The following is a 144,179-nucleotide window of genomic DNA, read 5'->3' on the forward strand; positions in this document are numbered from 1 at the left end:
AATGGAGTACTATGTAGCGGTTAGAAAAGATGAAGTCATGAAATTTACATACAAGTGGTACAACATGGAAAGTATCATGCTAAGTGAAATGAGTCAGAAAGAGAGGGACAGACATAGAAAGATTGCATTCATCTGGGGGATATAAAGTAACAAAATATGAGATTAATACCCAAGAATAGCTGAGATCAACACCAGGAGGATTACTCCATAGCTTAGAGGCCAGCCGGGTATTCTAGGGGAAAGGGCAGTTCAGATAGAGAAGGGAGCACCAAATAAAGGGTGTTTGGAGGATCCTCCCAGGAGGGGAGATGCATGTTGAAAGTAGAATGTTTGCCACTCAATGCCTCTTTTGCAGACCACAACACCCAAAAGGAGAGAGAGAGAACAAAGGGGAATGCCCTGCCACAGAGGCAGGGTGGGATGGGGGGGAATGGGGGTGGTGGGAGGGATGCTGGAATCTGGGAAATGGGCACTGGTGGAGGGATGGGTGTTTGATCATTGTATAATTGAAACCCAAGCACAAAATTTGTAAGTCTACAACTGTACCTCATGGTGTCTCACTAATAAAAATTAAAAAAAAAAGAAATTTAAAAAAATAATTGCAGTACCTATCCAAATGTTTTGTAGTGAACAAGACCCATCAGAAGAGTAGCACTATAGCACTGCACTGTCCTCCAATTGTTCATCGATTTGCGCGAGTGGGCACCAGTAACGTCTCCATTATGAGACTTATTGTTACTGTGTTTTGCATATTGAATGTACCACAGGGAGCTTGCCAGGCTCTGCCACAGTCAGAAGAGTAATTATTAATATTCGTAGGACATAACACATCTTTCAATCATAACGTGTATATGATTATTTAAACTTCATTTATGAGACTTAATTTACTTCATTCACTTTTACATCATGAGGAATATAAACTTGAAATATTCAGTAACATCTAAGAAATATTTGTATAGTAATTTTTTAATGGAAGATTAAAAGGAAAGGCACCAAACTATTACTATCATTAACTGTACTGAAACAAGCAGGAATCCTATTAATTTTTAAAGTTACTTGCTGAATGATTAATATTTCAAGCATTACTGGCCTTACCCACTGAAACTATATAAAATCTAGAATGATAGTAAAACCAAAGGCTTTTTTTAAAATACTTTGGATAAAATTTTCCATAGTGAACTAAATTGCATTGCAGGTCTGGTATCGATGCCATGAAAAATTTTTACTGTGTTGCTTCCTTTTTTTCTATTGCACTTTTTAGTTTCCTTGTATAAATTTATCTATTAACCATTCATCAGCTAGATGATTTACAAATATTTTTCCCCAGTCCACTGGTTGTGTTTGGGTGTGTTTTCATTTTGTTGTGCAGATTTTGTTTGATTTAGTACCACTTACCCGCTTATTGATTTTTGCTTTGTTGCTTGGGATTTGGCTATTACATTTGGGAAATTACTGCCAAGACAAAAGTATAAGGGTTTTTCCCTTATAAAAATATTTCCCCAGGAGATTTACAGTTTCAGGACTTACATTTAAGTCATAACCCATTTTTGAGTTAATTTTTTGAGTGCTATCGGGCTCCAAAATTGAAGTGAATTTTAAAAAATTAAAAAAACAAAATAAGTCTTTGGTTATTTATTTTCTATGACACCAACTTTCAAATACTGAATGAATTGACCAATGAACATTCCTGGACTCCTGTGTCAAATATGAAGTTACTATCAGTGTGAAGGTTTTGTTCTGGGCTCTAGATCTGTCTCACTAGTATACATGTATGATTTTTGTGCTAAGACCATACTATTTTGCTTATTAGAACTTTGTTCACAGATTGGAATCAAGAAGTATGATACTTCCAACTTTGTTCTTGTTTTCTCAGGATTGCTTTGGCTGTTTAGGGATTTCTGTGGCTCAGGACAAACTTTAGGATTAAATTTTTTTTTTCTGTGAAAACATCATTAGAAATTTTTTGTGCGAAAAAATACATTTATTTTGTGAAATGTGCCTAGAGATATAAAGGAAAAGAACAAGGAGAGAGAGAGAGGAAGGAGAAAGAGAGATCGAGGAGGAGGAGGAGGAGGAGGAAGAGGAGGAGGGGGAAAAGGAAGAGGAGGAGGAGGAGGAGGAGGAGGAGGAGGAGGAGGAGGAGGAGGAGGAGGAGGAGGAGGAGAACATGAGCTTCTCAAGAAAGGAAGAGTACACATCTCGGGTCCTGATAGTGAATTTATTGCGCCAGACAGTGAGACACAGAGAACTGCAAATACACATCTCAGGTTATGATGCGGAATCTCTAAAGCAGAGAATAAATTGTCACTGGGATTTTGATGGATATCTATATGTGAGTTTGGGTAGTTTGATCATTTTAGCAAATTAATACTAATAAATAACCATGACCTTTCTCTTAGATGTTGTCTGGTTTTTGCTTCTGGAGAGAGAGAGAGAGAGAGAGAGAGAGAGAGAGAGAGAGAGAGAGAGAGAGAGAAAGAGAGAGAGAGAGAGAGAGAGAGAGAGAGAGAGAGAGAGAGAAAGTCATCAGCGGGGTTTATATAGGGAAGCAGGGAAGCGAGACAGAGAGCACCCTCACCCTGTGACCACGTGAGGAACCCAGTACCTCACACATTCCACCAGAGCAGTCTATCACTGAGTCAGTAGCTCCCTAGCCTGTTTTTATCTTCTTAATTTCTTTCATCAAAGTCTCCTTACAGCTTGCAGTCTACCAATCTTTCATCTTCTTAGATCAGTTTACTCCCTAGTATTTTATTGCTTTTGATGCTATTGTAAATGGGATTGTTTCCTTTAGTTCCTTTTCAGATATTTCATTTTCCGTCTATTTTAAGTTAAATTATGCCAAAGCACAAGTGTCTGACTTCTAAGGGCTCCATTAGAAAACCTTGTAATTGTTACAGAGACAAGCCCTGGAGACTGAACAACTGAGACGAGACTCTATGGAAAACAGATTAAAAATATGTGCATGTTCCATTATGGAAGAAACATAACAAATACCTAAGTCACATTTTTGGTTGATCTTGTTTTTGTTCACTTACTTTAAAAAGTATCTTCAAACTTTCTAGGGGTATGACAATTAAAGATATATGTAACTTCTGTAATGGGCTGGAGCGATAGCACAGCGGTAGGGCATTCGCCTTACAAGCGGCCAACATGGCCGACCCGAGTTCGATTCCTCCGCCCCTCTCGGAGAGCCCAGCAAGCTACCGAGAGTATTCGATATGCCAGACACAGTAACAACAAAGTCTCCAATGGAGACGTTACTGGGCCCGCTCGAGCAAATCGACGATCAACGGGAGGGCCTTTACCTTTACCTTTACCTGTAATGGACAAGAAATGGGACTTTACATGTCCAACTGTTATCATTTTGAGATAAGACATATGAAGGTCCCTTGATTTTTTTTTAAAAAAATAATATCACAGTAGGGGGGATGCAGCAATTGTGTAGAGGAGATAATGTGCCTGTCTTGCATGCAGCTAGCCCAGGTTGGATCACTGGCACAACAAATGTTCTCATGAGCACTGCCAGGAGAGATTCTTGATCACGGCACCAGGAGTTTGTCCTGAGCACCACTGGGTATGGTCAAAAACAAATGAAACAGAATATATATATATACATTTATATATGTATGTACATGTATATGTATATATGCACTATAGTGTGAAGAAATGGTAATAGGAAGAGAAGATAAATAAGGTGAGAAAACAAAGAAAGTACTATAGTATTATATATATCAGTTAACTAATAAATATATAACAAATATTGATTACCAACTCTGTGTTTTTTATTTTCCCAGAACTAGATATCAGTTTCTGTTCTCAATTATACTTTCAAAAATTTCACAGAACATTGATAAAAATATTAAAGAGAAAATTAAATATATTAAAATTAATTCATATTTATAAAATTATAGATAAAAGTCATGTGATGACAAAAGTTGTCATTCTGTACACCCATATTTGAAAGAGATTTGCTTGTTGTATAATCCAAGTTTGATGATTTTAGGATCACTTACACTTTTTTTCTTTTTTTTGCTTTTTTGGGTCATACCCAGAGATGCTCAGGGGTTACTCCTGACTCTGCAATCAGGAATTACTCCTGGCGGTGCTGGGGGACCATATGGGATGCCAGGAATTGAACCTGGGTCAGCCGCGTGCAAGGCAAATGCCCTACCCGCTGTACTATCGCTCTGGCCCATTTACATTTTTGGGACCTCCTTACTCTCTTTTGTCACTGAAACAACCTTAGTCCAGCACCACTACTTCAAATAGATGTGTCTGATTGTATAGCAAAATAATCTTTCAAACATATAGATATCTTGCTAAAATATTAATATCAAATCCAATTCTGTTGTAAGATAGTGTTGGAGATAGCTCAGGTAAAGTGTAAAACTAGTTTCAAATGAATAATTATGACTGATTTAAACTAAGGACTCTTGGAGGCATTATAGGCTTTTGCATGAAAAATCCATGCCATCCTATCCATATCAATATGGACAGAACTCCGTTAGAATAACCAAGGTGCTTTCTTTTGCCCAGGCATTCTAAGTGCCATAGTTTTATCTCCCAAAAGAATTAGTTTGGTATTTCTGACAAATCATGCAAACCTTTGGTGTTCCTGCATTTTGTGAGATGCTCACTGTCTCATAAAGCTTGGGATGCATTAGTCCTGCATTCTGGGCAGAGCGCCAAAGGGACAAAAGCACAGTCCTGAGCCTTCAACACTCCACTCATGCAGCCTTGGCACCAGAGGATGAAATATCAATTATCGCAAACATATTCTGGGCACTTAGAGGCATTACTCATTCTTCGCTGTGGGATGGGAATTTGTGTGTTCAAGAAGAGGGAGTTGGCAGGTAGAAGAAGCACTATCATAAAAAATTTTCCCTACCAAACAAAAAGAGAGAGAGAGAGAGAGAGATGTTGTGTGTAGAATGTGTGCAAAGTCTCCTGCGTGGTTTATTTCATTTCTCTTGGAGTGAAGAAGTCCGTTTACATTCTCCCGTGAACCAAATCCATTGACCAGTCTCCTGATTTCCCTGTACCGGAGGCAGAACAGTCGACGGATTTGTGTTTTGTAGTGGAAAGCGCAGAATAACCTTCAGAGCAAACCTTCAGAAAGAAACCATGTGCTTAGACTGCCAGCTCCACTTAAACACTAGGACAGCCTAAGAAAACAGGACATTTATGTGCATGTTCATCAGACTGAGTGTCCTTGGAACTACCCCCTTAGGCACAAGTCCACACAACAAGCTTTTTGACCTCTTCAACTCATGCATCTCTCTGGGTGGTGCTATCTGGGCTGGGGAAAAGCTACTTGATGGTGTTTTTCTGTATTGAGGGATTTATTCTAATAAGAGATATTCTTATTTAACATACATATTGTTCGCTATTGGGGGAAATTGAGTATGCCAGGAAAGATATAAAAATATACTACATTATATCATGCACTCGTCACTTCTCTTTACTTAATGGAAATTTTCTCTAACCCCTCTGACACCTAACGCCTTCATTTTAATGTTTTTATTTTCTTATCTCATGTTACCATACCAAATCTATTGATAAATATTTATCTGTAAAGCCATCCTAGGAAGATGTGGGTACCCTCTGCTCCCTTATTTAGGCATTTAGATACAAGAAATAAGAAAGAGAATGGCACTGGGATAATAATTTTGTTCATTTTATTCAGGAATCTGGCTTGTTTCAGAGAATGCCCAGGTGACAGAAAACAACAAACAGATGGGCAAGTCAGGCTGCTTCACAGTTGACTAAAAAACAGTCTCTATCCTGCAAATTTCTTTCCCAACTGTTCCCTAGTAACCAAGGAATTCTGAGTCCTACCTTTAGTTTTTTCACACCGTGTCCTTTGGAAAAATTAGACCCTGAAATTCTTCTTGCTTTCATTGGGAGTAAGTTTCCAGGGGAGGGTTTAAGAGGCTTGCCTGGGAGATCATAGCGGGGCTGGAGCCAGGGGAGGAGACAGAACATGCAGTTAACAAGTATTGGGGCTGAGGACAGACTGCCCCGGCGTATGCCTGATTGGATGCAAGGCAACTGAGAAATAGCAGACTCAAAAACAAAGCTTCATCCAATTACCTTCCTTTCTAAAAGTAGGAAACAATTTTTTTCCTTCCCGAATCATGGAGGTGGGAGTCAGCCTTGTCATTCCAAACTGGAGATTCCAAGATTTGTTTTCCTATATAAATAAGTCGTAAGTAATTCCTTTCAAAACTCTGTATAAGTCTTAAAGTTTTTTTAGCCCCATCTTCCCTCCACATTTGCTAACCTGAAGCTTTCTACAAAATGATAGAACCTCACTTCAACCAGTAGATCACTGGCACTATAGTTTATGGACCTCTGTGGGTGTAAAAGTGAGATTCTCATTTCTCTTTCTCATGGGTAAGTCACTGAATTCAAGGGAATTAAAGGGTTTCCTCCCAATTTCCTCTACACAAGGAAGGGGTTTCATGGAGAGGCTGCAAGAATACTTGGACTTCAATGTTAAAAGAACAGAGGATCTGTGAAGTTGGAACCTTCTTATGTTTATTTCATAGCTTGGGTCACACTGAAATGACTACTTGTTGATGCAGAGGTCATAAGGAAAAAAGGTAGACGGAATAAATGAAGCTCTACTTTTGTTCACTTTGAAATGATCAGAGAAACTGCTGAGACAATGACTTGGCTAAGTCACCTCGGCAATTGAGATTAATGGAGTTTCTGCTTGTTTGTATTATGTGGGTAGCATCAGATGGCGTTGCCTTATTTTTCAAGAAATGATACTTGGAGCAGTGTCAAGAGAAAGGCTGTAGGATCAGATCTGGTTTGCGTGTCTGGTTCCTATGTAGGTCAAAGCATCGGCACACTATTTTATTCAAGGAATGGAGATAATAGGAGAGCAGAAGCAAAACTTTGTGAGTCTGTGATCTTTTTTGTAAGACTAGACTATCTTAAGTATCAGTTTTGTGGTCTTATTCTTGGCTCGACCTCTGAGCCAGTCTGATTAGAGAGAAGCCATTTTCTGTCAATATAGTCTTATTCTGATATAAAATTGGGGGGGTGAACACATGCCTTATTAATTTCATATCTCTGTAATATGTGATTATTTTAAGAGAAAAACGGTCTGCACTTGTGAATAATCTCTCAGGTTCTTTGTAACATCACACGATGCTCACAAGACAATTTGGTGCTTTTAACACACAAGGCACTGCATGGTCAGACTGGGATCTGTTGTTTCCTTGTCTGGAACCTTCCTCAGATGTCTAAGGGATTTTCTCCTCACCTACTTCTAGACGTTGCTCTGGTTTAATCTGCTCTGCAAGGCCTCCATCATCGCTGCACTTGAAATGCTGTCCTCGTACCCACTTTCTATTTCATCTCCCAGTTTGCATTTTCCTGTGTACTTAGAATCTATAGAAATTATATAGAATTTATATGGTTTATGCTTTTCTTCCTCCAGGATGAAAATTCCACAAGGGCAGAAGTCTGGGTATATTTTCAAATAATGCTGATCATACACAATATAAAATAACAGAACCACACACAAGCAATAAGAGGATACTACTAATAAAAGAAATTTTGGTCACTATCCAATAATGATAGCTTCATACAGTTTAGCTTTGTCTTACTAAACAGATAGGATGATCCTAAAAAAAAAAAACTAGGATATTGTTCTAAAATCCTATAACCACAGAACCAATAAAACTGAGGGTATGAGATCTAAATTACAATAATCAAACTTTAAAATGTTCCTATCAGAATGGCAGGTTGGAGGGTAAATGGGAACATTGGTGAAGGGAAGGTGACACTGGTGATGGGACAGTTGTTGAAAAATTATAAATCTGGAACCCAACTATGAGTAACTTTGTATATCTCAATGCTTAAATTAAAAACTGATTTAAATATAATAAATTGTATCTTGCAAACTTAAAATAAATTGCATTATAATCACACAACTAGGCAATTAAAATTAAGTGGGGTTCATTAATTTTAAACTATTTTATCACTGATTTGGGCATCTCTCCCTCAAAACTTTCAACATTTCATTGTTGCAAAGTATATTTTAACTTAGTGAACATTTGCACTTTCAAAAACAGTTTTCCAAGAAAGTAACAATTTTTCTTATACTTTAAATGATCCAAATAAAATGATAAGTTATACCTTGTTTCTATCATTAATTGAAAAGACCTAAAATAAGAAAGACAAAAACCAAAAAGCTAAATTCTGGGGAAAAAAACCAACATTGCAGTCTGAGATTTCCTGCTTTTTCCTCATTTCTGTTTTTGCACCTTTCCTCCCTCTGTGTTTCTGTGTTTCTCTGCTTGCATTACTGGCAGAGGACCCAGCTTCATAATAAGAAATGTTTTTTAAAAAGACATTCTCTCCTTTAGCAAGCAAATATGATTATAAACCTGTGCTACCTTCTAAGCTTGGCTAGGTGTTAATTGCCAAGTAAAAGATTGCACATTTCACCCATCATTTGTTCATTCCGAAAGTATATGTACGCGGGTATATATTTAGTGGGAGCCAATTATGTACAAATTGTTGATTGAACAAGGCTTTGTACTAATCTACAGGTTAAATGAAATACAGTCTCTGTCCCATGCAACTTACAATTTTTGGGAGAAAACCTGAAAATTCATGTGATGCACGGAAAGTCCCAAGGAACTTTGCTTTTCCAGTGTGGGTTTCTCCATGGTAGCCCTTGATCTATAAAGTACACAAGCTAGCCTACGTATCCATCATAAAGGGCTGTTGTAATAACAGTAGTCCTAATAGTTATTTGTCTGTGTGGTCCCCAAACAAAAAAGTATTCATCATGATGGCAACAGCAAAGAAACAAATCAGGTGAGCAGGAATGTACTCAAAAGCTATAATCAATATGCCTAGTCAAAGGCCAGAGGTGGGAAGGGGGAGAAGGGCAGAGTGACAGCTCAGTGGGTAAGGCATTTGCCTTGGGCTCCCTGGGTCAGATCCCTGACCTGTCATATGGTCCCTGTGCACTGCCAGGAATAATTCCTGAGTATAGAGTTAAAGAGTAAGCCCTGCACTGGTGGATGGATGGGTGTTCGATCATTGTATAACTGAAACCCAAGCACAAAAATTTGTAAGTCTACAACTGTACCTCATGGTGTTTTACTAATAAAAATTTTAAGGGGGAAAAAAAGAGTAAGCCCTGTACATTGCCAGGTGTGACGCCACAAAAAGAAGTAGGAAGGGATGGCAAGAATTTAAATAGAGCGATGTGATTTCTTCCAAAGTAAAGAAGGTATGAGACAATAGGGTAATTAGAAATACTAAGGAGAACAGGATTTACAGATCACTCCCAGGTCAATGTCTTTGCTTGAGAGCTCAGGAAACCAAGGCTCAGAGGGGACATGGTGTCCCCAAAGTTAGTGAACTGCAGTGCAGAATGTTAACCTTATCTGCCTTGGGCTACCTGGGTTTGATTCCTGGTCTACCAGATGGTCACTGAGCACTACCAGGAATAATTCCTGAGTGTAGAGTTAAGTAAGAGTAAGCCTTGTACACTGCCAGGTGCGACAGAAAAAAAATCTTTTATTATTACAATGAAACTCCTCCATCAATCTCTTGATTACTAAGACAGGTTTAGATCACAAGGAGTTTCAAGTTAAATAGTCTGAGAAAAATTATAGGTAAAGTTTCAGTTAAAATCGCGTAAGAGACGCACACTCTTGAGGAAATAGGCTGCTTTACTTAACTAAATGAATTTAAACTTATGCTCTCTTTGAACTGTTCTGGGAGACCCACAACTCCCAGTGCAGCCTAAAGTGCTCAGGGGTCACTGGAACTACTCCCTGTAATGCTTAGGGAGCCATGCAGTGTTGGAAGAGGGAGTGGGGCTGGGGGTTTGCACATGCAAAGCATGAACGCCTACCAGTTCGTCACATCCCAGTCTACAATTACATTTTTCTTTTCATGTTAAAAAAATAAAATTTTTAACCATATCACAAGCAGCATGTTAGAGAAGTGCTAATGAGGATTAATTTAAACAATTTAAAGGTTGATTAATTTAAACAATTTAAAGGTTATTCTATATATATTTTCAACACGATTCTACTGTGACCCAAAGAATTAGAGTTGCAAATGTTTTCCTTGGAGAGGTATAAATTAAATAAAGTGTTTGGCTTCAAATTAGGTTCCATTTCTGATTTGAACCCACACCTTTTTGCCTCTCTAGTTTAATTGGTCAAATCATTTCATTATACAGAATGAATTTATCAAACACTGGGGGGAGGAGGGCAGAGGAGGGAGGACGAAGAGCAGACTAGAAGAGGCACAGAGACAGTGCTGGACTGTTACAAGAACTTTGATGGTGGCAGGGTATAGTAATTTTATGTATCGATACCATACATTATAACATTATTGCAATTTCCTCAACTTGAATAATTTAAAAATAAAATAAAAATACCTGGGGTCAGGGGTGCATAGACCTGTAGTATATAGCACATGCCTCACACGTAAAAGCCAATCCCTAGCACTGCAAAATAAAGTATAAAATAATTTTTTAAATTCATTAGCTTTTGAACACTGGAAAAGGAACACAAATTTAGTGGCTATTTGTACACTGAAGAAATGCAAAAGACCCACCTTGCGTGTGGGTTTAATGGGATACTTCAGGAGTACCTGCTTTATTCTCAGTTTGATTGGCTCCACATTTTAATATGGAAAGAAGCAATAATTCAGCAGATGGCACTCCTGCCCTTAGGTCTGGACTAAAACCAAATCTAAAACTGTTTCACACCTCCGTACAGAAATGACACTTAGAAACCTGTAAAAAGAATTTATTCTAAGGCCAACAAGGATCAATGCAATCCCAATCAAAATCTCAGCAAGATATCTGTTTTGTAGATATCTACAAATAGTTTCTTAAATTTATGAGGAATAGCAAAAGAACCACAATTGCCAGTGCAATACTGAAAGGATGACACTATCCAACATAAAGGTTAATTATAGACCTGAAGTAATTGAGACAGTGATGCAGGGGGAAAAGAGACCAATAAATCAGAGCAGAGAACATATAGAGACAAATCTATATCCACACAGCTATTATCCTTCGACAAAGGAGCAAGCAATGTCATGAAGCCAATATAGTCTATTTTAAAATGATGCTGAAACATGGGACTGAAGAGATGATACAGCAGGGAAGGAAGGCACTTGCTGTGTCCATAGCTGACTCAGGTTTCATACCCAGAACGCTTGAATGAATGAATCTTTGGATGCAAAATAGAATGCATGTGGTAAAGAGATTTCTCAGGAACGTATCCAAGCGCTCACAGCTTGTAAAATGTACAGCTGGAATTGAACTACAGATCGGAGTCCAAAGCCTGCGAGTACCCCATTGTGCCAACTGTTTTCACCTTGCTTCCAACAGTTCAAGTCACTGTGGCCATGGAGAGGAGCAAAATGTAACATTAAGTTGAGCCATATGGAATTGCCTTTTTGATTTTAATGGCAATTTAATCTATAACATGAAACATACCAAGAAACCACACTGCTAATAGGAAGGGAAATTTGTGCCGAAGAATCCGTATGTTTGAAGGTTTCCTTGTCAACAAAGAGCACAGATTATCCTACACTAACAAAAGGTAAACAGGATTGGAAATTAGTGTGAAGGACTGCATTTGAAAGGACAAGCAGATCCCATAGTTCTGGGTAGACTATGTAAAGGACTTTACTGTAGGGTAGTAATGAAAACTTTAGGTTAAAAGAGTTATGGAATATGATGTCCATCTGGAAATGGTCACTCTGGCTATTGCACTGGAGAATAAAGTAGAAATAGGGTAGTGGCACATCATACAGACCATCATATTGCCTGAGATGTGCTATTGAGAAGTGGGAAGAGTATTTGTCATGGCACAAACACAGGGTGACAATGAAGCTTCTTATAGCATTCTGAGTTCTCTGAGTAGCAGATAAAACACCTTCTCTGTCCAGCTACCTGCTTTCCTCAGTAATGAGGGACTTACCCTATAAATGGCAACTGTAATAGGAAAAGAACACTAAACTAGGTATCTTTTCTTATGGAACATAGTGTACAGCAATAACATACATTTCCTACTGCTAAATGTATTTTATCCCTGTATAATATCCATTTGCTATATAAGACTTCCATTGCTTTTTTATATGATCATGATTCTTCAATCTAATGTTTTATTCCCATTACCTTTTATTGGAGAGTAAAATTCAGCACTTATAATTCTACATGATCTCGTGTCTGTATTCTTACTGATGTCAACTTTATAAGCAATCCTCATATACTCATTTTACAGCCACACATGTTTTATGCCGAGGCAGTAATTAATAATACACTCTGATTTTCCCCATACTTTTCTATTTTTAAATACTTAAGAAAATCTGAATATGCAGTCTTAGTTTTAATCTCAGTTGTTGTCTTCCCTGGAAAGCAATCCCCAGTTCTTCCTTGATTGTCAGTACTCATATATTTCTCTAACTTTTCTCTACCATTATTTATAGATATAGGCAAATTTACCTTCTGAATTACTATTTGTTAGCAACAAGAGTTTCCCACTGAGGAAACAGTTTTCATGTTTTATGTTTCTGATGCACCTGGGACTAGTTTAGACACTCATTGAATATATTCTAGGATGAATAAGTTTCAATATAGAATAGAGGTCCTGAATAACTAGACATGTGGAAATAAGGCAAATTCAAGGGGAAAAAACAATTATCAATCATATGTCAAATCCTATTTGAAGAAGTAGTGCAGCTTGGGCCAAGAATGTGAACCAAAGTATGGGGCGGGGGGACGGGGGAATCTCTGATTGGTAAAGCCATAGGCTTGGAATCCCAGAAATGCAAGGCCTTTTAAGCATCAAAGCATGCAGTTCCTATAAAAATGGATTTTAAAAAACTATTGCAACTTGACAAAACAAGAATATATATATATATACACATAATATATGTATATATATATAATAAGTCTACAAGACTTCTTTGGAATTTTAATATCTTTTTCTTTGTGGATTTTAAAGTCTATTTGTGGCAGAGTACAGAAAATTTCAAATCAATAAAAAATTATTGTTCAATAAAACTAAACTTGAAAAGAAGGTGTCAATATACTTGGTATGCAAGCTTCTTAGATATTTTAACTTAAGCACTTTATCTATTTATTCATTTTGTCTGGGGCCCACACCTGCTGGTGTTCAGGGATCACTCTTGGAAGGGCTCAGGGAACCATATAGAGTGCCAGGGACTGAATCTAGGTCGGCCACATGCAAAGCAAGCGTCCTACAACTGTATTATCACTCTGGGCCTCATTAAGCAATTTTAAAATGAAGTGAAGTAAAGAAAGCCTCTTCAACAAATGGGAATGGGAAGATTAGATAGCTACATGCTAAAAATGAAATTGGAACTGTATCTCATGCCTTACACAAAAGTCGTTTTAAAGTGAATCAAAGACTATGACATCAGACCAGAATTCATAAAATACATTGAGGAAAATACCAGTAGAATGCTCCAGCATTTAGATCTCAAAGGTGGTTCAACAATATTATTCCATTGGCAAAAACAACATAAATAAAAATAAACAAATCTGACTACATCAAATTTAGATGTTTCTGCTTGATCAAAGAAACACAGGCTAATCTCCCTTACTCTACATAATTGTATGGCAGTTATTATTTATCCTGCTAAACTATCCAAGAGGAAGACGCAGATCCTGGGCCAGACAGAGAATACAGTAGGTAGGGTATTTGTCTTGCATACAGTCGACTCAGATTTGATCCCTGGCATCCCACACTGTACCCTGATCTTGCCAGGAGTGACCCCTGAGCACAGAGCCAGGAGTAAGCTCTGAACACTGCTGGGTATGGCCCCAAACCAAAAGACCAAAAAAAGGATGCAGACACAATATTCTTTAACCATAAATGGCATTTATGTTCTCCAAATGAAGGTACTTTCTTGAAAAGTAATTGCGTAGTTCTCAATATTAGGAAGTGTTATACAACTTTTCCCTTCTGGCTTTACCTCTATCAAAAACGTCCTAGTGCACGTGATGGTCAGGTCTTTTCTGATTGCTCCATCTCCTGTCAGTTCCTCAGTGTCATGCCAGGATTCAGAGCAAAAGGCCTCACACTCTACATGCCCCTCGACCCGAGTGCACCCGATGGCCCTCCATGTCCTCACTAAGGCCATGCTCTTCAGGTAGGATTTCCACAAAGAGTAATAAGACCTCCCAGGCCCCTGTGAAGAGTGTTTGTGGAATGATGGTTCTTAGAGACTAACCAATCTAATGCATGAGCATCGCAATATGGAAACAAAAGTCCCAGAGCAACGAAGTGGCTTTCTGAATGTTACACAGTGAGAGAGGTTTAGTGAGGCTTTGGGACCCTATGTTGAAACTCTTTCTTTGTAGTGTTCTCCCTTAAGTTATGACAGTATTCCTCTCTATTAGTGTAAAACACAGACGGGGCTTTCTGACTCTCTGGGCAGATGCTGCACACTTCAGATGCTGTACACTTCCTGGTAACTCACCTGAAAAGGTAATTGATGTGGACAATTCCTTCGCCTGGTGATTTGACTTTAACCACCTAGTGACAATGAGCTCTGTCAAATTCCTCTGCAAGGTGGAACAGTTACATTTGTTAGTGTATTATGTGTTAATACACTGCTTTGGGAATTTTAAACATTTTACAGTTTGTAAGTGGAACATGGTCTTTCCACTTAGAATAATAGCAAGCACAAGAACAATTAAAAAAATCTTCAATGGTGGAGGGGGGAACATAACTATGGAGCTAAGTATAACACAGCTCTAGCCTATTATCTTAACATTTTTAATTCTTATTCAATTTGTAAGGCTGTATTCAGATGTTTCTCTCCTTTTTAACCACAAAGAATAGAGACAATGAATGTCGACATTAGTATTTCCTTAAGGAAATGTTCTTTAGCTTCCGTTCTTAAGTGTGTCTTCTTATTTAAAACTGGGTAAAAAAAAGCCATGAGGACTGCTCTTAAAAAAATCAAATTTCCTTGTATTTCTTTAAGAGTTTGTCATTATCTACTTCAGCAAGAAGTCATCTCTTGAACTACCAGAGAACCAATTAGCATGATACTGCAAGGCATTTATACTTGAGTGGCCTCTGAACATGTTTGCTAGGAAAGAAAAGTTAAAAAAAAAACTATTTGATTAATTGCTAAAGGTAAAACACCAGTTAGGAGAATATTTCCTCCACACTAGTTTGGCTCTTCCTTTTCCCTAAGCTCAATTTCTTTTATATCCAAGAGCTCTCCACAAGCACCCTGCCGGGCTGGAATGGGATATTAGAAACTGAGTTCCTAAATTTTTCTAATAATCTATGGAAGATATTTTAGTTTTTTTTTAATTCTTCCACTAGGTATAATAAAACCCTTTTCTCACTTTTGAAATGATGTGGTCTCATGTCTCCCTTCCTTGAGAGATAATTACTTAGTCTATCTAGTTTTAAAAATTTGATTTGAATGATGACATATTTGAGGTCCTAAATAGAGGACACTTTTGTTTTTGATCTCTGACTCTGGCTCAAATGCGATTTCTTTAGGTGGCTTCTGCTAATTTTTTAGTTTTGAATCAGGATTGTGCCTTCTACCAAGAATTCAGAAAATAAATATGTCCTTCTTCACATATATGTCTTTCTACTCCGTGGAAAGGGCAAGACTAGAATCCTAATCCAGGGCTTTCCCCTTAGGATACTTTGCCTGGGAGCACAAGTCAAAGTAATAATTTTGAAATAGGGTCCAGAAAGCCTGTATTGCTGTGTGACATTGGAAAATTGCTCTAGGGATTTTGTTTCTATATTGTGATGCTCAGGCATTGGATGAGACGATCTCTGAGAATGATTTCATAAACAATCATCTTAGGGTCTGTGGAATATCATTATTCTTAGTTTTAGGACTTTGTAGAGGTATTTGCCAGAAGGAGAAAATGCATAGAATTCTTGAAACATTTTTTTTAAATAAAAAGCTTAAAGGTTCAGTTTTGTGATTTGTGTGTGTGTATTTGTGTGTGTATGTATTTCCTCCATATGTGTTTTGAAAGAAGATTGAGTTTTATGGCTATTTGGCTTTTAGTTACAAAACTATTATGTCTGTGTGTGTCTTTGTGTGTGTGTATGTAAACAGATAATATTTATTAGGAATATGTCAGCTGGGAAAAAAAGGGAAAGTATGTGTTCAGGAGAGAACATGGGCTTTGCCAGAGTGGAACAGAGACAAGCAAGCAAGGTGTGTGTTCATGGGAGCACATAGGCCTGACGAGCAAGCCACTACACTGTTCTTTGGACTCATTGAATATCTTTATTGCTCTTACGGAAATACAAAGTAAAGTTAAGCTTTAGGAAAGGGCTTTAGGAAAGTTAAAGTTAAGCTTTAGGAAAGGGCTGGAGCGATAGCACAGCGGGTAGGGCGTTTGCCTTACAAGCGGCCAACATGGCCGACCCGAGTTCGATTCCTCCGCCCCTCTCGGAGAGCCCGGCAAGCTACCGAGAGTATTCGATATGCCAGACACAGTAACAACAAAGTCTCCAGTGGAGACGTTACTGGGCCCGCTCGAGCAAATCGACGATCAACGGGAGGGCCTTTACCTTTTTTACCTTTTAGGAAAGGAGAAACTTATACCATGTGCAATGATGCTGTTTTCTTTTGGGCTTTTTATCCTCTAGGACAACAGCAAAACTTTTAACAGGATAATGGTAAGTCTGAAGTACTGAACCCCACTAGTTACTGACATTCTCTTTTAGAAATACATAGACGCTAAAATGTTGAAATCTGGGGCCAGAGTAATAGTACAGTGGTTAAGGAGTTTGCCTTGCATGCGGCTGACCGGTGTTCAATTCCTGGCATCCCATATGGTCCCCTGAGCACTGCCAGGAGTAATTCCTGAGTGCAGAGCTATGAGTAACCCCTGAGCATCGCCGGTATGACCCCCCCCAACCATAAATAAATAAATAAAACGTTGAAATGTACTTTTTTGGAGATGGGGGCATAGCTCAGCACTTGCCTTGCATGTGTGAGACTCTAGTCTGATCTCTGGAACCAAAAGAAAAAAAATTCTTAAAATGAGTAGACGATGAAGGGGCTACAGTACAGTGGGCAGGGTGCTTGCCTTGCATGCAGCCAGCCAAGTTCAATCCCTTGAGCCCTGCCAGGAGTGATCTATTAGCACAGAGCCAGGAGTAAGCTCTGAGCACCGTCAGGTGTGGCTACAAATCAATAACAAAAAAAATAGAATGTAGTCATGTAATGTATCATATGTCACCTAGTTTTGCTTTCTAAGAAAATGGTAAACTCACAAGGTATGCCATATCACGACACAACTATCCCTTTAATCTGTGTACTTGGTCTTCTACATAAGTCAAAGGAAATAGTAACACTTTCTGCTTACAAATCCTTACAAGTGTTGTTTCCTGATTACCTTCTCTAACTGAAGAGATACCTGTGATGCATTTGGAAGGAAATAAATCTCCTAAAGGATTAAAGTCAGAAGGAGGGGGTCTTGGTAAAGGAATTTAGATAAACTTCTAATTCTTCAAAATGGCTAATTTCTCCCAGAAATTAAGATGACAACTATGGCGATACAACAAAAGCAAAATGATAAATTAGCCCGAAGAGAAGATTCTGATGAAATTCTAATTCCTCAGGAGTCAATGGATACAAAGAAAATGTTGTATACCGTCAGAGGTGAAATTGTTCACAGTAAATAGTCAGTGAACATACAATGAATATTTCATTGTAACTTAATAGCTTCCATACTTTAGTGATCTAATGTTATAAGTTACTGAACTATTGAAACTTCAGTTGTCACACATAACTACCAATCAGAAACATAAACAGAGAAGTAGTAAAACAGATTTTCTCCAAGTTTACTGAAAACTCATTCAATGTTCAATCTAAACATTAGACATATATTTCATTGTCTCCCTCAATGTATATATAACATACATATACTATGTTAGCTAACATATATATATAAATAAATTATTCTTGGGACTTACTAAACCATAAAACTTAAATTTCACAAAACATTTGCATTTATAATAACATTCTTTGTAATGTAATATTGAAACTGATTTAGATGATCTAACATATTTTCCAAAGCAATAATGTGTCATTAATTTCTAAGCAACCAAGAAATGATTTTCAGAACGTCTTGGATTTGATGTTCTACTTTCTGTTGGATCAAAGCTCACCCTTGTAGTTCACGTAACATGATGTGCCTTTCTCTTTGACCACATGCTTGTATGATGAATTTTCTAATAATGTTTTCTCTTTAGTTATATTTTTTCAGAAACTATTTTTCTTCAAAAGGACCAAACTCTGGAAGCACCTGGAATAAAGCTTATGTCAGCTACATTCTCACAGTAGATGATCGATTTAGGCATTTCTGCCCATCTTATTGTGTAGATATTGTGCATCTGTTGTCTGTGACGGCATCCACTGGGGCAAAAATGTTATGTGCTGTATTTCAGCTGCTGTATAGAACTAGGCTTTGCAAACAATGCAGATAAAAACCACCAATCATTTTGTCTCATGACTGAAGCTAATAATCTCTGGGATACTACAATTCTCTGTCAACTGATGATGAAGTTGCCTGCTTTTCAAGGGAGGAAAACATCTGTGGAGTAAAGACGCTGCATTCACAATTGTATAGCATATTTGGAAAAGATCATGTAGCAAGCTAGTTCCCAGGTTCAAATCCTGTATCAGATAACTGGAAAATCTCAGAGAACTTCACTTCTCTGAGTCTGAATTTCCCTCTGAGGAAGGAACATTGGAGCAATTTGCCGAGTAATTCTGACATTTGTAAGGAGTCTAAAAAGCACTGAATCCAATTCTTGGCATCCAAATCCATCTAAAATTTATTCTTTTTTTCCTCTTCCCTCCCATTTCCATATCCTTCTTATCTTTACATTGTTAGTTTTAGTAACAGGAGACATGATAGTATTTTCATAGCAAATATAATAGGAGTAGTTAGTTGTACAGTCTATTTTCCTAAAGTTTTTTAGGTAAAGGCAGTTATTATAAATAAATAAATTCATTTATAAATAAAGACATTTATTTTTTATTTTGTTTGACAGTCCTACACCTGTATTCCAAACTTCAAATACATTCCTTACTTTCAAGATGCTTGTCGCATCAGTAAACCTTGTGTCTTCTTAAAATTTTTTTCTTTTAGTTAATTAATTAACTTCTTTATTTGGACTTGAGGCCACACTCAGCAATGCTCAGTGGTACTCCTGGCTATGCACAAAGGAATCACTGCCAGCAGTGCTTGGAGGACTCTATGGGATGACGGGGATCGAACCCAGGTCTCCCACGTGCCAAGCAAGAGCCTTACTCACTGTGCTACTCTCTGCTCCAACCTTGCATCTTTTTAAAATAAAGAATTGAGTCGATTTGAATTCATAAAGGAAAAGAGGGAGTATCTACCAAATCTTGTCATCTGCTGTACTCTGCAATTTCCAAGATGCTTTGGCTCCTGAAACAATTGCTAAATTCATCATTTCTCAATCATTATGTTCCAGCAATAGGCTGGTTTATTTCTCCTGTTTAAACCTCAATGTTCTCTACTCTTATATCTCTCTCCACCTATCTTGTCACCCCTCCAGTTTCTTTTCCTTCTCACTCCTCTCTCCCACTCAATTTGTAATGCTCCAATCATCTGAAATGTTATCTGTATTTGTTCCTTTATTGATATTTATCTCTGCTCATTAGCTGGCATGCATCAATAGAGGGAGAATGTTACTCACAAGGAGTGCTACACCCTTGGCACTTAGAATAACTCACGGCACAGAGAAAATACTCAATAAATGAATTCATGCTAACTGATCCTTTAGGTTGGTCATGGATATGAAAGAAGGAAATCTGACCAGAACTGACTCATAAGCCCATTTATATTCTATCCTCAAGAACCATGAGAGTTTCTAATACTTTACCCTCCTTGCAAACTGCTGCAGTTTCATGAGCGCTGGAAGAAAACACACTGGGGGGCTGGAGCGATAGCACAGTGGTTAGGATGTTTGCCTTGCACGCAGCCTTCCTGGGTTTCATTTCCTGCATCCCACATGGGCCCCTGAGAACTTCCAGGAGTAATTCTTGAGTGCAGAGCCAGGAGCAGGAGTAACCCCTGAGCATCGCAGGGTGTGACCAAAAAAGTAAAAAAACAAAAACAAAAACAAAAACATGGGGGTCAATGATAAGGCACAGTAAGAAACATAAACTTCACATTGGATACCAATTTCCGTTACTTTCTACCCCACAGGTCAACATGAGAGATCCCAAATGTACCCGTGTGGAATGGGGAGCATTAGAGGAGTGGAATTCTCCTTGGGGAACCCTATTAGGAGAAAGAAGCATCTTCCGAGGTTACAAGAAAATTTGTTTTTACTCTAGAAAGGGACAATTCAAAGGTTGTTTACTACAGACTCTACTGTCCTTGAAAAGGTAAGCTGGTCAATGGTTGGGCGCTTGCCACAAGTGTGTGTGGGACAAAGGAAGGGCAGTTAGGATAGAGAAGGGAGCAGCATGACAATAAAAGTTAGAAATGATCACTCTGGACATGAAGTGAGTGTTTAAAGTAGATAAAGCGATAAACATGATAATCTTTCAGTACCTGTAGTGCAATCCATAATGTCCAAAAGGAGAGACAGAGAGAGACAAAGAGAGAGAGAGAGAGACAGAGAGAGGGAGAAAGAGAGAGAGACAGAGTGAGGGAGGAAGAGAGAGAGACAGAGAGAGAGAAAGAGAAAGAGAGAAATGCCTGTCATAGAGGTGGGATTGGGGGTTGGAGGGAAACTGGGGACTTTGGTGGTGGGAAATGCACACCGGTGAAGGATCAAGTGTTGAAGCATTAAATACCCCCAAACTAATGATGAATTGCGTTGTAACTATGTATCTCATTGATTTTATTAAAAAATAATTTTAATTTAAAAAAAGAAGAAAAACTAAGTTGGAATATAGCAATCATTGTGTACACTCCTAAAATGTGCAGAAATGCTAGAAAACAACAGTTTTCTCACTATGAGTCCATCCAACTTTTACACTTGACCCCCAATGTCTGCTTTACATTTCCAGATTTTAACATATATGCTAACTTTGGTAACTCGAAATACTCATGGAGCTCACAATATTCATGAGTAAGGAAGCTCAGCTTTTTCAGAAGCTCCTGTTACCTTCTAGGCCAGTATTTTCTACCCCCTGCACAAGCACAGCCTTGATATATTTGAAGTGACATCACTGACATGGAAGTACAGAGTGTCTAGGTGCCATCTAGGCTTCAGCACAGAGGACAGGGGCTTGTGAAGTCATGCTTTCCAACAGACATGGAGGGCTGGGTAACCTCTGATACAGAGGTTCAACATATTTAACCAGCAGAAGTTAAAACATGATTACACTGAGGGGGGGGGAAGTGCCTCCGTGTGAGCCACTCCTATTGGTATTGAGAATAGCCAGAACAACCCTAATCAGCGTGGCTCCCATCCTTGAAACTCCCAAACTTGCACACTGATTTCATCCAACACATAGAATTTCAACAAACTCTCTACCTTTAACATTTAGCCCTTAACTCCAATCTCTCTGAATCTTGGTTCACAGAAAATGAAATGATTATTCCCTGTTTGAATAAAGTAAGTAAAGTAAAGGCCCTCCCGTTGATCATCGATTTGCTCGAGCGGGCCCAGTAACGTCTCCATTGGAGACTTTGTTGTTACTGTGTCTGGCATATCGAATACCTCACGGGGAGCTTGCCAGGCTCTGCCGTGCGGGCGAGATACTCTCGGTAGCTTGCCGGGCTCTCCGAGAGGGGCGGAGGAATCGAACTCGGGTCGGCCATGTTGGCTGCGTGCAAGGCAAACGCACTACCCGCTGTGCTATCGCTCCACCCCCTGTTTGAATACATCTTATATTTTGATCATTTATATTTTCTGGGTAAAGGGAGAGCTTTGTAGCTATGGAATGAACACTCAACATGGGCACGTTTTTTAAAGGATTGTGGGGGCAGGGGAGACTCCCGATATTTAAACTTATCCACTATTTTGAAAGTTACTCTTCTTGTTAGGGCTCTCAAGGGAAGCTTCCACATGAGAGGAAAGAAAGCTGACACGCATTTGGACTGGATTACTCACATATGACTCTTGTACAAAACCACAGAGCCAAATAAATGCACCTTTCAACTCAAGGCCAAAAAGAAGAGACATTTAACTAAGGTCTGTGAGAATTATATTATCAGTAAAGAGTTCCAGAATTTACTCAGAGAGAAGTAGGCTAACCCTTCTGGTTTCCATCAGGGTGATGCTAACTTAGTTAACATATGCTTCTTAGGATATTCAGCAGGCATAAAATGAATTCTGCAAAAATAATCTGATACTTCTTGCATGCTACACAGTTTTTCCTACTCAACTGTAATTACTCAGTTAATCGATAGCCTCTAAGTTTTCAATTGTTTGCTGTTAAGTTTATAGTAAAACTATTTTCTGGGCAGTGCCTTAGATTCCGAACAACATATTTTATTTCTGAAGGTAAGTGTTACTCCTGGATGACTATATAATTAGGAAGTGAGTATGAGCCTCTAGCACCAAGCTGCCACTTCTTCCTCAACTTCTAAGACAAGTGAATAAAATCTCAGCAATTTTGAGAAACCAACTCTTCCTGGGTGATAATTATGATAACAAACTTTTCTTTGTAAACCTAGAATCAGATTCCTGGAGTTTTAAGTGTACTTCAATGTCACGGATTCATTCCTTTTGAACCAGGAATGTAAACCACATTCTTTGTAAAAAATGTAAATTTTTAAGAATCTTTTAAATATGATATTATATTGTTTGAATTTATGTTTTCCTGATCACCAGGCAGTTGAATATCTGATCTCATGTTCCATTAGCAGTCTTCTAATGGATACACCATTTCAATTTCCATCCTTTTTTTGTGTAAGATATGTCTTTAGTCATTGATTTGATTGATCTCTAAGAACTTCGTGGGTTTCCTATTTCACTAGAAATTCATTTTTATTTACTGCTAAAAGTGCAAATTTAATTTTGCTTTCCTTTTCATTTATATGTGTGATTCACAGGCCTATGTTAAATAATAAACTACTAAGTATAAAATAAAATTTACAGAGATCTGGAATAATTTGCCTTTTTTATATAAAATCTCTCACATATGCATGCTTCTTTTTCTGAATTCTTCATTGCTTTTTATAGCTGTACAAATCTTTCTGGGCCAGAAATTTTGAGTTTATTTACCATAGTTTCTTGAAAGATATTTTTATATCTGGTAGAATGAACCCCATGTCTAGATTTCCCCCTCCCAAAATACTTGTGCTGATTTTGTTCACAGTAACTCCTTCAAAAAAACTTTTGAAGTGACTTAACCTGTTCTAAAAGTAATCTATTGTTTAGTCCATTTGTCAGCATTTTTATAAAGGTAGTTCTGGAAACTGTAAGACAGAAATGCACTAAATATTTGCATGTAAATACATACATACAAATGGATATTTGTGTATATATATGTATATATATATGTATATATATATATATATATGTCCATGCACATGAATTAAGCAAATGAACATGGGGACAGGAAACTATTAGGCCTGAGGGGTATTAACAGACTCCGTGATTTGCAAGCTAGATAGAAATAATAATATACCCCCAAAAAACATGTTACTAAGCTCTCCTCAAATAGAAATGGAATAAACAATAGCCAATATTGTTCAGGAGCCAATTTTTAAAAATATTTCACATAAAATTTATCTCTCATTATTTTTGACAATTTTGCTCAGAAATCTAGACTTCTTTTGATCTTAGTCAGAGTGATTCAAGAGTGAGCCTGGTACCACTAAGCCAACTCTGGTGATAATCCCTAGATAAACACAGAAAAAATTATAACGAATGAGATTTCAAAGGAAAAGAAAGAATGTACAGAAAATTTGGGGCTATGATTTAAAATCAGACACTTTAGTTCCTTTTTACCACTGCTTTATAGTAAATGAAACCAACTTAATCCTTTTTTTTTTTCCTTAACAATGGCTGAGCCGGGTTCGATTCCTCCGCCCCTCTCAGAGAGCATGGCAAAGCCTGGCAAGCTACCCAGGACATATTCGATATGCCAAACACAGTAACAACAAGAATCACAATGGAGACGTTACTGGGCCCGCTCGAGCAACTCAATGAACAACGAAAGGACAGTGGACAGAATGTCCTGGTATCTCAACACTATCTTATCAAGGGAGGTATTAGCCCATCTTCTATTTTTTTTCAAATTTATATTTATTCTTATATATTGCTCAGAGTTTAACTGCACACTATGTTTAGCAAATGTGAGAAGAAACCACGCTTAGTGATGGACCTGAATTTTTTATTTTTTAATTTACAGGACAGTCCTCTAAGTCTGCATGGGGGAAAGACATTGCTCTATGAACTGAGCTGTAGTCGTGCCCTCCTTAAGCGTTTACAAAGGCTTTCTGAACCTTGACTGACCTTCCCCCAACACACATGGTTCCCAAAGCCCATGGGGCAAGTATCCTTCCGGTATTTGCTGACTTGCTTGGGAGCTTGACAAAAATTTCTCCCGGCACTGAAACCATGATTGAAACAGATGGCTGTCAGACTAACTTAGAATAGTTCAATTCCTGAAATAGCTAGCTTTCCTAGAGGTACCAAATCTCTCAAGGTCACCCAAAGAATTACTATCTTATTTTAATATGGCTCAAAGAATGAAGAATGATGCATCAAAACAGAGAATCAGAAGACTAGTTAAGTCACTGCTCATGTACTTGTTTCTAAGATCGGTCTAAATTCCACTTTGATAGTTGAGACCTCATATTTTAACTCAAACTAATCTATAATAATTATAAAATCAAGTGTTTTCTTTTTTCAACTAATAATAGATATTTGAAATTAATTGGATCCAATAGCAATATGATTCACTTCGAACAGCACTGAATGAACTTCACTGAAAAATTATTTCCATACAAATAAAATATAAAACTGTAGCACGTGGACAACTTGGAGCTTTTCCTCAGCTTTTCTTCATCCAGGAATAATGGCTTTTCAACATTAGAATTTATAAAATCCATAATAAATGGTTTATCTTTCAATTTTCTCTTCAAGAGTACCAAACTGCTTCCTTATTCAACAATTGTAAGAAAAAAAGAACAGAGATAAAAGGAGTAGGTAATCTTCTTTAGTCCTATTTATTCAAAATTTTCATCCATTTTGTTTGTTACTCTATATTATCTAATACTAGGACACCCTGAATATTCACTCGGTGTTCTATTGCTATTATGTCAAAATAGTTTTAAAAGTGTTAGATGGACAGTTTTAACCTTCTGTTTTAGGGTTATGGCCAAGACTTGAAGTTGCTTTAGTCTTAAGCATCTCATGTTTTTATATCCTACTAAATCAAATTTCTCTTGAATAAGGAATTCATTTTCCTTGAAAATAGCTTCCTCACTGTAGGTCATAACTATATGATGAGAAAATAAAAATGGTCAATCTGATAACTGATAAATTTTTTCTTAGTAGAATCAATTGCAACTTAATAGTTGCCACATACAAAAAATTCAATATTTGAAAAGTTATGATATGTTTTATTAAAAACTACATGCCATGGCCAAAGAGATAGTACAGTAGGTAAGGTAATTGCTTTGAATACGGCTGAATTGGGTTAGACCAAGGGGCATCCGATATGGGCCCTGTGCATCTCCAGTAGTGATTTCTGAGTGCAGATCCAAGAGTAACTCCTGAGCAATATTGAGTGTGTCCCCCAAACAAACAAACAAAAAAAAACTACATGTCATCAGCAACTGTTAAATTGTAAAAATGATGCTAAAAATAACCAGTACTATCAACTGTTGCCAATATTTTCCTACATCAATGAATTTATAGGTATTATGCGATAGCACAGCGGGTAGGGCATTTGCCTTGCACACAGCCAACATGGCCGACCCGAGTTCGATTCCTCCGCCCTCTCGGAGAGCCCGGCAAGCTACCGAGAGTATCTTGCCCGCACACGTCAGAGCCTGGCAAGCTCCCCGTGATGTATTCGATATGCCAGACACAGTAACAACAAAGTCTCCAACGGAGACGTTACTGGGCCCGCTCGAGCAAATCGATGATCAACGGGAGGGCCTTTATTATTATATATTAAATATATAATTTATTATTACTATTATATTATTTATTATATAATATATTATATTGTTAATTATATTATATATTAATATATTAAGAATATATATTCTTAAATATATAAATATATAAAATTATCTATTTTATATCAAAATTAAGAGAACTGGACCAAAAAATCATTAATAGAGAAAAGCATATGACATCAAATTTCACTTTCATAAGCATATTATTCTGTTTCCCTTCACTGAATATTTTGTTTTTGTTTTGGTGCCACACCCTGCAATGCTCAAGAGTTACTTTTGGGTCTTCACTCAGGAATTACTCCTGGTGGTGTTCAGGGGACCATATGGGATGCTGGAGATCAAACCTGGTTGGCCTCATGCAAGACAAGCACCCAACTTACTGTACTATTGCTCTGGTTCCTCTGCTGATTATTTTAAACATTTAATAAAACATTTTGTATTTGGCGGTTTTGTTTTGTTTTGGGGCTACACCCAGCAATGCTCAGTGTTTACTCATGGTTCTGTGATCAGGGATCATTCCTGACAGGCTTGGAAGACCATAAGCGTACTGGGGATTAAACCTGTGTTGACCACGAATAAGTTCTACTGTCTGTACTATCACACCAGCTCCCAATTTTTGCAAGTATTTGTTATCAGAATAATTTTTATTAGTCACCTACGGTAGTTCTACTTCCAGATTATGTGAAATAAATTTACCTTAAATATCTTACAATCAAAAATTTATAAAAGCCAAAAAATATATGCCTGGGTTTAAAATATAAGACTTTTATACTTTGCATTGCTGGGAAAGTCCCTTATTGTTTTTGTGAATGTAGGTTCTCTGTTTGTTGATGTTGTTGTTGTTGTTGTTTGATTTTGATTTTTCTTTTTGGGTCACACCCAGCGATAAACAGGGGTTGCTCCTGGCTCATGCACTCAGGAATTACTCCTGGAGGTGCTCAGGGGACCACATGGGATGCCAGGGATCGAACCCAGGTAGGCCACATGCAAGGCAAACACCCTACCCGCTGTACTATTGCTCCAGCCCCGTAGGCTCTCTATTTGTAAACAGACAATTGCAAAGATCATGTAGGAGATTTTGAAAAAGAAACTCAAATACCTCAACATTCCAGTATCTAGCATATCCTAGCTATTGAATAGGACACTTCTCTTTTGTGGGGCGTTCTTATAGGTGTGGTGTTTTGGAGTTCATTCTCTCTGCTTGTGAAATGGAATTAAGAATGGTCTGCTTTGTGTAGGAATTCTAACACTGACTGCGAGTAGTGACAGGGAGCCCACTCAGTTGCTTTCAGAATCACACTTTACATCTTTCAAAGGCAATTATGTGCTGTCAATTTTATAAGCTGTTGAAGTGTAGGACAAGTAAATATATCTTCATTTGTCATCTTGATTCGTTATTTAAGTTGTTATTGAGCTTTATGGTTTCTGGTGTCCCCTCTTTTTCTTTAATAGGTACCACACCCAGCAATGCTGGGCAGGAAGAATTTCCAGCAGGGAGTGATACCAGGCTAGATCTGATGGTACCAGAGTTGGCAGCATCCAGCACTGAGGTCTAAACTCAGGGCCCTGCACGTGACAGGCATGTATGTACTTTACTGCTTGAGCTATGGCCCCAGTATTCATGTTCTATTTTTTCCCTTGTTGGGTTACATACAGTGATACTCAGGGGTTACTCTTGGCTCTGCACTCAGGAATTACTCCTGGTGGTGCTTGGGAGACCATATGGGATGCTGGGGATCAAACCCGGGTTGACATCTTGCAAACACCATCCCCACTGTATTATCACTCCAGCCCTTCAAGTTCTATCTCTTCTACTTACCCACAGCAATACTTTCTGGGTCAAATATTAAGTTCTTATTGGGGAGGAGAACTCTACATTTCTGAAATTTGCATAAACATATCATTGTTTCATATTTCTCAAAAATTACAATCACCCATCTTTAAAAACTAAAGTTTCTCCCTACTATAACCCATGTGTGTACATATATATGTATATATATGCACAAATGTTTATTTATATGCATATATCCAAATAAATTAAGAGGAGAATTGTGAGAAAAATTTTAAGAAAATCTTGGTGAATTTTATTATAAGTAACATTGGGAATAGTTAGGTTGAGATCATTTTGTATAATTTTTAAGTATTGCAAAAATGTCTAAAACTACATAATCTATCCTTTTGTTTACATTTAACACAAGGGCACTGGCTACATTTGGATATAAACACACAAAAAATACCACTGCATCCATATCCACAAAGTCATTTTTACTTCATCCCTCAGAACACAATTATTGTAAACATTAAGAATTGGAAGCTATTGAACAGATGGGCCATTAATGCCGTAATGCTTGATCTTTATTTGAGTAAATCCTTTCTGTTCCATATCTTTTTCACAAAACCTATGACCATTCAGGGTATGATGAATGATTTTTATATGCTGCTTTGATGTTTGTGTCACTTCTTGTGTTTTACAATTTCAAACAAATATGTAAGTGCAGCTGTCCGAGAGGATGATGACACTGTGTTAAATGCTCAATTATGCAAAACAAGGCATTGCTAATCATGTCAGAACATTCTTCAGGAACTAAATGCAGTTTTTTGGTACTAACATGCCTATTCTTTTAAAAAATATTTCTGGTAAGTAATCTTTCTAAATTATCCCCCAACTCAGATCTTTTTCTGTTCTCTTTCTGCATGCTAGATAATTCAAGTAAATGATCCTGACTGAATATCGAGATTATATTCACCATAACAATGATTAACAGAAGTAAATAAATAGGGTTTTTTTTTTACTTAAGGAGGTTATGATGCTGTGTACAGAGCCACAGCTCAGAGTCTTCTGAAGGAAAACACTATGAATTTCTTTAAATTTTTATAAAGCACTGTTACAATATTACAACCTATTTTTGGAACAGCATTTTAGTTAACTATTATTCTTTTTATCTCCCTCATGATTTGCATTTAAACTTTTATACTGTAATTGAATCTGGTCTAAAATAATGCTTTTAAATTTTTCTGATAATTTTATATATTTAAAAGTGATTATCTTTAAACTAGGTTACTATGATGTCTCTTACCTCTGAAAATCTAGCATCGACTTGCATGGATTTTTGACTTTGACATCTGTGAAAATTTTGAAAGAAAATAATGAATCTGGGTAAACAGGAGAGTTGCTAATAAACTAAGACTGCCATAGAAGGAAATTTGATTGTGTCCAAATTACATGCCAACTCCATCTGGCTCTCACACACATATTTTATTCCTGATTCTATTTTCTGGGTCCTGTTGAACATTGATGGGAAATTAATATTGTCAATGTACCTTTGGAACCGATACGGCTAACTGGAGTAGTTGTAGTTGGATTGAGTGCTGTGGTTGGCTCTACCTAGGAACAGCCTCTCCATAAAATACTCTTACTAGGACAGGTATAGTGAAAAGCATTCTTTGCCTCAGAACACCTTACAAATTAGGACACTGATCAGAATTATGATGGTACGGGAGCTGCTTGTTGCAGTATCTTGTCTTGATAACTGAGACGAGTATGTTTAAGTCTTATGCAAAGTGTGGGTAACATAACTGGCATTGTGAAATATACAAGTGTGCTGTAGAAAAGGTCTTAAAGTACTAGGAAAATAACCAGTGACTTGTCATAAAAGAGAAAAGAAAAGAAAAGCATTGGTTTTCACTGGCAATTGGGTATTTTGATACAAGAGAATTATGTAATTCACATTTGTTTCCCCATAAAATGCTAAAACTTCCTCAATTAGGTAACATGGTCTCACTTTAAACCTGTAGGAAATAAAGTTCAGAAAGGATCAATTACATACTTAGAGTCAATTCAAGACTCAGTGTCAGTCCCACATGGACCCATGCGTGAGCAAGCAGTCAATGCACCACGCTAGCCTCGTTCCATTTCAGCCAGGGTCTCAGGAAAAAACACATCGACATTGGGCTTTGTGATCTGTCAAGTAGTTGCATTAAGGAACTGAAAACTGAGCTAAGCAATCGCTCTATGGGCTGGAAGAGAGGTGGGTTTGATGTCAGGCATCAGATAAACTCCTTAGCAGCATATCTGGAGAAGTCACCACACGCCATCTGTTGTGGTCCTGCACTCCTGCACTTCAACATACCCAAGATTAAACTGTTCTGACCAAATTATGAGAAATTTTAGTCTTGTCTTCACTAGATCTGCCCATCACGCCAGCCATCCACGCTGGGAAAAATAACTTATCTGATAGTAGAGTGAGTAAAGCGCTTATCTTGCAGAGGTCTGGTCCAGGTCCGATTCCTGGTACCCTGTAGGGTGCCCCCAGCCTGCTTAGAGGGACCCCTAAGCGCAGAACCAAGAGTAAGCCCTGAGCACAGCTGAATATAGCCTCCAAACAAGACAAATGTCACTGTTACTGTAATTGTCTTCCTGTTGTTCATCGAGTTGCTCGAGCGGGCCCAGTAACGTCTCCATCGTGAGACTTGTTGTTACTGTGTTTGGCATATTGAATACGTCATGGGAGCTTGCCAGGCTTTGCCGTGTGGGCAAGATACTCTTGGTAGCTTGCCGGGCTCTCCGAGAGGGGCGAAGGAATCGAACCCGGCTCAGCCGGGCTGGCTGCACACAAGGCAAATGCCCTACCGGTGCCAAAAATTTTTATTTGAACAGTCCAGATGATAATCAGGTGCAGGTCAATGTATGGAGTTATTCTTATTATTCACATGATTTGTTCTATTATTCATGTGTTTGTTTTCTAACTGTGCTCAGGGCATATCCTGCTTTGGGTTTCTGAGCCAGGAGATGTTCCGAGGACCACAGGCAGTGTGGGAATCGAACCAGGGTCGACTGGATGCAAGACAAGTGCCTTAACTCCTGTACTGTGTTTTAAATAACAGTTCTTTTTCCCAAATGAGATACTTTTTTTTAAATTTTATTGATTCACCATGAGATATAATTACAAGCTTTCATGTTTGAGTTACAGTCATGAGATATTATTTTAGCACCAGTTATAAAAGAAAGGATGACCCCTTGAATGTGATATCATGTGTGTGTGTGTGTGTGTGTGTGTGTGTGTGTATTTCATTAACAAGGTAGTGCTACAGTCTACAGGGAAATTAGAAAGGACTACATTATTAGGATAATAGAATAAAAGGAAAAAATATTTCTTAAAAATACCCAAGTAAATATACCTAAATGCAGGTTAAATTATATTTGGCTGCAAACTATACATTTATTCTGGCAGTTACATAACAATGTTTCACAATCCTTTACATTATAATTGCTCACAGTGTGCACATATCAGAAAGGCAAATACATTTTAAAAGACCACTTTAGTCTAAATTTCATCTGAAGTTTATTTACTATATTATCATTTTTACTTGTCTGTTCTCCCTCACTCCAAATTATTCTGTCAATGTGAAAGAGTCACATTGAATTAATGTGAAAACTCTTACTTTTTTTTTTAACTCATTTGATTCACATTTAGCTGGAGTTAGTAAAAGCATTTCTGTGGAAAAGGATCAGTACCACTTCTTCAATTAGGTCAGGGCTTCCTGCCATTAAAAATTGACAGAAAAAGCAAAATGTACCAGGCTGCAACTCTGGAAATAGAGCTATTAGGGCCTCCCCAGGATCCCTGGTCCTAGGGTTGACCTCAAATCCCTTCTGTCTCGAGCCATAATGATTTGGAGGGCCTTTGTGACCAGACTCATTGACCGAAGATAGAAACTTCTGAAATATTAAACTAAGCCTGGCACTATGTTGCAGTTGGTCACACCAGATCATCACTGGATAAATATTTCAGAAAGACATTCAGAGACAGGCTTTAGGTGACTTACACAAATATGGTCAAATATAAATAAAGTTAATCAACATGAGCCTGAAACTGTGTAGTAGGGAAATAAAGTAACATTCAAGCTTTGAAGTCAGAATTTTGGGGTTTACATTCCAGCATGGATTGAATATAGTGACCTTCAGTAATGCTCATGATCTCTCTGATCCATATTTTATTAAATGGCTTGGAAAACAGAGATATCAATGTAAAACTAGAACTATAAAACCAGCTGTCACAAGCAAGTTTTGATAATTAAATGATGCATGCAAATTACTTACTTAGCACATTATTTGGCACCAAGGAAGCATTTTAAGAATATTAAACATCCTGGTTAGTATTCTAAGAACTTTCTTCAGTCAGACGTACACAAACTTTGAAGGGATTTACTCTTCTGATGAAAATTAAGCTAAGAACAAGAATGTCAAACCTACCTCAAAACTTCAATGTAAGGACACAATACAAAGTGAATTATTTCCAGGCTAGAGAGATAATAGAGTTGGGTGTTTTTGCCTTGCATGAGGATGACCAGGTTCAATCCTCAGCATCCCATATGGTTCTCCCAACGCTGCGAGGCGTAACTCCTGAGCATCATTGCTATGTTTGGTCCAAAAACAAACAAACAAAAGAATAAATAAAAAACACAGCGAATTATTTCTTTCATCATGTTCTTATGCCTTCTTCTCTGATGCTGCATGCATATATTAATGATAATTTAGATTAAAAATAATAAATCCACTAATAATTTAAATTATTACACTACCTTCTGAGTAGCCTGTTTCATATTTTAAACATTTACAAATCATAGTTGTAATTTATCAAATTTGTTAAACATATAGCTGTTTCAAAACAAATCGTGCACATCCTTTAGCAAAACCTACCATTTGAGTATTGTTAGTAATTAGAATAGAGAATTATATTATGGACTATTCTTTTTCCATATGCACACTATACCTTTAAGGTAAGACCCCTAATACTTTTTTGTATTTATTTTTGTTTCTGAGGCACTCCTGGCAATGCTCAGGACTTACTCCTGGCTCTGTGCTCGGTGGGCCATACAAGGTGCCAGGGATCAACCCTGGGTCATCCACTACCAGGCAAATGCCTTACCAGCTTACTATCATCTGCCCCCAAGCCCCCTCTTAATTTATAAAATAACTATTTGAGCATTTTTTGTGTCCTATTGGTTGGCCATCTTAATAATGCAACAGTTTGGAACAGGATGTTATTTTCATCACTCTTAGATATTAGTGTTGAAATGATGTTTTTGTGACTGCTTGAAAAGGCAATGAATATAATGATTCGGTTGTATGTTATTAGCTTCATAATGTAGAGTTATTCTCCATTTGTAGAGGAGGGTAAAAGGAGTCAGAAACATTGAACTGGTGGGGGGTAGGGCAAGGATGATGAGAGGGTCAGTATTTTTGTTGAAATGTAACTATGGAACTGTATTGTATTTGGGGCTCAGTTTTTTGTTGAAATATAACTATGGAACTGCATTGTATTTGGTCAGAGAAGAAAATGTTATTCACTGTTAAGCCAGGATTTCAAAACCTTGTCTAAAAACTTAGTATTTGTTCTCAAAACTGCATTTTCTTTTGCATTTGTTCTCAAAACAAATAAGCAGAATCACGGATAATCAAATGAGTAAATAATAATTGTGTAATATCACATAATAAAGCTAATGTTCCTTTAACAGATATCTTTAAAAACACAAGTGGCATCTGTTGTGTCTGAACCTGCCATGCAACTACTGCTCAGACAGATAGGATGATCTCTAAATCTCTCTTAAGAGATTTATTTCTAAAATCATTTCCCCATAACATCGCCTTTTCAGAACTAGGACAACCAAACCCAGCCCTGAATGTGGTGTTCAGGTTTGTATTTCTACCACCGCGCTCACCTGTTTTCAAGGTTTAATCAAGCAACCTGATGCCACTCTGGCACAAGGTCAAGGAACTAAAAACAAACAAATAACAACAACAACACCCCCCCCCCCCCCACACACACACATACACACACAGGGCTGGCCACTGAGGGTTTTTTTTATTAAGCCAAGTTGCACCCCATCTAAAAGGTCATGCTCTGCTGTATCTACTCTTGGGGAAACCATCTGCTCTTGGGGAAACCAGCATTAGTGACAGTGTTGGGGGGGCATCATTTTGGAGGTACCTCTTCTTTTCCTGCCCCTGTCCTACCTAGCCTTAGTTACCAGGGCTTGGGGGTCACTCCAGGAAGAATCCCCTGAAAGCCAGCACCCACCTTCTCTCTGCTACAAAGGCTCATTCACAAAAACCCACAACCCAGGCTGTCCAGTCCCTTGGAATTTTAGCTAGACAGAGGTTCAAGCACACCTTCCCCCTGCCCTGAGTGTCTCCTTATGCGTGGCTGGTGAGCCAAGAGGGAGGGTGATAGTAGAGGGCAGAGAAGAAGAGTCCAAGTGGGGTTTTGCCCCACTGGGACCCAGAGGACCGGAAACCTTTCTGGCCCCTCTCTCCCCCCACCCCAGCCCCCCACCTCCCGTTTTCCTGATCCAGAGGATGATGGAGTTGGAGGCAGGCAGGCAGGCAAGGGAACGATGATTCCGGAAATGGAGATATGACTCTCAAACCTAGAAATGATCGGAGCGATTTATTTAAAGTTAAATACTCCTCCTAGGAAGCCAGCACAACCCACATTTTAAAGGAGCCTGCCCAGCATCCATCATAACAAACAAACAAACAAGAAGAAAAACAACAACAACAACAACAACAACAACAACAGTTGCTTCCAAAGATTTTTTTTTTTTTTAGGAAGAAAGAAAAAAAAAACCAACAAAACAAAGACCTGTTCGGGTGCGCGTTCTGGCTGTCCTCTAAAGCTACAGACGACGAAGGTGGGGTGCAAGCGCTCACTACCTGTCAAAGTGGGAACCCAAGGGCGCTCAAGCCAGTGGCCGGCACCCTGCTGGCCAGCACTCAGCCCTGCCAGCCCTCGCCATGCGTGACTCTGCAGGACTCTGGGTCTCGGACATGTGTGTGGGAGTGTGTGTGTGTGCGGGAAGGAGCGAGGGAGGCAGGGGGGTGGGGGCGGCCCTGCACACGTGTAACCCTGCATCGCCCCGCGCCCAGCCTTGCGTTCATTCATCTGCGTGCAGTGGCTCGCGAGCCCGGGCAAGGTGGCCCCGCCAGGCAGACGAAGAAGGAGTTGCATGTCGAAGGGGCGCAGCCCTGGAACTAGAGGGATCCGAAATGCAAAGTGTGAGAAGCTCCTAACCCTTTCTACACCCACCCTCTATCTCTAAACCCGTCTCCATCCTCTCTAAAAAAAATTATAAATAAATAAATAAATAAATAAATAAGGGGGGGCGGCGCAGGGTGTGGAGAGATTGGGAGGGGGGGGGATGCTTGCAGCAGATTGTAGAAGGATTTTTTTTTTTGAGTCTGCAGCTAGAGAGAGAAGGAGATCAGGGCCAGAGCGGTGCAAGTTAAAAATCGTGCTGCATATCCAAAAAAGCAAGAAAGAAACAGAAAGAAACAGAAAGAAAGAAAGAGAGAAAGAAAAAAAAAATGGGCGGATTGGTCTCTAGATCCAGAGGCTGGTACCACCTTCCTTTCTAAAATAAAATCTCTCTGGCATGAAGTCACCGCCTATTTCACATCCGGTTTGCCCTGGGACGTATTACTACTGTCTCGGTACAGAGCACGAGCTTTTTGGCTTGTGCAGCTGCGGCGGGGCTTCTGGGGAGGCACCTTCGGGCGGGTGGACGCCCGAGCCCGGGAGCACGCAGAGTCCATGATGGCTCGGAGCGAGTGAGCGCGCGGCAGCGAGGACGCCCCTGCGCCCGCCCGCCCGCCGCCCGCCCGCCGCCCGCCGCCCGCCGCCCGCCCCGCGCACTCGCCGGCTCCGGGCTCGCCGCGGTCCTCCCGTGCACACTTTGCCCGGCTCCTGAGCATCCTGCGCCCGCCCGGAGGGGGCCCGCAGGTAAGAGCGGCTGCCGGCCGCAACGCCGAGGCGCGGACGCAGGCAGGCAGGCAGGCAGGCAGGCAGGCGGGCAGGCAGGCAGGGCAGGCTCGAGTGGGGGAAAGGGGACCGGGGGAGAGAGGACGGGGAGCCCGAGCAGGTAGCCGCGAGGATGTTTTCCCGGCCGGGCGAGAGCCGCAGCGACGGGCGGAGAGGAGCACTCTTTCCGCCCCCTCCTCGGCTCCCTCCTGGCCCCTCGCGCTTAGGTAGACTGGAATTTATTCCTCGGGTGGGTGGTGACATGTTGTTTTGGTCTTTTTTTTTTTTCTCTCTCCCTGCCCCGTCTTTTCCCCCCACCCCCCCCCACCCCCTTCCTCCTGCAAGAGAGACCTTGGATGAGGTGGGGAGGGGCGTCAGGGGGTAGGGTCTAAAGTTAAGACACTGGGACAAAAGGGGGAAAAAAAGCCAAAAAGCAAACAAACAGAAAAAGCCTGCCTCCGTGGTCCATCCTAGAAAGGCATGCATGCTCTCATTCTGGCTGCAAAAAGAAAAAATTTAAAAAAAAAAATTTTTTTTTCCCCTTTCCAGTGGGCGCTGCTGAAATGCCCTCTGGTGTAGGGGGTCTTTCCCAGAATGAACATGAAAAACTCACCTGACCGTTTGCTATGGGTAGAGCATGGGGTAATGGGTGTCTGGAGCGTGTGTGTTTGGGGGGAAGGCAGGAGGTAGGAAGGGGTGAAGAGGCAGCCCAGCGTTTCTTTTAAACTATTAATGTTTGTATTTGCAAGAAACTTTCTTACTCAACAACTCAAGTGCCAGGGTAGGTTTGTTTTTCTATTTTAAAATGTCAGAGGAAGACAACGAACTCTAATACTTAGTAGCTTTAAGCTTTGGCTGTATTTCATTCCTTGCCCCCCCCTTCCAGGATTTACCCCCTTTTAAAAAGACAAACAAATGTTAATGGGTAAGAGAAAGCCGTTTTCCTTAATAACGTGTTGAAGATTAACAAATATCGTGCAATTTAGTTGCACTATTTTAACAATATTTATCCAGTATTTATTCTCATATTCATCGCATGTCTGTCGAAACCAGTCCCCAAATTAAATAAAAACTAGGACAAGGTACATGGTTCTTAGCTCTAGATCTAAAAACCATTTCACTCTGAACACATTCATTATGTTTCACTGATCAAATGTCTCTTTGTAATGGTTTTTACTGATACAAATGATGCCTGAGAGTGTGAAAACATTTGTGTAGAGGTACTTAAAGGCATACAACGTTAGACTATAGAGCACTTGATGAAAGATGATCTTTAAAAGACATGCAGTCCATTAATCACTGACCCTACTATGGAGTTACAGATCCAGGGAACTGCTCACAAATGCCTTCAACCTTTCTTCTATCATGCCTGGGGTAGATCATTAATAATCACTTTATTAAAATAAAGTGCTACCATAACTGCTCTTTAACCAGGTAATGCACCTGATTTTTAAAAACTGACTCCACAAATGATTTTTTTAAAAAAAAAATCTTGAAGCCTCCTGTACTCCTCCATTACTCCAGCACCCCACTACCAAGTCTCAATTCCACAATCAGATGGTGATTGATTGCACTTTACCTAAGAGGGGGGAAGAGATTCTCTTATTCATGCAAAGCAAATCACTCCAGCTCCCATCTGTTTGAGATGAAACATTTCCTTGCAGCAACCTGGCAGAATTTGAGAGGGCTTAAAAGATATGTGTGGGCAGGTTTGTATGCATTTACATGAGTGTGGTGTGTGTGTGTGTGTGTGTGTGTGAGAGAGAGAGAGAGAGAGAGAGAGAGAGAGAGAGAGCACATGGTTAGACTATAAAGTGTGTCCTTTAGCCTCACAGAAGCATTAGTGAGCATATTTAACAAGGCAATCACTGACAGAGAAAATAAGCATGACTTCAGCATTCAACAGTGTGCCCCGATGGATTTAAAAAAAAAAAAAAAAAAAAAAACAGTAGCTACAAAATTCAAGGTACGTCCAGACTTCAAGGATGGGTTTAGTCACCAAGGCATGTTCATCTGTGCCATCCCACCCCACAAACATGCTCTTCCAGGCTAAGGACAACAACTCAAAAATTCCAATGTCTCGTTCAGTGGTGGAACTCAAATCAGAAAGGTCAAATTTTCAGGTGACAAAACAAAAACAAAAACAAGTAGATTGTCATTTAAACTATACTAGTAATATGAAACCTAGAAGGCAGGGGGTGTGGGGGGACTCACAGTTTTTATGTTGAGAAACATTGTCACCTGAACGCACTTAACGTGTATTCTCTTACAGGAGAAATTATAAGACACTGGGATATTTCTGAATGGAGAAATGGAAGGAAAGTGGAGAATGGATGGTCCAGGTTTCCATTGCCTCCAATGAGGTGTCATATCCCAGTGAGGTCATTTCCTGACTTCAAAGCATTCATCTAAACTGCCTCAGTCAGCCTTAGTGGTTATAACCTGATGTTTTCTGCAAGAGACATTGATCTCTACTTGTTCTACTTTCCAGCTGCACTAGTCCGCAATGAAGAGGCGGCCCCGACTCACTGACTCCCTTTGGGCCTGGACCCTCCTTTTCACCACATTGACTGGAAGAAGGTGGGGACGATTTCTTTTAAATCTGCATGAGAATTTCTGTACTTTTTCATTTATTCTACTATGGGGAAGAAATCAGTTTTGGTTGAGTTATGACTAAGGGAATTCCAAAAACTTAACTGCAAAATAATTCCAGCTCAGAATAAAGAGCAATATATTTTTTAAAAAATCCATCGCAGTTGCTTGTTAGATTGAATAAACTTAGTTTTAAAATGCCTTGTTTCACTATTTACATTTAAACCGAACTTCTTCTCACTGTTCAGCTGTAACTGAACAAAACATGCCGCTTCCAAATTCAGGGAAAAAGTTTCCCCAATTAATGTTCGTGAACTGTGCAAGTAATGCTCCAACAAGAAAATTTCTAGACAACTATATAAATAACAGTAACTTATGAAACTATATGAAAGTCAAAAGTTTAAAAATAATATCTGAAAATTTTAAATCTTACGTCTTTATAAATAACAGTACTGTGTTGAAACTATGTGGATGTCTAATAGAGGTGAAATAAACTAAATATTTAGGACATTAGAAAATATCGAACTTTTCCATTAAAGCGTATTTACTATAGAGAGAAGTTATGAGAAAAATTTAGTAAGTTTAAGTACTCAAAGTGCTTACTAGTGGTATAATTAAGCATAATAGATAGGATGCTCCTCATGATTATATAGTTAAGTGATTGAGACTTTTCTTTATCTGCTTTTTTATTTCTTGTGTAGTGTACTCCTGTGGCTGAAAAGCCTTCAGATGTATTATAAAAACCTAAGGCTCTTCAAATGTAATGGAAAGTGAACCCTTATGAAAAAGGGGGAACCATATAACAGACTATTTAGATGTGAATTTAGGAGAATTTCTTCCATTGAGAAGCTGCCTGTTGTTTTTGTTTACTACTGTGTGTGATAAATAATTACCTAGATGAATAGGAAAGGCATTACTGTCAAATCCTCTTAATCTGAGGGGTGAAATGTTTTCGCTGCTCTTGAGAAATTGCATGAAGTGTTACTATTGTAATGACCTGTAGATGGAGTTAGTGCACAGTTTTTTATTATATGCTGGTTCATATGGAATCAAAATCAGCTACTGTCACTGACATTTCTTTTCAAATTACATATTCACTTTCAGAAAAGCTGCATTGGTATAAGTGTTTAATACCAAAGAAGTAATCCTGATTTTTATCTAGAGTTCTTCTCTGACAACTGGCAGTAACAAATTATAAAAAAAAAAGATGGAGAATGACCATATTAGAAAATCACATAAAAGAGAGATTACCATTCTAGTTGGGATAGACAGCTGGCTTTCTAGGAGGGAGGGAAGAGAGGCTTTGGACCTTTGTAGAGCGATCATCAATTATCAGTGAAAGCTGTATCTGTAAGATAAAAACAGGGGGGAGGGGTGTACAACACTTCATGAATCTGAACATAAGCTATAAAAACAAAAGGAGCACAGGCAAAGATCACAGATAACTCCACAGTCTAGACATCCTACTAACTAGTGGTTCTCTGTATTGTCACCCCACTCAATCTCTCTTCTCCTTCTGTTGCTTTCTGCCTTAGTGCCCTGGAGCAGGCCCTCCTCACAGCTTAAGGTGTGCTAGCATTTCTTTACCACACTTTATTGGGATGACCTTCTAATATCCTTGAAAGATGCAAGCATGTCATTTGGTTTTTAAGAAAATGATTTTTTATAAATAACTGCATTCAGGAAAGCATTTTTTGCTCTCCTAGTGTCAGCTGCTACTGAGGCATCCTTGGAGACAGAAATCACTAAAAATTTTATTTTAAAAGCTATTAAAGATATTTAATTTTGCCAAGGAAGATGCCCTTAATTTGCATGGCATTAATGTTGAATGGAAGGGAATGAAACATTTTTCCTGGAGGTGTATTTCATGTGTTTAACATTGTGAATAGTTTCTAATTATAATAGCCTCATTAAATTAAAAATTTATCATAAAAGGACCGCAAGACTGTGCCCTATAAAATTAATAACCTACAATATTGTGTTTATTTCTGAAATCATATTTTGATTATAATTCCTATTCATGTCAAGTAAGTGGGTCCTGTTTCAGGTGTATTTTTTTTAGATTTCTGCAGTATAAACACAAATGAGTGGAGCCCAAGACACATTAACAGGGAAGTATGAGAGTGGTATTTTTGTGACAGTCTTAGTTTCCACCCTGTGTGTTGGTTTTTGTCTTTCTCATAGTCAGAACTTACTGAAATACATCAGTAAGTTTGAGCCATCCTCAGATGAAAAATCTTTTCTCAAGGGAGTTTGAAGGTGACATCCTGATCTTTACATAAAATAGCAGCTGTAGATCATTGATTCTAGTTTGATCGATGAAAGAGAAGCAGAACATTTGATCAGTGGTCACTGTGTGTTTGAAACTCAAAGACCAGTACTAGCAAAGCCTAAAACTATGCCTTTAAATACAAATGTTTAAATAAACATACTTATTCCATAAAAAGAACATAAAGTCTTTAGATTAAAAGTTGAAGAAAACTGAGCCTACTAAAAACCTTACTCACAAATATCTGTGTTTCCTTAAACAAAATACTAATGCTGTACTTTCGTTTAGTGAACCATCAATTAAGAATGTTGGACTTGGCCACAGATTTTTTTCAGAGTGTCTTGTAATTCAAAGACCCAAAACGACAAAAATTCAGTTAGTCAGAAGTTTGAGTTCATCACATTATAAAATTTAGTTCATAAACCTTATAGGAAATGGAAATTATACACTGATATAAAATATAGTCATTTAAGAAATTGTATCTCTATTTTTATCTAAATATTTTGAAAAACCTGAACACACAAATATTAAATGACTAAAGGAAGAGATGTCAATAGGTGAAATTTAGGCCTTTTCTATATTAATTTTAATGAAAAATACTTAGTGATACATTATTTAGTGATATTGGGGGGTGCTAGATTTTTTTCTAGGATACATTAACATCCTTTTTCACTCAGAGGAAAAAAGACGCATTATATCACTGTATCTATGCTGAGAATTACAGATATATGTAAAGAAAACATATCTCCTGTAATTTTTTCCATTTGTTAAAATATTAGAACAAAATGTTTGAGAAATATAAGACTAAGCATGAGAAAATGGTAAGAATTAAAATATGACATTTTTCATTTAATCAGAGGGATTTTCAAATTGTATCAATAGAAATGAAAATAAGAAAGTGAGGAAAGGATATTTGGAAACATGGACGTGTATCTATAATATAGGTATTGCCTCTCTTTATGCCACTTCCAGCTATGGACAAACTTCATTACAAGATGAACTCAAGGACAATACCACTGTCTTCACCAGAATTTTGGATCGACTTCTAGATGGTTATGATAATCGCCTGAGACCAGGGTTGGGAGGTAGGTTGCATTATTTTTGTGGGAAAAAAAATTAACTTTAACTGTCGACCTTTAGTAGTAAAGTGATAAGAATGGCAGCATGAAGTTTAAGCACTAATCATATTTTCAAGGAATTGTGCAATGTTATCTCAATCCACCATGGCAGTTTCATGAACACACCTATCCACATGTAGTGAAAGGGAGATATAAAATTCTCATAGCAGGGAATCAAGGAGGCAGTACAGTAGGTAAGACGCCTACCTTGCGTGCAGCTGACAGGGGTCCAATCCCCAGTATCCCATAGGGTCCCCTGAGCCCCCCAGGAGTGATTCCTGAGTGCAAAGCCAGGAGCAACCCCTGAGCACTGCCAGGTGTAGCCCCCAAACAAAAACCAAACAAACAAACAAAAGGAGGTTAGTATCATAACATTAAACATGTTACATTTTCTTAACAATTATGATTAGCTACGTGTAATGGTTTGATTAAACAGGGAGGAAATATTTCTTGAATTCAGTGACGATGTAGCAGTGTCCGTTGAAGAGCTGCATGCATGCAGTATTGGGCCTCACGAGGAGAATAGTATCCCTATTTTTCGTTGGTTTGTTTGTTTTTACATGTTGTCATTTTGCCTATTAACTTGTGTTAGATTGCCACCACATCTGGGATAAAAGTTGAATGAGACAGATGGTGATGATATTTTTTAACTCCACATTGGAAGAGAAACTTTAATTTTATGAAATATCATTATATTTCTCGTGATATATCAATCGTTGATTAAAGTAATGTACTTCTACTTAGAAAGGCAGTGGTTGGCACTATGTAATACAATATTATACACATACTTGTATGTTTCTTAAACAAGATAATCAACTTAGCTTATTGTTAAACACAGACTAATAAAACCAAAGTGAAACACTGCACTCAAGAGTAAAAGCAAGAAAATGATACAAAGGGAACCAAGGTCAGACAATGATTCCAACTCTAGCATGTAATGCTTCTTTTCTGAAGCATAAAGAAACAATTTAAAAGGCAATGTTTACATTACGTATACATAATAAAACTAAGAAAGTCTTCTCTTTATCTAGACAGAAATATTGTGTAAAGATTAAGAAGTATTCATTCTAATACATTCTACACAAATCCCTTTGGGTTTGAATATCGTATTCTACCTCGTTTTTCTTTACAAAGTTTTTAGAGAAGAAATCTCAAGAAGTAAGTCTATTGGTCCAAAAGAGGAGATGAATGTCTGTGAATTTCTAAACATATGGATTAGGTTTTGGGAATTGTCCTTGATTCATAAAACTGGAAACAAATTACAAAAATTGGAGGTAGGGAGAAATTCACAAGGAGAAAAAAAATGAGTATTGATGAAACTTTCAACAGCAAGATTTTCTAAAGTGCTAAAGGCCTTATACCTGAGTCCTTTCCTGCTCCACATCAGTCGTTAGAAAATCAGCACATTTTTATAACAAAATCTAAAAAAACCTTGTCTTCATTTTAGTTTAGGAAATTCCATCTAATTCTTGATCACATGAGTATTATCTGTAAGTGCCGGGCATAGTTAAGAGTTTGTTAATAAAAATCACATACAGACAATCCTTGAATGATCATCCATGTGGTTGTACATGATTTAGTAGTACAAGTGGCGCCTATGTTCAAGTGACAGCTATGTTAAAGGTGTTAGGAGTATAAGTGACCTGTTCCTGGCTGCTTACTTATCCTTAAGTGTATATGATAAATCTTTAAAAAACTGTTCATCAACTCTTCAGTCATATATAGCAGAGGCTGGAAGCCCTTGATTTGTCCTCTGATACACACCTAGGTCTTAGAAAAGCCAAGACCATGAAGATGTGCAGTCTAGACTAGGAATGGCTTGAAAACTTAATATTTAAGACTGGAATCCTGGTAGATATGTTAACAGAAGCAAATACATAGTTTTTTACTGCAAGTTGCTATTTTGACAAAATATACTTTGTGGTATCCATTTTATTCCCCCAAGTAAATCTGATGAAAAGAACAGAAATGTTAGCTGGTCAAGTAGAAAGGAGGCATATTATTTTCAGTGGAAATGGATATAATTTGCTATAGCATTAAAGAGATCAAGGCCTCAGAAAATTTAAAGCAATGAATAGGTATTGAAATTTGGTGAAGATGACTTTTCTGGTTCCTGGAAACAGCTTTTGAGAATATAGATTTTGGGGATATGATAAGTATAAAAAGGAGTTAAAAGGTAACAGTTTCCTCTATTTCATTTTCTATGTATTATCATGAAATGCCCTCCCGTTGATCGTCGATTTGCTCGAGCGGGCCCAGTAACGTCTCCATTGGAGACTTTGTTGTTACTGTGTCTGGCATATCGAATACTCTCAGTAGCTTGCCGGGCTCTCCGAGAGGGGCGGAGGAATCGAACTCGGGTCGGCCATGTTGGCCGCTTGTAAGGCGAACGCCCTACCCGCTGTGCTATCGCTCCAGCCCATGAAATGCATTCTAATGAAATCTGTTGGATTTAAGATATACCAAAAAAAAATCCTTTAATACCTTTAAAACTTAATTTTTGTCATTTTTAGCCTAAAAAGTTATAATGACAAGTCTTCTTTACATTTATCTCTAGATCATTTACACTTGGGGGGATAGGGAGAGTTTTAGGTCACATGGAGCTATGCTCAGGGTATCCTCCTGGCTTTGTGCTCAGGGACCACTTCTGGCAGTGCTCAGGGATAGTACCAGGGTCGGTGCACGCAAGACAAACATCTTAACCCCTGTACTATCTCTCTGGATCCATTTGCAAATGTGGAGACAGTCTTTAGGGAATCATATCTTAAAATATTAAAGTACAGTTTTTATAGCCATTTAAAAATATAATTAGTTATGAATTATAGAGAATGCATATACCATGCTTTTATGGTGCTCAAAATTTAAAATTTCTCACTTATATTATTCTGGAAATTTTTTAAATTCATTTTTCTCTTTCTTTTTGTGACACTGGGAATTGAATCCACAGCTTGACATATGCAAGATCTACCTACCACTGAGTCACATCCCTGGCCCTTAATTTAATTTCTTTATGATACATTTCTGGTCAGTTAAGCAGGATATGTATTCCAAAATATCTCCATTGCATAAGTAGAGAAAAAAACAACCATGATCCATTTGCTTTCAGATGAAAAGACTATGTAAAGGAAATACATGACAGATTATCATTAACTTATAAAAGGGTAAAAGTTTCTTCTTACTAGGTTTATCATCGCAGCCAAGGCAATCTCTGCTTGCAAGAGAAAATGGCCCACTCTCTTTTGCATATGACAAAAATGTGCTTCTATAAAAATAACAACATTGTACAGAAGGCAGGGATATTTTGTTCTGAATGTACTCAGAAAATATAGAAATGTGATAAACTAAGGCTTGAGACTAATGTAGGAAACTCTTTTTTGTGCAAATTCATTATGACCTGCATTTTGGAAATATGATCTTCACGAAGGAATAGAATTCTCTTTGGAGAAATTCACATTGTGACCAATAGTCAAGATTGAGAAAATATAACTTGGTTCATCTAGGTGATAAAAATCATTTTTCAGGTATTTTAACACTATTTAAAGGACTACTTTTTATTAACCAAGACCAATTTTGAGAAAGTGAAAATAAAAGAATAACATGGAGTGATATATGGAGAAGATTCCCCCAACCCCCAGGAGAGACAAAAATGGATCAGAATGTACAGAATTCTAATAATTGAACACGACTCTCTTCAGACACATAATGAGAAAAAAATCATACTTTAAAAAGCTAATGAAGAAATCATTAGATAGACTTGTATGGCAATAGTGAGCATTTGGAAAATAGAAATCAAAACTCTCAGTTTAATTACTGAATTTATCCTGGTTTAGAATCTCTTTCTTTGACGGCCGGGTGCAGAGCCGGCTTCTTCTTCCAACAGGGGCTGTGGATGTTTTTGACAGAAAGGCCCTTGCCGAAATCATAGCCAGTTCAGAGGAACCGAAGGACTGAAGGGCAAGTAGCAAGAGAAAGATTTTTAAAAATACTGTAGTAGAGAGAAGAGCAAATGAGAAAACTGAAATCAAGGAAGGAGACTAGAGAGGAATGAGAGCAAAGGAACTACCAGTGAACAGGAGGAAACCAGTGACCAGGTCTGGGTGTTACTTGATTATGCAAATGTCAGGGCTCTCTTAGATCAACACCAAATCACCAACATCCTGAGAAAATTCATTTTCCCATGCTTTTTTGACCCTCAGAGATTATGGTCATAATAAGCTCAAAAAGCCTACCTTTATACAACTTGCTACAAGATTAAATAATTCCCACCTCCTCTCTGAACTATACTCCTGTGGATAAGATTTCAGCCACACTCACAGTAGCTGCCCCTAAATTCTGGAAGCGGGTGGAGGGCCAAGATTGTTCAGACACAAAGACCTAAAACTTCATTCTGTAGTTTTCAGGTTTGGAAGGTTAAGTTATGACCTTCTGATGCCACTGTTCCTTCCTTCCACCCTCCCATAGTCAGGCTAACCCTTTTATTATATGACAAGCCCACAGGGTAAGGCTGTTGTTTATTGTCTGGACATGCATTCTGCGTGAAGGGTAAACCCTCCCCCTGCTTACATGTTCATTCTTATACAGATAGCTTACAAAGCACCATTTTATAAAATATTTCATTCCACTCCTTGGAAAATAAATTAGGGCAAACTCACTTTTAAATGGAACACAAACAGCATTGTACAAATGAATGAGATCTATGATGATCCACAGTAAAGAAACTATAGAATTTTGCACTCTGTGAATGATAGTTTCTGGAAATTGGTATAAATTCTGCCTTAAATTTAATTTAAATAAATAAACTATAGTATAGATGCCTGTCAAAGATTTTATCACCAAACCACGTAGACAAAGAAGCAAAGGAAAGAGAGGAACGTATACTCGTCATGTATAAATCTCGATGGATAAGTAGAAGAAGAATTAAACAAATACATAGGTCAGACAGTAGGAAAAAAGAGACTTTATTTATCCCTACTAGTCCCTTAATATATAGTTAAGATTTTCTTCTTTTTCCTGACACTACTGTCGATTTGGAGTAATAGGGTTGTTTTAGAATTACTTTATTAGCTCTATGAGTCTTTGAACTGTAATATAACTAGACTTTTCTCTCAGAGTATTTCATCACATGTAACATTTAACAATCTATGGCTCAAAGTAGACATTCACCATATTGTTAAAATTTCCCATATTTGATCTTTCATGATTATATGTGGCCTTTTGGAATTTCATTATCACAATTACTGCCAAGAGTACCAGCTCCTAGATAAAAGCATCTTCAACTAAGACAACTGCATTGGATATTCATGTAGCTGACAAAATGGTGTTGGGTCCTTGGAAGTCGAGCTGTAATTCTTTATGTCAAAATAGTTAAAGATAGGGAACTAGGAACTTTCTTGGAAAAAAGAAAAGGCAAAATAATTTGTGTCAGAGTCTGTGCAATTTTGTAAAATTTAGGTGTTTGGAGAACAGAGAAAACAATAGAATTTAATATTTCTTAAAATTCAAATGTGTTATATTACAGGATTTTATATATATCTGATAAGCACGATTTTTTTGTCTGATGTAACATAGACATCAGAAGAAATCATTAGTTTCATCTTTACATTTGAAAGCATAGAATTTCAAAAATGTAGAGAACACATTTGTTTTTAATGTTTTTGTTAAAGTGTTGTAACTTCAGATAAAATTTTAAAATTTCAACTTAATAGAATTATCCACAAAAAATTTGAATTTACCCAGTCTTTGTTGTTATTTATTAAAAATAGGTTATCCTATTTTTTAAAACATTCTAATATAAACCCTTCATTTTGAATATGTTGTAGTCTTATCTGATACATTTTATAAGGTATGGAGCAGAAGCTCAGACTTTACAATAACATAATTCATTTCTGCTGAAATCTCTATCTAGATAGCCCATAATTCAGTTGAATTTCATAGAAAACAAATCAGATATCTATAAACCAAGAAGAAATAGTCAAACGAACAGACAGCGCCCCAAAACTCTCTAGTTAGTTCATGAATCTAGCTTTCCTACTGAATCTAATCTTTGGGTACTCAAAGGAATATTCTAGCATATTCAGAAATTGCCTACTCTTATCATTTCAAATTGTGTATAAATATGCTACCTGATCAGTATCAATTATTTGCATGGGTATAATGTAGTGCTGACACTACAGTAATACAAGCCAAAATTTTAGTGAAAGGAAGCCTATTTTTTTGTACAGCATACATTTGACCTTTTTATATCATTACCATTTCCCATATTGATTCTAGAACATGTAGACTGTATAAAAAATGTCTACTGTGAACAATTGCTTTTTCTCAGGTAGTTTGAGTTCTATATTTGAAAAATAATGGAGTGATGCTGAGATGACAATCTCAATATTTTAATAGTGATAGAGTTTGCCATGATAGAAAATTGAAGACAACCAATGTTTTAATTTTTGATTTGTCCCTCCAACATATTATTGTCCTGAAAAATAAAATGCTATAGTGGTACAAGCAAACGTATGATGCCTATCACAGGATATACAATTTTGATTAAAATTTATATAAATTAGGACTGGAGATATATACTAGCAAGCCAGGCTCTTGCCTTGGATGCAGTTAGCCAGGATTTGATCCCTGGCACCTCAGATGGCTCTCCAAGAACTGTCAGGAGGGATCCCTGAAGACAGAGCAACAACTGGCTATAACGCACAAACAAACAAAGCTTATATAATCCCAAAGAAACCTACTCTTCCAACGGTAATCACAACATTGTCTAAAGGTGACCCTCCTTCCAGCAATAAGGAAAGGATGGGAAATCTCAGTGTAAGAAAATAGAGTCCACCTTTTCATCTGGCCCATGCTTGGATTATCTGAAAACACGAAGGGACGGAGGGATTCATTAGACACCATGATATGAATTGCTCAGAGCCAGCATTAGTTGCTTAACACAGCTGAAATTAAGTGACTTTGCACAACAGGGAGAAATCAGCTACACATCTTAAAGAATAAAGGAACAGAAATGAAGGATAGGGAGGGAAAAAGTATTGCATCAGGCCGACTGACAGGGAGTTGAAACATTGCTCAGCTCACAAATATACATTAAGGCCGATGTCCCTGGAAACTCAAAATTTTGATGATTTTGAAATAGCACCGTTTCAAAGTGAGGTTGTAAGATATACATTATTGTCATGACTAGTCAATTAATCTCTGCAGAGAGGCTGCCTCTGTTTTAATTGATGTAATGTACCTTAAAGGAGGTAATAAGCTTTCTTCATAAGTTACAAGTTCATGGACCTGGACTTGGTGAATATTACTCTGAATTCCTAAGTAGTTGGCATTTTCAGTGACAATAAGGCCATGTCATTACTGGAAAAATAATGCCAATTACTGGGGAGGACGTGGGGGGAGGGTAATAAAGTCAATCTCCTCTTCCTACATCTTCTGCATATCTTGACTTTTCATCATTAAGTAAATTGTTAAAATGGATATGCCTCATGAAACACCACCTATCATTATCATTGTGGGTTCCCTCTTCTAATTTTTATTACACATCATTCACACGCCTTCAGTTCTCTTCTTAGACTTCAAGTTTAACTTCACTACTTCCAGGCTTCCCACTGCACTAGAATAAAGGTTTCTGCTTGGTGAAATGCAGAATTCCACAGGTGTGGCCCCACTGCTTTCTGTAGTGTGAGATAGTACCATCGCCATCAGCTGCATCAGGCTCTCGATATGCTGGACTTTTTGTTTCTTGTTTATCTTTTTTTTTTGTCTTTTTGCTTTTTGGGTCACACTCGGCGATGCTCAGGTCTTAATTTACTCCTGGCTCAGGTACTCAGGAATTCCTCCTGGCAGTGCTCAGGGGACCATATGGGATGCTGGGAATCGAACCCGTGTTGGCCATGTTGGCTGCATGCAAGGCAAACGCCCTACCCGCTGTGCTATCACTCCAGCCCCTTGTTTACCTTCTTTTACTTTCTGTTTCTGTGTCCTTTATTCTCATCCCAGGCCTCCTTTGCTCTTCTTGGTATTTCTCTTTTTTTTTAATTTTTTAATTAAAAAAATAAAGCTTTCCTGATTGAGTTTCACTCATACAATGATTGAACATCCATCCCTTCACCAGTGTACATTTCCCACCACCAATGTCCCCAGTATCCCTCCGCCACCCCATCCCTAGCCTCTATGGCAGACACTTCCCGTTTTGCTTTGTCTCAGCTTTGGGGCATTATGGTTTTCAATACAGATATTGAGAGGCAATCATTTTGGTCCTTTGTCTACTTTTAGCACACGTCTCCCATCCCGAGCAATACCTCCAACCATCACTGTCTTAGTGGTCCTTTCTTTATCCCAACTGCCTCTCCCCCATTTTGCTATTTCTTTAGCTGGAGCTGCCCATTTCTAAGCCGTTCTCTTCTTTCGAGTCTTAGTTCAGAGTCACATCTTCCAAAGGTATCTTATTCTTGAAGATAATTCACAATTACCTGAAACTAATACAAATTGTGTCTGTTATAGATATGTTCTCTGCAGTATCAGGTTCTTGTCCATCGGAAATATGTTTTCCGCAGGAAAAAATACATTACAGAAAAACAGTAACATCTGCACATTGTTGATCAGCATATTACTATTACCTCAAACAATGCCTACCTAGCACACAGAGGATGCTGAGTAAACACTGGCTGGTTAAATTAATGTCCTGACAAACATCTTTCAGTGTTTGAAATCATAATAATGACCTTCACTTCAATACAGTATATTTCTTATTGAAAGGGAAAACAGACTCAGAGATCAAAGGACCGTACCTGCAATCACACAGCAAGATATCCAGGAAAGTCAGAATTAAACTCCTGAATATTTTGGCTCAATTCAATGAGTTTACTGCTCACTATACTAGTCTGCTATGCTCATTTCTGCCTCAAGCACTAATCATCTTTTTGAATTATCACTCTAAAACATCTGTTATTCCAATATTTAGCAGCAGGATATCAACATTGTAGGAAATCACTAGTGAAAACAGATCTACTGCTGTATAGCAGTTGAGAGAACACATAAGATAGCATGACGTCTGTGTGCATCCGTGCGTGTGTGCGTGTGTGTGTGTGTGTGTGTGTTTGTACTGTGTGTCTAGTTAAAAGAGAGTCTGTCTTTGTTGGGCCAGAGAGACAGTACAACAGGTGAGGTGTTTGCCTTGCATGCACCAACCTGGGTTTGATCTCCGGCATCCCATATGGTCCCCTGAGCACCTCCAGGAGTAATTCCTGAGTGCAGAATCAGGAGTAACCCCTGAGCATCACCAGATGTGACACAAAAATAAACAAAAAAATTTGGCTTTGCAATTTAGAATGTTTGTCTAAACATCAATTTTAATTTATCGTCAGACTTTTTTTTGCAGTGTTTTAAGTTCCCACAACCACTAATAATCACCATTATCATCATAATCCCATTTTACATAACTACTCTGCTTTTCCTCTTAAGAGCTTGAACATGTGCATAAATTTATATCTCTCACATTGCAAATTAGAGTTATTGTGAAGAAAATATTTAATTAAAACATTATTTTCTGAATAATCTGCTCTATAAAGTGTCTTCCAACTGACTTATTTTAATTTATTTTCATTTTCAAACAATTTACTTATTATATAAAGGGTTTGTTCATGTTTAGCTTCTGATCAATGCATAGTCTTTTGAGCTGAACTTCATTACAAGGTCTTGAGTCATAAACATTCTTTTTCTTTCTTGCTTTTTGGGTCACACCCAGCAATGTTCAGGGGTTACTCCTGGCGGTGCTTTGGGGACGTACCATAAGGGATGCCAGGGGTCAAACCCTGTTTGGCCGTTTGCAAGGCAAATTACCTCCCTGCTTGTACTATTGCTTCGACCCTGACTCATGTTTTTTCTTAAATAGAATAATTCAAAACATAAAAATATCTTGATTTTTTTCTCATGTGATCCACTGAAAGGTCTTGAGTATTGTCTAGGTGTTTGTAATGCTGCTTTACAGATGCTACCACTAAACCAGTCAAATCTGGTTTTAGAGCATATCTTTAGAATCAGTACTTTATTGTTCCTTGAATAGTCATTAACATACACATAAACACACGCAGATTTGGGAAAATGAATGTTTCTCAACAATTCCCCTAGATATCAGCCAAAGCACAAACATGTGAGCAAATCTTCCATTTAAACCTGGTCTTCAGCCTAAACAGATCATGATTTCAAAACACCATTTCTTTGCCAAAAAAAGCAAGTCAGCCATGCCATTATTTTAAATTTGGCTGAAGTTCACTTATAACAATCCTCTATTTTGAACCTTTGCTCTCTAAATTCTAAACCTAAGTTAAAGAAGAATAACTTCATGTATCACTCCGAAATTACTGGCAAGTTATAGAGAAAAGCAGACTTCTAGTCAGAGGATCTTTTCCATTTAATTGAGATTATACTTAAGTGTTTGAAAATGAGGTTTAAGGACAATCTAGTATATATTTGAATAGAGAAATGTATAAAGAAATATATTAAGATATTAACAGTGGATTTATGTGGATTTTAGGATTCCATATTGTTTTTACTTTTTAATGTTTTCATGAAATTTCCAAAGTAATATCAATCTTTTATATAAAATTTTAATAACAATGTAATAAATTACATCGGCCTCAACTTTCCCCTAATACTTTTGTGATGTTTTATTTTTATTTAAAATGCAATAAATAGCTATGTTAAAATTATTACATAAAAATTATTGTTTGTTTTGATTTGGGGACCATATCCTGCAGTTCTCAGGGTTGAGTCCTGGCTCTGCACTCAGTAATCTCTGCTGGATCCATATGGGGGTCCGGGTCTCTAACCTGGGTCTGCTGTCTGAAAGGCAAATGCTCTTGCTGCTGTACTATTACTCTAGCTTTGAAAATTATTTTTAAAGTTTAAGGCATGCCGTGCGATGGCTTGGTTCATATATATTATGAAGTAATACCATGATATGATTAACTAACATTTCCATTCTTGCATAGATCAGTAAAAAAAAGAGAGAGAGAAAGAAAAAAAATCTTCCATATGATAACTCATAGAAATGACCCTCTTAGCTTTGCCCTACCTCATACAGCAGGCTTAGTGACAATCATGATATGCCTCAGAGCCCTCGTACCTATTTACAAGGAAATCCGTCCTCTTCAGTTCTCCTTCCATACAGCCTCTTACATACCCTGTTAACTTCAAGTCTCATCTTTACTATGAGGTTTTAAGGCTTTTGGGAGTTTTGTTATTGATGTTGATGTTGTTTGTTATGGCTTATTATTTTGTGTGTGTGTGTGTGTGGGTGGGGGTGTTTAAAATGGCATTTGCAAAAAACGTTTAGGAAACCTGGGGTACACTCATTTAAGACATGAGTATCATGCAAATGTCCATGAGAAATGTTGAAGACGAATACATAATCGGTGGGGCTTGGCAACAGAGGCAACTTTGTGTCCCACTGATCACTAATTACAACTGATTACAATCGGGAAAAAAAATGCTTGAGTATATCAGAAAGGTTAGTAAAAAAACTGATAGTCCTCTTTGGATTAGTTTAGCCCCGAAGTTATGAGGGGGGGTGAAGTTCAGGATTTCATTCTACTCTGCTGCTCCTTCCCCTTCTGACAGCAACCTTATCTCTTGCATTTATTAGTAGTCTCTGCAGTCCTTACCTCCACCAAACACTGAGGGTCTGTGAGTATATTTGGAAGAAAAATAGATAGAGTAAAAATTTAAAACTTCTAAGACACGTGTGAGTGAGTCATGGTGAGGAGATGCTGGAGGGAACTCATGAGGTGGGGCTTTCAGTCAAGTTGCCTGCTTCAACTAGTACATAGTGGCAAGTTTGAGGAACTGTACAAGGGACGGGCTAGTAGGAAATAAGATAAAGCATTTGAAGAAGATGAGCTGGAATAGTAAATATACTTCAAATAAAGAATTGATGAAAGAGTAGAGAACCTGATCTTTTTTGTTTTGTTTTGTTTTTGGAGAGGAAAGGGTGGAGAGTTTGGGGACATACCCAGCACTGTTCAAGGATTACTCCTGGCTCTGCTCTCAGGAATTTATCCTGGTGGTACCCAGGGGAGTATATGGGATATCAGAGATTGAACCAGGGTTGGGCACCTTAACCACTGTACTATCTCTCTGGCCCTAAGAATTTGACTTTGAAAATGTGTTTATCACCATTGATGTGAACTACTTTCCATATATGCCTCATCTCTATGACACAGTTAATCTAGTCATGGTCAGCATCCTCCCATTGTTCATGTATTTGCTCGAGCGGGCCCAGTAACGTCTCCATCGTGAGACTTGTTGTTACTGTGTTTGGCATATTGAGTACATCATGGGTAGCTTGCCAGGCTTTGCCATGCGGGCGAAATACCTCGGTAGCTTGCCGGGCTCTCTGAGAGGGACAGAGGAATCGAACTCCGGTTGGCCGTATTGGCTGTGTGCAAAGCAAATGCCCTACCCACTGTGCTATCGCTCCAGCCCAGTTAATCTAGTATGTAGCAATAAACATATATAAATGTAACCATGTTGCATATTCTAATTGATTGATGTAGTAAGCTATAAATAGGCATTCTAACCTTTTAATTTGTTGCCTATATAACACAGTCATCTACCAATAATCTAAAAATAGAAACTAAAATAGCTCTTTTATTTTGAAAGCAGGTATCTCAGTTTTTCAGAATACTTTGTCATGCTAGATAATTATTAGACAATAGATGCTTCTCAAAAAACATGTGTAAGGCCAATTTTTACAAATTTTGAATCATTCAAAAGTTACCTTACAGTACAGAAATTATATTTTCCCCACACCCAAGGAATACATAACACTGAAAAGCATTCTTAATTTCTAGCATACTTCCCAGAATTTGCAAGTATGCAGACAGGGGTTGGCACACAGTTTACAACTATCTTATATTTAATGAGATCTCTCTGCTATGAAAATAAAAAAAAAAGATGACCAAAACACCAATTCATTCCAGAGATGGCACTTAATTCCATAAAATCATCACCATATATTATCTCATGTAAAATTTGGAGAAACCCAAAACTTACTCTTAGAAACAGCATGAGATAGCACAGCGGTAGGGCGTTTGCCTTGCACGCAGCCAACATGGCCGACCCGAGTTCGATTCCTCCACCCCTCTTGGAGAGCCCGGCAAGCTACCGAGAGTATCTCGCCCGCATGGCAGAGCCTGGCAAGCTCCCCGTGACGTATTCGATATGCCAGACACAGTAACAACAAAGCCTCCAATGGAGACATTACTGGGCCCGCTCGAGCAAATCGATGATCAACGGGAGGGCCTTTACCTTTACCTTTACCTTAATTGGAAAAAAAGAAATAACAGAATGGCCTGTGTATTTAAGATTTATTCACAGAGAAATTTTAGAACACTCTTTGATCACCATATTTAAGATGCTTTAATTGTAAGACATATATCAAAAGGTAATAAAATAGTTTCAAGTAAAGAATATCACCAAGTACCAAGGAATTTAGGATGGAAATATGCCTAATTGCTATCTTGTTTTTTGTACTTGAGAAATATTATAGATAATATAGTGTGTTTGCAGTGGTATTGACATATACGGTCTTAGTATACACTCACCACTACCGAAGTCCCTAAAATTCCCTCCCTCACAGCCACATCCGGTCTAGCTACTCCCCCCAATCTGATGTTCTCAGTTTGTTCTCCAGTACCCAGAGTTTTCTATCAGCAGCTATTACCTGTTCCTTTGTTTTGCTTTCCTTCAGTTACAGATGAGTAAAATGTATCAAATTTGCTGTATTTTTATGACAATGAGTGCATATTTAATAAATCAAAGAAAATCTTAAGAAATAACAGCTATTTTTTGGCCCGAGAGACAATACGGTGCTTAAGGAACTTGCCTTTCATGCAGTCAACCTTGTTTTAGACACCCAGCAGCACATCTGGCTTGAGCACTGCCTGGAGTGAACCCCCAGAGCACAGAGCCAGCAGTAAGCCATGAGCATCACTTGGTATGGTCCAATTCCCAACCATCTCCCTCAACTGAAAAAAAATAGAAGAATGAAATAAGTTGTTTAAAATATGAAAAAATAAGTTTAGTAAAAATATTTATGGAAAGAGTGTGATCAGTGTATATTTTAGGCAAATGACTGATGGAAGGGATAAGAACGGGGGCAGTGGCAGAGATGACTGATGAAAGCAGATGAGGCTGCTGACAGAGTCTGCAGAATGTTAGACCGTGCTGGAACGGAGTCCTAAAGTACAACTCTCAATCTTATGTATTTCAAATTATGTCCTTTGTTTTACATTTTTTAAGGGAACCCCAGATGATTTCGATGTCAGGGGACTCAGTTAAACATTTGAAGTCAATAGGGTTGATCCCCCCAAAAGAAAGAAAAATCCAACAAATAGTTATATTAAGTACTGAAAGGCATACCCTTGCTTTCAGATTATTTTATCATCGGAGGTATTCATTTTGTGTCACGTATAACATGGACTCCTGAGGAAAAAAATTTATACTGAATTGATTAACGTTTTACAATTATAAAATGCTTATATTACGATGGCGAAAGAAATTCTGTTGGGTTTTCTTTTAAATGTCCTAATTCAGAATTACAGAAGTCCTGGGAAGTGAGTTCAATTGCTTTTAATTCTGAAATATTACTTAGAGGGAAAGTTAAATTTATAAAGTTCTCTTTCCGTTCTTAGTTGTTTAACAAATTATTTCTTCTTCTGCAAGATAATTTTTCTAGTTTTCTGCAAAAGTATTTTCTAGTTTTGTGTGAGGCATTATTTCTATAAAAATGTCCATACTGGGTTGTCGCCACACTACAACAAATATGTTTTATTGGTTGATATATATGCCTCAGAGACCTATAAAATAAAATCGTGCTGAACTTGAAATGGAACCTATTAAGTGAGTTTTTTTCTGTACCATAATGTGTTCTCCTCATCCTCAAAATTGAAGATATTTATACAAGTTGTCAGATTTTTCCCAAGGAGTAGTGCAAATAATTCACTTATGATTCAGTACAAGAATGCAATCATTTATCAAACATACCCAAGAGTCCTTAAAGAGTTAATGAAGTCGGCTACTGTACTCTTGAAACTTCCCCAGAGTAGCCTAAATACCAGTAGGACCCAACAAGTTGTGCAAGAATATTTAAGCTTAAATCATACCCATATGTTAACATATTTTTATAACAATGTGAAAGATCTTAGTATAATTTAGGAAAGCGTATCCATTCTTGAAAAACTCATTAGGCAGCAGCTGACTTCTCCTTAAAGTCTCTGCTTCCCAAGGTGGCATGTCGGGCCTCACTTTTCCACTGAAAAATATTAACTGTGAAATATCGTGTGTAAGCAGTCAATTATCAGGACTACACAGTGGACCAATTTTAGAAATAGCTAATCAAAGCCAATAAATTTCCCATTTGGGTGAGTCTGTGGTGGTGAGATCTAATAAGGGTTGCTGAGAGACATTCACTGTCCCAATTTCCTGCTTCATCAGAGCGCGTAACTGAAGTCAAGACTGACATCTTCGTCACCAGTTTTGGACCTGTCTCAGACCACGATATGGTAAGTGACACTGGGTTTCTTTCTGATTTTCATTGGTTATTTTATCAATTTGCCTTTTGAATGAAAAATATAGAGAATGGTATTGAGAGTAATTTGAAATGGCCTGACTATATTTTTATGTCTCATACGTACATATGTATGTGACATACATGCAAAATTTGTCGGACAAAAAAAATACCCATTAAAAAAATTACCCATTTACTCCTCATATCAGGCCTGTTTAAGGCCACAGAAATCTTTATTTGCCATCTGTGAAATGATTGCCTTGCCTTGGTTTATGTCTGTAAGCCAAATAGGGCAAGTTACCTCATATTTTAGTTTGGAAAATATGTTGATTCAAGGATGCAAGGTTTGGGGGCAGTCAGAATTTTTGCAGGAGAGTTATAAATATAGTGATTTCTGAACTATTTCTGACTTAAGAAGGGAAATGAATCTAAAAACAGACTATAATTACAATGGATAGTTAAAATACACTATTGGGATATACTGAGCAACTGAAAAGGATGTGAAATTATTACCAAGAATAAGAAAGAAGTACACAATTCCTTTTTCAAGTCAACTAAAATTAATATGACTTTCTTTTTTCTGGTAAGAACTGGGAGACGAATGCTGCTCTGAATATGTTACATAGTATTTCCGAACTTATACACACCAAGCTTCTACACTGGCAAAATATCATAAAAGGCCTGGAATATCATTATGAATATATCAAGAATATAGTCATTAAATCTTTTTCTGAATTTTTTTAATACCATATTACCACAGAAGTCCTCTAATGTCATTGTCATACAGAGCACTTAAGAATAAAAGTTATAGAAAATAGTACTGAGAGAAATTTGAAATGGCTTGACTATATTTTCGTGTCTCATCTGTACATACGTATTTCCTAAAGTGTGAAAATTCAATGTGCCTGTCTCAGCAGGGTAAGGACTCTGAGAAGTCCTAAGTATCTGAATTATATTTAATCTATTGGGTTTTTTTAAATCATATATTTTCAAAACCCCTTCCTTCCTATGATACTGCAGGCATTCTACAGAACTAGTAACTCTGTGAATTCAAAATTGGGGAACGCTCATTCAAGTGATAATTAGATATTTTAGATCTTAAGCCAAGTTATTAAATGTACTAACTCTGAAAATTAGAATCAGTGAAGCATATGAGACAGCAGCATGGTAGGGAAGAATACAGAATTTCTGAATGAGAATGTTTGGCTTATAATTTCATCTCCTTTTCTGATAAGGGTATATTCTCAAGGAAGTTAACTCAGTTTCTTCCTGTTTAAGATGATGAGTTATAACATTATCTCATGGGGATATTGTAAATATTTAATGAATATATAAAAATTAAACATTAAATGAATTAATACTTAACACTCGTGGCACAGAACATCACTCAACAGATGTCAGCCATTATCATTATGCAAAGAATAATGATATAAAAACCAGCCATCACTGTGGAATTTTGGCAGCGGGTTTCATCATTCCCTGAGACTGCAGTCTATAGACATAGTATGTGAGAGAATATCTTTTGCTGGCTGAGTTTGCTAACTTGACTGTTCTCTGAGAACCTACCTAAGTTTCAACCCAGTCTTCTACAACACTGTTCTCTCCTATGACTAGTAAGAAAATTGAACATATCCCTAACAGGTATGGCTGCAAATTCACACATCTTCCACGTGTATCCCCAAATGATCTTAGCACCCTTGCTTACTTGGTCCAAGTGTTAACTATTTAGTGATCTTGAAGAAGACTTGCTCTCCAAAAGGCAAAATAGGGGTGTAGGTTACAGAGGACAGGCTCTAGTTTCAGGCTAGATGAAATCTCACCTCATAACTAACAGCAACATGGCTCTAAGCACATCACTTAAATCTGTAAGCTAGTACAGTGTTTGTAGTGGTAGAGGCACTTGCTTTGCATGTGGCCATTTGAAGTTCAATCCCTGGCGCAGCATATAATCCCCTGAGCAAGTCTTGAGCCATAAGATCCCTGAGCACTACTGAGTGTAGTCCCTAACAAAAAATAAACAAAATAAAAAGAAATAAACAAAAACACCCTTGAGCCTGAAAGTCACTAAAATGATTATATTATTATAATGATTCATTCATCTAATGAATTTTAAATTAGTTATGTAAATAAGGTATCCATGGATAGTTCTCAATAAATAAAAATTATCATTATTCTGCCTCTAAATCCCTTATCTTGCCATATAATTTTTATGAAAATTTCTATTTGCACACATGTAAAGCCTGTATTTCTAAAAAGGCCCAAATCAAAACCCAAATGTTTCATGAAAGCATTTTTTTTTCATGAATACAGTAACAAACTCACCTTCCCTTTCTGCATTATAGTCAATTTATTCACTATTACAGTTTAATGGTGGCTTCACATGTAGTATTTTCTTGTAAAGTTATTTATCTTATATTTATATCTTATTTTCCTAAAGTGACTCCAAAACTATAAAATTAATCATTTCACATCATTCATAGTATGGGGTGCTTTGCTGGGTTATAATAAGAACTGAATTATTAGTTAGTGATTAAGTTTAAAAGGTCTATATTATTTTAATAGAAAAACATAAAGACCTAGGGGCCAGAGAGCTAGTACAGAGCTTAAGGCATTTGCCTTACATTTGGTGATCCCAGTTCGATCCCTGGCACCAACATATGGTCCCCCGAGCCCTACCAGGAGTAATCTCTGAGCACAGAGCAAGGAGAGCCACAGTGTATGGCCACAAAGTGAACAAAGAAAAAAATAAGACCCAGGCTAGGAAGATAGTGCCAGGAGTGGAGTACATGTCTTGAATTTCCTAGGCCCTGAATTCAGTCCCCAGCACTGCATGGTCCCCTGAGCACAGCCAAGTGTAACTCTAGTGGCCTCCTGCAGTGCAGGGGCTAGATCAGAACAGCATCATATACAGGGCCAAGCAAGGATCTGTCTAGCCCGCATGGCTGGGCTGAGAATCTCAGGGTCCCCTGAGCATTGCTTGAGCCGAGAAGCCCCAGAAAAGAAAGTAAAATTCATGGGACTCAAGGTCTGAATCCTTTTGAAAGATACGACAGTAGAGCTAGGCCTATGGAAATCAGAATATAATTTTTATTACTATTAGTTATGAGACTTCAGATGATGGCTTACGTCCCCACTAAGTGTTCAGAGTGTAAACATCAAGATTAATCCACCCAGTCGACATGGAGTGTTAGTCTCTGTGCTTGGATTTAGACTATCCATTTAAAATTTCTAAGATGGAAAAATACAGGAGAATGTGCCCCTTAATGATCAGAAAATGCTGAAAATGAAAAAAGAGGAAAAGGGTGAGATAGGCAAGACTGATCTCTGCTTCTAACTTTATCCATCAAATGAAATCACTCCTCTGTTTCTGCCTCCCGAAATAAGAGTATGAGAGAATTGTTGAATGCTTGTTTTTATGCGTTAAGAACCATGCTAAGGGTTTCATAGATCTTAGGTCCTCTAATCCCTCTGTCAAACATTTCAGCTAAGTATTTTTATTATCTGCATGATCTCTAGAAGGAAAGTGACCCAGCTTGCTAAGTGTAGCAACTTGAACACGGGCTGTCCATCCCGAGAGACTGTAACTCCCAAAGCATCTGACTTCATCTGGAATAGAAAACAAAATTAGGACAACTCCTTAACTTTATTTTAAAAACCGTTAATTGGCAATCCAACAGCACATTCCCAGGGCACTGGGTTCTGACAGAAATATCCAGGCAGCTCAATCATTGAGCGCTGTTTTCCGTAGTGCTTAAAATGTATTAAGTCAAAGCACACACAGATGGTAATCAATGGTGCAGTGGGAACACTTCAATACAATATTTATTTAGAACCAGAACGGATGTTTTGTCCCGTATTCAGAATAAAGCTGACTTTCTCCAAGGACCTACGCTACTGACAGGCTGACTCGGAGAGACTTTCGTCTTGTCTCTTGAACACTGGACCCCAGGCTGCCCCTTGAACAAATTATTTCAGTGCTTCCTATTGCTTGAGAAGAGTCTTTTGGAGGGTCCCCCCTGGTGACTTGTTTCTGTCTTCCTGAGTTATGAAAAGTTTCTCATTGGCCAAAGGTCTGCTTTCCGAAGGCATAGCCTTTGGGGATTCCCAGTCACATAGAAACCTACCATAAATTTACAATAACATGAATGGAAAGTAAATAATCATTTCTTACACTTCCCAAGAACTTATTATGTTACATTCTTACAAGCTGTTCACTTGTTTTAATTCCTTTCTCGAAAGAGAGGAAGGAAGGAAGGAAGGAAGGGAGGGAGGGAGGGAGGGAGGGAGGGAGGGAGGGAAAGGCTGTTCTCCTAACAGTGGAGACTTCATAAAATAGGAAATTGGGGCTTAGAAAAGGAAGAGAGCCACCTACGGTCATTCAGCACTTCTTACTAATAGCCATCACGCAACAGTTCTTTCCTCTCCTGTCTTCCTCCAGCTTCCTGAGGAAGGGATTCAGCCCACTTGGTATAATGGACTATGACCTTGGGGACAAGGTTATGCTCTACAAGTAGGTCCTTGGAGCAAGCAAAAAAAAATTACAAACAGCATTTTTAGATTTGTGGGAGCATATCCGTTTAGACATTTTGGGAACCTTGATCTGGGAGTGGTCATTAACTTTAGAGTTGACCAAGCTACGGTAGTTCAGCTGAATAGAGATTTAAGTGGCTGACTGCTAAGGAACAAAAACAGTATCCCTATCTTATTCTTCTGTCTGCTGTGATGAGAAGTGTCACACCCCAGAGCAAATCCATCTACTTTGCTTCCATGGCAAGCTACTCTGAATTATTATTATTGCTATTATTATTATTATGGTTTGTAAGCTACACCAAACTTACTAAGGGGACCATATGGAATGCGAGAGAACAAAAATCTGTATTCATTACTTCCTGATCCTATTCACAGGCACCCACCCTGCTTTCTCTCTTCATGCAAAATATACCGTTCTATGCCCACTCCGCTCCTCTGTGAGTTTTTCATTGAGCATCCAATTCTAAACAGTTTCTCCCTCTGCTGAATTCAACAGATTATTAGCAAATGTTTCTTAGTGAGTGAATTCCTGAATGACATAGCCAGAGCCTAATGCCTTTCATCTGAATCTGGCAGACACAGGTAAAAACTGACCAACAAGCAAGGTAACTTAACTCCAAGGAAGAGACACTGATCAAGTTAAGACTCCTTATTTCTATCTCAGTTTTGCTAGCAGTATTTCTGATGCTTAATATCTATTAAGCATCTAAATAATTTATCCAAAGCCTGACAAGCTACCCATGACGTATTCAATATGCCATAAACAGTAACAACAAGTCTCACGATGGAGATGTTACTGGGCCGGCTCTAGCAAGTCAATGAATAACGGGAGGACCATGACCGAGACCGTGAATCCAAGATTATTTAATAATATATCTCTTAAATGATCTATCTGATAGAAATTGTTAGCTGTTTGGTATGTAGTGCAAGGTCACATGCATGCAGGGACATGCCAGGATGGATAAGAGAACATTCATGCAGTCTTTCCAGAATCTGAATCCTTGGGAAATGGGGAAACTCATGTACAAAATGCTTAGAGTTAAACATTACTTAATTTGCATGTCTTAAAGGCAATATGCATTAGGATTTTAAAATACTAGTTTTCTGCTGCAATAGGCATTAGGGTTAAGGAGTAAAATGGGGCATGGTGTTTTTAAGTTAGTCTCCCTTCCAGTTTGGAGAAGACTTAAAGTTAATGTAGAAAGTGGTCATATTTATTTCAAACCACTGGGTTCTAAATTTAGTGTGAGTCTAGCCAGCACTGCAAGGAAGATGGATATTACCCTTTCAATTTTAGGAGCTGGTAGGCTGCATTGCTTGCTTTCAGATTAGCAGATGTTTGTCTTTGGGTATTGCCATAAGGGATACTGTGTTTATTCAAATAAATAGATTCCCTGGCTGTGAATGATGATGAGCTTCACACATTCCTCATGTGTCCTTTACACATACATACTAACAAACACACACTTGCATTCTCTAACAGATCCAAATTGCTAGTGAAATTGATTTCTTATATTCATATTCTACTTTTCAAATAGTTAAAAGTTCAGATACTGTGAAAAAATATTTAGGCAAAAAGATGGGATTTTATCACCCACTTAAGAATCATGAGATGCTTTACCAGAAGACAGATGATCAATTGCAGAGTCCATGAGAGGGCCCTTCAAAACACAACATTTTTGTCTTTATAATGCAAGGATCTAGTTTGAATATTTTCCTACATGAAAAACCTTGTAACCTGACTTATGCCTTTATTTTAACGTACTCCATCTCTTAAAATTCTGGTGTGGTGGAACAGGGTTGAGATTACGGTGAGATTTTCCTTCAGTGATCTCCAGAGATAATTGCAGAACATTTCTGACCAAGAAATATTTCAGGGGGTTCATATTTTTAATGATTGTATCAGGTGTTCATTCACCTGGTACCTATGTGTACTGGCTACTATGAGTTTATTTCTGAAACATCACCTGGTCCATATTTTGCATTTACAGTTGCAAAACAATATATATGCATTTTTTTGTGGAAGGTATTTGCATTGTAAAATACAATACGAGTGAACTCTGCCATCTTTCAAAATTATCTAGGAATACACAATAGATGTATTTTTCCGTCAAAGCTGGAAGGACGAAAGGTTAAAGTTTAAAGGACCCATGACAGTTCTACGTTTGAATAACCTAATGGCAAGTAAAATCTGGACTCCGGACACCTTTTTCCACAATGGAAAGAAGTCTGTGGCTCACAACATGACTATGCCCAACAAACTCCTGCGGATCACAGAGGATGGGACCTTGCTGTACACCATGAGGTAAGGATGCTCCTTGCCCTCCACCACGAGGTAGGGACTCCCCAACCAAGAACTGTCCAATCTCTTCTTACCCATTATACCATCCAAAATTTGAGTGGCATTTACTTTTCTATAATTAAAAGATGGATAGGATTCAATGATTGTAATTATTGTTTGATTTTCAACAGCTAAGGCTAATGCTGCAGTGTGTCTGTCTACAAGCTTTGTGAATATAGTTTGACATTAATAACAACTGAGGTAATCTAATCTGTCGGGGTCTTGTTTGTTTCCTCTGTTTCCACTGATAAGACTGACAGTGAGAGCTGAATGCCCAATGCATTTGGAAGACTTTCCTATGGATGCCCATGCCTGTCCACTGAAGTTTGGAAGCTGTGAGTATATTTGTTTTATTTTCATTAGAGAACTCTTAAAATTTTAAGCTGGAGATCGCCAATTAGTTATGTCTGTTGGAGCAATGACAAAGAACAAATTTAAAATAGATATTGACTGCAATTGCTTTGTTTTTCTTTTTTTTGGGGGGGGTCACACCTAGCGATGCACAGGGGTTACTTCTGGCTCTGCACTCAGGAGCTACTCCTGGCAGTGCTCAGGGGACCATAGGGGATGCTGGGAATTGAACCCAGGTCGGCCATATGTAAGGCAAACACCCTACCGCTGTGCTATCGCTCCAGCTCCTGCAATTGCTTTTCATAATGAATAATACTCTTTTTCTGGTGGCCTAGAAAGCGTTCATTTAACTGTTTAGTAGGAAAAGGCTATTTGTACGCAATAGTATTCAGAGAAAACCAACTGGAATACAGATACTCTTCCTTCCAATAAATGCAAATCATCATAGTTGTTTTAATTAATAACAAAAACCTGTCTGGCCTTAAAACTAATTCAACTTCTCTATTAGCTGGAAGTAGTGGACAGGTGGCCCAGGACAATAATTAGGCATTTCTTATACAGTAAAGGCAACATCTAAAAGACATATCCAGAAAGAATTTATGTTAACCACAGAGTTGGAAACGTTCTAGATGCATTTGGATTGCTCACAGAATTTGTGTGCATATTGACAGTTTGGAGATATCATAGATAAATCCCTTCTGTAATCTCCTTTGCTTCAACCTTTGCAAAGATGCAGTGCGTTTTTAGAGGACAGAGAGAACAAAGGGCCCCAGCATCAGGATCTCTGGGGGCGCTCCCCATTCCCCTTCTGTTTCCCATGAGCACGCATGCTGGAAGTGACTGGGAACTGTTATTCCTGGTTTCCTGCAGGGAACTTACGTGTGAGCACTGAGTCAACTCCTGGCCCATCTAACAAGCTTTCTGTTCCCCCTAGACAAGCAGTCTGAGCAACTATTTTGGTGAAGATATGATTCATAGAGGAAAAATAGTGGTAGTGTAGGAAGATCACAAGCAAGGAAAATAGCAAAGGGCTTTAGGCTCCTAGCATCAGAAATCGCAGAGAGACAACTTTTCTTATTTATAAATCTCACTCTATTGGAACCCAAGGATAAAATACTTCAAAGCTAAATAAGACTGTCAGCTAAACAAGACTGGTGATAATTCCTTCCTCCTCGTCTTTTCTCTGAGTGATGTATATTCTATGTGCTGGATTGATACATTTACTTCTGGTTATCAATTCTATTCTAATAGTACATTATGTGTATCTTGTTTGCCTGGTGATATATAAAACACTGGGATATGCATCACCTCAGCTGACCCACAAAGTAACCTCACAGTCAGAAAGAGCAAGGATTGTAGCCCGGAACAGGACTGATTTATGCTAATGTCCAGCTACTACTATGCACAACCCCTTTTGCCTTAAAAGTGGTCTTATTTGGACACTGAATTAAATGATTAAGTGTATCTTTCATGAGAATGTTTAAGTAGTGATAGTATCTTTTAAAAAGGAAGGTTTGTGGAGTTCATGCCCAATTCAATCAGCTTAATCAATGGCTGAATAAATAACAGTACTCCTACATTTAAAAAATAAAAAAATAAAAAGGAAAGTTTGTATTTTCATATGAAAAGTAGAAAGATAAGTCAGTGTTGGGGGAGTGCTGATTAGTTCTGCATCTCAACAAAGATGATTTCTTAAGATGCCCTTACATCGTCTTCCTCTTCATATAATACAACTTCCATCATTATCTGCCTCAAGATAAAGAAAAATATTGGGGGAAGAAAGCAAAGCCTTTTTTTTCTTTTTGGGGGTCACACCCAGCGATGCTCAGGGGTTACTCCTGGTTCTGCACTCAGGAATTACTCCTGGCGGTGCTTGGGGGACCATATGGGATGCCGGGGATCGAACCAAGTCCGGCCGCATGCAAGGCAAACACCCTACCCGCTATGCTATCACTCCGGCCCCGCCTTTATTTTTTTTTAAATCCCTAAATCCTAACAGACATCTACTCACAGATCATTAATCAAAGCTATATGAACTTGCCAATGCAAACCACAAAGGCTATCCACATTGTAAGCCAGAAGAAAACTGTAGGCATTTGAGGAAGAGAGAATTAGATGATGAAGAGAAAATGATGTTTCACAGAATAAAACTGAGGTAGCGAAAAATAAATGAGCCACTGCTTTCCACCTCCAAGCATTTATATGTGTTCTTGTCTTTGCTTGCATTGCCCTTCCCTTGGTTTGTAACATGGCTGGCTTCTTTGATCTCTCTTCATCTCAGCACAAATGTTATCTTTTAGCTACTCCCTTGATGACCTTATCTACATTTACATCTAGGTACACCAGTCTTCTTGCTCAAAATGCATTACTTATTTTATACCACTTATCACAGCAATAAATACTGCTTTGGATTATTTATTAACATTTGCATTATCTGAAGATTGGAATCACCATGAAACAGGACAACAGAATCTATTTTGCTCAGCATTTCCTAGCACAAGACCTAATATAATGTATTTGTTGAATGAGGAAAAGTTACAATGATCAAGGTTTTTTAATTTTAATTTAATTAATTTTTTTGGCCATACTTAGAAATGCCCAGGAATCAGTCCTAGCTCTGACAGTTCTAAGACATTTAAAGAATGTCATCAAAATTTGGATGGTGATTGTATCAAATCTATATAATAATTAAGGTAGGATGATCATTTGACACTATTCTTCCCTTCCATGAGCATGGAATATTTTTTTCCATTTTCTAATGTCTTCTATCTCTTAAAAGTTACTGATAATTTTCAAGGTATACCAGCTCTCTCAGGTCTCTTGTTAAGTTTGATCCTTAGGTACTTGATGTTATGGGGCCCTATTTTGAATGAAGTAAATCTTTGATCTCTTTCTCTTCTAGTTCATTATTGCAGATAGCAATGCTCCAGATTTCTCTGTGTTGAATTTGTACCCTGTCACTTTGTTGAATGGGTTTTATTGTTTCCAGGAGCAGTTTTGGGTGCACTCTTTAAAAAAAAAAAGGAATTCTATATATATTTACACGTCATCTGCAAGTAGTGATAGTTTGACTTCTTCCCAATTTGGATTGCTTTGGTTTCTTTATTTTGCCTGATTGCTGTTGCTAGGATTTCCAATCCTATGTTGAATACAAGTGGAGGTAGAGCTGGAATGATGCCCAATCTCAGAAGGAATGCTTTCAGTTTTTCACCATTAAGAATGATACTGGCTATGGGCTTATTATAGGCGACCTTCCTCTCTTAAGGATGGTTCCTACCACCCTTATTTTGTTGAGGGCTTTTATCATGAATGGCTGCAGAAGCTGGTTGAAAACTTTCTCTGCATCAATTGGTATGATCATATGATTTTTATATTTACTCTTTTCATATTTACATGTCTGATGACATGCATGGAATGCCTCTTCTCCTTCTCCATACACCTCCTCCTCTTCCAATGTTCTCCATGATTAAAAGAGAAGGATGAATATGATCTAATCTATTCTATGGCAGAATAGCTAGATTGAAAATTCACATGGCAAAGTAAAATTAACTGAGAAGTACAACGGTTTATTTGACCTAACTTTTCTTTCTCCTTCTCCCCTTCTATCTTCTCTCCGCCAGCAGAGTAAACAATTTTATTAGAAATGCTTAAAAGAGGGGCAGAGCAGGTAGGGCACTTTTCTTGCACATGGCCAATCTGAGTTCAATCCCTGGCATTTTGAGCTCTACCAGGAGTGATCTATAACACAGAGCCAGGAACAAGTCCTGAGCACCACTGGGTGTGACCCAAAAACAAATTAAAAAATACTAAAAAAATTATTGAGACTGGAGAGATAGTACAGTGGAGTAAGACGCTTGCCCTTCACACAAATGATCTGAGTTCAGTTCCCGAGCACACCCAGGAGTGAGCACAAAGCTGGGAGTAAGCCCTGAGCATAGCCAGGTGTGCCCCCTAAAAATTCCCTAAAAATTAAATAAAAGGAAGTGAAATCAGACATTTCTAAGACTGAAAACTGAAGAAAATTCTTTTTTTTTTCTTTTTGGGTCACACCCGGCAATACACAGGGGTTCCTCCTGGCTCTGCACTCAGGAATTACTCCTGGCAGTGCTCAGGAGACCATATGGAATGATGGGAATCGAACCCGGGTTGGCCGTGTGCAAGGCAAATGCCCTACCCACTGTGCTATCTCTCCAGCCCCGAAGAAAAGTCTTTTTATAGAATTTTATTGACCTGCTGAGCCTTCGTAATCTAGACTTAGGTGACTATTTTCTATCAAATTTCATCTCACGTGCTCATCATCGTAGCAATATTGGTGTGCTATTTGCCCTCAAAGAGCTCAGCCGTTTGCCAGCCTTATGAAAAGAAATCATCCAGAAAACTCTCTCATTTGTCATACTTCTGTATTTCTGTCACTTCTTTGCTGACCCTTTAAGTTCCTCCCTTGAAGGAGAGCCACGCCCTTCATTTTTGACCTGATTGCTGGTGTGTCTGGCTTTACCACACTTGAAACTATTTGAAATTAGGTAGTTATTTACTTAGCTGTGTTTTGTTCCTTCTATCACAATACCTGTTTTACAGGAAATCCTTTTCGTTTTTGTTTTGTTTCACAAAACATCTCCGGGGTTTCATCCATCTCCGGGGTCACACTCAGAGATGCTCAGAGGTTACTTCACTAAGGCAAGTGCCCCACCCACTGTACTATCTCTCCAGCCCCGGGATCAGGAAATCTTATTTGATCAGTTCATTACAATATTCTCTCCACAGAAAGGTTCCCTGACTTTTAAGACCTTTATTTTCTGTAAGAATGAGTTGAAAACTGAGTGAATCAGGAATTTTAGTTTTAGTTTTACTAAACTAAGGGGCTGTTCTTTGCCAACCTGCCCTCTGAAATCACCCAGTAGAAAATATGAAGGTGACACAATGCCTATGGGCCACTCTTTGTTTTTAGATGCCTATACAAGAGCAGAGGTTGTTTATGAGTGGACCAGAGAGCCAGCTCGCTCCGTGGTAGTAGCAGAAGATGGATCACGCCTAAACCAGTATGATCTTCTTGGACAAACAGTGGACTCTGGAATTGTTCAGTCTAGTACTGGTAAGTGTCATTAGATCACTCGAGGTATGGAGAAGGGAGCAAATGACTTTTGATGAGAGCATGAAACTGCAGTAAGCCTCCAGTAAGAGAGCGAGGAGATAAAGGGAGGAAGGGTGGGTAGAAAGAGAGAGAGAGAGGAGAGAGGGAGATAGAGAGAGTTGGAAGGAGAGTGCATCAAATTAGGAATGGTTGAGTGGAGCATTGTAAACTCTAATTGTGACCTTTAGCTTGTCATACCTTGTGGCCTCTGTTTCTTCATTTGCAAAATAATGAATGGTTCTAATGAGAATGGTGTGGAATAATGGCTAACATATACATCTTGGGGAAAATCTTTGGGTTAAAAGAATACCTCTCTAGGGCCTGAGCAATAGTACAGTAGCTAGAGCACTTGCGTTACAAGTGGTCAACCCAGGTTCTATCCCTTATCCCCCATATGGATCCCCAGCCTGCCTGGAATGATCCATGAGCACAGAGCAAGAATAAACCTTGATCACCACTGGGTGTGACCCTCAAACCCGCCAAAAAACCTCTTCATCCTACTAGTTGGTTTTAATCACCTCATAGGTCTGTGGCAAGAGATATATTAAATCCATGAAAAGTGCTTAATCGCAGTTCCTGGCACTAAAACATGCTTAATAAATGTTAACTATTATCCCAGATCATTTAGGCCTGATTGTCATAATTCAATAACTCTTGGTTAAATTTGTAGCTGTAATCATTAAACATCAAATGCCAAAAAGGCAATTTCTTCTGCAAATCGATCTAATACTTCCACAGTTAAAACCTGCATAAATGTAATCACTTTACTGATTACATCTCTGGATTAAAAGTAGGTGGGTATCGTATTTCTTAGTGTTGTAACTCCTTTATAAATGCATACTTAGATCCAGAAAAGGAACTGAGAGCCTGATCCCCAAAACTGAAAACTTCTGAAGTTATTTCAAGAAATAAGATAAGATTTTAGTTATGCAAATTGCTTTCTGTGAATGAATAAAATATGGTCATAGGACACAGTTTAAATAAAATTTGGATTCTAAAGCTTGTCCCTCCCCCCAATATTTTAATTATGCTCAATTAATTAAGGCTTCACAAGTTTCAATAATAACTTTTTGTGGTTATCTTTAAACTATTTCTTAGATTTTAGATTTCCTAATGGTAACTTAATTATTCTAATTTATTTGAGGACCTGAGTGAATATAATTACTTATGATTTTTGATAATCTCTGCTTGATAATTAAAGGCTTTTTCTTTGTTTTCTTACCGTAAAGTATCTTATCTACAGTCACCTTAGTATTTCAGTTATTTTTTTTAATAGAAGAGACTTTTTTCTCAGCTCTGCCCTAGTCTTTGCAATGAAAAAAGGTGGACTGAGTATTGGTCCTGCCACTCTGAAAGTCATTTATCCAAATAGAAACTCCTATCTCTTCTAACAGTGGCAATGCTATAATTTTTCATTAAATAACTTTAATACTATAACAGAGCAAGCAGGGTGTTATAAAGTAGGTGCTTAACATGATATGTGGTAGTTCTTGATAGTGTTCTGAAAATATCCCAGGACATGGAAAAAACCGAAATGTTTTTCTCATCCCAAATCATGCTAGATAATAAAAAGAAAGCATGTTTACTTTTGAAGAATAGAACATTATTAATATGAGCTAGATATTGTGGCAGCCGCTAAAATGTCAGCTATGGACAAGGGTGAGTTCTTTATCTCATGGAATCGGAAGTCTGTGGGAAAACAAACACAAGTTGTACTTATCAAGGTGGGTGAGTTGTGTGATTATTAACATTTTGGGGAGGGATGGAGGCTGTCTATGTGCTCTATCCTTATTACTGTTAGAGTAGATCAGAGATCAAAAGCTAGTATCACTGTATCACTGTCATCCTGTTTTTCATCGATTGCCTCGAGCAGGCCCCAGTAACGTCTCCCTCGTCCTAACCCTGAGATTTTAAAAAGTGCCACATTCGAGGCTCTTTCAGCGTCAGGGGAATGAGACCCATCATTGTTACTAATTTTTGGCATATTGAATATCCCACGGGGAGTTTGCCAGACTGCCGTGTGGGCAGGATACTTTTGGTAGCCTGCCAGGTTCTCCAGAGTAAGAACTAGATAATAAGATGACCCAGGAGCTGGGTTTTATAGTCTCTGGGTCTTGGTCATTGATGGGATTACATGGCACCAGGGGCAGTTGGTGGGTGTAACGCCTACATACTGCAAGGTGGGGGATCTGGGTGGAGGAGGCCCCAGTCCCAATCAAAAAGCTAGTAATCTTGAGTAAATAAAAATAAATAAATTTAGCAAGGCTGGAATATACAAAGGACAGCTCCAGGGTTTTTCTTTTCGATATGCCAGACACAGTAACAACAAAGTCTCCAATGGAGACGTTACTGGGCCCGCTCGAGCAAATCGATGATCAACGGGAGGGCCTTTACCTTACCTTACCTTGTTCATTTCAGAGAGGGCCACAACCATCTATGCCTAGAGCTCACTCCTGGCTCTGTGTACAGGGATCACTTCATGCCAGGCTCAGGGGATGCCTAGCACCAAACTCAGGTCTGCTCTGTCAAGGCACCCATGTTATCTGCTCTTCCTTCCCATATTCTGTTTATCTTTATTGACTAACAGTCAAAAAATAAAAATAAAATAAAATAAAAAAAACACTGTCCTAGGCTTAGGGCATTTATTAGAGCCTCTGAAATTTTCCTCAAGAAATTATCCAACTGCTGTTGAATTAGAGCAGTGGTTCCAGGTTTATTTGGCCTAGCACCCCCTTCTCAAGTAAATCACTCAATTGTGATTTGAGTGACCCCTAGTTGCACCATTCTACACATGCTCCTCCAGGGTTCCAATGCTCCCTCCCCTGATGACTGGAGCAGTATCATCCACTTGGGGAAAGTGTGAGTTGGAGGTGAGACAGGGAAACAGCAATCTGATTGCAGGGGACTGAGTGCTATAGTCGGAGCAGATCAAGCCACAGTGCGTGGTTAAAGGAAGAAGTGCCTTCATTCCAGGTCCAGGGCTAGGGACCTTGCTCTGTCACTATATCGCCCTTTCTACACCGTTCTCATGTTGTAATTAAGGAGGCTGGTCTGTTGAACTTGGACACCAATTCTTACCTCTTTCTTCCTAAGGCTTACATTCTAGTACTACGAAAGATCACCAAAAAAAGGGTCTGCAGAGACAGTGACCAACTTAGTCCCTCCAGCAGGCTGCGACCTGGAAAATGGATCTATCAAAAGTTGCCACTTGGTGCTAGAATCTCCTGCTTATCTATAAAAGGAGCATTTTATTTTCATTATGAATGGGATTATGAGTTTTCATAATGAATAGGATGAGGGTGACAGAATAATGAATACATTCTCCAATGTGGAAGCTCAGTTTAAATACACATTTTTGGCTCCGTGGTAAAACACCAAGCTTCATTTCCTTGGGGTCTACTTCAGCTCATGAGAAAAAAAAAAACACCTCGATAGATTTCTGTGGGAAGAAACAAAGATCTTTTGTGAGGTGTTCAGTACCATACTTCACATCTCCTTGTGGAGCCCTGAAAACAGTAAGATAAATGACATTGAGTGCTATTAACTGCCAGTTTCTGACAGAATACGAGGAATGAAGGCAGAAGGAGCACATGTATTGGGAAAGATTAGATTAAGAGCATCTTCTGCCTTGAAATACTCTGTGGGGAAAGAACCCACTTCAGATCACTTCTTAGAAAGCAAGAAGTGTTGCCCTGTTAGCTTGTAACCAAAGTATAGGGGAACATCCACTCACATATTCACACACTCTAGGAATGGATTCTTATAGGGCATAATACCTCTAGATCATTTCAGTGACATAGATGGGGCAGGGGTGGGGGAAAACGTTCAAACTTAAAGAACTGGGTTGGGTTTTTTCTTGGGAGGGGGGAACTTTTTGGATCACACCTGGAGATTCTCGGAGGTTACTCCTGACTCTGCACTCAGGAATTATTCCTAGAGGTGCTCAGGAGACCATCTGGGATGCGGGGATTGAACCTGGGTTGGCCAGATGCAAGGCAAATTCTACCTGCTGTACTGTTACTCCAGTTCAACAATTGAATTGTTAAATTCAGTACATCACACTAGAGGCATAATTCAACTCTTGGAAGCTACTGTCAGATATAGAAGAAAATAAGTTGAAGATTCATTTGAAGTGTGCCTTTTCACTTGACCAAGCAAAATCTGTGCAAGTTAAGCACTTGTTCATACAGCTTTCAAGTTCAAAAATCTGTCATTCACTCGTTGACTTACTACTTTAAACATGTGTTCAACATGGTATTTTTGTCTCATTTTAATTTGATTTTTATTAAATTAATGCCATTATTTAATCAATTACTAATTTGATGTATTGACAATTATTTATAGTATAATTACTATTCTGTCATTAATAGTTAATATTAATAACTAGTAAATAATTTACTAAATGTTTAGTTAATTATTATTTATAGGTTTAGTATTAGCACTGTAGCACTGTCCTCCCGTTGTTCATTAGTTTGCTTGAGCGGGCACCAAGGAACGTCTCCGTTGTGAGACTTGTTGTTACTGTGTTTGGCATATGGAATATGTCACAGGGAGCTTGCCAGGCTTGCCGGGCTCTCCGCGAAGGGTGGAGGAATCAAAACTGGCTTGGCTGGGCCAACAGCTTGCAAGGCAAACGCCCTACCGCTGTGCTATCGCTCCAGCCCAGTTTAGTGAGGCCGATCTGGCTGCGACATCTGTCACCCCATTGATCGGTAGGGTTGATTTGCCTGATCTGGCTGGCTAGGTGAGTCCCCTTCTTCCCGAAGCTGCATGCTCAGTTGAAGAGGACGGCCTTCCCCGAATAGAGATGGACATCGGTCTCCGGTCGAGGGTTTACGAGTTGGTGTACTCCCCTGCTAGAACCTCCAAACAAGCTCTCAAGGTTTAGTATTAAAATTAAAATATTTAATATTTTATTAAACATTCCAAGCTGGAGAGGAGAGATGTGTGGCATTGCAGTCTGTGCTCTCCAGCTGTTCGTAGGCCAGTCCGATAAGCAGCTAGAGCGCATGGTCACTGTCCTAATGCTGGCAACCTTCACCATCCCCATATTACAGATGGAATACGTCTGAGGCCAAGTGAGGTTTATCATCTTTTTTAAAAGATGATACATCTGGGCAATCATACAGCTGGGATGTGAAGGCGGATCTAGCTGCAGAGTTTGTACCTTAGCCATACTAAGAATAGACAAGCACAATCTGAGGCAGCAGGGTTTAAGAATGTGGACCACACTTGGATGGTGGTCGGGGGGGTGCTTTCTGTTTATTTTCTTAAGGAAGGTAGATTTCTAAGGGTATGGGAGATCCAAATAATTTTTTTCTGAGGAGGGGATCATGTAAGTTTGGGAGACTCTGCTAGAGTCTGAATTTGTGCTTCACCACTTAACTGTGTGACCTCTGGCAAAACATTTCTCTGCCCATCTTTTTCATATGCTACTGAGCCAATAAGCTGATATACTACATGGCATCTTCTGAAATTAAGATGAGAAAAGTGCATGCATACCTAGCAGAGTAACTGACATGCAAATTATGCAATAAATATTAGTTATTACTACTAATAATTTTGATGGCACAAACACAAGAGAGCTGCATAAAGAAACACTAGATAAAGAGATTCTATTTCCTTCTGGAGTACAAAAAAAGGCAATTTGGAGCTAGACACCCGCCCCCCCAGGTATAGTTCCTAATCTCTTTTTACTATACTAAATTATGCTTCCTTCCTAAGTAATTTTTAAACACTAATCCACACATAATAATAACTATGACGGTAATTAAAGAACTTGAAAATTAAAACTCACACAGAGAAGTAAAATAATCACTGAACAAAATAATAGTAGCATTACCAGTAACCAATAAGAAGGCATTAATAGGGGTTGGAGCGATAACACAGTGGGTATGGTGTTTGCCTTGTACACGGCCGACCCAGGTTCGATTCCCAGCATCCCATATGGTCCCCCGAGCACTACCAGGAGTAATTCCTGAGTGAATGAGCCAGGAGTAACCCCTGAGCATTGCCGGGTGTGACCCCAAAAAGAATGCATTAATATGCTCTGAAAAATACCTGAATGTCGTAGGCTGGAGAGATAATATAGTGGAAAGGGCACTTGCTTCCCATGGGTCGACCTGGATTCAATCCTCGGCACCATATGTCGCATATGTTACCTCAAACCCAACCAGGGGTGATCCAAGATCACAAAGCCAGGAGTAAACCCTGAGCATTACCGGGTGTGGCCAAAAAGCATAAGGATGACTCTGTATGGATTTGATCAAAGCAAATTTAGATTTGCTTCCTTGTGAATGACTATTATTTATTCTTAGATCAAAAGAAGTTGTGGGAATCACTTTCCTAGAGATAGTATTCTCTGAATGGAGAGATACAAAAATGATTTTTCAAGGTCAATGATGAATGAGGAGGGACAGAGTGATAGTAAAGCAGGCAGTGTGCTTGCCTTGCACTTGGCCAACCCAGGTTTAATCACTGGCACCCCATATGGTCCCCGGAACCCCAAGTAATTCCTGTGTGCAGAGCCAGAAATAAGTCCTGAACACCATGGGGATGTAGCCCCAGAACAAAACAAAACAATGAGGAAGAATCGGAGTCATAAAGGGGTTAGGGTGCATGCAGCTGACCCTGGTTCAGTTCCTGGTCACAACAGTGTCCTCTAAGCATCACCTGGAATAGCCCTAGAGGTCCTGACCACCACTAGGAGACCTGGGTGGTTAACCACACTACAGGGCCCAAAAAGCATGACATTCATTTGCAAAAAGCACCCTTAAATTGATGGAAGCATCCCCTGCACCCTCCGAGAGGACAGTTAAAAATACCAATTAGTTGCTCAGTGTTTTCAATACTTCATTCCTCTTTAAAATCTAGTATCTATGGAGACCAGAGAGATAGACAGCCAGTAAGGCACTTACTCGCCTTGCAGGTGGCTGACCCAGCTTCCATCTCCAGCACTCCCTATGGTACCCTGAGCACTGCCAAGAGTGATTTCCGAGCACAGAGCATGAGCACTGCTGGGTTTTCCCCCTCTACACACAAAGAAAATCATGGAAAAAAATTAAAAAATGTTTCTGCAGAAACAGTGAATTCAGAATAACTGAAAAGGAACGACAACACGTGAAATTAATGTGCACTAAAATTTTTGCAAAGCAATGCCTAATCTCTTGATCTTTGCCCTGCAAATATGCCAAGGACCAAAAAATTAAATTTTTTTCACACCTATGATTTTAATTAAGTAACTAATAGGTGAGAAAATCAAGTCTAAGCAAACCTTCAATGCTACTTAAGAAAATTAAATTTCTACTTCTTTTCTTCCACTGTCCATAATTTTGTATTGTAATGTATCAGAAATACTGTCACAACAAATTTGCATGTTTTCCTTAGGGTTACCTGATATACAAGGATATTTGAATTGCAATTCTTCGAGACAGCTGAATAGGAGAAAAATAATTTGACATGCTTAGTGCATAAACACATGATGTCTTGGCATACTCTTTCAAGCAAATTTACATCACTGATGCTTTCTGTTGTTGAGTTTTTCTTTCATTTTAAAAGTATCACAACATGATGCTGATTTTTGCATCTTTAAGTAAACATTTTTTTTTGGCCAAAAGGCTTAATTTTTTTTTCAGAATTACCATGAGATACAGTTACAAAACTTCCATGATATTCAGTCATACAATATTCCAACACCTATCCTATCCTATCCCTCCACCCGTGCACATTTCCCACCACTAATACCCCCACATCTCTCCTGACACCCCCTACCCCCAAGCCTGCCTCTATGGCAAGCATTCCTCTGTCTCTGTCTCTCTGTCTTTCTCTCTCTGTGTCTTTCTCTCTCTCTCTCTGTCTCTCTCCATCTCTCTCTCTCTTTCTCTCTGCTTTTGAGCATTATTGTTTGCAATAAAGATAATGAAAGTTGACCAAAAGATCTGAAATTTTCTTTAGTTTAAGAAAATGATTTTTAAAAGATTGATTTTTTTTCCTAATTTTTCTCTTGTTACTGAACAGTTTATAAAATAAATATAACAGAACTTGATCTCCCAAATCATATTGTTGGCTGTTCGCAGAAACTTCTCCAAATGTCACAGTGTGGACAACAAAAGACAATAATGGAATGTAGATAGGGAGTCATACTTGTGACATTCTATGAAAAATGGATTTTTACTTTGAGCTGATGACATTTTGCAGAGCAAGAGTGAATGAGTGGCTGTGAATAATAATGGATTCTACTTGAGTGGGTGTGGTGGATGGTTGCAACAGAACATGACTGTATTCATACAAGGCTACATTTGGGTAGAGCTCTGGAAAAATAGGTGTTCTTTTTTTTAATTTGAATAATTTCCTTCAGGTGATCTTTAGTAGGTCATATAAGCTATATATATAGATATGTAACATATATATAAATAAATAGAAATGAAATCATTACTTTCAAAAAGGAGGCTTACAAATGTTAATTTGAGCAAATGTCTCTAATCCTCAGTACATTCCCTTTCACACAAGGCAGAAACTGAGGGTGTAGATTATGGAAGGTCACCTTATAGCTAAACAAAGACTGGTCTTAATTAGTGTTTATTTTGGTGTGACAGATAGATATGTGTAATAAAACTATGAGATGCTATTATGAAGAAAACCAAAATCATCAATGTGTGTGACAATGAATCACAGCTCTTTCAATTAATAGCAGTCAATAATAAAAACAGACACGAGCATATCAATGATTGCCTGCTCTAGAAATCTAGAAATAAGAGAAGTGACAGAGGGATGAGAGTCAGGCTGAGAGACCCTTCGCAGGTTGAATGAAAACCGGCCTGATCCGGTGACTGCTCAATCTCTCTTTCTGAAGTCCTGCAGAACACAAGCGATGTGTCCCAGCTTGTAGCCAGAGTGAACAGATGGACAGCAAGTGAAATAAGAGCATAGCCTTAAGTAGGGAAGTAGCACTGCTAGCTGCTGGTCATTCTTCTGTTTTATGGGAGAGGTTAAGTACTGCCAGGTTTTCTTTTTTCTGACATATTTAGTTGGTGCTACCACTTAAAATTCATGAGTTGTCGAAAATTTAGAAATACAGATCATGACTTTGACTATTTCTAAGTTACTTAGAGATGTAGCGTTGGCAACAATCTGTTCAAAAATGATACGTGGAGAAGAGAGAAAGGGAGGGGGGAAATATGAGGGATGGTACTGAAGACAGAGCTGTACCAAAAACTTAGACCTTTGCCTTGAAGAAAGATTAAGATTCATGCCTGTAACATAGAGTTCAACAGATACTCTCTGGTTGAAACAATCAATGGTTTAGCATGAGAAACTAAAAAGGAGGGACCAGAAAGATAATACGGAACTAATGGTACATGGGGAAGGAGAAGGAGAAACATGGATACGAAAGGGACATTTTCTTAGGACATATCTGTTCTCTCCTTCCCGTACAGAGAGAGCTAGCCATCTATTCGAAGAGAATAAGCTAGGACTGAGATAAAACACTGGTAGGGCCTTGCAAGTAGCCAACCCAGGTTTGATCTCTGGTACCACTACAATATCCTGGGCACAGCCTGGAGTGATCCCTGAGCACAGAGCCAGAAATAAGACCCCAAAACAATAAATAAATAAATGTGAATAAAACTCAAACCTCCTAAGAAATGTAATTAAGAAAATATGTCATCCATTTGTTAAAAGCTGCAATTTTGGAAATGTGCTTATTGCTTTGAGCCTGTGAATAAAATCATAGTTTGGAGTATAGAAAGACCACAGAGAGTATCTAGTTAGTACTGTTTTTTCCAGACCAGGATAGAAATTGGAACAGCTCAAAAACTAGTCGGAAATAGAGATGTTATTGGCCCAGCCTCAAAAACTGGTTTGTGCATCTAGTTGAGACATGAAGAATGGCACATAGCATGTTTTTAAAACCTTCACGATACATTTTGGGAAACCTGGCATTATGTCCCATTTTTACCATCTTAATGATCAGGCTAAGTTAGCTGAGTTACCCAAGGTCAGAGAGTAGCTTACTTTATGGGTTGAAACTAGAACTTCGCTCTCCTGATTTGGAATCAAAGCTGTTTCATTAGACACGTTGGATTATTCCCGCACCGAACAAAAAGGGGATCTGATTTCTTCTAATATCTATTGTATGCCATCAGTCATCCAATGTCTAAATATAAACTCAGATGTTAATGCAGGATTAGGACATAAGGATGGATATCCCTACCTTCCAGGAATCTCAATCACATTTTCAGAGTCATGGTGTGCTTCAAATTTTGGTCTTACTTTTCTTGATAAAAGCTATTGTCTGCAGGAATCACCTGTCAAGTGGGGAAAGGTTATATTCTGGCTTTTGCTGCTGATGAAAAATTTCTACACTAATGAATGCCCTTTCAAGGTCAAACTGATCACCCTTATTATTTGTTCTACCCTCCAGGAGAGTATGTTGTTATGACCACTCATTTTCACTTGAAGAGAAAGATTGGCTATTTTGTTATTCAAACATACCTGCCATGCATAATGACGGTTATTCTCTCACAAGTCTCCTTCTGGCTCAATAGAGAGTCTGTACCAGCGAGGACTGTCTTTGGTGAGTGCCAGTTAAGACATTCAGGCCAGTGTGTACAGGAAAGTTATATTGTATCAGTGACCTAGCAAGTAGAATTAAAAATGCATATATATATATATGTATATATGTATATGAAGGTAGTTCAATAGTGCATCAAGGAATTACTGTTCTCTTTATGTTATTATTATTTTTTTTTCTTGAAAAAGAAAGCTGTCTTAGTGCATGTAAGTAGTTGGGATTAATGAACATTTGTTTTGTTATTTTGGGAGACAAATGAAATGAAGCAGGCATTAAGTACATGATACCAGATTTAAAGCATGCACTTAGAAACATTAATACTTAAATTACAAATTTAGAATACATAATTATGTCAGTGGATTTCTAAACATTTTATCAGTGCTATCTCTGCATACATTAATACAGAGGTTTCTTACTTAGGGAGAGGTCACTAATGACCCCTAATGCATTAATAATCATCAGTACAGAGATAACTCATTTCCCTAATGTATACACTTCTGAATACTGATAAATATTTTTATAAAATGATCTTAAAGCCCTAGATATTTCAAGTTAAGTTAATGGGAAATTATTTAAAGGCAATAACATCTTAGAGGAAATATGATTAAAATATTCTCTAATTTATTTTAGAGGTTATACATTTTCATACAAAGAACTATTTCTTTACGTATCATGGTGCACAATCTTAATTGTACTTTTTCTAATGAGAAACCAAAGGTTCTCTTTCAGTAAATTCATTGATTTAATCATTAATGTATTTTTATTTGAAGTCTATTATACTACTATAATATTATTACTACTAATGTAGGCAAAGAATAAATAGACAATGAACTTTTAATAAATTATTACTCTGTCCCTCTCGGAGAGCCCAGCAAGCTACTGAAAGTGTCCTGCCCTGATGGCAGAGCCTGCAAGCTCCCCATGACGTATTCGATATGCAAAAAAGAGTAACAAGTCTCACAATGGAGACATTTCTGGTGCCCATTTGAGCAAATCTATGAACAATGGTACGACAGTGCTATACATTATTGTTTTTAATATCAGCATCTATTCTATGAAATGGGCTGGAGTGATAGCTCAGCGGTAGGGAGTTTGCCTTGCACGCAACCAACATGGCCGACCCGAGTTCGATTCCTCTGCCCCTCTCGGAGAGCCCAGCAAGCTACTGAGAGTATCTCTCCTGCACGGCAGAGCCTGGCAAGCTACTCATGATGTATTTGATATGCCAAACACAGTAACAACAAAGTCTCCAGTGGAGACGTTACTGGGCCCGCTAGAGCAAATCGATGAACAATGGGAGGACAGTGACAGGACAGTGACAGGACATTGTATGAAATAAACCTACATCTCATTTAACACTAAAATACGTTTCCTGCACTCATAGTCTCTCTATTTCCAGAAGCTAGAAAGTGAAGAAAGGAGAGTTTAAATAACTTGCCAAGATCAGAAGGTACTAGTTACAGGAGCCTGGAGTAAGACCTAGGCCTCTCTCTGGATTCTGTGCCCTTCAGAATGCTACTGTTCCACCACCAAAGTGTTATCTGCAGCAGTGACAAGACATAGGATAGAGCTGTCGAGGGCAACATCATTCACTTGGATTTAACAGTCACATATTTATAGATGAAAGGTTTGATTATCAAAGTTTTCCCAAGAAATATCAAGTATGCACTCACTATGCTTAAGACTCTATTACAGAACATAAGTCTTAAAATAATGATAATCTAAGCTAAGGATTGTTCACATGCAGTGATTCCTTATGTTTGCACCCTTCACTAATAATATGCAAGATATGGAAAATCAGTTATCCTAGAAACAAAACAAGACTCCGCTGCAAGTATGCAGAGAAAGTGTCTTTCTTCTCAACTTAGCAAGGTGCTTCCCACTTGAAAACCATTACATCTTTGCTTTGACAACAGCTTAGGAATACAGCTAAATCAAGATCCAAAATGATTCCAGCTGCAGAGTAAATGAGCATTTCATTTCCCTCCTTAGCATTTTTATTAACTAGGGTTGAATATTAACTACTGCTGAAACCACTTACTAGAACTGAAGATTGAATTTATGCCAAAATGCTCTCTTCTCACTGTATAAGAATTGAGCACTTTATATTGTTTTTTAAAGTCAGAACGCAAATAGTAACTCTTTACTTTAACAGAATGATCCAGTGCCATAAAAGAAAAAAAATATCAAATGGAAATTTTATATCTCTAATTCCCCAAATCCTCCCATTCTTCTTGGAAATTCTTCAAAGCATTTTTGAAATGTTTGATTTTATTTATATGCATGCTCAAAATTTCAGCAAGCTGATATCAGAGCAAACCCATGTCGTTTTGGTGACCATAACTACGAGTATTTTTGTGTATCAAATGATATATTTCCAATGCTACTATTCAATAAAACAGCAAATACAATTTTCCAAGGCCTTTACCCTTTTACCATTTATTTAGTACACATGTTTTCATTATTTTGAGTCTGAACTCAGCATATGCTCCTGAAATGTGTGACACTTGAGAGGGTCATAGGCATTTTAAGAAAAAAATACAAAAAAGGAGTTGCACTTTGTAACAAGTTATTAAAAGGCATCAGGATACAAGAAACATAAATGTGTTTTACTTTAGGGAAACATTTTCTTGGCCTTTTCCTTTTCTTATTTGGAGGTACTGTGGTCATTTAATTTTGCTGTCAGAAATACCCAACTAAAAAAAAAAAGAAATATCCAACTTTTAGGACTAATCATCTTTTAAGCTTCATTTGCATAGTAAAGAACTGAGATAAAACAGTTTTATTTGGAAAATTAAATGTAAAATGAAACATATAAATGGTCAATCCATATTTGAAACTTAATAGATCCTCAATCAGTTGTTTCTTCTCTTTCTAAATAGGAAAAATCTTAAGACCTATCTTCCTAACACACACACACACACACACACACACACACACACATACACATACACATACTATTATTGTCAAATGCTTAAAATATAGATGGATTTAGCATAAATATATCAACTAAAATTATTCTGACTACTGGTTTACTATACAAACCAAAATTTGAAAAATATGGAATTCACTACATATAGCAGGAGTATATCATTAAGGACTGGGGATGTCAATAATAATAGATTTTTAACTTTGCCTTTTGCGTAATGATAGTTGCTAAATATTTTATATTATATTTAAGACTCATATTAGACCTCTGAGTTAGACTTAATAAAATTAATTTATGAGGAAAGCATTAAAAAAAAACAAAAGCTCAGAACTGTGAAGCAATGTCGCCAAGGTTTATCAGCAGTTCTAGAGTTGGGATTTAAAACTAGGTTGCTCTGTATAGTCACTGAAGTTAATATTGCTATGTCATAGAGGGCTGTCTCCAGTCACTATTCTTTAAGCTAGTCATTAAGTTATATAAAATGGATAATGTCCCACCATTTTCCAACTTCAAAGTAAACCTATTCTGTACAATTGGCGTGTGATCTGTATAAAATATATGAGTTAATAAAAATCTCATTGTTTCTTTTTAATCCTATGACTTCCAAATACAGTTATCAAGCTCAAATGAGGAATGAAATTCAGTGGGAGATACTTGCTATGCATGTGTAAGGCTCTTCTGGATTTCGGGATTTCATCCCTTGTACCACAAAAGAAAGATAATAACAAACCCCAAAGCTCATCTACCACGAAATCCATTAAAAATAGGCAATACTGAATGGCTTAACATGGCTTAGAAAAATCTGACACCTACTAGCTGTGCAACCCCGGTAATTCTCTAAAATTTAATCAGAAGGAGGGATCAGAGAAGAGTTTTAGACAGGAGGGGCGGCGGTATCTTTTATGGCTATGATTTATCACCTTCAAGATGCTTTCCCATACTACAACAATTAATCCAAATCTTGTGAATTACTGCACAAAAATTCTTCTCTCTTAGAATTTCAGCAATGATGGAGATGGTAGAGAAAGCAAGTTCTAAGTCACTGCTGTCCGTGCCGTAGACTGGGGTCTGTAGAAATTAATTAGCTTACCGGAGGCCTTTGCGTTAATAAGCTGGAGGCTGAGATGAGTGATGGCAGAGGTCAGGATTTTCCCACCCCGCACACTTCCACTCTGGTTTATTATGAGCTGTCTTTTATGTATATTTAAGTGGCTTCACAGGAATGTTTACTCTGTTAATTTGTTAATTTTACATTAGCGCTAGTGTTAAATTAAATTAGTCAAATTAACATTAATTTTCTCATCATTTATACATTACTCACACAATTTTATCTAAATAAACTAAAAGTGATTGACTTGAAACTGATTTTAACACGGGCAATTTTAACTACTAGAGATGAGTTTCATGGAGTAGGAACTATCAGGGAGCATTGGCAGGAGGGAAAAAATCATGGACATTTGAATCCAACGTCTTCAAATTTTTGTTTGATTACTTCTGTGTGCTGGGTGACCCTAGCTAGTTATATAAAACTTCATATGCATGTTTGAATAATTTCTTCAAACGAGTAGTTATTTCAGAACCAGGAAAATAGTGTAATAGCAGGAGAGTTAATATGTAAACTAGTCCAGTGGCAAAAGAGTTCATGAAAACTGAGTCAGTAATAAATTATTTTTATTGTTATCCTAACACAATATAGATTATTATCCTAACATAATTCATTAATCTATCAGTGCTACGAAACAACTGTTTGGGTCTTACGAATGTAGGGTGCATAGGTAGAATCATTAAAGAGCAATGTGGATTCAGGCATGTCTTACAGATTTTTGGCAGTAAAGATCTATGCTTTCTTTTCCAAATACCTGGGCAAAGTGAAGAATATTAATTCCTTTCCTACCCAGGGTACCATATTCAAATTCAGCTAAAGGAGTTAACTGTGCTATCCACAGCAGATCGTCATTTGATATTGTAATAACTGGAAACTATACTGGGCTTCAGTTAAAACTAATCCATCCCAAATCAGAATTGGGCATGGACCAGAAGCTAACCCCTCTATGGTACTGTCGGCTTTCCTTTATACACAAGTAGGCTGACTTCCAGTGGTGAAATTCTGTCATTTGAGCCTGCACATTCACTGTGTTTCTTTCTTTGCAGGAGTGACAACTGTGCTCACCATGACAACTCTGAGTATTAGCGCCAGAAATTCCCTCCCTAAAGTGGCTTATGCAACTGCCATGGACTGGTTTATTGCAGTGTGCTATGCCTTTGTGTTCTCAGCTCTGATCGAGTTTGCCACAGTCAACTATTTCACCAAGAGAGGTTATGCATGGGACGGCAAAAGTGTGGTTCCAGAAAAGGTAAAAATTTAATATGTCCTGTGATAAAATCACCGTTCATATTTTTAAACCCGTCAAATGGAATGACTGGACTTAGTACAAATTATTATGTGTGCACACATGCACATACTGTGTGTGTGTGTGTGTGTGCGCGCGCGCGCGCGATTGCATGCACGCGCATTGTGGGTGTTTGTGTATAACTCTTAACCTTTACTGAATTGAGTTTTCCAAATGCACTTATCTCCCATTTTTAGTGAAATAAAGGACAGGACACACATTTTATTTTTTTCCAAAATACAAGTCTGCTTCAAGGCTAATAATACATAGTTACACATCATGTAAAAATTCTCTACTGTATAAAACTATTCAGTAAAAAATATTAGTGTTTGGGGTGCTGGAGAAACAGTACAGTGGATAGGGTGCTTGCCTTGCCCGTGGCTGACCCGAGTTTGATCCGCAGTTTCCCCATCTGCTCCCCTGAAGGTGTGATCATACATCAGGTGTGATCCCTGAACACAGAGCCAGAAGTAACCCCTGAGCACCACTAAGTGTGGCCCAAAAACAAACAGACAAAAAAGATGGATCATTCTACAGCAACTTTTCCAACTTTCTTCCATAGAATAAAAGTCTCATTCTTTAATATTGGAATTCTTGCGTTTGAGAAATTGACATCTCAGTACAAGTTAGTGTGGCTGCTTATCTTTTTTTAAAATATCATAAAATATTGTTGATCTATTAATAGCTACTTGGTCCACAGAGAAGCAATATTTTTTTAATTTTATAAAAGTCATTATTGAGTTTTCAGTCACTCTTCATAAAGTTTGACCACATCTTCCTTTGCTATCAAGTAGGACATATGGATTTTTAAACTTTCTTTTAACATTTCTATTGTTCTTTGTAAAAAGCAGCAAGCCTCTTAGACATATTTTATCCTGATTCAATAATAACTATATAAATTTTTCTGAGAATGAAGTTCGGTGGGTGAAGGTCTCTGTTCATCATGGTCATCTGTGCAGAATTTTTTCACATTTTCAATAACCAGGTTCTAGACGCTGTATCCAAGGCATTTGTTTTTATTGGTTTGTTTTGTTTTGGTTTGGTTTGGTTTGGTTTGGGGGCCACACCTGGCAATGTGCAGGGCTCACTCCTGGCTCTGCACTCAGGGATCCCTCCTGTAGAGGCTAGGGGACCATAGGTGGTGCTGGGGCTCGAACCTGGGTCAACCGCTTGCAAGGCAAGCACCCTACCAGCTGTACTATCGCTCCAACCCCAACCTTTTTAAACTGTTGAGTTAGTGTATACAAAAGAAGAAACTCACTTTGTTCACTAGCACAGTTCGGCAGAAATAGAGAACAATTATTTACTACATTTTTTTCAGAAATATCTATATGATAGAAATCCTAAGGAATGGTGCAGTGGCCAGTCGTGAAACAGATAAAATGGACAAGCAACTAATAACTGAGTAACAACACTTCAATGCAGAATGCCCTGGAAAACCCTGTGTGTCACTTGTCCACCTGAAACAGAAGGGAAATGAGACTACTGTAATTGGCTTGCAATTATAATGAAATCATAATTTGTAATGACGAACCAAAACTCATGGTCTAACACAACCACTACATAATTGGGGCAGGCAGCTACCTAACGGTACTTTTACTAACCTGAACTGGGATCACTCCCATGGGTGCAGCTAACCCAGAGGGGCATTCGAGGGCCGAGAGCTCCATGATGGCCTTTCTTATGTGTCCAGGGTTTTCTGCTGACTGGCCTTTCACTTCTCAAGGCCTCTGGTTTATGGTAGGCTTCTTCATAGAGCGTTGGCATGTGTTTCCATAATGTAAAGGCTGAGACTATAAAGTCTCCTTGAGTTAGCCTTCTACATGAGTGCAGGATGCCAACGACACATTTTACTTATTTAGTTAGTTATTTTAATTAATTTTTTATTGAATCACTGTGAGAAAGACTTAGAAAGCTTTCATGATTGGGTTTCAGTCATACAATGTTTCAACACACATCCCTTCACCAGTGTACATTTCCCACCACCAATACCCCACCATTCCTCCGGCCACCCTCACCCCATCCCACCCCCAGCTGGCAGACACTTTTCTTCTTTCTCTCTCTATTTTTGGGCATTATGGTTTGCAATATAGATACTGAGAGGCCATTCTGTTTGGTCCTTTTTCTACTTTCAGCACACATCTCCCATCCTGAACAATTCCTCCAACCGTCATGGACTTAGTGACCCCTTGTCTATTCCAACTGCCCTCACCCCTAGCACTTGAGACAGGCTTCCAACCATGGACCAATCCCCCTGACCCTTGTCTCTACTGTCCTTGGGTGTTAGTCCAAAGACACATTTTGTACCAGACACATGGAAAAGTAGACGCCACTTCTTGAGGAGGGGAGAAGACCTTCAAAATCATGTCTGCACTTTTTTCTAGCTTTCTTGAGATGTAGTGGGCATAAAACATTGTGTAAGTTTAAAGATTATAATGTGCTCATTTAATAGATTTATATTTTGCCTAGTGATAATAATCATAGCTTAACTACCTTTCCATCCTGTCACATAATTTCCATTTATTTTCTGTGATGAGAAAATTATTAAGATTTTCTTTCTTCATAACTTTCAAGTATCTGATACAGTATAGATATAATCACTACTCTGTATATTAATTTCTCAGTTTATCTCACATTTGCAAGTATATTTCTACACTTTTAATGTATCCCGACAGTATAGTCTTAAATTACATTTCTGAGATTTGAAATAAAAGACAGGTTTGGATTCCAAAGTAAAGGTCACCTTGCTCAGCCGTTTATAACCTTGCTTTCCACAGTTTACTAAAAAAAAAAATATATTTTACTGTCTCCTACAGCCAAAGAAAGTGAAAGATCCTCTCATTAAGAAAAACAACACTTATGCTCCAACAGCAACCAGCTACACCCCTAATTTGGCGAGGGGGGACCCCGGCTTGGCCACCATTGCTAAAAGTGCAACCATAGAACCCAAAGAAGTCAAACCAGAAACGAAACCACCAGAACCCAAGAAAACCTTTAACAGTGTCAGCAAAATCGATCGACTGTCAAGAATAGCGTTCCCACTGCTATTCGGAATCTTTAACTTGGTCTACTGGGCGACCTACTTAAACCGAGAGCCTCAGCTCAAAGCCCCTACCCCGCACCAATAGGTCCGTGTGTTCGCTTTCTGTTGTTCAGTCTTCCGCACTGGGGATCGCTTTCTGTTCTCAATGCAGTGATTCCCTTCTGCTTTATTGCCTCTGTCTTAAAAAAAAGAATTTGAAGGTTTCCTTATTTCCATAATTCATACAAGAACAACAGACCCCTGTCCAGCAGTCCAGAGCAGAGCAGTGCTGAGCGTACAGCTGAAAGGCAGGATTCTGAGCGAAGGGAACCCGAGGGGGCAAACGGCGACAGAAGGAACTAACCAGCCAGAGGGGACCCCGAGGGAAGTAGGGCCAAAGACGCGAGGAAAGGGAGAGGGAAAAGAGAAGGAACTCCAGGTCACTTGTAGATATATATTTCCAGATATTCTAAAAAAATATATACTGTATATGTTAAAAATATTTTTATGTGAAGGTGTTTAAAAGAATAAACTATAAATGTTTCACAAAAAAAGATTTAAATCTGTCGTTATTGCACAAACTGCAGTGTGCTTACATTTTTACTTTTGTCTTAAAATCTGATGCATAGCTTTAACCTGTCTTTTCAAAAGCTAAAGATCATCATTCTTCCTCTTTTCAAAAAAAAATGCCTAATGCATTATTTTGTTGTTAAACGTTGTTTAAAAATTCGTGGACATTTCCTAGGAAATGATTCCGTTTCTTACTGTAGAATGCATTCGATTCAGTTGAGAAAAAAATTCTTTAAATAAGCTACTTTACTGTCATCTGATCTTTGACCACTAGACTACATGAGGAAACATTTTAACAGACATACAGCAAATTAAAAAATCTAAAAACAAAATAGTTAAAAGATTTTAAAATATTCTCTTCCTTTTACTCTATCTCTTTGCAGATAGCACATGGGTCCACTAATTCCTTTATTCTCATTATGAAGATGTTTTTTAGAGGGGCAAAATATTTTGCAAGTTCTAGAATTGTTGAATGTATTATTTTATATAAAAAGACACTAAAAGCTTTAGATCGAAATTTATGACTAGTAAACAAAAATAGAGTATAGACGTTATATCTGTAAATATACAGCATGAGGTTGTACTTTTTTTTACTTTTTTAAAAGTTATGTTCCTGAAATATTGTGGAGACTCACCGCTCTTAGCTATTAGAATGTTGTTAAGTGCAAAGGACACTCACATAAAGGCTGCATTTAAGAACAGCACAGCCCACAGGAATCAGATGGAACTTAAATACATGGGTACAAAGTCCACTTAAATAGAAAAAGCTTACAATTTCAAGCTGTAGTCTGGTGTACAATAGTAAATCAGTTTCTATCTGCTCAAGTCATGCTGCATTTCCCAATTTTAAGCTCTTATGACATAGAAAGAAAGTGGAAAAGCATTAGTGGGAGCTAGAAAAACAACTGTATATTGTTGCTTTCTTTGCTAATACCTACTATTTCAATAAGTGTTGTACCATATGTAGCAGTAAATATAAAACTACATGCAAATGTACAGGAAATAGCTCTTATTAAGTAATATTACTACATTTCATTTATACTGTAGCAATACATTTGTAGCTATACTATGTAAGGGCTTTAACTACAAGAGGTTCATTAATACTTCCTATGAAAATTCTAGTCTGTTTTATTACTTCCCAGATGTTTAAGAGATAAATAATCACACAGAAGGTACTTTTGAAGTCTCCTTTCATCTGATAGAGTTTCAGAGAATTTGAAATTACTGTCCAGAATCCACGGGTTATGGTCTAAACGCATTTACAATGTTACAACACAAACCTATCCGCCAAATAAGAAAGTTGGGATCTGTATCTACATTTTGAAATATTTTTCTCAAAAAGCTGCTATCCAATGATATAGGAAATCGCAGTATGTGGTTTCCTAAACAAACTCTGGTTTTTCTTTTTAAATGTGCTTTATTGTTTGATTTGGTCCTGCTAAATTTGATGAGCTAAGTGAAGAAGATAGGCTAAACCAAGAATGTTTCATCCTCCGGTTTCATGTGTAGATATCATGTAGAGAAAAATGATATCAAATATGGCTCTAACTTCTGTGTTGTTGTTTATCTTGTTATTTTCTCGGTGTTAACCTGATGTGTTTATTGAGAGCATTTTATCTTCCAAACGCCTCATGGCTAATTTTCGGTCTGTATTTGAACATTAGATGTGAGTATTTCTTATTAGTCTGCTTTCTGCTATGCAATGACTGCATTTATACCATTTCTTTGTTAGTAAATGTGGATAGTATTCTATTGTATAAATTGATTGCACAATTGATCACAGACAAATAACTCTATGTAGCTTTTCTACAGTGCTTTGCTAAACCATGTAATACTAGTTAAGTCTTCCTTGAAAATAAAGATGCACTCTTATAGGGGACGGTTCCTGTTTACTCCCAGGAAATTTTTTAAAGAGATGACAGTGAATGTTACTGCACCTCGTGCAGTGAAGTGGCAATAAAACCAAACATGAATCGAGACTGTTGATGGCAGGTGCATGTATTGCTTTACAGAGTTTAGCAAAAGCTCTTACTTTTATGTCACACTGTATTCTATTATAATAATAAAGCTAATATTATTCAATAATATTGAATGCTTGACTTTTATATCATCAGAAGAAACTTCCATTATCATGTTAAAACTTCTGTTTTCATGTTAGAAGGAGCTGAAAGTACCAAAAGATGGCAGAAATCAAAAGTATTCAGGGAGATTTTTTGAAGATGCATCAGCTGTATGATCTGATACTCAAGAATGATGCCTGACACATGAAGCTCTGGATATGACCAGCTACACTTCAAAAAATATCACTTAAAAGTTTTATTTGGGGCCAGAGCAATATATCGTATGCCAGGTAGGGCACTTGGCCTTGCACATGGCCGTCCCGGGTTGGATTCCCAGCACAAGCCCTGATCACAGAGCCAGGAATAAGAGCTGAGCACAAAAACAAATGAACAAACAAAACAAGTGTTCTATTTTCACTGAGATTACAGCTACAACAATGTTTAGGCTTTGGGTGTATAAAGTTACTGCACTTCTACTATCACCTGGGAGCCAAATGCCCTCCATTTTCATAAGAAAGGTACCTGGTAGCAGGTCAATTCAAATTCTACAAGCCATAAATACTATAGTCTCAAAAATGCTGAAATGTTAGTAGTCTGTCTGTCTATGGTTTTAATAGGTTTTAATACAGCAATTTAGTTCTGTTCAACTCTGCATAAATTCTGGCTTAACTTTTCGAGAAAAAAAGTCTAAATATGTAGTTACAACAGCTCCACATGTGACACTTTACAGACAAAAGTAAAAACCATTTCCCAGGGCTAGAGAGATAAGGAAAGTGGGTAAGCACTTGCTTTGTACATGGTCAACTCAGATTTGACACCTAGCACTAAGCATGGGCTCCCAGTACCACACACAGACTTAAGCCCAGAGCACTATCAAAAGAAAGTAAAGAGAAAAAGCATGGACCATATGTGAGTAATCTAGAAGACATTCAAAGCATTTCAGGAAGATTAAATCTTTCCCTCATACTCCAGCACTCTCAAAAAGTAATCCTCTGGGGCCGGGGAGATAAGCCATACCCGAGTTCAATGCCCAGCACTATCTGGCCTCCCAAATATCTCTGGGTAGATTCCTGAAGAGTCCTGAGCATCCCTAGGTGTGGACCTGGCACCTCCCGGAAACCACCAGCACAATCACAGTACTGAACCAGAGGCCAGGGCCACTGAATATCAGCAAAGCGATACCAGGACTTTTGGGCTTATTTGGGAGCATCCCCTACTATGAGGGGTTTTTTTCTCTATATGGAATAGAACACAGAATCTGAGAATCATGGCAGGTCATAGCCCAGTATTCCTCCAAATAAATAGGGCACTAGAGATTTTCAAGAGAGGTTTTTTAAATTTTTTTCCAAAATAGAAACTGAACTCTACCTACTGAACTCTAAGTGTTTCCAGTTCACTGGGTCTAGGATATGCCCATGAATTTGCATTTCCAGCAAGTCCTGGGGTTCTTGCAGTGCCGCTGGTCTAGGGAACACCATTCCAGGAGCACCGCATTGCTGTTTCATTATTTTCTTGTATCCACATTATCCACAGTCTAAGTTTATTGATTTATTGGGTTTATTTCTGAAATTACACTATATGACTTTAGTACACTCTACTGTCAAAGACAAAGAATGCAAAGCTTTATTAAAATAAGTCTTAAGGATTTTGATTTACTTAGTACAAAATCAGGAAACGTCTAAGTTGCACCTGCAATAGAAGTCGGTACAAGAAAAACAAGGAAATCAAGTTCAGTGAATCTGTTCCAAGTTTCTTCTGTGTAACAAACTCAAATTTTTATGAGAATTAAAACTGGTTTGTCTTTTACAGTGGGAGCTTCATTTCAGACATCATAAATGAGACTGTACTCTTCTTTCTACACTGTTATAGAGCTATAAAAAATAAGGACCTCTAGTTTCCTTATTATTACTTCTCTAGTGCTGTAAGAGCAAAAGAAGGTCCATGTGCATCAGAATTATGATTTTTTAGCATCATCCATGATAATCTAATTTTAGAGGACAGCAAATATGCCTAAAAGAAAACACTGCCTAGATGTTCACAACAACAGGTTATGAAATCCCGTTGCTGAAAAGAATTTGGATTCCTGGCATTGTTGATTATCTCTGTGTGAAAGGTGCAACAGAGTTTCTTCAAAACACTGCCCTGTACTTCTCTTTAACAAAGCAATGCAGCACCTAAAAAGGTCCCCGGTTGTCCCTATGGCCAAAAGCACCACGGGGCTAGAACAGCACTGTAGAACCCATCCCTGGCCCTGAAATATTGGGCGGGTGAGCCAAGTACCACTTCCACCGGCCTCCTCTCCTCTGCCCTGCATTGTAGGTGCCTCGACCCCACCCTACAAAAGACTATATTGAATCACTGAAGGTTGCTGAGACAATATCCGAAGTTCTTACCACATAAAAGTAATTTTTTACTTTTATGACAAGTGATATGATCTCTTAATTAGAAAGGAATAAATTACTGATAGGGATTAATCAATGATTGTTGTCACCGGTCAATTCTTACTACAGTTTCTTCTGAACGGTTATATTTAGTGTTGTTGACATTTACAAAGGTTACTGAGTCTCTGGGGTCTCTGGTCAAAATCTGTTGGGAAGATAAAAGTCATTTTCCTCTGGGTCACGTATCACTTTAGTTTGGCTTTTGAATAACTCCTTATTCAAGGGCATAACTTCTGAATCATAAATAGTCCCAAGAAGCTCTTTCTAATGAATAATATAAAGCCTGAGTCTTAGAAGTTAACCTAAATATTTTGGCTTTTTTCCCTTCTACTTTTGAGATGGGCATTAAGAGAAGAAACTGAACTTGTTATGTGTACAACTCCACATAAGTGATTGTTACCATTTGTCAATCCAAGAACCCCATTTCTGTTCTGTTGAAATAGCACAGAAACGGTGATCACATCATTTCGTTCCAGAATTCTAAGAAGCCCGTCACTGAGCTTGACTCTAAAGGAAACTTCGCAAGTGCTAATGTCTTCCTGTGGTGCTGATTTGATATCAGCCTTAAAAGGAAAAAAATCAAGAGTCAACTAGGGTATCGGTGATCATACAAGGGTAAAGCGCTTGTTAGCACACTGCCGACTGGGGTTCAATTCCTGGCATGACATGCTCCCCAAGAACGTCCAAGGCATGATCTCTGAGCACAGAGCCAGGAATAAACCCTGAACACTGCCGGGTGTGGCCCAGAATTAAGAGAAAAAAAGAAAAGATGGCAATTTTGGCTTTTAGGTACCTGTTTGCTTCTGTGGTTGCCAAAGGTTACTGGGACAAAGCAGAGATAACAGATTGTCTAGAGACCGTAAAGCTGCGAGTGCCCAGGGCAGGGCAGGGAGCACCAGGCAGTGACCTTGCAGAGCGCCAGGTGCTGTGCTCTTTAATCAGAACTGCCCAAAGATGCAGGTGGCCTGAGATTGGGCAACCTTGTAGAACACAGGAGAAATAAGCGAGTCCCACCTGTTTCATTTGGCTCCTTGTCACTCAAAACAAATGTCCTCGGGAGGGAATGCCACCTGCTTCAAACAGAGTCAGAAATATCCTCTTTCCATCCATAAGAATAAAATAAAAACACAAACCTAACAAAAGAGGGGAAAATCTAAAGTGATGAAGGTCCCATCCATCAGTTTCCTTATCCATGAAACGAGGAAAATTTTCTCATATAATGGTGATAAGTAAGAAAATATGAGGAATTAGCTCAGTGCCAGGCAAATTATGACTCTGTATTGCTAACTTTATTTACCACTGACTATAATGCCAAAAACTTTGTCTTAGGAGTAGCATACGAAGTTCCAAAGCATTTGCTATTATCACCACCTTGATTTATGTATTTTTATAAATAAAATTCAAACTATCCATAGAATTTACACTGGGAAAAAGAAAATCTAAACCTTAAAAATGGAACCAAAGTTTACAAAGGAGATGAAATCAGACACAAATTTAATTAAAATACTACACATGATAGTGTGGGGTTTTATGCTTCCTTCCATTTTCTGTTTTATTCTCTACTTTCTTTCATGATCTAAGTCCTACTCTTATATTTATGGACTGTTTTAACCTCTATGTTTTATTGCATGTACGCTTTAAAAGATTTAATAAACAAGTCACAATAGGATAGCTTGAAAGGAACACGAAGTTCTTTCAAATAATTTGGAAATTGAGTCATTTAAATGTTATGCTTGTAATATGAGACTGACACCAAAGGAAAGTAGAGACAAGGACCAGGAATATTGATCCATGGTTGGAAACCTGCCTCATGAACTGGGGGAGAAGGCAGCTGGAATAGAGAAGGCATCACTAAGTCAATGATAGCTGGAGGGATCACTCAGGATGGGAGATGTGTGCTAAAAGTAGATAAAGGACAAAATGTGATAGTCTCTTAGTATCTGTACTGCAAACCATAATGCCCCAAAGTAAGAGAGAGTACGGGAGAAATTGTCTGCCACAGAGGCAAGGGGGAGGTTTGGGATGGGGGTGGGGGGAATACTGGGCACATCGGTGATGGAGAACATACACAGGTGGAGGGATGGGTGTTCAATCATTGTATGACTGAAACTCAAATATGAAAGCTTTGTAACTGTATCTCACTGTGATTCAATAAAAAAAATTTTAAATGTTATGCTTGAACAAGTTAGGTGCCAGATATTTGGTAATTAAATTTATGGCTAATATGGTGTAATCCAATTAGTAACTACAATAAACATTTTTACTTATTTTTTACATGCAGAGGCGAGTGTAAATTATGGAAATAAATTATGGAAATCATCACAACAAACCACTAACTTTTATTAATTCAGTTTTGAATTTTTCAAAACATCTTAAACTTCATTATGTAACCAGAAAAGTCCAGAATTGGAAAGAAAAAAAAAACAATTTCTCTAATGGGCAACTTGGAAAAGTTCTTAGTAGAAATATATATGTTAAAGACATCTTAATTTTGTTTCTATGATTTTATATGAGTCTTCAATATGTTCCTCAAGTTGGCATCTCTACATCACCCAGGAAAATTTGTGGAACCAGTGCATTCAGTAAGGAAATTCTTGCATAATGGATTATAGCAGCATACAAATGGGCCCCTCTTCAAACTCCTCATTCTTCTGAGGCAGGTATTACTAATCTATCACCATATTAATGCATGACAAGATTAGATGAAGCCTCATTACCCAATCGAAAATAGAATTCACATGAGAGATAAACCTTAATTGTCAATACACTGACAGAATGATGAAACACTCCTCTACCAAGAACGCTGCAGATTTCAATAAACACCAATTTGAAAAACAAAGTTTTGGAAGCTGGGCCCAAATCTCCTTTTCTGCAACTTTTTCCTCTTATCTGTCTTTATTGACCACAACCAGACACCCCCTCCATCCATCCTCCAGAGCATCCTCAAACCTAACTCAACACTAATCTTTTACTTTTCTCAGTAGCCAGAGACTCACCATTGGACCTTAGTTATATATTCAATTTAGAGAACACGATGTCTTGCAGCAGAATTTACTGAGTTTTACCTAGGGTCATTAATTCAAGTATTTATAAATATAATTTTGCTTTTGTTTTGTTTTGGTGATGCACCAGTCTGTGCTCAGGGCTCAGTCCTGGCAGGCTTGCACAATAATATGAAGTGCACCAGGTCAACCGTGTAGACGGAAGTGCCTTAGTCACTGTACGGTCCCTCCAACTCCATCTTCTAAATCATACATTCGTATGAGTTACGAATGTATGAGTACAATGACGAATCAATAGACAGTCCCCACACTCATGAAACTTCCTCTATCACAGAATACAATCAACATTATATATGAAAGGTGGTGTGAGTTACAGCAGCACACAATGCAATGGGATTAAATGAAGTCCTTTTATTTTTTTTTATTTTATTGCTTTTTGGGTCACACCTGGCGATGCACGAGGGTTACTCCTGGTTCTGCACTCAGGAGTTACTCCTGGCGGTGCTCAGGGGACCATATGGGATACTGGGAATCGAACCCGGGTCGGCCGCGTGCAAGGCAAACGCCCTACCCGCTGTGCTATCTCTCTAGCCCCAATGAAGTCCTTTTAGAGAAAAGAAAAATTGGATTTTAGAAGATATGTAAAAACTACAGATGTATAGATAAGAAGATGGTTTCCATAAAGGGGACAAGAAGAGCAAAACTTTAGAGGCGAATGATAAACAACTGGAGGTCTTCGGCTGCCGGAGCCCCGGTCGGGGCGGGGAGGAAAGCTCAACCCGCTCCCCTCCAAGGGGTCCCGGCGAGGGACACCCAGGCGTGGGGGCAGAAGACCCTACTTTGGACAAACTTGCAGGCTATCGAATGTAGCCTGCCCACAGGGCAGAGTCTGGCAAACTCCCCGTGGCCTACCAAATATGCCAAATACCAGTAACAATGATGGGTCTCATTCTCCTAAAGAGCCGTGAATATAATCTCAGGGCTAGGATGAAAGAGACGTTACTGGGGCCTGCTCGAGGCAATCGACGAATAACAGGATGATGAAATGAAAATGAAATGATAAACAACTGAAATATGTTGAGAACACAAGTCACTACATTCATAAAAGGCAGATGTTCTTGGGACCCTAGTGATAGTACAGCCTGTAGGGCACTTGCCTTGCATGAAGCTGACCCAGCTTGGATCCCCAGCTCCCTCTAGGGTCCTTTAAGCCCACCAAGAGGAATCTCTGAGTACAGAGCCTGGAATAAGTCCTAGGTATTGCCAAGTTTGGCTCACACTGCCCCATCCCATCCCCTGCAAACAAAATATAGAACCGATGTTTCTGTTAGTCTTAGGCCCAATTGGGCAACGGAAAGAGATTAGGATTGTGATCTATAGTGGGGTCTGCTGATACCTATTCCTGAAAAATCAAAGCCAGCGGGGATAACTTTTTTACAAATGGAGTGATTAAGTGACTATATCGCCCAGTGGAGAGGCTATATGCAACCAGATCCAAAGAAATACAAGTCTCTCAATAACAGGAATTCATGGCATTTCCTTTAGACCATATTTAAGTATTTACTAAGCTCCTATCACCTTTGACATTTTTTTTTGGTCTCTATTATTGAAAGGAGTTTAATTGGTCTCCCAGAGCCATCTTCTCACTCTGGAAGGGCCCTTGACAACTCTGACAGAGCATCATAAAATGTCAAGGGAAGTTTGTCCCAAATATGCCTTGGGGTTACTATGCTGGCAAAAAATAAAAGGAAGGTATAAAGAGATATAAACCAACAGATCCAAGGATGCTTACCATATTTTGTTGAGAAATCTAAATGCTAATGTGAGAGCAACAGAGTGTCACTGAACACTGAGTGAAGAAAAATTCCATGAGCAAGTCTGTATCTAAGAAAAAGCACAATGAAGAATGAATTGGGGGAATTTTTGTCTAGAGGTCTGCAGACAAACAGGTGTTGAGATGACAAATGGAAATTTGTGTGAAGGAAGTCGTGCAGAGGACAGTGATGATAAACATATTATCTCTGTAGAATGAAAAGCGCAACATAGAAGTGAGCACTTACTTTCCCAGGATCAAAACAGGAGCTCGGCAAGTATCTACTGATCTGACTTCAGGGCAGAACTCTCGGGATTTGAAAGTACTTACTAAGCCTTAGCATTATATATATTCTATCACCATAGCATCTGCCTATTTTAATTTCATTTTTCCACATCATTAATAACAACGCCTTTTTTTTGGCTGGGGTCTTTGGGCCACACTCAAAAGTGCTCAGGACTTACTCATGGCTCTGTGCTCAGTGATCACTCTCAGTAGGAATCAGAGGGGCATACATGGTGCCATGGATGAAACCTAGGTCAGTCACATGCAAGGCCAAGTACCCTACCTACTAACCATTGTGCAGTCATTTCAGCCGTAATAACAATGTTTAATCCCACATTTTTATGCTTTTCTTAACCAAATGTAAGTAAGTATAAACTCATGCAGAAGGAAAATGCAATAATTTCATTTGAAACATCTTCATCTGAGAAGAAAAAGAAACCTACAGGGAAAAGTTATTGGGTCAGAGAGATATTACAGTGAGTAAGGCACTTGCTTTATAAAATTATAAGATATAATTTTATATCATTCTTAATCACTTAATCACTTAACTTCCCGTTAGTCGTCGATTTGCTCGAGCGGGCGCCAGTAACGTCTCCATTTGTCCCTGTTGCGTGCTAGTGTAGCCCAATGGCATCTGTTCGCTCCGGGAACATGAAGGGCCTCAAACCGATCGTTCATGATCTTCAGGAAGAAGTCTGACCATCTGGTAGGTGGGCGGCCATGCGGTCTCTTGACATCCCGTTATATCATTATGAAATATTTTATTTCTTATATTGCTTTACATGCAGCTAACCCAGGTTCAATTCCCAGACTGAAAAAGATTCCCAAAGAACTGCCAGGAATGATCCCTGAACACAGAGTCAGAAGTAAGCCCTACCACCACTAGATGTGGTTCCAAAACAACCCTCCCCTAAAAAAATTACTATGTACTGAATTCTCAGGCATTTATTAAAACCTAAGAAAGCAGAAACCCTTCATAAGTTTTATCACATTTATCACTAAGAGAAATTGTGATAAATGTCCTGAAAGTTTGAATTTGTTCAATACACTAGCTTTTACAAAGTTTTATTTTCAGTTTCTCACCTCTATGCCTACAACATGAACATTTTTTAACCATTTCTGAATAAAAATAATTTATTCTCCACACAGAATGTGACAGCAAAGCATTAGAAGATTTGTATGCTAATAAGCTTTGATTATAATCTGATTTAAATTAATTAGAAAATTTCACTTGCTAAGTTAGTAAAATGGCAATCAAAATCACAGATAATTTTGTTTCTGGAATAGAGAAAAACGAGTAAATGGAAAAGGAGAATTTCAAAAGAGAGAACAATCTAGAGAGAAGGTTCCTATAGCACACTAAACTGAGGAGAGATTTGGGAGTTACCGGTGGTATCTTCAGCCATCACCTTATGCAGCCCTGTCACATAACAAGGAAAATGAGAAAGCAGAACCCAGACTCAAGAGAGTAAGAACTGAAATATAAATTAAATGTAATCATGCCAAGTATTAAAACCTCTGCTCCTGCACAGCTCAAAAGCCCATTTCGGTATAAACACAATGCTTTGTGGTTCCGTCTGTAATAAGTGGACCTCAACAGGGGGGGAAAAAATGATCTATTTTCACAACCGCAACTTACTCTCGATTAAGGGAGTAAGATTGCAAATGTGGCTTTGGCGCAGTACTGAAATTCAAATAAATTCCTCAAGTCTGAAAGAATATCATGGCTCAGCTGCTCGGTAAATCTTTTTATTTTTGTTCGCTTCTTTTCTCTCTTTCACTGAGATTTAACAGAGACGATTCATACAATACTGTGTACAATGTGATGATCTGAGATATGTATATTTTACAGTACCATTACCACAAAAGAGTTGGTTAACCTCTATAGTCACATAATTGTTGTGACTATATTTTGTGGTGAGAACATTTAAGGAGAGAGACAAAATGCAAGAAAAGCATAAACATATACGCTTCGCAACTTTTCTTATTCTAGAGTTTATTTGTTCATCTCAGCTTCTGTCCTCGTAGCTCTTTTGGCTATAGCCCCACCCTTAAAACGATGAGACTTATTTTTAACATTCATTAAAATCACGTCACATTTATGGCACTACTTTGCATATATTTATACATTCTTATAACTTTATTAAGTATACTTAACATGAATATAATTTTATATCGATATGAAATAAACATTTTATTTCTTAAAAAACACACTTGAAAGAAATTTAATCAATTTCATCTAATTCAATTTTACCTTCAATAAGAACACATCTTTTAGAAAACAGAAAATAAATTCAATCAATTTCTGTTAGTTCAGTTTTGTCTTCGGTTTTGTAAAAAGATTAATTTACTTAATCTCACTGTAATCTTAGAAAGGTTTAAATATGGACAATTTAAACTCAAACATATGGAGATAAATTGCTTCTTTTATGCAAGTTCAAATGTTGATTTTGCTTATTATTCATATTTTCATCAAGTTAGCAAATGCACATATTTTTATTGCTATTCTAGTGTGCCAGGTTCTATTATTAGTTCTAATGATTAAAAAAATAATTTATTACTGTATCATACATCATTCCTAAAACATTTTCCAGAAATCAATGGACAAAATCATGTAATTTCAACATTTTCCTTAATGGTAAATCGAGTTGTCAAACTAAATGATCTGGGAATTAATAAAACAAAATTGAAAATTGTTCTTTAAAATGTTTAGCAAGATACCTTTAATCCAGTTCTCTCTCCTCCCAGTTCCTGACAATTTGGTGGGAGTGGGGTGGAGTATGGGTGGTGGGTATATTCTGTTTGTTCACTTAAAGGTTGATTTCCAAAAGGATGCTGAGTGATTTTTATCCTCCCCTGAAAAGGTGCCTTTCGGTCAAATAAGTCTGGAAAACTTCAGGATAAGAAAAAATGAATATGGATCTGTTCCATGGAGGGGGAATTTGTGGGGGGGGGGGGGGAACCTTACAAAATGGGTATATCCAATCATGACTAAACATTTAAAAAATTCCACATCTTAATTATCCCTCAATGAAAAAACACATTTTTAATTTTAAGAAATAAATTTAATGTATGGATAAGAAGTAAGGTATCCCTCATAATATTAATAAAGAAACTTAGTTCTTCATATAGAGAAATTAGGAAAAACTAGTTACAAAATAGCATGATACTAGGGCCGGGCCACTGTACAGCAGTTGGTGTGTTTGCCTTGCACACAATTGGGCACTACACATGATCCTTTGAGCATGGCCAGGAATGATCCCTCAGCACAGAGCCAGGAATAAACACTGAGCACCACTGATGTGACCCCCAAATAAACAAAGAGCTTTTAAAATAAAATAAAAACAAAACTCTAATACTATCACTGTCTTACTTGTCATTTTGATGACCCACATTGAAAGGCTACCATATGCAATGCATTCATTATTTATACAGCAGGAAAGGGTAAAGCCCCAAAGCACCAAATTGCTGACATGACCCAATTTACTCAAGGTCACTCAACCAATCTGTGTTAAAATCAGAAACACACTGCAGCTTGTAAAGAGTCCTCATTTCACAAGACTGCAGTGTCTGATAGAAGTGGGTGGCATTCATCATGGTGACATATTACCCGTAGGCTCAACCAATGAGGTGTGACATCCACAATAAAAGAAAAGAAGCAAGAAAGAGAGAAAGAAAACCCATTTATTCGAGTTAAAGGGTATTCCACTTCTACAATAACTCCAAATTTACCAGTAAGTCTATTTCATCTCAAGCGCCTATTATAATAAGTGGGAACAGATGGAAGAGTAATATTTAGGGGAAGAAGTAAGTGAAGGCATGTACAGTTTTTAAGCTGCAGCTCCATCCTTCAATCCCCAGACTGAATTTGTGATCAGACAACACAACAAATGCAAATAGTTTTTTATAAAGTGATTTTCTTTGCTCCCTATGATTTGTTTTCCTTATTCATCACAAGATAAACTCATATTTAGAGGTAGAAATGTACAAAAGATATTCAAGTCTGACTTAATGTCTCTAAATATGGCTCACACCTTCACTTAAAACACATTAATCTGCAAAAAATTGAATGCAAATTTAAAACAATAGATATTTATTTCACAGCTTGGCTTATGGAAATAAGTTTGAATAGTAACTGCAAATTATTTTTCTGGCCTGCAACTGCAAGAAAATGACTTCATTGTTACTTTCCTGTGTTTACTATTGACTATCTCTATAATCATTTACTTTGACATTACATAATCTGAAATATTTTTGAAATAAAAACCAGTCTCCTTTTATTATTTCTATTATTCTATTGTTATTATTACACTTCAATTTTAAAACTTAAAATGTAAGTTTCACTACTGAAATCTGAGTGTCTCGAAGCAGGATCGGGAATATAGCTCAGTGGTAGAACATTTACATTGGATGTGTGAGACCCTGGGTTCAATCATCCGTATCACACTCAGCCCCTTCCCCCCTCCAAAGAAAAAGTATTAGTCATCATTGGGAAATTAATAAAATTTGAAAAGAAAACCTGAAACAGGAGCCGGAGAGATAGCACAGTGGGTAGGGTGTTTGCCTTGCATGCAAACGACCCAGGTTCAATTCCCAGCATCCCATATGGTCCCCTGAGCACCGCCAGGGGTAATTCCTGAGCGCAGAGCCAGGAATGACCCCTGTGCATTGCTGGGTGTGACCCAAAAAGCCAAAAAAAAAAAACTTTTTTCATTATTCTTAGAATAAAAGTTAAATCAAAAGCAAAGACTCATTTTCTTTATGCCTACAGAACTTTCCCTTACTACTGCAAAGAAGATAACCACAACCATAACTAAAATATTACATTATTATAAATTCTTTCCAGCAAACATATATTGAATTAAAATTCCTATTCTCTTTTACCACAATTTTAATGAATAATTAACTTGCTTTTATTACTAATTTCCTTTTGGGGACCTCACATACATTTTTATTTCCACTTAATTTCATTTTTGTTTGTTTCTGTTTGGGGGCTACACTCTGCAATATTCAGGGGTTAATTCTGGCCCCGCACTTAGGAATTAGTCCTGAAGGTGCTCAGGGAACCAAATGGGATGCTGGGGATCGAACCCAAATCAGCCAGGTACAAGGCAAGCACCTTATGTGCTGTACTATCTCTCCAGCCCCCACTTAATTTCTTTTTAATATGGACAATTATTTCAATTTTCGGGGACTAATCATACACTTTAAATGGCCATTTTGTATTATGAATACTTGTTACCTCAAAATTAGATAAACAAGGTATCAATGTTCTCTCATTCATGTCATTAATCAGAATTTTAATATGCCACAGTAAAATGTAAAAATTTGTTGACTTTAACATATATTCCTTGCTTATAGTATGAGTCCACCCTTCCCCATTATTAGTTATAAAATATTTCATTTCATATTGGTGGTGGGAAACATACACTGGTGAAGGGACGGGTGTTAGAACATTATATGACTGAAACCCAGTCATGAACAACCTTATAACTGTGTATTGATTGGATTGTGCTTTAATTAAAAAAAATTTTAAAGTTTCTATACCTGGTCAATAGTATTTGTTTGTCAAATGCAGGAACACTATGAAAATACAGGAAATGCAGGAACAGAATCACATCCTGTCTATGAAACCTTGGTTTTGGAGCTAGTACAATAAACAATAATTATTCATGGCTGTCACAATAAAATTTTCATTAATTTTAAGCAATATTATAATAAATAAGGATTGCACTTATCATTGTTAGATCCTTTTCACCACAGTACTTTTCTTCATTTTCAACTTATGTCTATATTTCTCTGCCTCACTGACTTCACACCAGAAGTTTTTTGTTTGTTTGATTTTTTGTTTGTTTGTTTTTAGTTGGTTTTGCTTTTTGGGTCACACCCACTGATTCTCAGGGATTACTCCTGACTCTGCACTCAAATTATTCCTGGGGCATACCAGAAGTTTTATCTCATAGTAAATTTAATTTTTTTAAAAAAGTAATGAACACAAAATTTGCCACCCATGTAGTTTTCTAAGAGGATACAAAAAAAATTCATCTATTGCTGTTACTATATAATGAAAAACTATTTCATTATTAAAAATATGAAGGGCAATCCCCAAAAGGCCAGAGAGTTCAAAGCATTGAGCACATGTTTTGCACGCGGGGGCCTTGGGTTCTACCCACATCACCCACTCTCCTTTCTTGAAGAAGTGAGTATTCCCATTAGAAGGGAAATCTGATACCTGATTGCAGCAACATGATGATATACTGTTTTCAGTGATACATTTTCAACCACTTATTTTGGTGATATTAGTTTGGTCTTTCTTAAACCCACAATCAATAATTATGACCTATGACTGATATAATTCTTGGCTCAAAAGGAAATGGATCAAGAGTCTCCTTTTTATATGGGTAGTGTTTTTTCACTTAAGAATGAAACCATATTTTCAGTTAGATTCAGTTCGGTAAGTTCTTTCCCAGGCGGTAATGAGTGGAAATGTTTATGCAGCGTTAGATCTGAAGTTAGACAAGAAATCCTGAAATCTCCCACGTTGAATTTAACAGGGCAGACTTTTATGTCTATAATTGAATTTGCATGCTTTATAAATACAGGTCTTTTTCTTTTCAGAGGCCTCTTTTATACATGTGTCTAAGAATGATTTCGTTGAGAAAATGTCTGATTATCTTAGGATGGATACAATCATGCCTGCTATCTTTTTTTTTAATCAAAAGCATTTATGGTTCTATATCCATAAAAATAATTAGGCAGTTTTCCATATCAGTAGAAACTGGTACTGCTTTGTATGAATATTAACCCCTCCCCCCAAAAAGTGTGTCTTGTTATGAACAATTCCACTAACTGCAAACACAAAAGTGATCTGCTACACTATTGGGGAACTTGGTCTCCAGGAACCTAATGCATGCAGCCTTCTTCAGTTACCTCCATTAGGAGGAGCTAAAGCCGTGTTTCGCCTAGCTGGGATTAACTCCAAAAGGCTACTCGTTCCAAACAGAGCTGAAGAACAAACTGAACTTCAAAAATCAGAACGCGCTCATTTCCCGCCCCTGTTCTCTCCCCCATGTAACGGCAAAGTGGCTTTTCGAAAACTCCAGAGTCATGACAGCATTAAGGCTCCGGGGACAAGTGCTAGAGAAGGCCTCTTTGAACTCTTTAAATACATGGACTCAAAGGAGAACCAACTCAGCGTTCCTGGAACAGTAAGAGATGGAGCCGCAAGAGTCATAAATAAAATAAATGGTAAAATTCTGAGGAGTCCATTTTAAGCAGGGAATTCTTATTAAAATGAAGCCTAGGTGCCAAGAAAAAAGCTCAGGGGTAGAACACATGCTTTGCATGAGCGTGGGCCAGGGTTCAAGAGCCCCATCCCCCATTAGATAGATATAATGCATCAATGTATAAAATTACCGATATATAAAAATATATTTCATAATGTATTTCCAAGTTTCAGGGAATACAGTAATAGCAACTATATTGTGAACACTAAGCATTTAAGAATTTTCAGACATGGCCAAGACCATTTACACTGAAGAGTTCTGAGGCTGTACAGGGGTTGTTCCAAGAATTTTCTAAAACTAAATTATTTGGTTCTAAGTATTTTGTCAGAAACTAAGAAAGCTAAGTGACTTACTCAGGTGATAAACTAAGTAAAAGGGGAAATCCAATTCTTAATACTAAATGGAAATCATATTCGTTTTCAAAACATTGTAAACCACAGAATCTCAATCAATAATTTTTTTTAATGTTTTCTTTTCCAAGAACTCTCTCATGGTTCTAAGAACCATACCATCTCTTTTCCCACTTTAGTTATCAAATAATAGAAAGAAAAAAATGGAAAAATTCACTTGCTAGTATTTCCTTTTGATTCTACAACATATCTGATATTTTTAAGTGATACTGTTTCATTCTTTGCTATCACAGGTTGATCAAGATAGATTTTTTTGGTGTCCTTAACCTAAGCTTCAAAATATTTCAAAGTTGGTTCAGAGGCTAATGGTGAGCTACTTAATTATAATTAATTTTTAATAACCACATAGATCTATTAGGAAAAGATTAGAAGAATTTAAAAAAAACAGTAAAGATTAGAAGAAAAGAAAAACATTAAGATTATGAAAATAGAGTGATTAGAGCTCACCATTCTTTATTAACATGCATGTGGAGAAAAATGTGCAGAATTGGGTGGTCTCCCTACGAGCACACAATGACCAGTGAGAGTGGAAAACAAGTAAAGTGCCCTTGGAGAAAAAGGCACACCTATATGGGAAATAATAAAAATAATCTATAGACGGGGGAAGGGCCATCTGGAACGGTTCTTGCTTCTAAGGAGGACAAGACAAGTCTTAGAAGTTTGGGGATGAGAGAAATGAACACTACAAACAACAGAAACTGGACTTTCTACATGACAAACGTGAATCACAAAATCAACTGTTACATCAAATATTCTTTCTCCAAGGAAACTCCACCAATTAAAGATGCGGGACTTCACTCTATGGCAGACTACTTACGGAATAAGAAATCTTCACTTTCTATTTACGTATACTTGCTTATTTTTTGAACCTAAGAAAGTCTATTGTTTTAAAATTAAGAGAAAACATCATGTATGTGCACAAAAGTTAACAGTAAGAAGTAGAGAGCATGCAATGCAAGGATTTGATTATAAGTGATTTATTTGGGATGCGATGCAAACACAGAGGTCACCAAAGAAGAGGGGTGAGGGGTGCCATAACCAAGAAGACAAAAAAGACCATGAAAAGGAGGATATTAACAATCTGGATTCTGCTGTGGCCAAGGGGCTTTCTTTGTTTTTCACTTTAAATACCTCCAATAAAATATTTTGATTTTTTTATATTTTTATAAAACTAAAGATCCACAGAAAATTGCAAAACAGTACAGAGAGATTCTGTCTCCCTAACACCCAATTTTCCTTAATGGATGCATTAGTGCACACTCTCAGAACCAGGAATTTGACACTAGAACCATTAAGATAATGGACGTACGTTGTTCTATGTCATTTTATCAGATGTGTAATTTCTGTAATCCTCACAATGAAGATGCAGAAGATGCAGAGCTGTTTCAGTCGAAGATCATTGTGGGGATACTTTTGATGGAAACAGCCCCGTTCTCCTCCTCCATGCCCAAGCTATGGTAAGCAGTAAACTTCCTCTATATAATTTTGAAATTTCAAGATTACATAACTTAAATCATAAAGTTCCTCCATTTTAAAAATGGTCTTATTTCACTCAGAATGACTAATCTTTCCCTCGTCTTGCCAAACAGAACTCTAGCAAATAGATGTACTCTAGTTTGTTGATAATATTTGTCTATTGCAAGTATTTTGGTTAAATACAAGATCCTAAATATTTCATAAAACTCCTATACCAATCTTGCACAGGTTTTTTAGTGGACATAAGTTTTACTTTTTCTGGGATAAATTCCCAGAAGTGCTATTTCTGTGCTGTATGGTAAGCGTATATTTAGATTTTAAAATTAACTGCAAAACTCTTCACCCGAGTTGCTGTACCATTTTACATTTCCACCAGCAAGGCAGGAGGTTATATAGGTTGTTTCATGTATTTGCATCCCCCAAGCAGTAGGTATAGTTACTATTTTTGATGTCCTTATGTTTTTTGAGACATAAGAATATACACACACACATGTGTGTGTGCATATTCCTGTATCACTGCCATCCTATTGTTCATCGATTTACTCAAGTGGACACCAGTAACGTCTCCATTCATCCCAGCCCTGAGATTTTAGCAGCCTCTCCTTACTCGTCCTTCCCAACGCTGCCATATTGGAAGCTCTTTCAGGGTCAGGGGAATGAGCCCTGTTATTGTTACTTTTTTTGGCATATTGAATACGCCACGGGGACCTTGACAGCTCTGCTGTGTGGGTGGGGTAGCTTCCCAGGCTCTCTGATATATATATATATATATATATACATATATGTATATATATATATATATATATAAAGGTAAAGGCCCTCCCGTTGTTCGTCGATTTGCTCGAATGGGCCCAGTAACGTCTCCATTGGAGACTTTGTTGTTACTGTGTTTGGCATATCGAATACGTCACGGGGAGCTTGCCAGGCTCTGCCGTGCGGGCGAGATACTCTCGTAGTTAATACATATATAATGGATAGGGAATGTCTTATGATGGGTCCAGGAATATGTATACACACGCACACACACACACACACACACATATATATATATATATATATATATATATATATATATTTTTTTGGTGCCAGGACTGGAAGTTAGAGGTCACGAGTTCAGACACAAAGGATAAGTACTGCCAAGCTACATCTCTAGTAATTTTTGATGTTCTCAAGTTAAGTCAGTGCTGGTCTGCAGGTATAAAACACTCATCTATCATGTGTTTAGTTTTCACTGCCCTAATTGCTAGTGATGTTGAACATCATTTTATATGCTTATTTGGTATATTTTTATTTTCTGTAGTTAAACATCTGTTCATGTTTTCCTGACCTTTTTCTAGGTATATTATTTGCTTTCTTACTATTGTGTCTTCAGGTTTTTTTAATATACAATAGATATTAGCCTATTGTCATACATGTGCTTTGCAAATGGCTTCTTTCTACCTACAACTTCTCTTTATAGTCTTTCATTTTGTAGAGCAAAAGGTTTTAATTCTGATGAAGTACTATAACTTCACTGTACTGACTCTGGGTTTTCAAAATCATGCTTTTGCTGCCATGTATAAGTACTCTTAATTGTGCCCTATGTCTCAATTTTGCTACCGTATAATTTTTTATTTTAGTGTGTTGTAACTTACACTAGTTTGAGCTTTAAAAAAATTGACGAATATACTTTCTCCAGCATCATTTGCTGAAAGATATTATTTCACTGAGATCCTTTTGTACCTTGCCACTCTCTGCAAATGTGTAGTTCTGTTTGGGAGTTCTCTATTCCCAATTCCTGTTAAACAGTCCAACCTCCAATAATATATCATAGTTTTTGTAACTGCCACTGTATAATGTTTTAAATTGATTCAGTGGGAAAGAAAAGTATGTTTTTTATTAAGGTATAAATTTTCATGTGCTTTTGTTGTGCTGAAATACTCTCTGGATCCCATAGAACTTTAAATTGGACTCACTAAATTGTCTAGACCTGTGAATACAAATGGATCTAGATAATATCTGATGAAATTCAAACTGAGCAGATGCTAAACTGGTGAGACACAATAAATTACAGTTTATGATATCATATTGCATTTAATATATATTATATAAAGAAACTACTAAATATCCTAAGTTATGTGCAAAGAATACAAAACCTGAACAAATTGTGTAGAAACTGCTAAAACATAATAACAAAGTGATAAACTTAATAAAGCAGTCAGAGGAGAGGATGGGCAGGTAACTGGATTACATACCCATACTTTGCATGCCAGACACCTGGTTCCAGAACCCAGAGTCATATGGTATCCTGAGCACCATATCAAGAACACCACCTAGAAATGAGCACCACATCAATAACAACAGCAAGCCTGTTGTAGCCCCTGAGCACAGCCAGGAGTTGGGGGGAGGGAGATGGAGGGAGGGGGAGAGAGAGAGAGAGCGAGAGAGAGAGAGAGAGAGAGAGAGAGAGAGAGAGAGAGAGAGGGGGACCAAAGCAATACTTTGGGGAGAGTGATATAAAGCACGGGCTGGATTCCAGCTCCACTGGTGAAGCAAATGCACTCTATGTGCAAAGCCCTGGATCACTGAGAGCGCAAAGTCCCCACCTCAGCCTACCCGCAATAGGCCCCCACAATAACATCACTTGCAATGACATAACAATCATCGAACTGCGAATACTGTGACGGGAGAGATAAAATAGCGAGTAGGCTATTGTAAAGAGTGCTGCAATGAACAAACAATTGCAGATGTCACTTCGACTATACATTTTTGCCTCTCTGGGATATATTCCCAGGAGTGCTATAGCTGGGTCAAATGGGAGATCGAATTCTAATTTTTTGAGAATCGTCCATACTGTTTTCCAAAAGGGTTGGACCAGCCTGCATTCCCACCAGCAGTGAAGGAGGGTCCCTTTCTCGCCACATCCGCGCCAGCACCTGTTGCTTTTGTTCTTGTGGATGTGGGCCAGTCTCTGTGGTGTGAAATGATATCTCATTGTTGTTTTGATCTGCATCTCTCTGATGATTAGTGATGTAGAGCATTTTCTCATGTGCCTTTTTGCCATTCGGATTTCTTCTTTGCGAAAGTTTCTGTTCATTTCCTTGCCCCATTTTTTGATGGGGTTGGGTGATTTCTTCTTGTGTAGTTTAACCAGTACCTTGTATATCCTTGAAATCAACCCCTTGTCGGATGTGTATTTGGTGAATATTCTTTCCCATTCTGTAGGCTGTCTTTGTATTTTGGTCACTGTTTCTTTTGAGGTGCAGAAGCTTCTTAGTTTAAGATAGTCCCATTTGTCTGTCTCTGTTTTCACTTGCTCGGCCAGTGGCGTGACGTCTTTGAAGATATCACTAACATCAATATCGTGGAGAGTTTTGCCAACTTTGTCTTCAATAAACATTATGGATTCCGGTCTGATGTTGAGGTCATAAATCCATTTCGATCTTACTTTTGTGCATGGCGTTAGGCAGAGATCTGAGCCCACTTTTTTGCATGTAGCCGTCCAGTTTTGCCAGCACAATTTATTAAAGAGGCTTTCCCTGCTCCATTTCACTTTTCTTGCCCCCTTATCGAAGATTAGATGATTATATGTTTGGGAGGAGATGTCAGTATATTCAACTCTATTCCATTGGTCTGCAGCTCTGCTTTTGTTCCAGTACCATGCTGTTTTGATTATTACTGCTTTGTAGTAGAGCTTGAAGTTAGGTAGGTTGATTCCTCCCATTTTCTTTTTCCCAAGAATTGCTTTAGCTATTCGTGGGGGCTTATTGTTCCATATAAATTTCAGGAGTGTTTGCTCCATTTCTTTGAAGAATGTCGTGGGTATCCTTATAGGGATTGCATTGAATTTGTACAGTGCCTTGGGAAGTATTGCCATTTTGACAATGTTGATTCTCCCCATCCATGAACAGGGGATATTTTTCCATTTCCTCTGGAAAAAACCTGAGTGCCCGAGAACAGATGACTGGTTAAAGAAGCTTTGGTACATTTACACAATGGAGTACTATGTAGCTGTTAGAAAAGATGAAGTTATGAAATTTACATACAAGTGGTACTACATGGAAAGTATCATGTTAAGTGAAATGAGTCAGAAAGAGCGGGATAGACACAGAAAGATTGCATTCATCTGGGGAACATAAAGCAACAAAACGGGAGACTAACACCCAGGAAGGGCTCAGATTAGTACCAGGAATTTTGCTCCATGACTTGAAGACCAGCCACATGTGCTAGGTGAGAAGGAAGCTCAGATAGAGAAGAGAGCACCAAATAAAGGGTGTTGTGAAGACCCTCCCAGGGTGGGAGAGACATGCTAAAAGTGGTCTATAGACCAAACATGACTGCCACTCAATGCCTCTCTGGCAAAACACAGTACCCAAAAGAAGAGAGAGAGAACAGGGAGGAATGCCCTGCCACAGCGGCAGGGTGGGACGGGGGGGGGGAGGATGGGGGGTCGGAGGGATGATAGGACCCGTGGTGGGGGAGGATGGGCACTGGTGGAGGGATGGGTACTTGATCATTATATAACTGAAACCCAAGAACAAAAATTTGTGAGTCTATAAGTATACTTCATGGTGTTTTACTAATAAAAAAAATGATAAATAAAAAAAAATAGCGAGTAGGGTACTTGCCTTGCACCCAACCGACCTGGGTTAGATCCCTGGCGTCCCACCTCATTCCCCCAAGTGCCTCTAGGAATAATTCCTGAGCGCAGAGCCAGGAGGAAGCCTTGAGCACAGCCCGTGTGACCAAAAATGTAAATACTACTACTACTACTACTACTACTACTACTAATAATAATAATAATAATAATTAAGTGAACACCTACGGACAGAAGAATTTTTTAAATTGTGGGATTCAAAAAAAATAAAAGCAGGTGGGGAGAGCAATAGTACAGCGGGGAGGGCAGTTGCCTTGCACGTGGCCAGCCCGGGTTTGATTCCCAGCATCCCATACGATTCCCCAACCCTGCCAGGAGTGATTCTTGATCGCAGAGCCAGGAGTGAGCCCTAAGCACCGCCGGAAGTGACCCCAAAACAACAACAAAAATGGTGGCATGTGCACACAGTGGAATATTACTGGGTTTTTGAAAGGAAGGAATTCTTAACCTATAGGAAAAGATCAATAAACCTTGAGGACATTATACTGAGAGAATTAAGCCCGTCACTGAAGGTCATGACTCCACTTAACATCTGGCGAGGTATTTGCAGCAGAGATATTTAAACCATCGTGACTTAGAAGACAGCAGAATGGGGGCTGATCAAGGCGAGGGGGCGTGGGGGTGTTGGGCTGCTAACTGCCAGGCATAAAATTTCAATTAAGCAAAAAGAAAAATGCTAGAGATCTGTTGTACAGTATTTTGCCTGTTGTGAACAATATTTTATTGGACAATTAAAACATTTTGTTAAGAGAGTATATCATTTATTAAGTACTCTTAGCACAATAAAAGTGTTGTTAGAACTAAAATGATAATGCATTATAATTGAAGATAACTTGCTTCTCTCAATCCAAACAGATAAAATGACTGGATCTATGAGAAATACAAAGTGCATAACTGTTTCAATGTAGTATAAACACTGTGTTTTAGTACATCTAGAACATTGACTAGAATATACCATATGCTAGGCAATAAAAAATTCACAAAATAACTTAAATCTTAGTACAGTAAATCCTCTACTCATAAAGAATATAGGTGCAAAAAACAATAAAAATGCAAATTTTTTAAAAACAAAAACATCCAAATGCTTGGAAAAGAGGCGATCTCTTCTGTACAAAGAAGTGTTTTAAAATTGCAGAACAGTGTTGAGTAGACACTACAGAGGGTGAGACCCTGCCTTGCATATCTCTGACCCTGGCTCAATCCCCAACACCCCAATAGATCCCCTGAACCCACTAGGAGCGATTCCGGAGCACAGAGCCAGGACTGCACAGAAATCAGGGCATAAGCTGTGTGTGCCACCCGGTGACATGGTTAGCCCTGGAGGCCCCCAAGTGCTGTGACCGTAGGATCTTTGGCATCACCACACCAAGCACCTCGTACCACCTTTGCCCTCGCACTGAACTGCTGGCTGGCAGGGCTGTGGGTCACTGGGAGTGGCCTTCAGAGCCTCCTGGGTCCTAGCTGGGCGCCACTTCCCATCCCCCAACCCTGCCACACACAGAAAAGGCTGCACAAGTGCACTGTTTACAAAAGCTAGCAACACACGCGGAATAGGAAACAACCCACCGGCTCAGCAACAGCTAATGAAGAGGTGGCCTGACGCACAATGGAATATACCCAGCCGAGGAAGAGATGACGTTTTCTCACTTGCAACAGCAGGGATGGAACGAGAGGGGTTGGTGCTAGGGGAAGTAATTCAGAAGGTGCATGATCTTATTCAGAGTTGAAATAAACCCAGCAAGGCAGTAGGCAATGAAAGCAAACCCTAGAACTCGAACCACAAGAACTGAGGTACCCACAGAGAGATGTGGACGATGGTCTAAAAAAAGGCCAGTGGGTCCAAAGGGCGGTGTCCAAAGGGATGTTGGCATTTAGATGGTGGGCATGTTGGGTAATATAGAGGCTGAAGAGGTGAAAATTGTACACCGAAACCAACATTATCTAAATATTTTGGGTTAAGTCTTCAAAAACTCACTCAGGAGATTTAAAATGATTTTAATAAGAAATTTAATCAAATTCAATGTACTAAAAATCCAAGGCAGGTGAAGCCATAGATAATGAAAATTCAATACAAATATTAACCCTCTTGTAATTTTCTAGCAGCTGACTTTAATGAGATGATTTGACGTTTATGTTCAATGAAATTGCAAGCTTATCTGTTGAAATAGCCCTCAAAACATTTTTCCATTAAGTTACTCATATTTAAGATAACTTATTTTAAATATAACATAGCTCATTTTAAGTTATATAACTAAGATGCTATTTTGCTCTCTCTTATAACTCATATTATTAAATTTGAATTAAAAAATTTAGGGTATTTTTTAATCTATAGAGTCACCCAATAGTACATATCCAGTAGTAAAAGAAATTCAACCCATTTTAAGAATACATACTTAAGTATTGGATAAATGAAATGCCCATTTTACCAACAAAAATCCTTTAACAGGCAAAAGTTATATTACACATCAGAAGCGGTACAATATACAGTGTCTATTAGCTAACGACATAATTTTTACTGAGAATACTGGTCCTGTTTCCTTTTCAAAGCTCTAATATTATGCACTTCCTTTTGCTTTAATAAGGTCAAACGTGCTTTTAAAAAAATCACAAACATGCCCCTGCAATAAGAATGAGACCTGTGTCTTATATATAAACTTCCACTTCCAAACATTAAAACCCTGGCCAGAATTCTCTGAAGATTGCTGTTTAGAATCCTTTTAACTCTAACTCTTGTTTATACCAGTGCTGTCAAGGTTAAACATGCGAAGTGAGGAACTTGGAAATGTTCAGCTTAACTCACCTAGCTGGAAAGATTACTACGATATGGCACCAGGACTATAAAATTACTCTGAACGTAACAACAGGTACCCAGAAGGTCCTAGGAAAAGACCTTTTGCTTTTGGGGCCACACCTGGCAGTGCTCAGAGCATACTCCTGACTCTGTACTCAGTGATCACTTCTGCTGGGTTCAGGGGACCACATGGGCTGCCTGGATGGAACTCAGATCAACCACATGCATGGCAATGCCCCCAACCACTGTACTATTACTCCAGCCCCCTTATCAAGGGTTTTATATGTGACTTAAGATACGAACTTTTTTGTTTTGTTTTGTTTTGTTTTGCGCTTTTTGGGTCACACCCGGCGATGCTCAGGGGTTACTCCTGGCTCATGTACTCAGGAATGACTCCTGGCAGTGCTCGGGGGACCATATGGGGTGCTGGGAATCGAACCTGTGTCGGCCATGTTGGCTGTGTACAAGGCAAACGCCCTACCTGCTGTGCTATGGTTCCAGCCCCCAAGATACGAACTTTTATTCAAAAGATTCTATCTTTCACATTTATCAGAAAGAACTTAAATAAAATGACAGAAAATTTACTTTGTGGTTTAATATACAGAATATTATGCATTAACATAATACATAATATATTTGCTCGAGCGGGCCCAGTAATGTCTCCATTGGAGATTTTGTTGTTACTGTGTTTGGTATATCGAATACTCTCAGTAGCTTGCCGGGCTCTCCGAGAGGGGCAGAGGAATTGAACTCGGGTTGGCCATGTTGGCCGCTTGTAAGGCAAACGCCCTACCACTGTGCTATCACTCTAGCCCCCTGGCGCTGTGTAATCCCATCAGTGGCCAAGACTCAGAGACTATAAAAACCAGATCCCGGAAGAGAAGAGTGCAGTCTTCTGCCCCCACGCCTGACTGTCCTCGCTCGCCGGGACCCCTTGGAGGGGAGCGGGTTGAACTTTCCTCCCTGCCCCCACCAGGGCTCCAGCAGCCAAAGACCTCCAGGACCAGCCACCACCATGCTGAGACCACTCTCCGCACACATGAAGGTACTGGCAGAGGGACAAAGCCACGCGGGTTCCGGGGCCGAGATCTCCAAGCCTACTCGGATTGGGGCCGAGCATTCTCCACCCAGATCCTCCAAATTCCAGTAGGCGGGGGTCACACCCACCAACTGGCCCCCTGGCGCCGTGTAATCCCATCAGGGGCCAAGACTCAGAGACTATAAAAACCAGCTCCCGGAACCGGGACATCTTATTATGACATCTTATTATCTCATTCCTACTTTGGACAAAGTGGCAGGCTACCAAATGTAGCCTGCTCACACGGCAGAGTCTGGCAAACTCCCCGTGGCGTACCCAATATGCCAAATACCAGTAACAATGATGGGTCTCATTCTCCTAAAGAGCCTTGAATATAATCTCAGGGCTAGGATGAAGGAGACCTAACTGGGGGCCTGCTCGAGGCAATCGACGATTAACAGGATGATTTGTGATTGTGATTTGTGATAATATATTTATGCAATATATGCTTATATTTCCTCCTTTGGTATACAGGAAAATCCACAGTTTGATAATAGAAACTTTTAAATTACACAAAGATAAATTTAAAAACAGAGTCATCTAGGGGCTGGAGCAATAGCACAGCGGGTAGGGCATTTGCCTTGCACGCGGCAGACCTGGGTTCAATTCCCAGCATCCCATATGGTCCCCTGAGCACCGCCAGGGGTAATTCCTGAGCACAGAGCCAGGAGTAACCTCTGTGCATTGCCGGGAGTGACCCAAAAAGCAAAAAAAAAATAAAGATAAAAATAAAATAAAAAAATAAAAACAGAGTCATCTATCCCCTAGTATGCTTAAAGAACTCTAATTCCTTTAATATTAGATACAGGATACTAAAATGGCAATCATTTAATGGGAAATGGAAGTTTTACCTGCCATCCGCATTCAAATTAGAAAACTTTCTTTAAACTGCATTGAAAAGTATTTTCTTGCTGGCAAACACCAGGTAGGTAAAATAACTTAACTCCCTTAAAAAGTTAAAAAGAAAAAGAATGCTCCATATTACGGCATATGGCTGTGTTCAAGGATCCCTTCCTCAGCTTATGAACTGAGTATTTAGTCTTACTTTGTGTAGGCTAAGGAACCAACAGTCCTGCTTTGAAGGGTGCTCCTTAACAGAATAGTCAGTTCTATGTGTACACAGTGCTTTCTACGTATAAATTGCTCCCTGGTAGCAGATAGTTTTGAAAAATCTGTGGCCCACAACTTTTGTATAGATTGAGAGTTCATAAAGTATCAAGTCTATATAAAGTTTCCTGAGTTTAATGTTATATTAAGGAAATTTAGCTATTCAAATAAAACGAGAACTTTTAGTTATCAATTTTGATTTCAACTCTATTAGACTTCATTTTAAACAAAAGCAATTGATCCCCTAGAGAATAAAAATCATCTAAATCCTGCAGATTCCCACTGCTTGGATTCAGAGATTCAAAGATTTTTTTTTCCCCTTTGAGACTGGATATGTTTTAACCCATATAAGTCCCCATGAGTTCATATATAAATACATGTCTTTTTTAAACTCTATTTATTGAATCTGAAATCTTATTATCTCATGAAAATATTCACAAGCTTTTATGAAAGAGTATCTCTTTTTGTAATGCATATCCCTTACAAACCATAGTATTATTCACTTTGATAAATATCTCCTCAAAGATAGAGGCATATATGTTGTAATTCTTTTTTCCTGAAGCTTACAAAGAATTTGTTTTTGGTATCTGCTTCATGCCCTTTATGGTTCTGAGTCAATGTTTTCAAACCTTCCTATTTCAAGGGCTGGAGCAATAGTACAGTGGGTAGGATAAGGCGCTTATTTTGTACTGGCCAACCCGTGTCCAGTCCCAGGCACCCCATATGGTCCCTGGAGCTCCACCAAGGAGTAAGCTCTGAACACCATTGATGTGGCCCAAAAGCAAAAAATTAATAATAATAATAATTTTTTAAAAAATTAAAGACAGACTTTTGTTGTTGTTAAGATAAAAGTCACAGAAAATCTTAAGCTTTTAAAATAGTAAGATTTTGTTTGTTTGAGGGCCATACCTGGTGGTGTGTTTGTTTTGTTTTGGGGCCATACCCAATGGTACTCAAGGCTTACTCTTACTTCTGGCTTTGCACCCAGGGATCATTCCTGGTGGACTCAGGGTACTATATGGGTTACTAAGGATATGGGATGCAGGAGATTGAACCTGAGTCAGACGCATGCATGACAAGTGCCTTAACCACTGTCCCACCTTTCCAGTCCTCAACTGTCTTATGTTGTAGTAAAGTCTAGGCTTGCCACTGAGGTCTTAGACTATGACACAGGTTTAATAATAAACAATCCATTGTCTGCTAAACTCTGTTAAGATAGTCTCTGCTTGGGCCAGGGAGATGAAACAGAAGCTAAGGCATTCACCTCGTAAGCAGCCAACCTGGTTAGATCCTCAGCATCACATATGGTTCCATGAGCAATGCCAGATGTGATTCCTCAGCACCAAGCTAGGAGCAGACCCTGAGCACAGATGGGTGTGGACAGACTTTTGTTGTTGTTAAGATAAAAGTCACAGAAAATCTTAAGCTTTTAAAATAGTAAGATTTTGTTTGTTTGAGGGCCATACCTGGTGGTGTGTTTGTTTTGTTTTGGGGCCATACCCAATGGTACTCAAGGCTTACTCTTACTTCTGGCTTTGCACCCAGGGATCATTCCTGGTGGACTCAGGGTACTATATGGGTTACTAAGGATATGGGATGCAGGAGATTGAACCTGAGTCAGACGCATGCATGACAAGTGCCTTAACCACTGTCCCACCTTTCCAGTCCTCAACTGTCTTATGTTGTAGTAAAGTCTAGGCTTGCCACTGAGGTCTTAGACTATGACACAGGTTTAATAATAAACAATCCATTGTCTGCTAAACTCTGTTAAGATAGTCTCTGCTTGGGCCAGGGAGATGAAACAGAAGCTAAGGCATTCACCTCGTAAGCAGCCAACCTGGTTAGATCCTCAGCATCACATATGGTTCCATGAGCAATGCCAGATGTGATTCCTCAGCACCAAGCTAGGAGCAGACCCTGAGCACAGATGGGTGTGGCCCAAAAACAAAGTAAAAGAAATTCTCTGCTTGGCATTATTATAGGAATTAAATTTTTAGAAGCTAAACAGATCACAGGTTCTTTTTTTTTTTGTATTTTTTTCTTTTTTCTTTGTTTTGGATTACTTTATCTGGATTTTGATGTTCGTTTTCGTTATAAATACTAACAATCACTGTAGCGCTATCCTCCCGTTGTTCATCAGTTTGCTTGAGCGGGCCCAGTAACGTCTCCATTGTGAGACTTGTTACTTGTGTTTGGCATATCAAATATGACATGGGTAGCTTGCCAGGCTTTGCCGTGTGGGTGAGATACTCTCAGTAGCTTGCCGGGCTCTCCAAGAGGGTCGGAGGAATCAAACCCGAGTTGGCCTGGTCGGGGCCGCATACAAGGCAAACGCCTTACCCGCTTTGCTATACTGTTCTGTAATTAATAGTAAAAATTTAATACCAGTTTCTATCTTTGTGTTATCTGAGATAAAAATAGAAAAATGGATCCCTTATCTTCTTGATTGCTAAATATATTACAGAGAATGGCTAAAAAAAACCCAAACAATCAAGTCTGACCTTTTAAGATTCAAAAAGATTTCAGACCATCCTTTTACTCTTTCACTTTTCTGTTTCAAGAACCAATACTTCTAAAAAAAAAAAGTTAAGGGAAAATAAAATGAAATTTTTTAAATATCTCAGAAAAACATTCTTTTTTTTTCACTTAACTGAAAATAAATTTGCATTTTGCATAATCATTGTTATTCTTCAAGGTCAAATGGTTGATAAGCATTAGAGTAGAAAAATAAATTAAATACACCGAAAAATACTGCATACATAGGTGAGATACTGCATACATGTAGCACTGCACTGTCCTCCTGTTGTTCACCGATTTGCTTGAGCGGGCACCAGTAACGTCTCCCTTGTGAGACTCATTACTGTTTTGGACATATCGAATATACCGTGGGGAGCTTGCCAGGTTCTGCCGCAATGGATAACGCATCTGACTGCATACAGAGGTGAAACAAATTGTTTACTTATTCTCTAAAACCAATTACAAATACATAAAACAAATGTCCTATAAAAATGTCATTCAACATAGTAAATGACCACAAACTTCTGACTAAATGAATAAATAAATATATCAGCATTGATGAGAATGTTGAAAACATTTCTTCTTAATGAAGAATGAATAAAACTTTATCCTTTCTAGATGAGTGATCTATCACACTCACACATATTTCTAAGTTTTCAGAAAACTAGTGAATTCTCAACCATATTGGTCTATGACCTGTGAAAGGAAATGGATCAATGAGGGACTCTGAAAAAAAATAGAAGCAGTAGCTCTTTGAATAGTGTAACCAAAACACAGTCGGACGAGAAACTCTGTCATTCCTATCTTTAGTAAAAACAAAATAGAGAGTTACTGTTTCATTTAGCATTTCACCCTAGGAAATCTAGATTAAATAAAAACTGTGCTTTAGTAATTCCCTATTAGAGGCAGCAAGTTGTTTAGGACCGTAGAAACGAATTTCAAATAATTTCATTAGATATATTTGGGTAAGTGAGCGAAAACACTGAGATGTTCAGTGGAAGGGTTAGCTGCTGGAAAACTCAATGCATACTCAAATCAGATGTATTTTCTTCTCTTTCTGATCTTTGAGTCAGCTGTGCTTGGCTCCTTCATGCCAAATGCTATTTCCTTTCAGTCTTTTTCCACTAGGTGGCCCCTGGCAGCTCAATGTCACATCTTCACCACAAGACCGAGTGAGAAAGATTTCTTTAATCTTCTCATTGATTCTCATGACTACATCCTAGCTCCTCACACTGCTAGTCACGATTCATAGGGAATTATGCAAATTCTTTAAAATTTGTTTTTAAATTAGCTCATCATTTACTCTCGGCTGATCTTTGATTTATATATCTGTTTTATACACATATATAGTTCTGGAGTCACATGAAAATTTCTCCGGTTAAAAAAAAAAATCACGAATGGAAAAAGTTTAATAAGCCTTGACATCATTTGGCTACCGGCCCATTCCTGAATTAATAACTCATACGCGAGGGAGGGCAAGAGGAGCAATGATTTAAATTGGTCAAATCCAAGTCACACAATTACTTCTGAAGTCAGAGATGAATTAATTGCCATCAGAAGCAAATCAAATGGATTGTTATTCTGGGATGTTTTGTTCTCCAGTGAAAAATAATAATTGTCTCCAAGAAATAGCGATGGATGCATGGAACTTTCCAAAAGCAGATGGCCATTATTATACTGCTGAAGGTAAGGCCAAGTTCAAACCAATGTTTCTCAACCAGCACCCATATGAATGACCCCCTGAGGGCGGCTAGGACATTCCAAGGGCACAGAAGGAAAAAAAAATAGAGTAAATGGGTGAAGGGGCACAATATGAGACTGAGGTATCAACTTCAGGACAAGGAGACCAAAAGGAAGAAACAAGGCCAGTTCCGAACAAGGCCAGTCTGGAAAAAGATTGAGAAACTCTGGTCTAGATCCTCAGTTCTTACTGTAGAAACCCTAGTATCATTTATGTAACTCCATTCAAATCATCTTCAGCAATGACTTCGTTCACTGCTAAGCTGCTTCTGAGTGTGTTTCAAACGCATCGAAATTCTTCACTTACATGCCAGTATTGTGAAGCAAATATTACCATTCCTATATAGCAGATGACTAATTAAAGTTTACTCGGCAAATAAGATGAATAACAAACACAGAAAGCTATGTCCGGCTGATAGATTTGTGAGTTTAATATCATCAACCTTCGTTATCTTGGTTTAAGTCAGGAGATATAAATTTCACTGCCTGTAGGTGTGAGGTAGGTAAAGTCACTTCACAGAGAGGAAGACAAGAAGGAAGTTGTAACTTTGTAGATGGGCCCCAAGGATCCAGCTGCTATCCTGTGTCAGATAAATGTGACCACACAAAAATGTTGGCCTTGGCTATATATATATATATATATATATATATATATATATATTATATGTATATATATCCATTTTTGGATATCTGAATATCTGAATGTTGTGTGCAATTTCCTCAAATTTAAGCCTTACCATCTCGCTCAAAACACACTGTGTGGGCCACACAACATATTTCTTATGCCATCCAGATAGGACCTGCTATTTTCAATAGCTCAATGCCCTGGCCTCCCACTCAATGTCAACACTGAACAATTGAGTGCATTCATTCCACCTGTCTCAGCCTGCCGCTCCCAGAATGAATAAATTCACAGAAGCAATGTGTTATTCATTAGATAAATGAGCTGCATACTTTAATCTTGCTTTTCATTATTTTTCTTTGCACTCTGCTCTGTTTGTCTCACTATTATTAAATCTCTGTTAATTATGAAGTAGAGGAAGGGGTCAATAATATGGAAAAACAGATCAGGAGGATTGCCTAGTTAACCCGGGGATGAAAGGACAAAGGTAATTTTGAAATGTTTCAGAGGCAGAATGGAAAGGATTTGAGTTCTTTGGGGAACTGACACAAAGGTAGAACTGGGATTCGCCTTACTTTCAACTAAAGGGAGATGCTGAGATTAAGAGGATTTGTTCAAACCCAAAAATTTGAATTTGATGATAGAGATACACTGAAAAACCAGATGCTGTTGTGACTTCAACTGTCAACTGTCTATCCTTTAAAAACTCTTGGTGAGTTCTGCTTGTCTGTGTTTGTTACACAGTAAAGTGACACACTCGTTTTTGTGTGTTATAGACTCCTTATTTTTGAGCAAAAAGACCTGAAAATTATAATGGAGAAAGGAAATAGGATATTTTTAAAACATAAGTAAACAATAACAACAAAATAAAACAAGGTATTATTTGAGGAAGCAAATTTCTTTTTTTTTCTTTTTTTATTAGTGAAACACCATGAGGTACAGTTATAGGCTTACAAATTTTGTGCTTGGGTTTCATTTATACAATGATCAAGTGCCCATCCCTCCACCAGTTCCCGTCATCCATCACCACGGGTCCCAGCATCCCCCCCATCCCCCATCCTCCCCCCACCTCCCATCCTGCCTCTGTGGCAGGGTATTCCCCCTTGTTCTCTCTCTCTTCTTTTGGGTACTGTGTTTTGCAAGAGAGGCTTTGAGTGGCAATCATGTTTGGTCTATAGACTACTTTTAGCATGCTTCTCCCACCCTGGGAGGGTCCTCACAACACCCTTCATTTGTGCTCTCTTCTCTATCTGAACTTCTTTTCACCTAGAACGTGTGGCTGGCCTTCCATTCATGGAGCAAAATTCCTGGTACTAATCTCAGCCATTCCTGGGTGTTAATCTCCCTTTTTGTTGCTTTATGTTCCCCAGATGAATGCAATCTTTCTGTGTCTATCCCGCTCTTTCTGACTCATTTCGCTTAACATGATACTTTCCATGTAGTACCACTTGTATGTAAATTTCATAACTGAGGAAGCAAATTTCTTGTTCTAACCTTTCCAAAGTTGCTTTTTTTAATTTTTTAATTTTTATTAGTGAGACACCATGAGGTACAGGTGTGGATTTACAAATTTTTGTGCTTGGGTTTCAATTATACAGGGGTGGGAGGGATACTGGGATCCAAAGTTGCTTAAAGGTAAGATGTGTGTCTATCTCCATCCTCCCTCTTAATATAATTTTTTTAAAAACTATGTGATAATTTGACATATAATATATCCTAACTTCTTTCAGCCGAATACATTTCTGCCTATCAGTTTGTTCTAATATCCTTACATTTTCTCCTATCTCTTTTTCCAATCACATTAGCATTTTCCTTCTTAGAATATGCCGAGTTCTTCCTTACTTTATATGCTTACTGGATGGCATGCTTTCCCCCCAAATTTGTACAGCCCTCTCTATTCAGACTCAGTACCATTCAAATGCCCGCTCTTCCTCAATCTAAAGTAAGTCCCCCTAAGTCTGTCTTAGAAAATTTCCATTTTTAGCTGACATATATTTTTAAAAATTTGAATATATTAATCTTCACTATTTTGACCTAAGATACGACATATAAATTTTACTGTCTGTAGGAGTAAGGCAGGTAATGTAAGTTCATACAGTGAACCAGGCAGAAAAGTCACAAAAAAGCTAAGTCACAAGAATGCTTATTTTCTACAGAAGGGTTGGCTCTTACTCAGTGTAACACTCATCTGATATATACTTATTTTGGTTTTGTTTGGGGGCCATACCCGGCAATGATCACAGTTTACTCCTGGTTCTGTGCTCAGGAATGACTCCTGGCAGGGCTTAAGGGATATTATATATTAGGGGCACTGTGGATCAAACCTGAGTCAGCCATGTTCAGGGCAAGTGCCCTAACTCCTGCACTGTCTCTCCAGCCCTTAGTTTTTATTATTAATCTTCTCTTCTAGATTGCAAACTCCCTTTTTTAGAATTCAATTGTTAGTGTCACCAATTGCATCCCTAATTTTAAGAGAGTGGCTGACACATTCTAGGTACAAAAATTCCCAGCAGACCTCACCTTTTCATGAGCGAGTGTGGGGCATGGCGCTGGGCCCTGCAGCAGATAAGACTCTGCTAAGTGGTCCTGAAGCAAGGCCCACGGAAGAGAATATCTGGGCAAAGTTGGCCAGACAGGGTGTCAGCACCAGACGTCCAGCCTTGAGTCTCACTTGAGCCCCTAGTCACATGCGTCCAAGACACATAAACTGTCACATACGCTTAGCAGGCCATCCTAACCGCAGCATCTAGACTTGGATGGGATTGAGTTAGGGCAAAGTAAAGTAGGAAAGGTGATAAGCCCATAATGCTAAACTTTATGTGGTTGGACATTCCTGTAAAGCCAAGAACCTCTATAAAATATGTGTGTATTTGCCAATAAGGTGAATAGCCATGAGCTGTTTGTGGAGGGGGTTTCTCCAGATACCCATCATCCTTCGTCCCACATCTGCCCAGACCCGGTACGTCATGTGTTCTGGCACGTTGGAGGAAAACTCTTCCCCAACAAGCTAGTATGTGCAGAAGGGGGTTGGAGATAAGAGAGGAAAAGGAAGATGGGTGGCAGATGAAGGCCAAAATATTGTCTGCATTACAGGCTGTAGGTTAGCTTGTGAAGCAAAGAGCCAATTCACTAAAGAATTTGCCACTTTGGGGACAGAGAGAGAGAGAGACAGAGACAGAGACACAGGGAGAGAGAAAGAGAGAGAGACAGAGAGAGACAGAGAGAACAGTGGGTCGGGTGCTTGCCTTGTGCTGACTGACCTGGTTCAAGCCTAGGCATCCCATATGGTCCCCCAAACACCACCAAGAAGAATTCCTGAGTGCAAGGCCAGGGGTAACCCCTGAGCTTTGCCAGGTGTGGCCCCAAAGCAAACAGAAAAACTAGCCAACGCTCTTCCCCTGTTTCAGGCAAATCAGACTTGCTGTGGTCTGATATAAAAGATTATACCCTTGGAAAATCAAATGAGAATTCTGACTTCCCATGAAAAGCAATTGCAGTAGTTAAATGGAGCCTAGCAAGTGTGTTATTCTTAATTATTCTCACTAGATATGATCATTGCCACCCAGATGATTGGTATGTAAAGAGGCAGCAAGAAACAGAGAAACATTAACTGATCTTTTTTGTAGCACTGTAGCACTGTAGAACTGTCGTCCTGTTATTCATCAATTTGCTGGAGTGGGTGCCAGTAATGTCCCCATTGTGAGACTTGTTACGGTTTTTTGGCATAGTGAATACGCCACGGGGAGCCTGCCAGGCTCTGTTGTGTGGGCAGGATACTCTTGGTAGCTTGCTGGACTCTCTGAGAAGGACAGAGGAATTGAACCGGGGTCAGCCATGTGCAAGGCAAATGCCCTACCACTGTGCTATCACTCCAGCCCATCCTTCTCATAAAGGAAAAAAAAAACCAAAAAAGATAGTGTTTAGGATGATAGAAGTATTACTTTCTAAATACTAATCAATACATATTTCTGGAGTTTTGACACTTACTATAGAAAAGGGGGTATGGTGTGGTGTTAAGGAGGGTTTTATCAAGTTTATTTAACACAGATATGTTGTTTTTCTAATGCAGTAGTACTGTAGCACTGTCCCCCCGTTGTTCATTGATTTGCTCGAGCAGGCGCCAGTAACATCTCACAACAAATTGTGAGACTTCTTGTTACTATTTCTGGCATATTCAATTCATCATGGGGAGCTTGCCAGGCTTTGCCGTGCAGGCAAGATACTCTCAGTAGCTTGCCAGGCTCTCTGAGAGGGGCGGAGGAATTGAACCCGGGTCGGCGGCGGCAGCATGCAAGGTAAACACCTTACCCGCTGTACTATCGCGGTAGTTTCATAAATGCTGTAAAAGTAAAAAATAGTCATCTATTTTGCAGTCTGAAGCTCCTGGTGATGTGTGGCAGCCACAGGAACTATTTATGAGAGGTGAACAAAAGAAGACAAATATCTCCCCAGATTTCACCGAAAAAAAAATTATCTTGCAAGACACGCATCATCTTGGGCCCCAGGAATGAACTAGTTTCCTCTCGTTTGGTTGTTCATTTTTCAGCAAGTCTTCATTACTAAGACAAATAAACTATTGTCAGAAACTAATCTATCCTCCTTCAATTAAACTGCAAAGCAATTACTGTGGAGGCATTTGGATTCAAATGAGTTAGTACAAAGCACTTTTTTCCAAACTTTTCCTCATCTAACTCTTCAATGGAAGCCAAACAAATACGCAACCATCCCGGTTGAAGAATAAATGAGATGGTGGAAAAGAAGAGATAATGACAAAGGGCTTTTCCTCATTCCTTCTCTAATCCTGAATTTATAGAACGAGACACTGAACTAGACAGTGTTTGAGGTTCTCTTCATATATAGTGTCTCGGGTTTTCCCTAGTCTAGGACCAGGGTCCACAGGTGTCAGATCCAAATTTGCCTGCAAGGGTCTATGTGACCTCTGGAAAAGTACTCTATCTCTGCGAATTTTTCCCTCTTTAGCAAAAAGGGGTGTTGAAAATAAGCTGAGCTACCAGGAGGATTACTCCATAGCTTAGAGGCCAGCCGGGTATTCTAGAGGAAAGGGCAGTTCAGATAGAGAAGGGAGCACCAAATAAAGGATGTTTGGAGGATCCTCCCAGGAGGGGAGATGCATGTCGAAAGTAGACTATGGACTGAACATGTTTGCCACTCAATGCCTCTTTTGCAGACCACAACACCCAAAAGGAAAGAGAAAACAAAAGGAAATGCCCTGCCACAGAGGCAGGGGGGGATGGGGGATGGGGGTGGGAGGGATACTGGGATCCATGGTGGTGGAAAATGGGCACTGGTGGAGGGATGGGTATCTGATCATTGTATAATCAAACCCAAGCACAAAAAATTGTAAATCTACAACTGTACCTCGTGGTGTTTCACTAATAAAAAAAAAGCAGAAAAAAGAAAAAAAGAAAATAAGCTGAGCTTTGCACCCAGCTGTCCTGAATTGGATCCCCAGCACTGCATATGTTCTCTCAAGCCTCACCGGGAGTGATCCCTGACAACTGTGGTGTGCAGCCCCTGAAGAAATTAAGAAACACTAAAAATAAGTAGGAGTGAGTTGATCTGCATGTTTCTAAACAAACAACATATCGAAGCTTTCTTGCCACATCCTGTTACCCTCGCTAGATATTAATCTCTGTCCTCTCTTTATTTTATTTACTTATTTATTTTTTGCTTTTTGGGTCACACCCGGTGATGCACAGGAGTTCCTCCTGGTTCATGCACTCAGGAATTACTCCTGGCAGTGCTCGGGGGACCATATGAGATGCTGGGAATCGAACTCAGGTTGGCCGCGTGCAAGGCAAACGCCCTACCTGCTGTGCTATTGCTTCAGCCCCTCTGTCCTCTCTTTAAACTATTTCATACTCTTCAGGAGCACACATACATCCTAATAAGTTCTTACTTGAGATTTAGATGTTACCACTTTGCTCTGTGGCAGATAGTACTGCAATAACTATTCTTTTAAACATGTGTAAGTAAATATCTGGATTATGAATTGAAAGTAAATCAGATATTTGATTCAATTGAAACTAAATCGATTTTTCATTGTAGAGGACCTAATGGTGTCCTAAGTTAACATTTCCGTTTAGGACGTAGGTTCCCAAATATTGCTCCCTTACTCAAAATAAACAAATGAAGTCTTCAGCACCCCACTTGGAAAACAAACAAGTCGAAAGGGTCTCCCGAATTGCATCCCAGGCTATTACCACTGCTTCGTTATGTCCCTGACACTGACTTATAAACCCAGTTATCTAAATTAGATCATTTTTGTTTTGCTGTAATTTTAGAAATATTTAAAATTCATCATACCCAGGGCTGGAGTGGTAGCACAGCGGGTAGGGTGTTTGCCTTGCATGCGGCCGACCGGGTTTGATTCCCAGCATCCCATATGGTCCCATGAGCACCGCCAGGGGTTGTTTCTGAGTGCAGAGCCAGGAGTAAGCCCTGCGCATCACCGGGTGTGACCCCCCCAAAAAAAACCTAAAATTCATCATACTCTTAAACTCAGGGCATTTATAAATCTGTCTTACTCTTTACAGTATTTCTAAGTTAGAGCAGAACACATTTAATAAATACTTATTAACCTGGATGGATTTGTTAGTTTACTAATACGAGACATGAAAGTAATAAAGTATTATATAATTACTATTTTTTCTTGACATACTACGCAGTTAACTTTAAGAACTTATGATTATCACTAAATTAGCAGTTAGTGATAATAATAGGGAAGTTTAGAAGTCAGCTCTGATATGAACTATGTTTAATATTGAAATGAGCGCACAGTTTGAAGTTGGATAGGAGTATGAATCTCCGTCTCTTCCATTCTGCACAGCTGGTAGTAATATGAGAATTTTACCTTCTCACACCAGGGATCAGTTTCTAATTCTTAGAATAGGTAGAAGCTACCTTTTAGACCTAAGAAAAATGTCATTTTCACATTAAAAATATAGGTGTGTGACTGGATAGTAGTCAGTTCCTATTGGTCTGACCTCCAACACTCCTGTTGGATGAGGCTATGTGTGTTTGTCTTCAGCTTCTCCTTAACATTATGACACGAATACCACATTTTTTCTCTCGCAAAACTCAAACTCAGGGGGCTGGAGCAATAGCACAGTGGGTAGGGCGTTTGCCTTGCACGCGGGCGACCTGAGTTCGATTCCCAGCATCCCATATGGTCCCCTGACCGCGGCCAGGAGTAATTCCTGAGTGCTGAGCCAGGAATAACCCCTGTGCATTGCCGGGTGTGACCCCAAAAGCAAAAAAAAAAAAACTCATACTCAGTTTTTTTGGCCTCTGGAATAGACCATCTTAAAGAAGATTCATTTCCAAAAAATGAAATGACCTTATTTTCTGGCTGTTACCTCGTAAGTGAGGGGATGAAGGCCAGATATATGATTGCTGCTTAATAACTTCCTGGGAAAACTTAGGCTAAATTCTAAAAAAAATTCATAAGATTGTTGTTTTGAAAGAATCCATATTAGGGCATCAAATTTTTGTGTACTTTAGCTAACTTGCAACATTGCTTTCTGTAAAACTGCTTGGCTGCTTTGCACCTGGGGGAGAGGGGACTTGGAAAGTGATTTACTGTCCCTGAAATGTATTGTCTCAGTAAAGCACCCTGCAGATTTGGGTAAAGGATAACTCAGGATGCGGGTGGTTGGGGGAAATTGCCCTTTCCTGGAATGTATTGTCTCACTAAAGCACCCTGCAGACTTGGGTAACTCAAAATGAGGATGGTCAAGGGAGATTACCTAAGGCTTAATGATTCCAGCTATAACCTTGCTTGTGCTGATCTTTGAATGCTGATCTTTGAATCTATAGGCTAAGGAGTGAGGTACATTTAAATGGATTGGTTAAGAAAGTATATGTTGTTACAAATCTATTGGCTATGAAATGCGCGGGCTTTGCTGTAACGGCCAGTGAAGGCCTATATAAGATCCCCTTTGAAGAAGTTCGGGGCTCTCAGCCACTGCCCGTTTTTGGGGTATGCTGCGGAGCCCCAGCATGCTGGTCTAAATAAACCCCGTTTTTACTCCTGCAGGAATTGTGTCTATCTGGTCTCTCCGCGCCTCCCAGGGCTAGGGAACTCCCGATCCCAACAGTTTAAGCAATCTATAATTTTTCCTTCAACAACTATATTTTGTCAATATTCTATAAAGGACATTCTGAAGAGCAATCTCAACTATCCCGCCTCTTGGTGGAGGGCGTTGGTGCTGGAATGTTTTTTGCATGAAATCCTGCCATTTTCAATATTGTAACTCAAGGTGCCGAAAATGAACTTTAAAAAAAAAGAAATTAAATATATTGCAATAGCAACTGATTTTTTTTGAGAAGATCTTGGAATCCGAGTGTAAGAAACTGGAATAGCCAAATGCTATATATTTCTATATAAACAAAATCTAATATTTTCTATATAAATTATTTCAAAAGTTATATATCACCCTTACTCGCCTTGTGGTAAAAATGGTCAATGATAAACATTTAGGAAGATGTATGCTATTTATATTTCGACTCCATTTAATACTTCAATATGTGTATAACTTTCAGACAAATTTACCACTGTGGTTTAATGAGCTAGTAAAATGTGAACTCTGATTCTGAAGCCACATTACTGTTCTCAAACGGACATAATGAACTCCTCTACACCAACATGTGTACCAGATGGTACCTTGTCCCCAGCATTTTCTCAAGAGGCAGAAAAATGTGCTTAGGTTGTCATCTTGTTATCTCCAAAACGAAGGATCTAATTTTAGTAGTCATCTAGCAGTATAACTCTAAATTAATTTAGGGCAAATACACCCTGACATTAATGCTTCCAGGTTCAGTGGGCCAAAGACAGTCCTCAAGGGCTTTGCATAAAAATCCATTCAGGTCTTTGTGGGTTTTTTTTTTTGGCCCAAAGCTAAACAGAATTGCATATGCTAATTTGTAGGTGACAATGCTCTCAATTACAGGGTGTCATTTCTGGCTTCCTAAAGTCTTCTGAAAAGGATCAAGAATTTCCTAAGAAAAACATCCCTTCATTGTTTCTGCTCATTTGTTTGTTTTAATAGCATCTTTTGGTTTGTTTCAAATTTTCTAGAATAATTACACAGTGCTCCCTACAGAAAGCTTAGGAAATAGAAAAAGTACAGATACAGATACTTAAATTTTTCTTATATATTCCTCTTAGTTATACATGGTAAACCAACTTAATGAGTAGTATTTTCAGATATTCTTATTTTTTAAAGTCATAAAATATTTATTACACTGGAATATCCTTTTTTTTGAGGGAGACTTACACCTGGCAATGCTTTGGGGTTACTCCTGGCTCTGCACTCAGGAATTACTACTGGTGGTGCTCGGGGTACCATATGGGATGCCGGGAATCGAACTCAGTTTGGCTGCGTGCAACGCAAACGCTCTACCCGCTGTATCATTGCTCCAGCTCCAACACTGGAATATCTTAACCTATCTAGCACTGTTGTGTGGTTTTAGTTTTGCAGTTTGTGTGATTATAAAAATAACCGCCATGCACATTTCAGACAGATTCATGTTTACATCTTTATTAATTTTCACAGGATAATTAAAATGTGTACATAAATTTTGATTTATATGATCAAATATGTAAAGTGGACTCTCAAAAGCCCCCTAGAGAGTAAGCTTAGCTTAAGATCCTATTTCAAAGACCAGGAGGCTCAAAAGACCCCCACCATAGCTTCACTCTGCCCCAGAGTTCGTAGGACTGATAAGGCATCCCTTTAGCCCAGCAAAGCATATATTCTATGCCTTTGATACCCAAAGTCCTAGGACTGGTCACATTACTTCTTTCCTGAGATAGTTTAAGATTATTTTATGGTCTCTATATGACTCTATATGGAGTGATAGCACGGCGGGTAAGGCCTTTGCTTGCACAAGGCCGACCCAAGTTCGATTCCTCTGCCCCTCTCGGAGAGCCCAGAAAACTACTGAGAATATCTCACCCGCACAGCAAAGACTGGCAAACTCCCTGTGACGTATTCAATATGCCCAAAACAGTAACAACAAGTCTCACAATTTGTTGTGAGACGTTACTGGTAACCTCTCGAGCAACTCGATGAACAATAGGAGGACAGTGCTACAGTGCTACTACATGATTGGCTTAGAATAAAGATCTTAGTATCAATCCAAAATATTATGTGCATATCCTTATGCTTTTTAATGTGATTGACTTAGAATACTTAAGGTACAACCTACTTTCAACCACAAATTTGGTATATGTGTTCGCCTGCTCACCCACTCCCAGGACTCAGTATTCCATAGAAGGTAGATGTTTCCCCCCTAAAGCTGCCCAGATTTAAAAGTGTCCTCTAAGAATGTTAGTCTCTTTGGAGGCTTCCACTATGTCAGAGGATTTTCAATCAGTGGGTGTTGCTTTGCCTACACTATCTCATTCTTGGTAAGTTTTTTTTTTGTTTTTCTTTTTAATTTCACAGCTGAGACCCTAAGAAGTCTGGGTTTAAGTACAACCCTCTAACTTTTCAATATGCATACCTTTTGCTTTTACCTAAAGCAAGGAAAGACTATGACATATAACTGAAAGATAACAGGACCTCTGACTGCATTTTGAAACTAGACTTCAGTTTGTGGTAAGTTTGAAAATGAAGTAAGGAAAAGCCCTGAGGAGGGTGACATGCAGGTTCCAATACCAAACCACAGATGAGGTGGTAACTGCCTCAGGACAGAGAATTTTGACCAACCTCTGCCCTCTGACTTGGGTTGAAACCTTGCTTAATGTGTAACTTGCAATTAATAGTCAAGGCTAGCTGATTAACCATTTGATTTGCTTCTGTGCATTTGCATTGCCTAGATGGAAAAATGAGGGACATGACATGCCTTCCATTTGCCTTGGAAGTAAAATTCCTGAGAAGAGAGTCCGCCCAGTGTTTGGGGTTCCAAGCCCAAGGAGGGGTCATAGCTTGCGATCCCTCAGCACTGAGTCCCTTGTATGAATGAGTTTTGGTGTGTGTGTGTGTGTGTGTGTGTGTGTGTGTGTGTGTTTGTGTGAATAAAACCTTGAAAAATCTGTCCTGTTTGTGTGCGTCTCAGCCTGCTGAGCTCAGGCTTGTGGCCACTTAACAATAAAGACTCCATCTCTAAAAGAGAAGCACAAAGACCTGAAATGAATGGGCTGGAGTGCAGACTCTGCCCGGGAAGATTCGGGTGCAGCCCCAATCCCGCAGGCTGCCCCAGTACTGAGCCAGGAGGACCTTCCAGGAACAACCCTGAGGCAGGCAGGTAGATAGGATAAAGCCCATGGCAATGGAATTCCTAAGAAATAATAAATCCAATAGCACTGATGCTGCACAAATTAAGACCTAGGCCTGATAAGATTTTCCTGGCAGCAGGGATGACCCTGAGGAGGCTGGACCCCACAGAGACACAAACTTCAGCAGAGAGACAGCAGTTAAGGACCGGAAGGAGATTTATGACACCTGAATGACCCCCAGCTCTGCCAGAGAAACTCCAGACCAAGGCAACCTCCCTTGGCAACCACCTTAACAATGAACTCTTGCCTAGCTAGAAAGCCCCATGTGGGGGCAGGTTGGAGAAACCTTACAAAAGTCACCTCAAACAAAGGAAGGGCATGCATCTGCTGCTGAAGCCCATGTGCTGCTTGTGACCACATGTCAGGCAGACGTGGTACCCGAGCACATGTGTCACCTGCATCTCCCCTCTTGAGATGTGAGCTGAGGCTCTCGCCACCTTTGAAAAAGCCCCCTTCTCCCTTGAGTGTGTGACTCTCTCACTTCGTCTCCCTCCATCACCTTCCTAAGAACCTTCAAATAAAATCTGTTTTTTTAACTGCCCATCTACTCATAAAATTCTATTCTGTGAGGAAGACAAGGACCTATAAACCCTGGCCACCCGTGGGGGTCCACCGATTTCAACCAAATCTGGTCCCCCCCCCAAACCAAAAACGAACTACAAAGTAAAAAAAGTTCTTTAAATAAAGCTAAATTTGAGGCTGGGAAAACAAAACCTTTCTGCATATTTGGCGAGGCATATAAAATGAAAAAGTCTCCCAGTTCCTTGAGTTTTATAGAACAGAAAATAAAATTAACAGAGTATCCAGTATGTCAAAGTTGAATAATTATGGTTTCTTTTGATACCTTCCTTTGTGTCAAATGTTTGAAGGGTCCTTTCCCACCTGAAGCAGCCCAGTTGAGTTCTTCAAACATGGTTTTAAACCAGTGACTTCTTTGAATCATTTTTAGAAAAATTCTGTCTATCCATTAACAAACCGAGGAAATCAAGTTCTGAAAGGCATTGCATTGAAGTAAAATAATAATTGGAGAATATTATAAATATTGGGTTGGAGCAATAGCACAGTGGGTAGGGCATTTGCCTTGCATGCAGCCGACCTGGCCGACCAAGATTCGATTCCTCAGCCCCTCTTGGAGAGCCCAGCAAGCTACCGAGAGTATCTCGCCCGCATGGCAAAGCCTGGCAAGCTACCCATGACGTATTCGATATGCCAAACACAGAAACAACTGTCACAATGGAGAAATTACTGGGCCCACTTGAGCAAATCGATGAACAATGGGAGGACAGTGACAGTGCTTATAAATATTATGACCTTTTGATTCCAAAATTAAAATATTTAGAACATCAATTTTTACCTTTTAGTTCTTTTAGGTATTTATACTAGAGAAATTATCATTTGCTATTGAAACAAGAAGAATTACATATCTAGACATCAATTTAACAAAGGAATTGAAAGAGTTATTCATTGAATATTAGTCACTATTAAAAGAAATGGGAAAGTATCCCATGTTCTATGAACTGAAAAAATTCTATTGTCAGAATACCCAAAGCGTTATACGGATACAATGCAATGTCTATCAAAATTCCAATGGCATTCTTTAAAGACATATATCAGTCACTGCTAAAGAACACAAACTACTTCAAATAGCCACAGCTATAGTGAAAAAAGAAATCTGAGGCATCATGTTCCCCAACTTTAAACTACAGTATAGAATGCAACCATCAAACCAGTGTAGTATTGGAGTAAAAGTTGACACTCAAACCCCTGGACTGGAATTGAGTGGCCAGAAATAAGCTTTCAGCTAAATGAAATTAAATGATAATGAGAGCCAAGAGGATAAGAATGAAGGGGGTAAAAAAGTCTTTCAACAAATGGTGTTAGGAAACCTAAATCACCAAAGACCTTCAATCAAAACTCCAAGGGTGGGAGGGGGGGCTTTCGCAAATAAGAAATCAAGTCAGATAGGGCTGGAGAGAGAGTAGAGTGGGTTTGTGTGTGACTGACTCAGGTTCTACTCCCCGCCTCCCATAGGGTCCCCACAGAACACCACCAGGAGTAATTCTTGAGAACAGAGCCAGGGGTAAGCCTGGAGCACTGCCAGGTGTGGCCCGAAAATAAAACAAAACAATAAAAGACATCTCATCCATATTGGATGAATGTGGATCACTATGAGGGTTCACTGGGCACACAGTAATAAAAGTTAATGGAACCAGCAAGGTGCTCCCTGAGGCTGTGTTTGCCCCTGAGTTCAGAGCTGACCTGATTCCAGAGCCTGTATCCTGACCTCCAGACTTCTGGGAATGGATGAAGGAACTGTCTAAATTATCTGTTCCCTACAGAACCAGGATCCCTCCCTCCACAGGTTAAAAAAAAATCAAGTTTAAATGTACAATGTGGGAATTCAGGGGAGAGGAGGGGTATGAATTCTGAGAGAAACAAACCTAAAAGAATGAAAATCCCCAGAAAGCTGACACATAACAGAGAGACACACATTGGCAGAACGCCCGCAAACACTTTGGCAGAAGTTCTTCAAGTCTGGAAGAGCCTTAGTAACTGGGAAGGCAGCAGGAGAAAACGGAAAAAAAAAAAAAGAGATTCTTTTGATGTGGTATCCCTGCGGGTCTTTTTGACACCAACACAAAAGGTTTGGGGGAAACAGTCATTCCATGGCCCCAGGTCAAACATTTAAAAACCTCAGATCAAGGCCTGCACAAAGTACCTTTATTGAGATGGCAAAACTGAGAGAAGAGGGAACCCCAAGCTAATGCAGTTACCACACAGCACCTTTATTTAGATTGCAAAGCAAAAAGAAGGGAAACCCCTAAGCAAACCCAGCCATCACAAAACACTTCCATTTAGGCTGCAAAGCAGAGAGAAGAGGGACCCCCAAGCTAATGCGTCCACTGGAATCCCACCTCCTGGCTCCCGCTGTGCAGGCCCGGGTCTCTGGTCCCCATCCGCGGTTCCGTGGTCGCTCAGGTTCCCCAGATCCCGCCTACCAGGCTGGGCCCAGGTGCCCAGCACACGTGGAGCCAAGGAGACTGCTGTCCAGCCGCTGTCGGAGGCAGAAACCACAGGATGAGCACCCCCAAACCAGGCCAATGAAACCACCCAAGACCAAGCAGCACAAACCTGATGGAAGGGGCTTTGCCGGGATTCTGCGGGGCCTCTGCGGCATCCGCGTCCTCTCTCCTCCGGGCGCCCAGGAGGCCCTGGGTCTCCGCACGGGGAGTCCACGCTGCCAGCGCGCACGAGACACGCGCGCCCTCGGGGGCAACGGTGCGTGGCACATGCGTCCCTCGTGACTGTCTCGCGCTGCACAGCAGGTCCGCGGGGCCAAGGAGCCACAGCTAGGCCTTGCCTATGGGGGTCATGTTCCTCTTCCCGCCAGGAGCAGCTTCGAAAGCTTTAGGGTCGGGACACGGTGCGCCAGGACGCACGCATCTGGCGTGTCCGGCACCTTGCGGCGCGCGTTTGTCCCAGGCTGCAGTGCAGGTGGGTAGGAGGCAGGGAGTAATGAGGGGGGTCTCAAGGCTCTAAGCAGGCCTCCTCTGGGCACGCTGCCAGCTCACCCTGCTTCACCAGCCACCGCTCAGAAACCCCGGACCCAGCACACACAACCCACTGGAGCCCCCTGGGCGCGTAGCATCCAGGGAAGACGCAGGTGTTTGTATTTTTTAATTTGTTTATTTGTAGGCCCACACCCAGCGATGCTCAGGGCTTACTCCAGGCCCTACACGCGGTTTTGGGGGATTCTATAGGATGCCGGAGGTGGAACCCAGGTCGGCCTTGTGCAAGGCAAGTGCCTAAACAGTTTGTAAACAGGACGTGTGGCCTGAGGTCGGGTTGGAAGAAAGCAGGTGCAACGAATGGGTGCCGCCCAGATTGGGTATCTGGTACCAGAAAACAAGACAGCGGAAACACAGTGATCACGGAAGGGCTTTTTCTTGATGAGCAGCTTGAAAAGCAGGTAAGGTTCAATATTTTGCTTCATTTCGCACCTATCAACAATTATTTTGGTTTTTTACTCATCTGGGTGGCATAGGGATAATGGTATATTATAAATTGTCTTCAAGTGTAAATAGGAAACTTAAGTTCAGGGATTGACTTGCAGTCCTAAATTCTCCATTTAATGTTGTTCTGTTGCTTGTTCTTCAGTTTTCTTAATTTCCCTCCATTGTTCAATCATCTTTAACAAGTAATTGTAGTTAACTAGATGATTTTTTTTTTGGCTTTTGGGGTCACACCCAGTGATGCACAGGGGTTACTTCCTGGCTTATGCACTCAGGAATGACTCCTGGTGGTGCTCCGGGGACCGTATGGGAAGCTTGGAATCCAGCTTGGGTGGGCCATGTGTAAGGCAAACACCCTACCCGCTGTGCCATCGCTCCAGCTCCTAGCTGAATGATTTTTGTCCACGGTTACTATCTTCATTATTCTACTTAAGCTACTACTTAATCTTTCTCCCTCCTGATTGCCTGTCACTTTTTCTTTCATTTTTTAAACAGTGTATTCGACACAATGAAGAACTAGTTATATTATTAGCAGGTCTTAGCAGGTCACCCTCATCTTGTCAATATTTGATTTCATGCTACATGGTGAGTCTAGCACTCCAATATCCCAGTGCTCCTGACTTACAGGCCTTCATTAATCTTCCCCTATATAAGATAGCTAGGTCTTGGAAGAGAAGGCAAAAAAGGAGAAGTAAATACCGCTTGGGAAGTCTTGCTGACTGACTCCTTCTCTCTCTGGTTAGGGTTTCTAGTAACCCAGATGTGAGGGCAATCCTCAATGCCAAGTTCTATGTTTCAGTCACTCCTTTCTCTTTGCAACCTTGTTTTGCTAGACTTTACGGTCGGACTGAGGTTGTCAAACTATTTCATGTATTAGAAGAAAGGGTGCAGTTTGAGGGACACAGTATTCCAATATGCTCTCAAAGTCAAGTGAAGTTCAATGCTGAATATATATATATATATATATATATATAATTGGTGGGGGGAAGGTCTATACACAGTTGTGTTCAGGGCTTATTCCTGACTGACTCTGTTCTCAGGGAATCACTCCTAGTGATGTTCTGGGGACCATTTGTGGTGCCATAAATTAAACTGGAGTCTACAGAATGCAAGGCAAGCACCTTAACCCCTTTACTATCTATCCATTCCTCTCAATAATTTTACCTGTCAATCCAGAATGAACTAATCATTAGATAGCTGGGCTGGGTTCCCCCCCCCCAATTTCTATGGTTTCTTAATACTGGGTTGCCGTAGTTAAAGCTACTTCATTTAAAGGCTAAAAAGAAAAATCCTAACTTTTCTTTTATCTTCTTAGTCTTAGCTCCAAATAAGTATATGAGTCAATTATTAGGAAAAAAGTACATATTCCTTATACTGTAATGTTGATTTTCCTATGCCAACGTTTAAATATCATCTGAGGCATAATATTTAGTGATATGGTTGGGATGAGGAAGTGAGTACAAATTTTTAAATGGAGTGAGAAAAAAAGTTAAGTATAAATACATTAATAAAAATGAAAAGGGAGCAAACTTTATACAGTGCCTCACTTCAACCAAAGAAGTCTAAAAAGTAAATATTTAAGTGAATAGCAAGTTATTTTTTCCTTAGAGCTTTGTAACTGGAGACTTGAGTCATTTCTTATTTCATTAATGTTAGTCTTAGTTTTACGAATAAAAAAATAAAATCCATGACATTGGCAACTATCGCCCGATCTGCCTATTGTCTGTCATCTACAAGTTGTTCACTCGAGTCATCCTAAATAGGATTGGCAGAACACTAGATGAAGGACAACCATGCGAGCAAGCCGGGTTCCGCAAAGGATTCAGCACCATCCACCATATCCACACAATAACCAAGCTTATTGAGGTTTCTCGGGAGTTCAAGATGCCGCTCTGTTTAACGTTCATTGATTTAAAGAAGGCCTTTGATTCTGTTGAGAGGGAAGCGGTCATTGAAGTCCTAGCCAATCAGGGCATTCAAGCCCAATACTTCAGGATCCTCCGTGAGCTGTATTGCAGATTCACTACCAGGATCTCACCATTCTACAAAGAAGTGATCGTTGATGTCAAGAGAGGGGTGCGGCAGGGTGATACCATTTCACCGAAACTCTTCAGTGCCACCCTCGAGAACATCATGCGACGACTGGAATGGGAAGGAATGGGAGTGAAGATAGATGGTCGGCAATTACACCACCTCCGCTTTGCTGATGACATTGTTTTAATAACACCAAACATCAGCCAAGCGGCACAAATGCTGGCCAACTTTGACCGTGAGTGTGGAAAGGTCGGACTACACCTGAATCTTACGAAGACAATGTTGATGAGAAACAGCCTTGTTCCTGATGCCCCATTCACTCTCAACGGAACAACCATCTCCGAATGCAACAGCTATGTGTACCTAGGTCGAGAAGTCAACATTACAAATGACCTGGCACCCGAGCTGCACAGGAGGAAGAGAGCGGCTTGGAACGCCTTCAAGAACGTTGAAGAAATAGCTAAGAGGACGAAGAACCTCCGGCTCCGGGCACATCTCTTTGATTCCACTATTCTTCCTGCATTAACATATGCCTCAGAGACCTGGGCCCCACGCAATCAGGTCTCCCAAAGAAGAATAGAAAGAGCTATGCTTGGAATATCACGTTTCACTCAAATGAGAGAAAGAATCCGGAGTTCTGACATCCATCGATGATCAAGAATCAGGGACGCTGTCTCGTTTGCCAAGGTGTCAAAAATCAGATGGGCTGGTCACGTAATGAGATTTAAAGACGACTGCTGGACTAGAGCTGTTACTGACTGGATTCCACAGGATGTTAAAAGACCGCGTGGCCGCCCACCTACCACATGGTCAGACTTCTTCGTCAAGATCATGAACGATCAGTTTGAGGCTCTTCATGTTCCCAGAGCTAACAGATGCCATTGGGCTACACTAGCACGCGACAGGGACAAATGGAGACTTTACTGGCGCCTGCTCAAGCAAATCGATGACTAAAGGGAAGTTAAGTGATTAAGTCTTAGTTTTAGGTATATTCTGATCACAGAATTACATAAATAACTCTAAACTATATAAATAATGTAAAACTTTAAGTCTGAAATTTTCTGAACTATTTTCCATTTTCATGTTTAATTAAGGGGTCCTCAGTTGATAGAGTCTGGTGATATTCTTGTTAACTTTATTGGTTAAAAATGTGTATTTAAAAATTAATTTTAAAAATGATGCCTCTAGATCAGAAATGTGAGAGGGGCTTGGTCCCCAGCCCCTCACGATTTGAGTATCACTGTAAATCCCTGAACCCACCCTAGAAATTGTTTGCATTGGCATGTCTGGCCAAAAAGCAAAACAGATAAAATATGTCTTCTGTTTTGATGAGAGTTATGTTTTATGTGTGTTAAGGAATGTCATGTGAGGGTGAAAAATTTTATTAGTAAAGTTTTTAATTTGAAACTCAAATTTCATAGGATAGGAATTATTTTCCTTCTGAAGGATAGTTTTTGAAACCAAAACAAAAAAGACAAATGAATTTTGGTGGTTTTTTTTTTTCTTCGTAACTAAGTAGGAATATCTGGAGGGAGAAAAAGAAGTTAATTAGAAGCAAAACTTAAGTCTCAAGGTCATTGCAGGCTTTTGAATTCTGACTTGATTCAGCTTGCATCCTTCTCTCCAAACTGAAGTTAAAAATAAAGCTAAGTCATTTGTATTTACCAGAATCTCATCTATAATATTGCAAGCCTATTGCAACTTAATGTCCTTGATTTACCATTTACCTCCAGTGAGCTCAAGCCAGTTCAAAATAAAGAACACTAAATAGACACAAAGAGGCATTCCTTGCTATTACTCCGAGATACCGTCATGAAGAAGAAAGCTTTGAATTATTTCCAAAATATTGGTGGTTAAATTGCCTCCAAGAAGAAAGTATTAAAAATCTCCTTTAATGTCAACTCCTTACTTGTCATATAACAGATGCTCCCATTCTAAATATAAACTCTGCCATGCTGAACTGAAATTGAAAGGATATTAAGGACAACTTGATGTGACATTTGTTGCAATTGATGACCTGGGGACAGATGAACTCACTTTGGACAGAAAGAGCCTCAGTTAAAAATCCTCAGAACTTCATGGAGCTGGATAGATAGTACGGTGGAGAAGGCACTTGCCTTGCTTACAGCTGACCCAAGATCAATCCCCTGCAACCCCATATGGTCCCTCAAGCCCTGCCTACACTGATCCCTGAGCCAATGCTGAAAGAATGAGCGATGGAAAAGATGTAAGACCTGAGCACCATAAGGTATGCTGGACGGATGGAAGGAAGGAAGGAAGGAAGGAAGAAAGGAAGGAAGGAAGGAAACTAGACAGGAAATGAAATCTGTCAGTGAAAAGTTACTTAGCCTCTATAACTGATACTCTTCTTAATCACAGATGCTGCTTTACGGTAAGACTGTTTCTTCAAAAGGAGAATTGGCCCCTATTATAAAAGAAAAAGTGAGTATTTTTGCCACTGCTCATTCCTTCAGCATTTCAAAGGACCTCTTTGGCCATTATTAATCATGTGGAACATGGTTCTAATCATGAGGAGAGTGGCGTCCTTAGTGGATGAGACATGTCAATTTCTGAGGTGCCTGTGAGTTTATTTCTTTCCTAATATGTTGGGAAAGGTATTAATCATCCAGGTGAATGGGAGAAGTACCATCAGAATATATAGTAGCTGTCTGGGCGTTATCATTTGGTGATTTTTCTGGGTTGAACAACTGTTCACTACTTCTATATATCCAACATTTCGGTAAGGTTCGTCTTATGATAAAAGCAAATAGATTTCAGACCAATATTAAGAAAACTCACAAAATTCCTACCTTCATAGCAATTTCCATGTTCATTACTGTCACTGTCACTGTCCTCCCGTTGTTCATCGATTTGCTCGGGCGGGCCCAGTAACGCCTCCATTGGAGACTTTGTTGTTACTGTGTTTGGCATATTGAATACATCACGGGTAGCTTGCCAGGCTCTGCCGTGCGGGCAAGATACTCTCGGTAGCTTGCCGGGCTCTCTGAGAGGGGCGGAGGAATCGAACTCGGGTCGGTCATGTTGGCTGCGTGCAAGGCAAACGCCCTACCGCTGTGCTATTGCTCCAGCCCATGTTCGTTACATGCTCACTTTACTGCAAGGTGACTTAACATTTGGGGGTGAGGGGAGGAGGAGGGATGCTTCCTTTATGTAGAAGCATTACACTGGGAAACATGTCCCACTGACCAAAATAATTAATTTTAATAGATTGTTCATTTTAGACCGGATCAATAGTTTAGCAGGTAGGGCAATTGCCGTGCATGCAGCCAACCCATGTTTGATCCCCGGCACCCCTTACGGCCTCCCAAGCCCTGCCAGGAGTAATCCCTGAGCACTTCTGAGTGTGCTTCCCCTCAAATAGTCTTCTTCTTGAGGACAAGACATGCAGTACCTATCAAAAATCTGAAGTAGCATTGTAAATTATAATTAATTTTTTATATATATTATTTTACTATTTATATTATTATCACCAAAATCCTCCAGCACAATTTTTTTCTTTCATTTCTGATTAATTGAAATAATAGCAAGGGGAACTTTAGTTCTTTAACAAGTAAAGCTTATGTTGTATTGTGTCTTATGAGCTTCAGAGATTCACTCTCCTATTAGAAACAAAAGAAATGCTAAGAAGGGAAGTGGCTTAACCTATCACTCCGAGCCTAAGAGATAGTACAGCAGGGAAGGAACTTGCTATGCGTGCAGCCATGACACTGACCTGGATTCAAACTCAGGCACCACATATGGTCCCTTACTGCCTCACTCCAGAAGTGATTTCTGAGCACAGAGCAAAGCAGGGTATACAGCACCGCTCCCCCTAAAAAAAAAAAAAGTAGAGGTCTTTTGTTACACATCTGAGAAATTATGACTGAGATTTGGTTTATTTTGAAAGACAGTGGAATTTCCTCTGCCACTGCCTGCCTATACAGAAGATTTTAGAAACTAAAGATCAAATTTATAAATATTTTGAAGCATTGCTTAAGTATACCTAGTATATACAATATTTTTAAGTAATCATTTGGTTACAGTAAGACTTGTCATAATTTATATCATTTAGTAAAGTCTTTATTCGAGGAAGGAAAAAAGGAGAGCATACTCTTAATTATAAGCTGTATAAGCCATAATAGAATAATCAGTTAATTTTCAAGAAGATTTGTGGATAGAAAAAAATAAGTAAACTTTATAAGTACCTTCTTATTAAAAATA

The 144,179-nt window shown here is 38.8% G+C and overlaps 1 protein-coding gene across 1 annotated transcript; it reads left to right on the plus strand.

The window, feature by feature from the left end:
- Positions 1-35,810: 35,810 nt before the first annotated feature.
- GABRA1 (gamma-aminobutyric acid type A receptor subunit alpha1) lies at positions 35,811-91,427 on the plus strand. Its single transcript, XM_056133080.1, has 10 exons — positions 35,811-35,946; positions 38,456-38,544; positions 41,798-41,910; positions 57,436-57,503; positions 64,123-64,343; positions 64,632-64,714; positions 69,679-69,822; positions 80,282-80,434; positions 85,512-85,714; positions 88,567-91,427. The coding sequence occupies exons 2-10, from the start codon at positions 38,471-38,473 to the stop codon at positions 88,876-88,878; spliced, it is 1,371 nt and encodes a 456-aa protein (XP_055989055.1). The 5' UTR covers positions 35,811-35,946; positions 38,456-38,470; the 3' UTR covers positions 88,879-91,427.
- Positions 91,428-144,179: the final 52,752 nt, after the last annotated feature.

This window comes from Sorex fumeus, unplaced genomic scaffold, assembly GCF_029834395.1.
Source record: "Sorex fumeus unplaced genomic scaffold, SorFum_2.1 ptg000097l, whole genome shotgun sequence".
Classification (NCBI taxonomy): domain Eukaryota; kingdom Metazoa; phylum Chordata; class Mammalia; order Eulipotyphla; family Soricidae; genus Sorex; species Sorex fumeus.

Coding starts and splice junctions, on each gene's coding strand:
- GABRA1 (XM_056133080.1), top strand. CDS start 38,471: ATGAAGAGGCGGCCCCGACTCACTGACTCCCTTTGGGCCTGGACCCTC. Junction 38,545..41,797: donor ACCACATTGACTGGAAGAAG/GTGGGGACGATT, acceptor TGCCACTTCCAG/CTATGGACAAACTTCATTAC. Junction 64,715..69,678: donor TCCACTGAAGTTTGGAAGCT/GTGAGTATATTT, acceptor CTTTGTTTTTAG/ATGCCTATACAAGAGCAGAG.